This window comes from Cnephaeus nilssonii (assembly GCF_951640355.1).
Source record: "Cnephaeus nilssonii genome assembly, chromosome: 18".
Taxonomy (NCBI): domain Eukaryota; kingdom Metazoa; phylum Chordata; class Mammalia; order Chiroptera; family Vespertilionidae; genus Cnephaeus; species Cnephaeus nilssonii.
The window spans coordinates 49502539-49646717 of record NC_137089.1 but is presented as its reverse complement, the minus strand read 5'-3'; positions in this window follow the sequence as shown (position 1 = coordinate 49646717).

Below are 144179 nucleotides of genomic sequence, written 5' to 3'. Positions count from 1 at the left end.
AGGCATTGGAGAATGTTCATGTGTTACAAGTAACATATCAGACCTGATAAATTATGATAATTTCTAATATGAAAGAAGTAACAGGCTGTATTTTTTCATATAAATACAATCTTACACTGTTGAGAATGAGTTAATTTTAGAAAAAGTTATTCAAATCATTCTGACCAGTGAGGCTGACAGTTGAGTCTGTGGCTAAGATGGTTGGAGGCACCAAATCTATTTTTCCATAGCCAAGGCCCTTCTTAAACAAAGTTGGCATACAGTGTGTATGGCATCAGTCATCATATGAATGGGGTCTTCACCAGCAGGGTCCTGCTCTGTGTTAGGTCGCCAGTGCCCACCATTTTCAAGGCTTAGTTTCTGGTGTTTAATCCCATAATTACTAGGTAAATTGATCACAAAAGTGATTGTTTTCTGGTATATTTCGACTTTTGCTTAAGAGATAGCTCCTCTGCTAATTGTGAATATTGATGTTATCTTTAACCAATAAAAATCATAAGCACATTCATTCATTCATTCATTCATATGTATTGAATGAGGAACTGCATATTCAATCCACTAGACTGTAACATGTTGTAAAACCATCTCTACCCAAAAGGAGTATGCTATGTTTTGAGCCTGACCATCACACTTTTTCTCATCTAGGTAAATACTTGACAGTTACGTATTCAATGAAGTTTTCAGATGCATACCCTATAACATATTAACTACCTAGGGGAAAAAAGGTGAACATATGAATTATATGTATTATAAGTTTAAATTAGTTGCACTTGTGTGAGTGAACTTGGAATCATTGCAATTTGTAAATCAGAGCCAGAGGATATTTGCAGTCATCTACCTTGAGCTGCCCAAATTGTCAGAGTTCAAGTCATGAGCTGCTGAATGACAGCTCATGATTGAAGAATGTACTCTTAGAAAATTTTCATGTAGTGTGAGCATCATAGAACTCTTACATAAAGCTAGATGGTATAGCCAACTACACATCTAGGCTTGAAAAATGTACGCTACTGCTCTAGGCTTCAAGTCTACATAACACATCACTGTGAAAAACAGCACAAGATTAATCACGCTTTCAAGAAACAAGCTAACAGGAGTTATGTGTGGCTGCTGCTGGCCTAAGAGGGCACACTGTCTTACAGAAAACTATTTTTTCTAAGTGGAAAGATTAAACTCTAAAATAACAGTAAGAGGCCGGCCAGTGTGGATCAGTGGATTGAGCATCATCCCATGGACCAAGAGGTCTCTGGTTCCATTCCCAGTCAGGGCACATGCCCATGTTGTGGGCTCCATCCCCAGTGGGAATGGGAGGTGCAGGAGGCAGTTGATCAATGATTCTCTCTCATCATTGATGTGTTTGTCTCTCTTCCTCTCCTATCTAAAAATCAATAAAATGTATTTAAAATAAAATAACAATAAAAATATAGTATAATAGACACATAAACCAGGAATATACTTGTTTGTAATTGTCAAGTATCATCAACGTGTATGTGCTCTGCTTTTATGTGACTGGCAGCACAGTGGGTTTGTTTACACTTTTATCACCACAAACACATGGGTAATGCTTTGTGCTAGGACATTGCAACAATGGCTATACCTCTGGAGAGGCTGAGCCACTGGGCCCTACAGGACACCTATTACACAGGCCACACTATCAATTCCAGGAGACACAGCATCTCTACCTAATACATAGAAACAAACACAGGAACCAGCCAAAATGCAGAAACAAAGAAACATGTCACAAATGAAAGAACAGAAGAAATCTCCAGAAAAAGAACTAAGTGAAATAGAAACAAGCAGACTATTAGATACAGACTACAAAACAATGTTTATAAGGAACTGAATGAGAGCTTATATTATCTTAGTGAGAATATCAAGGAACTTAGTGAGAACATCAAAGACATGTAAAAGGACCAGTCAGAAGTGAAGGATACATTAACTGAAATGAAGAATAATTTACAGGGAATCAACAGTAGAGTAGAGGATGCCAAGAATCAAATCAGTGATTTAGAACATAAGGAAGCAAAAAACACCAAGTCAGAAGAGAAAAAAGAAAAAAAGAATCCAAGACAACTACAAGAGTACCAACATTTGCATCATAGGGGTGACAGAAGGAAAAGAGAGGGAATAAGAAATTGAAAACTATTTGAAAAAATAATAATAGAAAACTTACCCTACTTAGTGAAAGAAATAGAGATATAAGTCCAGGAAGCACAGAGAGAGTCCCAAACAAGATGAACCCAAAGGGGCCCACATGAAGACACATCATAATTAAAATGCCAAAGGTTAAAGAAAAAGAAAGAATATTAAAATCAGCAAGAAAGAAGTTAGTTATCTACAAGCACCCATATGACTGATTTCTCAACAGAAACTTTGCAGGCCAGAAGGAGTGCCAAGAAATATTCAAAGTGATGGAAAACAAGGACCTACAATCAAGGTTACTCTACCCAGAAGGTCAGATAAAGAACTTACCTGACAAGAAAAAGCTAAAGGAGTTCACTACCACTAAACCAGTATTGTATGAAATGTTAAAGGTCTTCTTTAAGAAGAAGGAAAAAAAAGATTAAAAAAATGTGAATAATAAAATGGAAATGAATACATATCTGTCAAAAATTGAATCTAAAAACAAATAAACAAGAAATCTAATGAACAAAATAAACTAATGAATAAAATAGAACCAGAAGCATGGAAACATGGAATAGCCTGACAAATCTCAGAGGGAAGGGGTGAGGAGGATGGAAAGAGATTAACCAAAGAACTTATGTGCATGTATGGATTGCCTATGGACACAGATAATAGGGTGGTGAAAGCCTGGGACGGGGTGGGATCTGGATGCAGGAGGGTAATGGGGAGAGGAGGGAAAAGAGGCATCTCTAATACTCTCAACAACCTATATATATAAAAGCCGAAGTGACCGGTCGACCGGTAGATCCATTGACCAGTTGACCAATAGCTATGATACGCACTGACCAGCAGGTGGCAGACTCTCAATGCAGGAGTTGCCCATGGTGGTCAGTGTGCTCCCACAGGGGGAGCGCCACTCAGCTGACCAATGGGTGCCAGATGCCAGGCTCATAGTGGCGAGTGCAGCTGTGGCAGTGTGAGCCTCTCCCGCAGATACTCCCCGACGTGCCCCTCCCCAATCCAGACTGGGACCGGGATTGGGACTGGCATCGGGACTGACTGGGTGCGAGCCCACAGCTGCTTCTCAGTCATGGGTGTGCCAGTATCATCCTAGGACAGATGCACGGAGACAGCACGGAGCAGCAGTGAGACTACCAAGCGGTGACGGCAGCAGGCACAGTGGGGCCAGGATGAGTGGGAGCAGTGAGGCCCCCGGCCCAGGCTCGGGCTCCTCCCCGGCTGCCTGCCACTTTAGCACTACTACATCCCTTGGGGATGTAGGACTGCCAGTTTCGGCTGATTCTCGCAGGCCAGGCCAAGGGACCCCACAGGTGCACGAATCCATGCACCGGGCCTCTAGGAAAGATATAAAGAAAACATTTTATTTAATGCTGACATTATTGTAGGAGTTCCCCTTCCCTCTTTTGCCCACATCCTCCCTCCCCTGCCTCCCCCTTCCTTGACCTTTACCAAATTTATTGTCCAGTATGCATACCTCTGAGATGTTTTTTAAATGTGGACACCTTTTGAAGAGCATCTACTAATTGGTTTTATTAATTAGATCTGGATTATATGAACAGGGGTATTAGAGATTGGAAAATGCAAAATATCCATGGGCCTGGTTGCAATGAATATGACCAACATATTCATCTTTGCATTTTATGGGAGAAAATAAATATCAGCATTAATTGAGTAACTCAATATCATTTTTATTCCTCAGGACCTTATAGTGATGATGCTTCTGATATGCTCATTTTCTTTAATTTAGAACTTTTATCTTTTAACCTCTCTCAGCTCTATTATTGTCATCACAAAAGCAAGGAATCGATAGGTGACATCTAATGAGGGATTATACTTTTTGGCTTCATATATAGATCATTAAATAGCTATGAGTTTGATAGCTTTTCTGAGGGGTCAGTTTTAAGGTCATTTGTGTTTTTCTAACATGAAGATCAAATGGAATATTCCTTTATTTAAGTGAGCAACCTGCTCAGATAAGTACATTTATTATAGATTTAATTTGTGTTTCTTTTATAGTTATGGTTCCTTTTATGTTTTTGCAGTCTATTTCAATTCCATGGAGGTTTTCTTTTATTTTCAAATTCCTTAACATATCTTATTCTTGCATTATATAGGATGACTCACATCCCTTAATTTATTATTTTATTTGGCAAATCAAATTAATTTTACACTTTAGTCCTATTCCTTTGAATATTTTGATAACCCCATTCTGATTAATTTTTTTACCTAATTTTGATAAGCACATAAAAAGCTTTCTTCAGCTTATTTACATATCAAGCCAGGGCAAATTTCCTGTCTAGCTTAAATGTGTCTGATAGGGATAAAGGCAAAGTGCTAGAAAAAGAATATCAATTGCAAACACAAACTGTTTTTAATAAATTAACCATGAGTTTTAATTAAGGTGATGTAATTCAAGCTCACTACTAGCCTTTCTTTGCCACGTTATTAATTACCAAGGAAAAACAGAGGCTACAAGATGAAAGTCTCTTTCCTATAAAATATTAATTGTGCTCCGCTGCCAAATTTATTTTAAGAAAAACATCTCAAAGAATAATGAAAATAAAGTAATATTCTTTGTGAAGATTGCTATTTACAAAACCAGATACTGAAAATTTAAGGAAGATGAACAAGGTGTCCTGTGTTCGCATTCATTCAGACTGTCTGATTTTACCTCATTACTGCATAGGTGTTCTTCTATACAATCCTCCACATATTTTATATTGTTTTGTAAGCTCTGGGGAAAACGGTGCCTGCTTCAGGAAGCTGGTGAACGCTAACCTATCATGGGAATAGAGAAGCAGAGTGAGGGGTGGGAGAGAGATCACTTTTCATAAGGCCAGTGAATTAGTCATAGCGGGTTATAAATTGCATGACAAAATTGTTTTCTGAGATGTTTAAATTAGAATTGGAAACAGAGGACATGTCACTAAAATGAAAATCTCTAAATTGTTATGAATATATATTTTATGCTGTTCAAGAGATTTCTCAAAGGTGTAAGTGTATTTGTTTTATAAACATTCTGTCTATTTGATTACTTTATTCATCCTTTGAGGCACTCCGGTAGTAATAACTGTTTCAAAGGACTTCTCTAAAACAGTCTTCATTGGTACTTACTCAAGTAGGCATTCTCATTGTGTTACTTTTTACTTAGCTGATTATTTCATTAGGTATAAAACAATAAAATGATCACAGAGTATTTATATAAGTAAGCTTTTGAGTATCCTAAAATTATTTGTATGCACAATATAAAATTGATTAGTATAAAATCATCCAGTGTATGGATTTAGTATTGGTACAACTCAACCTGAGCAACATGCATCCATGTGCCATTCTGTGCTCAGAATGCCTTTCCCTACTCACACATCGGCTTTAAGCCATGTCTCTCACTTTTGCTAAATTACTGTCATAAAAACTAAATTGACTACACTACTTAAAATAATTCTTAAAAGTTAACTGCAGTGTTCCTACTTTTTGTAATACTTGATTTCATGGTTATATCCTATTATTATCTTACATGACTTATGGCATAATCATATCTCTCTGGATTGTTACACAGATTTCTCTTTCTGCATCTCATGTTCATTCTCATCCATTTTATATAAATTAGGCAAATTGGTTTTCCTCAAACATAAGTATGATAGATTTTCTGTATTCCTGTTGCTCAAAACTCTGCTCGCTCTCATAATAATGCCTATGATGATAATATGGCCTCTGAGAGTCATGGTATTTGTCACTATTTTTCCTTCTCAGTTTTCAAACTAGCTATACTTATCTTTATGTAATAACTAGTGGCCCAGTGCACGGATTCGTGCACATTGAAAGGAAATTAATTAGAAGAAAGATTTGTGTGGTAAACGTTTATTTTTAAATTGCCAGTGTGCATCATATGTACCAGCAGGTCAGTCAGTCAGATGGTCGGACAGATCGACGGTCAGTCACTTAGCCTTTTATATGTATAGATTTCTTTTCCTAAGATGTCTCATTGCTGCTTTACTTTTTTGTTTCCTATAAGAATGTTATTATTATATTCTACGTAAGTTGCCTGGATACCTGCTTTTCATTGATCATATCCCGAATTTGATAACTCTTTTTTCCGGAAGTCTAAGATATCATTCTTCTTGGTATCTTTGTTACACCTGTCCTTTTTTAAAACACTATTACAGATGTTCCCATTTCCTTTCCCACTCCTTTCTTTGTTTGTTTTGTTAATCCTCACCTGAGGATATTTTTCCATTGATTTTTAGGGAGAGTGGAAGAGAGAGGGAAAGACAGAGAGAAACATTGATGTGAGAGAAACACATCCATTGGTTGCCTCCTGCACAAGCCCCAAGCAGGGCCCGGGCTGGAGAGGAAGGAGACTGCAACCAAGGTATGTGTCCTTGACTGGAATTGAATCAGGGACCTTTTGGTTCACAGGCTGACGCTCTATCCACTGAGCGAACAGGCTAGGGCTCCTTTCCCACTCTGTATCCAACTCCACCCAGCTCCCTCCCTCCTTTCCCTCTGTGTCTGTATCCTTATGCTATGTATATATCTTCTTTGGCTTCATCTTTTTTCACATACCTGTCCCTTATTAGATCATTCAATTACAACTTCCTTCTTCTCTTCCTTTCTATTCATTTCTTACATTACAACATTCCTAATGTAGCAGTTATATGCACGTTGGTGGAAAGTTGGGAAGTCAGAGAGTCAAGTAAATGACGCCTCTGGACAAGTTTTCTTTCTTTCTGACTTGATTGCTGCTCTAAGTCCTTCTTGTACGAGAAAGCTGTGTTCACTTCTATCCTAGATCCTGGGACCATAACTTCATTACTTGCTAAACCAAAGTTGGAAAATGCTGAGTAAATATCAGAATAAATTGTAATGGACTTAATAACAGTAAACCTTATTTGGATATTTACAATGGAAATTTAATACAGATAACAAGGAACTATAACTTGGTATTCTCTAACAAGGTTATAGAGTGCTTTTGAAAATTTACATTGATAGTTTCGGGAACCATCATAATTATTCTAAGCAGCAAATGCTATTGAAATAATTTGTTCTATGCATTGTGTATCAGGTTTTGGTATTCTCTTATTAAAACTCTCAAAGCCATACAATTACTCTATGGAAATTTTAATAGATAAAAACTAAATTCTAAAATTCAGGTGTGAAAACTGAAGAAATATCTGCTAAATAAAGAAGAAGATAACTTTTCTCTAAATAATATTTTCTATTGATGTAAATGTCCCTCAGAATAGGCAAGCTTAAATAATGATGTGGACAAGGCTGTGATAAAGGTGAAAATGCTGTAAGATCATGACATTTGAAAAGTATTTGATGATGTAATGAGCTAAAACATAAAATGTGAGGCTGCTGTTTCATTTTTTATTTGCAGTTTTAGTTTTTTCCTTTCAATCTTGGCACAAAACTTCAAAAAATAATGATCAATAAAGTGACTGAAATGAATCACCACTCTGTATTAATGTTTTATATGTGAAATGTGAAAAACAGTCAAAACTTACTCAGCAGATGGAAAATGTCTTTTTTCTCCTTCAAGCTAGTTCCTTAAAGTCTACGTTTAAAGCATTGTCTTTATAATCACTTACTGAGAAATCCAGAACATGTCATTATTCTTTTCAATATAATAGTTATTTTACACCCAAAGGAATTTTTTTTTTGGTTAGAGGAAAGAGTGAGAAGTAGAGTTCATACAATAACAGCCTCCTAAATCTGAATCTTGTCAGACATGTTGCGATAAAACCACATAGAACAACCAAGAGGACATATGATATCACCCACACTTTTGGCATAACTATGAGACAGGGACTATTATAAATTTCAAATTACCTGTGAGCAGAAAAATAAACCTAAATTCAGCAGCGCTAATGCCAGTGACCTGGGCTCAGGCTGGGACTGTCTTAGTAATGACATTCTAGAGGGAGTGCTGGCAGAGTGTCACTCTTTGGGAAAGTGGGACAATTTGAAGGAGGAACAAGGCCATTGGAAACTGTGTGGGAAAGAGAAAGAAGGAAAAATGAAAAGAAAATTAGGAGGTCCAGTACACATATCACAGCCGAGCAAGAATAAAGTTGACTATACCAACAAAAAGAGAAGCCTTTGACCAAGAACTAGAATTTAGGCAACCTCAAACTCTCACAGCTGCTTGAGTACAACTATTAATGGAGATTTTCGAAAATGTAATATTTAAAAACTAGAGGCCCGGTGCACGAAATTTGTGCACGGAGGGGGGTTGTCCCTCAACCCAGCCTGTACCCTCGCCAATATGGGACCCTTTAAGGGATGTCCGACTGCCCGTCGGACATCCCTCTCACAATCCAGGACTGCTGGCTCCCAACTGCTTGCCTGCCTGCCTTCCTGATTGCCCCTAACCGCTTCTGCCTGCCAGCCTGATCACCCCTAACCACTCTGCTGCCAGCCTGTTTTCCCCCAACTTCCCTCCTCTGCCGGCCTGGTCACCCCTAACTGCTCTCTCCTGCAGGGTTGATCACCTCCAACTGCCCTCCCTTGCAGGCCGGGTGCCTCCCAACTGCCCTCTCCTGCTGGCCATCTTGTGGTGGCCATCTTGTGTCCACATGGGGGCAGGATCTTTGACCACATGGGGGCAGCGATATTGTGTGTTGCAGTGATGATCAATCTGCAGATTACTCTTTTATTAGATCTGGTACAGGGGTGGGGGCCATCTGGTTTGCCCTGAAGGGTGTCTGGGATCAGGTGGGGGTTCCCTTGGGGTATGGGGTGGCCTGAGCGAGGGGCCTGTGGTGGTTTGCAGGCAGGCCACGCCCCCTGGCAACCCAAGCAGAGGCCCTGGTATCTGGAATTTATTTTCCTTCTACAATTGAAACTTAGTAGCCTGGAGCAGAGCCAAGCCTGGGGCTCCCTCCGAGGCCGAGGCCGGCAGCCATTTGTGTTGGGGTTATAATTGAAACTTTGTTGCCTTAAGCGGGTGGGCCCGGCCAGGGTGTGCAGAAAGCTTTGCTTCCCCTGTTGCTGGCGGCAACCCTGGCCTGCTCTCTCAAGTTCCATTCTGCCGCCATTTGTTTACCTTCTATAATTGAAACTTTGTAGCTTGAGTGGAGGCTTAGGCCTGGCCAGGGCAGGCGGAAAGCTTGGCTTCCTCTGTTACCTAGGAAACCTTGCTCTCTGTGGCTGTAGCCATCTTGGTTTGGGTTAATTTGCATGCTTGCTCTGATTGGATGGTGGGCGTGGCTTTTGGATGTGTCGGAGGTATGGTCAATTTGCATATTTGTCTATTATTAGATAGGATAATATAAAATAGTAACTATGCAAAGATTATAGATGGATAAAATAGAAACATTTGAAACACTTCTAGTGGTAAAAATTCTTCCCATAACCAAACGTGAAGTAGATAAAATCATTATAATTGCCCAAACTTGATTAAATATTGTTTAAAAAGCATTTACATGTGATAAAAAAAATGATCTTAAATAATAAATGCAAAAACTCAAAACAAAGGCAGACATAATGTGACACAAAATAAAGGGCGAACTGTGTGTTGGAGAAACTGGCAGACGCCGCCTTACGCAGATGGTAAAGGCTGACAGGACCAGTAATGAGGTATGTAAACAGTCTGCACCCCTTGGTGGAATGTGACGAACAGCGCACTTCTGCTATGGGATGTTGCTATGAAAAATCTGTAACGCCAATCTAATCATAAGAACACGCCAAACTAAGAGACATTTTACAAAATACCTGACAAATATGCTTCAATGAGTTAAAGGTCGATGGGAATGTGAAATGGTGTAGTCTCTATGGAAAACAGTGTGAAGTTTCCTAAATAATGTAAAAAATTATATATATTGTCATATGATCTAGTAATCCTACCTCTGGGTATGTATCCAAAATAATTGAAATCAGGATCTCACAGAGATAACCGTCCCCCTATGTTCAATAAATACATTAATTTTCATGATTATAGTGACAGGTCCACTACAAATTGACACATTTACACTCCACACGCATGCATATGATTGCATGCCACTTATAACTCAAGAAAGCTTATAAAAGTACACTCAGAGGTGACAGATATCTGGAGTCACCCAGAAAAACAAATATAGGCTCCCCTGATTTATTTGTCTACTTAATAACATAAAGATATTTGGGGAATTTGAGATGATTATAATTTATTCATAAGCATATGTAGCATGCACGGGTTTAAATAAAATTTATCTTTCTTGAAATGCCATTGTTTATAATACATTTTTCACATAACATTTTATAAAAGACAAATTATGACTCAGAATATCATAGTGCTATTTCTAAATGCAAATAACTATGGGCAGAACCCAAAGGGCAATCTCTAACCTATTTTACTTTTTGTCTTTCTATGATTATCTAATTCTTCTAACAAAAAGTACAGGATAAAGTTACAGAATATGCATATTAAACTTGAAGTAAATCCCATATTATTCTTATAACACCCAACAAGAAAGAAATTAATTAAGCATATATTTAATATCTAATTAATTTTTCATTTTTGTGACATGACCAAAGTATTGTTTTTTTTATTCAATATACCCATTAGCTTATTGATCAAACCTTGTAGATATCTAATTTAGTAATGTGAAATCATTCTCATGCAAATGAATTAATTTAATTTCACATTGCAAATAACAATTACTAAATACATTAAAATCAAAATCATATCTAAGTAATTGATTAATTAACCATAAAATTGTTCTTTTTATTTAAAAAAAGAAAGTTTATGTTTTGTTGGATAAATGTTAGTAGGCCATTTCATAGGTCTTGCAATAATAATGCAAATCTATTAACAAAGTATGGTTTGACTTTAGTCTTCTTACTTTTGACTGTGTTGACCCTTGTTTTCAGCCTTTCTGGTTCCTGTAGTAACATCTAGCAGCTAAGAACAGTCAATCATGAAAAGTTTCATTTTTGAGAGATAATGCTGCTGCAAATGAATCTCTGACCTTTATCGCAAGCATAATGGATCCAGTTAAATATTAATAGGCACAGTACTTTATATTCTCCTGATTAATTGAGCTGGAGGTTATTAAATTCTGGATATTCATTTAAATATTAATTAATACAATTTAAGTATTTATATGTCTTCTTCTTTGACTATATTAGTATGTTAGCTTTCTTGAAATTGTTGCATGGATTCTAAATTAATTTTTCAATGATTTAAAAATTATATCTAAAATGCAACCATGACCATTAGAATTTTGTATTCCTAATATATAAATGAATTTGTATTTGCATTATTATATTTTGTGGTAGCATAAGTTTGGAGAATGCATGTACAAAATATAGTTCAGGCATTATAAAAATATATCCTACAATACTTCTAAAAAATTCCTTGGTGATAGTATTAACATCTCTTATTGACACATTCTGGTTTAAATTTTTCTAACTGATACATACATTTTATATAAATATATATATCAATAAAATTGTTCTTTTTATTGAAAAAAAAGACAGTAAATGTTTTGTTGAGAAAAAAGTTAATAAGCCATTTCATATGTCTTGCAATAAGAATTGCAAACTATATCATATATATATATATAGCACTTAGAAAGTATTAAACCAGAATATATATTATACACTTAGGAAAGTAAGTATTTATGGTTCCTTCCATAAAGAAATTAAACATGAGATAGAAATTGTTGTGATTTTGTGTCCTATTTAGACTACATTTTTAATTCAACCTACCCACATTACAAATATATGTTAACATTTTTTAAAAATATATACTTAACATGGCTTACTGGTGCATGTGGTATTTAATCTGGCTTTCATTGTTTAATCAGAGAGCAAACTTCAAACCTCAAGAACTGTGTTCTATCCTATCTAATAAAAGAGTAATATGCAAATTGACCATCATTCCAACACACAAGACGGCCACCCCCATGTGGTCAAAGATGGCCACCCCCATGTGGACACAAGATGGCTGCCACAAGATGGCCTGCAGGGGAGGGTAGTTGTGGGCGTTCAGGACAGCAGGGGAGGGCAGTTGGGGAGACCAGGCCTGCAGGGGAGGACAGTTGGGAGGGGGGAACCAGCCCTGCAGGGAAGGGCAGAAGGGGGCAACCAGGCCAGCAGGAGAGGGCAGTTAGGGATGACCAGGCCTGCAGGGGAGGGCAATTGGGAGGGACCAAGCCTGCAGGGGAGGGCAGTTAGGGGGACCAGGCCTGCCGGGGAGGGCAGTTGTGGGGGACCAGCCCTGCAGGAAAGGGCGGTTGGGGGTGACCAGGCCAGCAGGGGAGGGCAGTTGGGAGGGAAAAGGCCTGAAGGGGAGGGCAGTTGGGGGGTACCAGGCCTGCAGGGGAGGGCAGTTAGGGGGTACCAGGACTGCAGGGGAGGGCAATTAGGGGTGACCTGGCTGGCAAGGGAGTGCAGTTAGGGGCAACCAGGATGGCAAGGGAGGGCAGTTAGGGGTGATCAGGCCAGCAGGGGAGGGTAATTAGGGGCAATCAGGCTGGCAGGGTAGTGGTTAGGGGGTGATCAGGCTGGCAGGGGAGCAGTTGGGGCAATCAGGCAGGCAGGCAGGCGAGCAGTTGGGAGCCAGCAGGCCTGGATTGTGAGAGGGATGTCCCAGATCGGAGAGGGTGCAGGCTGGGCTGAGGGACACACACCAGTGCCGCTGCTGAGCCTGAGGGCCCCAGGGCCAGTTGCGCAGCCGCCGCCAAGGCACCAGTAGAGAAGAACGGGAGGTGGCCAGCATGAGCCTGCAGCATGAGATGAGGCTCTGTGGGATGAATTCAATCAGCTGGGCACCGAGATGGTCGTCACCACGGCTGGCAGGTCAGGGTGCCCCTCTCCCCTTTGCAACCCTCCCCACATGGCGCTGGTCTTGGGCAGCGGGCTTTGGCCCAATCCACGTGAGCAAGACTGAGAAGCAGGGTGGGGGCCACAGCCTGGCCACCTGTGGGTCCCTCTCCACATGGGCCAGCTCCTTCGCTCTCCGAGTCCCGGCTCTAGCGACAGCCGCCTGGCGCATCGGGCCAGAAGGTACTGCTCAGGAGGCCAGGAAGGCGGTGGAGAGAAACCCTGTGGACCTGCCGCTTGACCAGCAGCCCAGGACCCGGCACCACCAGAAATGGACCGGCTGAGAGCACGCCGAGCTTGGGGGGAAGGCAGCCGCCTGTGAGGGGCCTTGCCACCAGCCGGCTCCCGGTGGATCCAACCTCAAAGGAAACTCGGTCTTTGGTTCCTTAGTTCAGTCTATCCCGGCTAAAGAGGAGCAGCTGGGCACATTTTAGGGGAGAATTAAGACTCTAAAGCAGTGTGCTCTGTTCCGTGGAGATTGCTCCCCGGCTGTCTTAGGCCTAAATTCCCGGTGATTGTGGGGCCTGGCTCTGCCCCTGGGGCCTGCGTCTTCCAATTGGCCTGTGTTTGTTGAAAGGGCCCAAAGTAAAGAAAGGGAACAAGTTTTTCGATGCAGTGGATTTGACCAACAGACAAAGGCGAGTGCCGGGCTGAGTCTAATGTACACACAGAGACCCCAGTTCTGAGTCCGCCTGGCCAAAGGGAGCTCAGGGCTTGTTCGCAGAGCCTTCTGGGGTTTCTGTTTCCTTGCTGAGGCCGTCCTCCCTGGGAAGCCAGCGGCCCACGTTCAGCTCCAGCTCAGTGGGTCTTCTCCAGGCCCCTCCCCCTGGCTGGCCCCACCCCCACCCTGATCGGGGGCGGGGCCGGCCGGCCAACCTCCCGCGGCCCCTCCCCCCTGGCTGGCCTGGCCCGATCAGGGTGGGCTGGCGGACCCCACCGGTGCACGAATTCGTGCACTGGGCCTCTAGTTTTATATAAGTACTAGAGGCCCGGTGCATGAAATTCATGCACTAGGGGTGTGCCCTCAGCCCAGCCTGCCCCCTCTCACAGACTGGGAGCCCTCAGGGGATGTCCTACTGATGGCTTAGGGAGCGGGCCTAAGCCACAGTCTGGCCTCCCTCTGTGGGAGGTGACTGGGATGATCAGGGGAAGGTAACACCCCCATCATCCCACTGCTGCTGCCACTGTCAGCTGCCACAGCTGCCAAGGTGTTTTCATCAACACGGACTCCAGTCCCTTCACCAAGAAAAATGACAACTTTATTTAGGCATTTTCAAGATGTGTCTTTCATAGGATATGACATTTCTTTCTTTTTTTCTTTTTATCCTCACCTGAGGATATGTTTCCATTGATTTTTAGAGAGCGTGGAAGAGAGAGAGAAAGACAGAGAGAAACATCAATGTGAGAGGGACACTTTGATTGGTTGCCTCCTGCATGAGCCTGACCTGGGCCCCAACTAGGGAGGAGCCTGTAAGCTAGGTACATGCCCTTGATCAGATCGAACCTGTACCCTGCGGTCTGCAGGCCGAGGCTCTATCCACTGAGCCAAACCAGCTAGGGCAGGATATGACATTTCCTAGCCCCTCCAGCAGTGGACCTTCGTTTTTTCCCCCAGGAGTGAGGTGGAAAAACCCTAGATCAGTGGTTGGCAAACTCATTAGTCAACAGAGTGGCAAACCGTGACTCACGAGCCGCATGAGGCTCGCAAGCCGCAGTTTGCCGATCACTGCCCTAGATCACCTTCTTGGATTCTTATTACCCAAGTTTCCAAGAACACTGCGAGTTGCGGCATACAGGGAGCTTAGCCAATGAGCGGTCAGAAAAGGTGTTTCCTCTGCAGCTCACGTGCAGAAGCCCCTTGCCTTGTTTCTGCTGGGGTGGGGGCGTGCTCTGAGCTGCACTGCAGCCGCGGGGAGCAGGAGGCCCTGTGCTGTGGCTCCGCTCCAGCCCTCTGCACCCCTGCCTGCCCATACGCCCTCCCTCCCTCTGCAGCCGCGGGGAGCAGGAGGCCCTGTGCTGTGGCTCCATTCCAGCCCTCTGCACCTCTGCCTGCCCATACGCCCTCCCTCCCTCTGCGTCCGGGGCGCGGGATGCTGCCTCTGCATGTGACGCCAGCGTTCCGCCCTGGGCGTCCGGCCCCGGACATCCCGCCCCAGCCGCTATGGGCACCACCATCTTTGTGATGGAGTGATGGTTGATTTGCATATTACCCTTTTATTAGATTAGATAATGAAGTCCTTCTCTCCCCTCCTTTCTCCTAATATTGAGAGAATTTTGATATTTTTCACTATTACTTAAAACCCCCTGATCTTAAAGCTTCTGAAATATTTGTATTATGTAAATCACAGGATACCAGGCATGATCTTTTCCAAAGTGAAGTATCCAGTCTACCACTACTGACTTAGTAAAGCATTTCCTTCCTCATGCACAATGGTGAAGCCAGTGACATATCCATGGTTTAGAGAATAGAATTACACCACCATTGTTTTCTACACTTATTCTTCCCACCGCTCCTGACATCCCCATTCTATTAGGAAAGAATGGAAGTGGAAAGTGACAACTTGTGCCAGAAGAACAGTTGTGATTAACATCCATTAAGCACCGAAGCTTGGAAGATGCAACTACAACTATTCAGATAGAAAATATGATTCTAATTATTTAAATGATCCCCAATCTGTCCTCTACTTTTTGCACATTATGTCAGCTTAAAACGACTACTTTATGGCCATATTTCTTTAAGAAACTACAATTAAATTAATATGAGATGGTTATATAATTGCATTAGTATGAGGCAACATCTTTATAGCTATAGATAGATAAGATAGATGATAGATAGATAATTAATGTCAAGAACGCTTCTTATCCTAACATTATTTCAGCTAGGAGTATCACTTTCAACGCAGTTATTAACAAGTACAACAACAACAACAACAATAATAATGATAACAATAAATGATAAAAATTAAGATAAATTATAGAGAAAATCTAATCTTGGATGCCTCTTATATGATCTTGATCAATAAATTTAAATTTTTCAAATTTCTATTTTCTCAAATATAATGTGGGTAAATACGATGTCATTTTATAGATTGACATATAATGTGTGTGAAACATTTAAGAACATGGAACATAGACATTTACTATTTAGTAAGTGCTTTTGAATAATGATGATCTTGAAAATGATAATGATTTTAGAGATTAACATGACCTTTAGTTCCCAGAATACAGGTTCCATGGTGTAAGGATAGAGGAAGAAGGAGTCAATATAACATGACTATCTTTGATGTTTTTTAAGTGGATAGGACTTCTAAAAATTAAAATGTACATCAATATGCAACTCAAATAAGGCATTCGTTTATCCCCGTGTTTGTAGCATTGACTTACGCATGTCTAGTGCATAGCAGTACTCACTTTCATAAATTTAAATTTGTCTTAGGGGATGCTTGAACAATAGATGACTCTCTCAGGAGTGAGTAAAATTTATGTGGGTGAGGAAATTTTGTCTGTTTTATTCCACATGTTACTACCAAGCCAAATAACTTGGTATACTAGTAGATTAGTAAATAAATGCTTGTGGATAAAATTTAATAATAAATCATAAACTAAAAATAAATAATAATGTTATAATAAATAAATATAGGCTATATCTCCAGAATGAGGCACAATTTTAAAATTATATTTTACATTCTCTTTGAAAATTGAATTTATAAGATGATAGCATGTTTCTCTAATGAAAAGAGATATGGAGAAGAAAGTGGGAATGAAAAATGACTTCAAAATTAACTGAATTTCTATGTGTTCAATATTACATAACAATCAATACTGTTACATCTTAAAATTGTGTTTATTATATCAGGGTGTACTTAACAATGTGTCAATTAACTAAAGTCATTGTATGTAATAAACAAAATTAAGCTAATAGCATTAATAAATAAGTCAATTAAATCTTAGCTGATTTAAATGTTTATAGGTGTCATTATTTACTAAAATATATCTCACTGGCTATGGTGGAAATAAATTGCACATTCTCGGTGTTATTTTTTAGTGTTCTAATCTCCACTAAATCATTTTCCCCAGGTGTCACTCCCAAGGCAGTGATTAACGGTATACCAGTAAAACTCGCTTTGCCAGTCTGAAACGAAATGTCATTTCTATGAGCAAGAATGATTTTCTGCTAAATAGAGCTTTCTGTCAATAATGAGATGCTCATTGAAGTATTTTAAAAAGAAACCAAAAGCAAAAACAACTTATGTTGGATTTATGTAGATGATAGAGTAATTTGTTTAGTCCAGTTTAGTTTAGTTTTTGCTTTAGTTTTACTTTACTCTTGCTTTAGAAATGTCAGGGAAAATAACTATTATCAATCACCAACTATAATCAGATTTATACGTTGCCAAAGGGAAGTTGAATGATCAGACTGGTGACCTGTTTCTCTCAAGAGATTATTTTCCTCTCAAAGACTTATTTTCTTATTTCTTTTTTACATTTTTTTCTAAAGAAACTTGCTTTTGTATAAACCAAAATAACCTTTTTCTTTTTACTAGACATTTCAGCCTAATGGACTAAAATTGATTTTATTCACATTAGTGACACCTGCTTTAATTAAAATAATTTGTCTTAGCTTTCATTTAATTTTTACAGCATAAAAAACATACTATAGTATATTCAATTTCCAAATAACTTAATCTTCTTAGAATAAACTGAAATGAATTATATTATTTATCACACAGAATGTCTGGATAGGTTATAACAATGGTTAGGAAATGTTATATACCTTAAAAATCAAAACTGAATACTGAGGGTTTATTAATCTTTATCTTATAAGTAATTGTATTGACAAAATATTTTATTTTTGGTCTTTACAATTTTTATACTTGTTCTCTCTATTTTTTCACATTTGTAAAATACTGCTGACCCATCACAGCTTTAATGTCAAATTCAGTAATATTTTGCTGCCATATATGAATCAGTTTTACTGTTTTGTATGCAAACATCCTCTCTAGTATGTAGGATTAATTAGATTAATCTAATTAGTTGACTTAAACTTCCTTGTGTATGATTGGTTTCTTTAAATTCTATGCTTCACCTTAAAATATAACTGATGTGCCGAAACCGGTTTGGCTCAGTGGATAGAGCGTCGGCCTGCGGACTCAAGGGTCCCAGGTTCGATTCCGGTCAAGGGCATGTACCTTGGTTGCGGGCACATCCCCAGTAGGGGGTGTGCAGGAGGCAGCTGATCGATGTTTCTCTCTCATTGATGTTTCTAACTCTCTATCCCTCTCTCTTCCTCTCTGTAAAAAATCAATAAAATATATTTAAAAATATATATATATATATATAACTGATGTAGTTTAAACATACCACTACCAGTCCCTGACAGACACAGTTGTCTTTTCAATAAAATACTTATGAAGATAAAATGTAAACATGAGCACAACAACATGGAAAATTAAGATAGTCATTTAACTTATTTTTAAAATATGAGGGTATTTTCTAATAACTACTGAAACTAAGTGGCATTAGATTGAAAATATAGTTGTTGACTATACTGTTTTAACTTTTTTTTCTTTAATATGTAACATTATTTATGGTTATAGAAACAAATGCTAAGAGGAGAAACAGAACTTCCCCATACACATACAATCTATATATATATATATAAAAGCCAAGTGACCAGGACCCATGGAACAACCAGAACGACCAGAACGACTGGTCGTTATGACACGCACTGTGGTGGACAACTGGCCTGATCAGCGCCCCTATTGGCCTCCCAACCTCCCCCCAGCTGGCCCCTCCCATGATTTGCCCCCAACCCCAGCACCCACACCAGTCCCTGGCCAGCCTGGCCTTGATCAACCCCCATTGGAGCAGGCTGGCTGGACCCCACCCATGCATGGATTTGTGCACCGGGCCTCTAGTCTATCCTCTCTAACAAAAGAGTAATATGCAAATTAACCATTTCTCTGCTACATAAGCCACGCCCACCAGCCAAGAAATGCCCACCAGCCAATCAGGGTGAGTAGGCAAATGAACCCCAACCAAGATGGCTACCAGAAGAGAGGCTTGGGTTTCCCCAGCAACAGAGGAAGCCAAGCTTTCGACACACTCTGGTGGGCCCAGGCCTCCACTCAAGGATACAAAGTTTCAATTATAGAAGGTAAACAAATCCAAAAAGAAATGGTGGCAGCCACGGATCGAGCAGGAAGCTTGGCTCTGCTCCAGGCTACAAAGTTTCAATTGTAGAAGGTAAATAAGTTCCATATACCAGAGCCTCTGCTTGGGTTGCCAGGGGCGTGGCTGGCCTGCAAACTACCACAGGCCCCTCGCTCAGGCCTCTCAATGCCCCAAGAGAACCCCACCCTGATCCAGGACACCCTTCAGGGCAAAGCAGCTGGTCCCCACCCATACACCAGGCCTCTATCCTATCTAATAAAAGAGTAATATACAGATTGACCATCACTCCAACACACAAGATCAAAGATCCTGCCCCCATGTGGACACAAGATGGCCACCACAAGATGGCCAGCAGGGGAGGGCAGTTGTGAGGGACCAGGCCTGCAAGGGAAGGCAGTTGAGAGGGACCAGGCCTGCAAGGGAGGGCAGTTGGAGGCGATCAACCCTGCAGAGGAGGGCAGTTAGGGGTGACCAGGCCAGCAGAGGAGGGAAGTTGGGGGCAAAAGGCTGGCAGGGGAGCAGTTAGACATCAATCAGGCTGGCATGGGAGTGGTTAGGGGGTGATCAGGCTGGCAGGCAGAAGTGGTTAGGGGAAATCAGGAAGGCAGGCAGGTAAGCAGTTGGGAGCCAGCAGTCCTGGATTGTCAGAGGGATGTCCGGTGGAATCGGGCCTAAACGGGCAGTCGGACATCCCTCGAGGGGTCCCAGATTGGAGAGGGTGCAAGCTGGGCTGAGGGACAACCCCCCCGCCCCCGTGCACGAATTTTGTGCACCGGGCCTCTAGTATATATATAAAAGCCTAAGTGACTGTCCAAACATTCAACCATCCGACCATCTGACCAGTAGCTATGATGCGCACTGACCACAAGGGGGCAGATGCTCAATGCAGAAGCTGCCAAACTGTGGTGACTTGGCACCAGGCCTCTAGTTTAATAGATATAAAGAATAGTTAAAACAAATGGAAAACAAAACGTAGAAATTTGAAACTTTGTTATAGCTTTAAAACATTAATGTCTGATACAATTAGAAATCACATTCATTTCTCAATCTTTAAGAAAAGGAGTATGGCTCCTTATTTAAAAAGTTGTGTATCCCATTAGAAATGGAAAGGCAGGCCGCGCAACTGCAATGGGTCCAGCTCCCCAGGGCAGGCTGGCTCCTGGCACCAAAGTGGGCGTCTCCGATCCACCCAGTGTTTCCCGGACCAGATTTTACTTACAGGTGGTGGCATTGCAACATGACCTCCACTTCACACCCAGGCTTAGACCTTAATTTCCACACTGTAGGATACCACTGCTTTGAAAGCACTGATTATTAAACATGTTGTAAAAAATATTTTAGACAGCCACCATAAAAAAAAAATACACACTCTCACACACATACATACACACAGCCCTAACAGCACCCACCCCACAAATTATCTATACAAAATCATCAGTGAGAAAAAAACAACAACAAAATCTCTGTATTGGGTTTGACCCTCCCTCATGTGCCTGAACTGCTGGGCTAGAACTCACTGACCTGAGTGAGAACCTGGGACACTGTGTCCCCATCCCCACCCAGTTCCGATGGAACCTGAGCCCAGTAAATTCAGGACTCTGTGTCAGAAATAAAAAGGGAAGTGCAGGGAGGTGGGGCCCTGAGGGACCCAGCAGAGGACATCTGTGGGTCCATGGATTAGGGTGCTTTAACCAAAGAGTTTTCTCACCGAGCTGTGTCCCCAGGAGAGTGGCTGTCCCCTTCCCAAGCCTGAGATGGAACAGGGTCTGTGACTGAGACAGATTTTCCCTCGTGGCCTAAAGAGTGTGAAATTGAGCCTGCAGCCTCTTAAGCTCTTGGCCTCTGCGTTTTGGGTTAACCGGTCCAGATATATATTTTTTTAATCAGTAAAAATGGGATTTAAAAATTAAACATGTTAAGCTCAGCCCCCCATCTTCCTGTTTTAACTTCTGAAACAGAGCAACCATACATCCCTGGAAGCAGGTAAGAATCATTTTGACTTCCTCACTGTAGATGTTCTCTTGAAAAATATAGGGTCTGAAACAACTAAAATCCAGGTTGTAATCGTTTTACTGGTCAGAAAACATAATTCAAACCACTTCATTTAGAAACAAACACAGAAAAATTAGTTTTTTAGTAGTGGCATAGATTATTAAGGGAGTTGTTTTATTTCAGACATAGTGGATGGCAGAGAAACAATGTAAAAATGATAATAGTACCTAAAATGTCCTAATTCAAGAGAAGTTAAATTTGGAAAGTACTACATATGATAATTAGACTTTTAGAAGCATCAGATAGAACTAAAAATATCATGGATAAATAATTTTTCAAACAACCACAGCAAAAGGTATTAAAGAGTAAAAACATACAACATATACCTCATAAAAACCTATAAATGTGAATACAGTGGAAAAATAACCTCAGATTAGTAATACAAAGCATTTAAGATTAGAATTTCATGCCTGGCTAAAGTATTACTCAAAATAAAGACATTAAAATCCATTACCGCCCTAACCGGTTTGGCTCAGTGGGTAGAGCGTCGGCCTGTGGACTGAAGGGTCCCAGGTTCGATTCCAGTCAAGGGCATGTACCTTGGTTGCAGGCACATCCCCAGTAGGAGGTGTGCAGGAGGCAGCTGATTGATGTTTCTCTCTCATCGATGTTTCTAACTCTCTATCCCTCTCCCTTTCTCTCTGTAAACAATCAATAAAAGATATTTTTTAAAAAATAAAATAAAATACATTACCACAATTAGTCACAAATTTTCTCCTTTTTTTCTTTGGTTGAGAACTCTTAAGATATACTCTCTTAGAAATTTTTAAATATGCAATACAGTATCATTAACTCTAGTCACCAGGCCGCACATAACATCCCTAGGACTTTTTAATTTTCTATCTGAAAGTTGTAACTTTTGGCCAATGTCCCCATTTCCTCCACCCCACAACCAACACTTCTGTCAATCACCAATCTGTTGTCTGTATTTGTGTTCATTTTTGTTTATTTTTTAGATTCCATATATAAGCGAGGACATACGGTATTTTTCTTTTCTCTGCCTGACATATGACTTAGCATAATGCCCTCAAAATCTATCCATGTTGTTGCAAATGGCAGGATTCCTTTCTTTTTTATGGCTGAAAGATATGTCTGACTAGTATCGATGACATCTTCTTTATCCATTCATCCATGGATGAACACTTAGGTGGTTTCCATGTCTTGATTGTAAATAATGCTGCAGTGAATATGGGTCCTCCCAGTCTCTAGACTCTCAGCCTTCCTCTACTCAGGTTGCATTCCTTAATTCCAGAATCTTGGCTGCTCCAATCCTGACTGCCTTGGCAAACAACTCAGTCATAAATTTTCTTATTCCATAATCACAAGAACTCAGTGAAGCACACACCCTCTTAGTGTCTACAAAATGCTTGTCTTCTCCGTTTCTTCACCTGAGCCACTTGAAAGTAAGCAATTCCTAGAGAAGAAAGATGCTGTAGGTTGTCAAGTTCCCTTCCTACATTCCCCGTCTCTCTTAGATCTTAAGTGCTGGCTACCTGGATAGCTCTCTAACACTTTCAAATCAACACTTTTGAATTGTTGTTCAGTACATCAAGTTGGTTTGTCTGCAATAGACAAGATCACCATTATTAAAAAAAGAAATCTCACAGAAAGGACTCATGAGGGGCGGGATATAAAGCTATGGTCCTGTGCAAAGATGGGCATTTGAGACAGGACCTCTTTCTCTCATAGAACTAGGATCTTACAAAGTAACATTTCTGCTTGAGTGTGATCTAGAAAAATAAGTAAATGCTGCCTATAAGAAGGAAATATGACTGATTTGATTCTGGTGCCAGATGTAGGAGAACCTGAGAGTATGGAACTAAATCTCTGCCCTCACTATGGATTAGGGCCAAGAAAATAAAAAGCTGGGAGATTAATTGAAACTTGTCTAAATTGGGTCATTTCTTCTTCATGATGCAATGTTGGCTCCTAAGTAGACCAGATACTACTATGGAAGAGAAATGTGTTTGTTCATCATCCTATATAAGAAAGAGGTGACATGCAAATTAACCATCACACCCTCACACAAGATGGCCGCCCCCATGTGGCCACAAGATGGCCACCACAAGATGGCCAGCAGGGGAGAACAGGCCATCAGGGGAGGGCAGTTAGGGGTGACCAGGACAGCAGGGGAGGGAAGTTGGGGGCAACCAGGCCTGCAGGAGAGGGCAGTTGGGGCAACCAAGCCAGCAGGGGAGGCAGTTAGGGGTGACTGGGCCAGCAGGGGAGGGCAGTTGGGGGCAATCAGGCCAGCAGGGGAGAAGTTAGGTGTCTATCAGGCTGGCAGGGGAGTGGTTAGAGGGTGATCAGGCTGGCAGGCAGAAGCAGTTAGAGGCAGTCAGGCATGCAGGCAGGTGAGCGGTTGGGAGCCAGCAGTACTGGATTGTGAGAGGGCAGTCAGACATCCCTCAAGGGTCCCAGATTGGAGATGGTGCAGGCTGGGCTGAGGGACATCCCCACCCCACACCCAGTGCACGAATTTTGTGCACTGGGCCTCTATTTCAGTAATAAATATTTGCATTATCCTATTAAGCTCCAACTAAAATCACTCAATTTTCATTTGTAAAAGCAGAAAATTTAGCTAATGGTCACAGTTAAAGTTGCTAAATTTAATGCATGTTATTCACTGAATACATTATAATACCATTATTCAGAGCCTGTTTATATTTTAAAATAGTCTCAAAATAGTTAATTATCATGTTTTCCAATCTAAAAATCTAAGAAGATGAACATTAAGTGGGAAGAGGGAAGTCATTCACTTAGAGGTTAGGAAGAGAGGGGTAACAAATCAGACAAGAAATAAAACTCAAGATTTTTGCTTGTTATTTAACATGTAGGTTAATACATCATTAACCCATTTAGTTATTATTCAGGAAAGCACAAGTATCATTAATAATATGGCCTCAGTTCAACAAGAAATAAGTACATAGATTTTTACATGCAAATATGATGAGGAAGATCAACTATAATTTATTAAGAATTTTATTTTTAGCGCTTACAAGGAAACAGAGTATGGCTTTAAAATTGCTCTTAATTCTTTTTATATATTTTTATTGATTTCAGAGAGAAAGGGAGCAGGAGAGAGAGGTTGAAACATCAATAATGAGAGAGAATCATTGATTGGCTGCCTCCTGCATGCTCCTATTAGGGATCAAGCCTGCTGGAATCAAACCTGGAACCCTTCAGTCCGGAGGCTTACTCTCTATCCATTGAGTCAAACTGGCTAGGTCTGTTCTCAATCTTAACAATGTAAACAATGTTTTAAAATATCTGAATCCAGATCTCCATTCTGATACTCTACTGGAAAATGTTACTTGTCATTCTTGTGATATCCTCACCTACACCAGGGGTTAAGCCAAGGTTGTAGGAACTGGCCTGCACCAAGATATCAGTAGGGAGAGGGTGGGTGAAGGCCAAAGGCATTGATCATCAGTCCACATGGAAGTGTACTGAGACTTCTCCTGCAGGTTTTAACATGGCCCCATCAGCTGTTGCTCTCTGTGACTTCTGCATTGTGTCTGGGTTGCACAAATCTGGTGAGACAGACTCCAAGTATATAACACCCAACCATTTTTCTCTAATTAAAGTCAGGTTCCAAGTCCTCTTTGCTCTTTTTACATAATCTACATTGGAAGTCTGATGTTGAGTGTCCTTCATTAATTATCTGAGCTAGATCTCCTGGATGACTTGCTGCAGCTTCCACATCAGCACTTGCTGCTTCACCTTGCACTTTTATGTTATGGAGAAAACTTCTTTCCTTAAACCTCTGCAGCTTCAGACTTTCCTTCTGCAGCCTCCTCACCTCTCAGCCTTCACAGAATTGAAGAGTTAGGGTCTTGCTCTGGAGTAGGCTCTGGCTTGAGGGAATATTGCAGCTGGTTTGATCCTCTATCCAGACCACTAACACTTTCTCCAGGTCAGCAATAAGGCCGCTGGGCTTTCTTATCATTTGTGTTCACTCAAGTAGCACTTTTAATTTCCTTCAAAAACTTTCCTTTGCATTCACAAGTTGGCTAACTGTTTGGTGCAAGAGGCTGGCCTATCTCAGCTTTCAACATCCCTTCCTCACTAAGATGAATACTTTCTAGCTTTTGATTTGAAATGAGAGACATGTGACTCTTCCTTTCACTTGAACACATAGGGACCATTGTAGAGTTGTTAATTGGCCTAAGTTCAATGTGGTTGTGTCTCAGGACATAGGGAGGCCTGAGGAGAGGGAAGGGCTGGTCAGTGGAGCAGTCAGAACACACGCAACAATTATGGATTAAATTTGCTGTCTTATATGGATATGGTTCACAGCACCCAAAACAATCTATATATATAAAAGCCTAAGTGACCAGTCAACCTTTAGACCGTTCTACTGGTCGATGGGTAGCTATGATGCACACTGACCACCAGGGGGCAGACACTCAATGCAGAAGCTGCTCCCTGGTGGTCAGTGCACTCCCACAGTGGGAGCTGACCAACGGGCACCAGATGCCAGGCTCATGGCTGGTCAGCACAGCTGCAGCGGTGTGAGCCTCTACCATGGACACTCCCCTTGCATGCCCCTCCCCATCTTGACCAGGACTAGGCTCGGGCTCGGGCTCCTCCCTGGCTTCCACTTCACTCACTGCTACATCCCTTTAGGGATGTAGGACTGCCAGTTTCAGCCAATCCCTGCAGGCCAAACTGAGGGACCCCACTGGTGAACAAATCTGTGCACCGGGCATCTAGTCACAATAATTACAGCAAAGGTTGCTGATGACAGAAAAAGTTGAAATATTAAGAGAATTACTAAAATGTGACTCAGACACAAGTGAGAAAGCAGAAACTCTATAAGCTAGAAGAAAGTAGAACAAAATATTCAAACTTCTGAAAGAGACAAATTAGTAGCCACAAATAACATAACCAGCAAAAGTTCCTTTTAAATATGAAGGAGAAATAAAGACATTCCCCAGACATACAGAAGCTGAGGAATAATATCACAAGAAAACTTCCATTACAGGAAATACTCAAGGGAGTTATTCTACCTGAAACAAAGAACATAAAGTTACAACACTACAAGTAAGATCCCCACAAATCTTACAGCATAAACAGGGATAATTTGTGACAGATGCACTCAAAATAAAAAAAAGCTATAGGTATAGCCCTAACTGGTTTGGCTCAGTGGACAGAACATCAGCCTGCAGACTGAAGGGTCCCTGGTTCGATTCTGGTCAAGAGCATGTACCTTGGTTGTGGGCACATCCCCAGTAGGAGGTGTGCAGGAGGCAGCTGATCAATGTTTCTTTCTCATCAATGTTTCTAACTCTCTATCCCTCTCCCTTCCTCTCTGTAAAAAACCAATAAAATATATATTTTTTAAAAGCTACAGGTACATCTCAAAAACTAAACAAACAAACAACACAATCAAAAAGTGATCAAAGGACCTGAAAATACACCTCTCTCAAGAAGACATATGAACAGCCAACAGATATATGAAAAGATGTTTGACCTAACCGGCAATTAAGGACATGCAAATAAAAACTACAATATCAACAATATAAGCAATAACAAGTGTTATAGGGGTTGTAGAAAAAAGGGAAACCTCATCCACTGCTGGTGAGAATGTAGACTAGTACAACCACTATGGAAAGTGGTCTGTGCATCTTCAAAAAATTGTGAATAGAAGTACCCTACCACTCAGCAATTCCTCTCCTCGGCATATAGCTGAAACCCTCAAAATCATGTATTTGCAAATATAGATGCACCCCTATGTTCATTGGAGCATTATTGATGGTGACCAAGACATGGAAACAACCAAAGTGTCCTGCGAAAGAGGACTGGATAAGGAAGATGTGGTACATATACACAATGGAATACTACTCAGCCACAAGCAAGGATGAAATAGTGGCATTTGCAACAACATGGATGGACCTTGAGAACATTATGCTAAGTGAAATGTCAATCATATGTGGGATATAAAACTGAAACTTTGTGAACACAAACAGCAGTGTGGTGATTGCCAGAGGGCAGGGAATAGGGGGAGAAGAGGTTCCTAATATATGGTGACAGGAGAATATTTGACTTGGGGTGGTGAGCACCTGGTACAATATACAGATCTTGGAACATAGAAACCCACATCTGAAACTTACATGTTCATGTTGACCAATTTCACCCCAATAAATTTAACTTAAAAAAAAAGAAAAGAAATTATCCATGTGTAAAACATGGACCAACCCGGGAACTAGCAGACCACATAATGGTTTGAGCTTTAGGAAATCCATGTGATATGCAAATATGGGAATACTTAATATGGAAGTAAATATAAAATTTTAAATATATATTTTATCTTATTTTTCTTCACTGCTGAGTTCAGTCTAATATTTTTTTTCTAGACTGGTGGGTAGTGAAAAAGCAGTGTACCTTTAAGAAAAATATTATTTCATGAAAAATAGTTTCCCCATTGTGTTATTTTGCTTATTAATTCAATTGTGACAATAAAATTACTTTCTGCTTTCTTTATTTCTTTATTTTCCTGTTTGCCAAACAGGTTTTATTTATGCTTTTATTTTTAACATTTCTGTATCTAACAGTATGCTATTATCTTCTAAAAAATATCTAATTAGTTGAGTTTGGCTTTTTAACTTTTCTAAAATTTATTTTTAGTAATTATTTTACTACTAACAATTTCTATGAATTAAAATATTTTAAATGTATAGATAAATAATTTTAAAGGAACATAATATGTAGTCCTGTAGACAATATATTGGAATTTTGTTATTGCATCTAGAAAACTATACTAGACATTCAGTACATAAATGAGCCCACAAACGCAAACCTGCCATGAGTTAGACCCCCACACCTGATTTTCTCTCTCTTCCAGTGTTTCCTTCCCTCACTCCCTCCCTCCATCAACCCTCCTAATGCAAAGCAGTGTCAAAACAGAAGTGGGCTGAGCCTGAGCAGGAGCTTCAGGAGTGGAACGCACCTAACACTGGGATAAATTTCATTTTCAGTGCATTATTAAGGGGGAGGCGCAGGCTCAACCTGAACCCTCAGAAGCCCCATAGGAGTTCAAATGCTAAGTCTCCTAATATTTCTGAAGAGTTTATTTCCATTTTACAGATATAAATATTAAGTCTAGAAGAATTTGTGTAGATCAAAGTCATATAAGAGGCTATTGAGAAACTGGGATCTTCAATCTATTTCTTCTGAATCTATATTTTTTTCCATTTTTTCATTCCACGAAGCTATTTCTATTTTTATAACTCTAATTTTATTTTTTACTGTTATTTATTTACTATCAGTGAAAAGGGAGAGTAATGATTAATGTAACCTTTTGAACTGCTTGTTAAAAGGGGAAAAAATGTTCATCCCATAAGAAGTGTCTTGGTATGCAGGCAGTGAAATAAAGGCTAAGCCTCTCCACACCCCCATTCACACCTTTATTTAAAGTCAGTGGGAGTCATTGTCTTGTCCAAACACAAATTGGTTCCTTGAAAAACTACCCTCCCCACCAAGAACAAAAGAAAAATTACCCAGGATTTCTGCAGTAAATATACCGCATAGCACAAATATATCACATTTATTTGTAGTATATATATAGCGTTTTAAAATTTCTTTAAAAAACTGTGCAAGCCCTAGCCAGTTTGACTCAGTGGATAGAGTGTCAGCCTCTGAAACTAGGGTCCTAGGCTCAATACCTGTCAAGGGCATGTACCTAGGTTGCAGTCTCTTCCCCCTGCCCCATCCCTGTCCGGGCTCTTGAAGGAGGCAACCACTTGATGTGTTTCTCTCAAATTGATATTTCTCCCTGTCTTTCCCTCTCTCTTCTACTCTCCCTAAAAACCAATGGAAAAATATCCTTGGGTGAGGATTAAAAATAATAATAATAATAATAAAATGTTCAAGTCATGGATTGTTTATTTATAGATATTTAATAAGGAGTAGAAATATTTGCCTATTAAGTTGTATTTGTAGGAGAATTACATTAAACACATTATTCCTCATGCTAAGCTGTTGTATTTTGAGCAATATCTTTCAGGAAATTGTTTCTAATTAGCTAATTTGTGTAAGCATATCTTTGATTTTGAAAAGTGTGTGATTAAAATTGAGATATCTAACTTCTTATTCCTACGTCTAGATTTTTGCTATTGCATAGAGCTTACACATTGTTCTGTTGCTTATATTTAAATAAAACAGGTGGAAAAATTTTTTCACACACTGACTTTGTTAAAAATGTAATTTTGTGCTTTATTTCAATCATTCTTGCACTGTCAATAATGATACCCTTTATCTGGTTCTGGACATCAGCTATCAGCACCATTTGTCTTACTATCCACACTTTACACATGATTAATACTATTCAGTGTCATGGCTGGAGGTGTTATTATGGTGTAATGCTCAAATGTATTGTTGTTTGTTTTTTTCTGATATACTCAATACAACACAGTCCAGTTGACAATAATACTACTTTAAAAATTTATCTCAACTCATTTCTGATAAGATTGAAAATTTATTCTTGCTTCTGAACATTAGTTTAATATACTTTCCATGTCTATGATTTTTCTTAGAAGAAAATAAAATTGTTCTTTCAACTTTACTTACAAGGTTTGAGGTCATGCATGACTATTCATCCTTGGAAGAACTATAAATATTCTACATAAAATATTTATGAAGAGTTTATTCAGAGCAATCTTATAAAAAAGCTTAGGACATTTTAGAAAATATTCTTTTGAATGATCCACTTTGCCTTCTAATCTCAGCACTCCGATTTTGAATTAGATATTTGCTAAATTATTGCATCCCTCTCCCCCAGAGATAAAATACTTACATTCAATGTTTTCTACATGTATTTATAAAACGTTACATAAACTATATCTAGTAAACCCAAAATCAATTGAATATGATTGTTCAATATAGACATGTCAACCTAAAAATAAAAAGTAAATAACATTAAAAAGAGAGAGAGAGAGAGAGAGAGAGAGAGAGAGAGAGAGAGAGAGAGAGACAACAAGAGTTTGAGGTCACAGAACAGTAATTTGGAGGCAGAGCTTCCAAATTGTGTCCCAATTCCAGGGTGAAGGCCAGAGGTTTGTATCAGGAAAGGAAAGGAAACGATGACATGAATTGAGGAAAGAAACTCCTATTGGTGCTTACAAGTTGAGCTACTCTTTTGGTGGACATGGCTGATTACTGATTCTATCTTTAGAAAGAGTGTCCACATTCTTTATTCCTTGTGGTCAGGACATATGCTTTCCTGTTCCACAAACAATTGTAAGACCATGTCGGTTTGGCCCAGTCTAAAGGTTAACTTGCTCAGTTTGAGCATTCCAAAGTTTTGACAAGACCACTAAGGCAGTTCCTGGGGGATGGCAATTCGACTCTATTTCACAGTGGCTCTTTTTACATTACTTTTCACAACAGTAGCATGTCTTCTTCAAAATTCAACAAATTTTTTATTGATTAATTTTAGAAAGAGGAAGAGGAAGAAGGAGAGAGAGAGAAACATGAATGTGTTGTTCCACTCATTTATTCACTCATTGGTTGCTTCTTGTATGTGCCCGATCAGGGATCAAACCTACAAATAACCAACTGCCCAGGGCTACAAACTTTTTTAAAAAATGTGAATTATGGTGTTTTGTTTGTTTTCCAATCACACATAAACTTTTACATATTTCAGGATCAAAGGCAGGCTCTGTGTGGTTATTTGTGAATTGCTGGGTTCTGATACTTCATAGAGGTGTCAGTTTCCACAGCAGATTAAACTACTCACATGAAATTAACTGGAAATTTTAAATTACCTTTGATGCCAGAAAGTTCACTGCACTCCTGTCTGCATCTACATGTATATGTATTATGTATGTATGTATGCTTACATGCATAAATACACACCCATCTGAGAAATCATATGGGCTTGTGAAAGGAAAGAAAGAATTTGATTGAAAGAGATAAATAATTAATAAAACTTGTGAAAACCTATAAAACACATAATAAACACATTGAACAATCACCCATGAATGAAGAGAGGGATTAACAACTCTCTGTTCCTGAGGTTAAAAACCAACCAATCAACCCTAACCAAAAATAACACAACACAAAAGCAAACACAGAGAGAGGACCACAAGTTCTGAGTTGGCTCCAGCCATGGAAATTAAAATGACTGAATAAATCCAAGGAAGTAGAACTCCTCCCTCCCCCATTGATGGTCCATATTCTAATGTATTCAGTTTAAGCTTGTTAAGATGTGCTAAATGTTCTGTGAGTGTTTTCTTGCTGACATACAATTATTAGCAGTTGAATTAAGCCTTTTTCATAATCTATAATAAAAATTTGGCCTACGATGTCTTCTCTGATCTGTGTAACTTGCTTAACATGTTTTATGAATTAGGCATCATTGTCCCCAGAAGACAATGGGTTGAATTTTCCTGAAAACACCTTGTTAAATCAACTAACATTCTCAGGGAAACTATGTGAATGTTGACCCTGGGGAGGTGAGTAACAGGAAAACACACTTTCTAACAAACAATAAATCTCTTGCTAGTGGCTAGAAGGAGGAGAGAGTTAATTATCCCGATAGTAAAGCTACTTTCATGTTTCACAATAAATGTTTAGGGTGATGTTGAGAAAACTCTACAACCGCAGTCATAAATAATGAGTTTAAATGGAGCATAGACATGATTAATGGGGAAAATCGCTGGATTTATTTTAGAAGTCTTAATGTGCACAAGCTTCCTAAACATTCAACGACGAGGGAAAAGGTCTTACCACTGTGGTCCCATGCTTTCCTCCAGGAAGGTCTGCTCAGCGGTCAGTGGAGAAATCCTTAGGAAATCGTCGCTATACAGTCTCATTAACTATTTAGATGTAAATATCCCATAAACTTCGTAGAAAACCGGGTTGCCACGGGGAAAAACAAAACAAAACAACAGCTTACAGATTTTTTTGTGAAATTAATTGCCAAGAGAAGTATGAACAAATATAACATAACTCAGCTGCTACGGTTTTTAGGATGAATTTCTGATAATGTCACATGCCTGAAAAGAATGACAGTGGAGGAAACCGGGTGACTCACACAGCTGTGGATGTGCCACTGAATCACCATTGAGAATACTCCCTCAAAACATGGTGACTTAGAATACATGTATATTTAGCATGGTATTTTATTCTTTAGCAAAACAAAACAAAACAAAACAAAAAAACATAATAAAGCATCAATCATATGCCATTGGCAATATCCAACATATTGGTGTTTTGTTTTTATCATTAGGTGACCAGCTCTATTTGGTTTATGAGTTTGATTATTGAAAACCATGCCTAATGTATATTATCACTTAAGACAGTGATGCCAAAGTTTATTGATTAACTATTCATATACATATACATATACATATACATATACATATACATATACATATACATATACATATATGTGTATGTGTATGTATAGATATGTGTATATATATATGTATATATATATATATATATATATATATATATATATATATATATGGTGTGTGGGATTCAAGTGAATTTTCTTTTTTTTTTTAAATATATTTTATTGATTTTTTACAGAGAGGAAGGGAGAGGGACAGAGAGCTAGAAACATCAATGAGAGAGAAACATCGACCAGCTGCCTCCTGCACACCCCCTACCGGGGATGTGCCCGCAACCAATGTACATGCCCTTGACCGGAATCGAACCTGGGACCTTTCAGTTCGCAGATCGACGCTCTATCCACTGAGCCAAACCAGTTTCGGCAAGTGAATTTTCTTATTAAATTTAAAATATAAGTAATTTTACAAAGTTGCCATATATGTGGTCTAAAACTGTATTAGGGGTATAATTTCTAAGTACAAGCTTGAGTTAGGAATATTTTGTAAAGTACATATAATAAGTCATAGAAGCCTAAAAATGGATTATAATTTAGGTGACTATTTTTTTAATTGATTAAAAATATATTTTCAGATTAAAATGTTAGGTGTTCAAGGTGACTCTAGAAATGTCCCACCCCCATATGCTTGTCAGTCGCCAGTGATTCAAAACTAAGCATCATTGTGGTCAGTCCTGGGAAAGGTACTAGTGATTTGGAACTCTGAATTTCAAGTTCTTTGAATTGCGTATTCCCTGAGCACGCTCTGAAAAGAAAGTTAATTTTGAAAGTGGATGTAATAGCGGAGGGAAGCCTCAGAGGCTCTTTGTTTGCCACAGCAGCTTTCATGTCAGAGGAAAAGTAGGTCTTGCGTTGCAGCAAATGCTGGGGGCCTTGGTTCCTGTCTTCAACCATCATGCATATGCAAAACACAAAGGAAAATGCACTTAACTCTCCTGTGCCATCAATCAACCTGATAGTTTCCCCAAATTCTAGTAATCAAAGTGTCAGCAACAGCCTGGATACATGATGCTCAGTCAGGGTCGGGCATTTCTCTACCTGGTATTTATAAAGATCTCATATGAGAAAATGTCCAAATTAAGTGGTTTACAAAGCGGTTTACAAGCCATTATTGTTGTCTTGCTGTGTGAGGTTGACTTGCTTTTCATTTGTATAAGTAGTTGTATAAAGGTCTTTAGTCTTTCTGTTTTTGTTTTTTTCTAAATGCACTCTTTGGGGGAGAAATTTTGATTTCAGAATTTCCTGTGAAGAACACTAAAGATATGTCACAGGAAAATGCAACTGAAAAATTAAGTACAATATCGTTTTTCAGGCTGACTTGCTCCTTAGAGGAATATGTGCAATATTATTGTTTTAAAAAGGTGACACATGTGAACATGTCATGTTTATATATTGCTAAACTTTTTATGTTCCAAATTTGGCAAATAAGTGACAGATTTTAAAACTCAATTTATATAAACAGTCACTCAGGAGTATTGAGTGTATTGAGTCTTCACTTCTATTCTAATCGATGACCATAGGCCAAGCAGAGGATATAGTAATGAAAGAAAGCAAAACTTTATCTATAACTCCTTTAGAATGCTTTGAACACTATACAACTCTGTGTAAACCATTATGTAGTACTTGTCCTTGCATCATAAAACTGAATGCATAAGTGCCATATCCTCTTTCGAATTTTTCTTTTGCATGTAGAATTTTTGAAAAGATAAATTGCAAGGAATGGCAACTATGCATACATGTGAATTGTCCTAGCTGCATTTTTACCAAACCCATCTCAGTTTGTAACTCAGCAAGCCAAAATAATGTTTCGTTCATTTTTACCCACAAAGTTTGCAAGTCATTTCTGGACAACTACCTGAGACGTATTTTCTTCTGAAATGAATAGCATTCAAACAGAAAACACGGTACATGGCCAACATAAAATGAACTGTAGAACATGATTGAAAGGAACCTTTCTGTTATACCCTCATTTTCTAAACCTTCGGTAAGGATTCTTTTCCCATCAGAAACTCCACTGTATATTTCAGTTACACAGAGTGTCTTTCTCCCCTTCTGGCCACCCTAAAAAAGCAAGAGGAAAGGGAAGAAGGATGAAAGGGAAAATGAAAGTCCACCCTGTAGATCGTCTCCACACCACGTTGGGAAAACTCGGTCATGTTTTCTGTGTGTACTATTGATACAAACTCAACTTCTTGCTCGATGTTCTAAAGAGCAAGGGAAGAGGTGACTGCAGTCTCTCCTAAACCATCCACGGGAGTCTGTGGAAAGCCAGGAAACTGGCACCAGCCAGGCATGGCTTTATGTAATATACGGAGCTTTTTACTTTTGGAAACACCAGCAGACATTGGCCGGGTACATGTTATGGCACTTTATCAGGTGGGAAATAGCTGTACCTCACTTTCCATCTTACATTCTGATATTAGTAGGAAAGTTGCTAATGTAATTATATTACAGCTAGAGGTCTGGTGCACAAAATTTATGCAACTGTGGGACCCCATCTCCCAGCCCCCTGATATTCATGTATTTTTATATATGTGTGTATGTATGCATATTGTGGTTTTTGTTTTTTTGTTTGTGTTTTTTGTTGTTGTTGTTAATCCTCACCTAAGGACATTTTTTCATTGGTTTTTTAGAGTAGAAGGGAAGACAGGAGACAGAGAGAGAACATGGATGTGAGAAAGACACATCAATTGGTTGCCTCCTGCACATACCCTGACCGGATCGGGCTGAACCAGTGCCACCAACAGGGCCGACTGCCACTGCTGGCAGGCCGCTGGGGCTGAGGCGTTGACCGTATGGCCATTTCCTGTTTCTGCTTCTACTTCTGGTAGAGGTACCGCTTATAGAGGCTGCCGACGTAGTGACCACTTTCTGTCTTGATCTTCTTCTTGTCCTCCTGTCCTGACTGTCCCACAAACCGCTTCTTCTTCTCGTTCCCCTTGAGCTGCTGCCGGCCCCTGGTCAGGTTCTGGGTGTCGTCCCCCATCAGATCCAGGCAGTTCCAGCCACCTACTGCTCAAAGGCGCCCCTGTCCCCACCAACGCTCAGTCCCAGTTCACTGTCGAAGTCCTTGGGCCAATAGGGACATAGAAATCCTGGTCCAGAGGCCGGGCCTCCTTCTTCTACCTCTTGACTCCCCACTCAGGTCCTGGCTGCTGCTGTTTCTGACTCATGACCTCTGTGAAGATGTCATCCATGCTCTCTCCCTCCTCCTCCTCTTCCTCCTCCTCCTCTTCCTCCTCCTCCTCCTCCCCAGGCTGTTCTGCCTGCCATGTGGGGCAGCTTGGAGCTGGGCCAGCCAGGCCCTCCTGCTGCTCCTGCCGGACCTGCTGAAAGTTGGCGATGGCCTTGAAGTCCTTCTGCTGCTTGGACCACATCACCTGAATGCTCAGGTCCCAGCTGGAGGCATTGATTTCAAAGAGAGTGATACTGCTTGATGCTGTCCACCAGCCTCAGCAGCTGCAGCTCCTCCTCCTTAAAGCTCAAGCTGAAGAGGGGGTGCAGGCCCAGCCCCTCAAGGTCCAGCTCCTTGGCCCGTTTGATGGACTCTGGCGAGGGCACCAGCCTCGAGTGCACATACTGATGCTGGGTGTTGTCGGCCATGCAGCCCAGGCCCTGCAGCTCCAGCTACGCGTCCAGGGTGTTCTGCAGGTCGCAGTCCTCATCATCCACCATGCTCTGTGGCACTTTGCCCAACATGCCGTCCACACTGACCGCACCTGAAGGCTCCTTATAGGGGTGGGTGAGGGTGAGGACATGGCTCAGGAACAGGTGCAGGTCCAGCAAGTAGGGGACCTCATCTGGGGCCACCAAGGAGTAGGCTGTGCCACTTCAGCCAACCTGGGACACATGACCCACATAGTGCAGGAAGAGCTTGCCCTTGGCCGGGAAGCTGAAGTTGATGACATCCAGCAGAGGGATGTCCAGGCCCCGGGTTCCAGGTCGGTCACAATGAGGGTGGAGCACTTGCCCTGGGTGAACTTGGCCAGGTTGAACTTGGCCAGGTTGGTTGTAGATGTGGGTGCAGCTCACCCGCTGGAGTGGCCTCACCCCATGGAGGACAAGCAGCCAGGGGGAGGGATACGGCTCAATGCCTGAGCACAGGGTGGGGGGAGGGGCCATCAGGAGTGGGCCGGATCTTTGGTTGGCCACCACAGTGTGCGTCATAGCGACTGGTCCTTCTGCTGTTCAGTCAATTTGCATATTAGTCTTTTATTATATAGGACTAGAGGCCTGGTGCATGAAATTAGTGCATGGGGGGGTACCTCAGTCTGGCCTGCACCCTCTCCAATCTGGGACCCCTCAGGGAATGTGTGACTGCCAATCCCTGCTGGATTGGGCCTAAACCGGCAGTCAGACATCCCTCTCACAATCCAGGACTGCTGGCTCCTAACCACTCACCTGTCTGCTGGCCTGATCCCTCTAAATGCTCTCCCTTGCTGGCCTGATCCCCCTAACTGCTCTCCCCTGCCAACTTGATCCCCCTAACTGCTCTCTCCTCCCTGCCTGATGGCCCTTAACCTTTTGCACTCGGATGTCGAGTGTGACTCGACACGGTTAGCATTGGTGGCAGCTCGAGAAAAAAGCAAGTGAGTGCAAAGGGTTAACCACCTCTGCCTCGACCCCACCACCATGGCTTTGTCCGGAAGGACATCTAGAAGGTCATCTGGAAGATGTTTGGTCTAATTAGCATATTACCCTTTTATTGGTATGATTAATTATGAAGTATCACATAAGTAAGATTGGGAACCATAAAATATAAAAACAATGATTACAATTATATTTATTTGAGAAGTCCCATATTAGTAATGTTATAAACTATCATTATCTTTTCTAGAAACACTTTTTTCTTAGCCACCTGAAGTGTTTAGCTAAGAACAAAGGTAGCTTAGCAACCATACAATGGATGTGGGATTGATGACATTTAATGCCCTAGCAATGTTAGTATATTATAATACTTGCAAGTCTTCATAGAAAGTAGCAATGGATTTCCTTTATTTGTGCAAAATATTAGATTAGTGTCAGTTTTCTTAAGTTAGAATTTTTTTTTTAAGGCTACCTTCACTTTTCTGATGGAGAGCTAAGCAGAACCCAACAGCTTTCCCCAAGGCTTCACGCTGAGCTGATGATGTTGGACAGAACCTAATCACAGGAGAGAAAACAAATGGCAGGACAGGCAAGCCTGATGAATACAGGTGCGAGCATTTAGCAATTAGGCTTTGGTTTAGAATCAGTTTTGAAGAGTGCATAAAATTTGTAATAATCTTCTCTCAATTATTTGAGACAAAAATCAATAGGAACTAAGTTGAGGAAAAAGGCTAATGAGAAAAAGCTGCATAATTTTAATTACCCCATAATGATAAATGGCTTTCATTGTAAATTACCATCTGTGTTTTTTTCCCCTTTCACTCTATAAATTGTATGTGAAGTTGCTAAAAATAACTAGTTTCTAAGTGAAAAGCTTAGGCAAAAAGATTATTTGACATTACAGCTACCAAAACAAAAAGAATGAGTCTGTGGTTAAGCACAATTGTATTTCACGTTATTTTTGGCCTTTCTGAATTCACAGAAAATCAATCCGAGTCCAGAGGTACACATCAGACTGTGACTGTGTGTCTAAGTCCACAAGAGACTCTACGAAAAGGCACAACTATATGACATGCTACTTGCCCTCTTGAAAACTCACAATGTATTTAGGTCAAAATTATCAAATATATAAACAATAAACTGTTAACTGCCAAGTAACATCATGTTCACTTTAATTTTCATAAGAAGATGCCAGCAAGTAATGTCACAAATAGGGTGGGAAGGTAGCCAGTGTCATTTGAACAAAAAGTAGACTGGGATCAGAAAGAGGTGGGCTTAAAAAAAGTAAAACAACAACAACTACTTATGGATACAGACAACAGTATGGCGATTACAAGAGAGAAAGAGGGGTGAGGGAAAGGAGAAAAGCGTAAAGTGTGGATAAACGGTGATGGAAGGAGACTTAACTTGGGGTGGTGAACATACAATACAATATACAGATGATGTGTTATAGAATTGTACACCTGAAACCTATATAATTTTATTAACCAATGTCACCCAATAAATTCAATTACAAAAATAAATAGGTGGGTTCAATTTGTGGCTTTTCCACCAACTGTGTGTCTGTTAAGCAGTTACTTCAATCTTCTGACCTATATTTCCCAACTGTAAAATGTTGGTGCTAACTCCAATTTTAGTAGTTGTGAGAGTGACTGTAAAAAATAATACCACACAGGTGTGTTCAAAATGTTATTACTTTGTGCCAACAAAAAGTAATTTATTTTACTAGGCAGGGAGCATCACGTTCAAGGATCAGCTACAAATGAAATAAGTTTGCCTTTTCCAATGAGCATTCAACCTGCTCCAATGTGGCAACACCACGTGAGGCACGGAGGGGGAAGAGAAGTACCTTTAGAAACCTTAGGGACACTCTGCCCTTGGTGATGCTGGAGATAGGAAGAGCTCTTGACCTTCCCATTTTCCTTGACATGATTATCATCTCTTCCCTTTCCAAACATTACTTCTTTAGACATTATTGCCCATTACTGAGAAAGCTTCAGTCACCCAAATTCCTTCCTGGTGGTGGCTTCCCAGTGTCTTGAATAGGAAAGGAAAATTCCTCAGACTCACCTGCTCCCATGTATGCCTTGGGGAGGGCTGTTTCTGGGTGCAGTGCTTGTGCTTCCTTAATTTCTTATCCCCAAAATACATGATTCCCCCAAAATCTACCCGTATCTTTCTCTTCTTCCCTATAAAGTATCAACAAATAAATTCTCCCCAAATCTTATAATCGGCAGTTCCAATTAATAAAACAAACTACCATTTATTTCAGCAGGTTTCACAGTAAAAAGTTAATTTATTATGAACTGTAAAAAAATAATACGTCTTTAAGGTCTCTATTTTCTATCATTGTTCAGCAAAAGTTTTAAACAAGTAGGACTTTCTAAAGGCATCTCCCTTCCCCCAAAACGAAGGAGCTAAAATGTCACAAATGCTTTGACCTGCAATCGAATGCTGGTGTGAGCCAGTGTTTCCCTTTGTCTTTTTCTTTTCCCTCCTCCTCCCCCTCTCTCTCCTCTTTATCTTCTTTGTTTCTTTTGAGTTGCCTATTTGATTTGCTTTTGATAGTTTGACCTAATAAAATATTTGTCAACTAGAGGCCCAGTGCAAGAAATTCATGCATGGGTGGGGTCCGTAGGCCTGGCTGGTGATCAGGGCCGATCAAGGCCAGGCTGATTGATGCCAGGCCGATCAGAGCACAAAGGCCCCTCAGAGTAGGGAGAGGAGGCAATGGTTGCCGGGCTGGGTACAGAAGGAATGGACACCGGCTGCTGATGCCGCCATCATTAGCACCCCACCACTGCATGGTTCCCTGCCTCTCCCCCTCCTCATTCCCTTGCCACCACCACGGTGGAGCAATCAGGCTGATTGGGGCCTGCCAGCCAGGGGGAGACATGGGACATGGAGGTTGGCCGCCAGCCCCAAAGGGGAGCTGGCCCTTGGCCCCTGGGAAGGGGGTTGTGTCCACTGCCTCCCACCCTCGGTTCCCGATCCCAGCCTAGGGCCCAGCCTCTATCAGGTGATCGGGGCCTGCCAGCCAGAGGGAGGGACCATGGGAGGTTGGCCAGCAGGGCGGGGGAGGGGAAGGAACCACAGGAGGTTGGCCAGCGAGGGGGAGTTGGCTGTGGGAGCCCACTGACCACCAAGATGAAGCACTTGCATTGAGTGTCTGCCCCCTAGTGGTCACTGCACATCATAGCAACTGGTTGTTATGGTCATTAAGGTCACTTTGGCTTTTATATATATATAGACTAGAGGCCTGGTGCATGAAATTTGTGCACAGGGGGAGGCGCTCAGCCCAGCTGTACCCTCTCCAATCTGGGACCCCTCGAGGAATATCTGACTACCCCTACCGGGATCGGGCCTAAACGGGCAGTTGGACATCCCTCTCACAATCTAGGACTGCTGGCTCCCAATTGCTCACCTGCCTGCCTTCCTGATTGCCCCTAACCACTTCTGCCTGCCAGCCTGATCAACCCTTAAACACTCCCCTGCCAGCCTGATTGATGCCTAACTGTTCCCCTGCCAGCCCGATTGCCCCTAACTGCCCTCCCCTGCTGGCCTGGTCACCCATAACTGCCCTCCCCGGCCAGCCTGGTCACCCCTAACTACCCTCCCCTGCAGACCTGGTCCCCCCCAGCTGCCCTTCCCTGCAGGCCCGATCACCTCCAACTTCCCTCCTCTACCGACCTGGTCACTCCTAATTGCCCTCCCCTGCAGGCTTGATCTCCCTCAACTGCCCTCCCTTGCAGGCCTGGCGCCTCCCAACTGCCCTCCCCTTTTGGCCTGATTGCCCACAACTGCCCTCCCTTGTAGGCCTGGTCCCTCCCAACTGCCCTCCCCTCCCCTGCTGGCCATCTTGTGGCAGCCATCCTGTGTCCACATGGGGGCAGCTATCTTTGACCACATGGGGACAGCCATCTTGTGTGTTGGAGTGTCGGTCAATTTGCATATTACTCTTTTATTAGATAGGATAGAGGCCTGGTGCACAGGTGGGGACTGGCTGGTTTGCGGGGACTGGCTGATTTGCCCTAAAGCGTGTCCCGGATCAGGGTGGGGGTTCCCTTAGGCATGGCATGGGGTGGCCTGGGTGAGGAGCCTGTGTTGGTTTGCAGGCCAGCCATGCCCCCGGCAACCCAAGAGGAGGCCAGGGCTGGCTGAAAGTATCTCGGATTTATTTATCTTCTATAATTGAAACTTTGTAGCCTTGAGTGGAAGCCAGGGCTGGCCAGGGCGGGGAAGCTTGGCTTCCTCCATCACATGGGGCCACCCAAGCCTCCTGCTTGCTCCAGCTCTGTGGCTGCAGCCATTTTGGTTGGGTTAATTTGCATACTCACTCCTGATTGGCTGGTGGGCATGGCTTGTGGGTGTAGCAGAGGTACGGTCAATTTCATGTTTCTCTTTTATTAGTGTAGATTATATCACACAATCCCCTAATGTCTTCTCATTATTCTTTAAATCCAAAACCCTACAACAATTATCTTATATTATTGGCTCAATATGAGGAAAAAAATAATTAATTATTTTGAGATTAGAAGTGTCATGTAGTTTACCTTGTTGCTACAGGAATCTATATGCAACACAGAGCTTTGATTTAACATAAAGATGTAACAAGTGACTTTTTGTTATTTACTATTATGAGAATATTTTGGCAATTATAGCTTGTTTACCTAAAATACATTGCTTGTGTTAAAAAAGAAGAAAAAAAATATATAAAATATATCTAATGGAGAAAGTGATTGAACATGAACTCTTTTAAAAAGTGTTGATTTTTGTCCATATTCCCTTTGTGAGAAAAAATAAATCAAAGAGAAAAAAGAACATCTAATAAAGAGTGTGATTTCAATTTCTATCTTTGAACAAAACTGACCTACCATTAAATCTTGATTTTTATTAGAAAATTTTGAATATAATGAAGACTAATTTCTTCACCATCAACCTCAGCTCACTAAATTGCTTAAGTAGTTAGGTATACTCTGTCATTTGAATTTTTCTAATAAACTTTGATTTAACTAATTAAATAAATGAAACAGTTGTGTGGACACTTTGAAGGAAGAGCTATTTGTTTCATTTTCAGAGCTTCACATGCAAAAATAAATGCCAGTTAATTAACTGTTCTTTCTTACAACATGTGAGAGCATGTTATTTTCACCACATACAATTCTCCATTAATATATATGCACATGTATATTAAACTTCAATTCCAAGTCAAATATAAATTATACAAGAAAGTAAAGCTATACAATTCCAAGAAAAATATAATGATTTCAGCATACAAGAATTGGTAAATTGTTCAGGTTTTGATTGAATTAACAAACAAACAAGCTCATTTCATAAATGTGTACTGGAATTAGAATGAGCTGAGTTTGTAATATGGAATTGTGATGTCTCTGATATAACAAATGATGAATTGAGAGCATATCCAGATATCTCTACCATGTCATTCTTCACACTCTATAAACATATATATATATATATATATATATATATATATATATATATATAATAAAAGCGTAATATGCTAATTAGATCTGAGAGCCAGACTACCTTCCAGATGAAGCCAGGGCAGCAAGAGCCAAGGGCAGCCGCCGCTGCTGTGAGACCTGAGCCCCTTGCATGAATTTCGTGCATTGGGCCTCTAGTATATATATATATATATATATATATATATATATATATATATATATTATATATATATATAAAGAGCCAGGGTCCATAACATCCAAAACAACCGAATGGACGACTAAACACTGGAAGTCAGTCCTAGAGTCAGTGCTGGGTCACCGATGCACTGACTGCCACCGTTACAGGCATGGCAACCCAGCACTGACTGCCAACAGGGTTGCAGATCAAGCCCAGAGAGAGAAACAGGGTCTGATCCGCAGCCTTCGTGACAGCTTTTGATCAGCCCTTGCCTCTCTTTGTCTTCTGGCCTCGCCAGCAGCCATGGGGGCTGCTGATCAGCCCTGCATCTCTGATCAGGCCCAGAGATAGGCCCGGAGACACTGACAGGCATAGAAACCAAACAATCAGAACCAAATTTGGATGAAGTGTGAGGAGCCAATGGCTGCCTAGGAGGCGGAGCTTTTGACACTGACTTGCATAGAAACCGACCAATCAGAAACAAATTCGGATGAACTATGAAGGAAGAACCTAAGGTGGGGGCTGAGGAGGGGTTTTAAGGGCAACAGCTGTTTGGTATAAGGTATAAGAAAGTGGTTCAATTTTTTTTTTAAATATATTTTATTGATTTTTTACAGAGAGGACGAGAGAGGGATAGAGAGTTAGAAACATCGATGAGAGAGAAACATCGATCAGCTGCCTCCTGCACACCCCACACTGGGGATGTGCCCGCAACCAAGGTACATGCCCTTGACTGGAATCGAACCTGGGACCCTTCAGTCTGCAGGCCGACGCTCTATCCACTGAGCCAAACTGGTTTCGGCATGGTTCAATTTTTTAATGACTAGTTTGGCAGTATAGTGCACATGGCTGGCTATCAGTCCATATATAGGGATCATGTATTTTTGTCTGCCAAGAGCATCTCTTCCTGCTGAAAAAGGGTTTCTTCCCCTCATTTAAGCAATCCTATCCTATATAATTTATCTATACTAATAAAAGGGTAATATGCTAATTAAACCAGGTCAACTGGCCATCTTCTGGATGTCCAACTTCCTTCCGAACAAAGCCATGGTGGTAGGGACTGAGGCAGAGACAGTTAGGGGATATCAGGCCAGCAGGAGAGGTTAGTTGGGGGCAAGATCAGGCCGGCAGGCGCGGGCAGTTAGGGGCGATCAGGCCAGCAGGGGAGAGCAGTAAGGGGTGAGATTAGGCTGGCAGGGCAGGGCAGTTAGGGGCAATCAGGCAGGCAGGCAGAAGGGTTAGGGGCAATCAGGCAGGCAGGCAGAGGCAGTTAGGGGTGATCAGGCAGGCAGGCATGTGAGTGGTTAGGAGCCAGCTGTCCCAAATTGTGAGAGGGATGTCTAACTGTTGTTTTAGGCCTAAACCAGCAGTTGGATATTCCTGTAGGTGTCCCCAATTGGAGAGGGTGCAGGCTGGGTTGAGGGGGACCCCCCCCCGCCCCGCACAAATTTCATGCACTGGGCCACTAGTCTTATTATAAAAACAACACTAACTTTGTACTTGTCCCTTCCCTATAGTGCTTCATGTACAAATAGGCCATGATCAAGGCAAGAAAAAATGTAGGATGAGTGACACCAAAATTACAGCTAAATCATTGCATTCATCAGGTTCTTATCAGGAGCTGCTATGACCAATTCACTATCATTAGTACATAAAGATATAAAAGGGGGTGTGCATCCCTTTGCAAGGCAAAATATCATCCATGTTAAAATTATAAAAGAAGATAATTTTGTATATATTAAAGTGTACCCTATAAACACAGTTAAATGATGAAAAATTTACAAATTTCATGTTGAAGGTTTATTCAAAATCTATAAATTCTGCCATTCAAAAGCCATGTTAAATATATATGCCAGAGACTCTGTTAGGAGGTGAGTGGACAGATCATTAAATAATACGTGAAACCACGAGAAGCTCACGGTCGAGTATAAGAAAATAAAGAAAACAACAAAGTGCATGACCTCAGTCTAACATTTACATCAAAGCTTCACACAAGCATGATCAAGGTAAGGAAAATTTACTGTGGGAGACCACAGGACAGACAGTTAATCCATTTTGTAGTAACCAAGTACAACTTCTTATAGAAAGGGTGCTTCTAGACCTTAAAATAATTATAGTAATTAGGTGAAGAAATCACAAAAAGGGGCTATGTACATGTAAAGAATAGCTTGTGCTATAGACAACACAAAATTGTTTGTGATCTAACAGTCAACCTTCTCCTTCTTTATTGTTCAAAAAAATTCCATTTTGTTCAGATATCATAGAAATAATTCATTCAGTTTTTGCCCACCACTGGTAAACATACAAGTCTTTACTGAACAAGTTGTTAAAACAATTTATTGGATAATGACCAGCATATTGTAAAATTAGCAGACTAAAATATATAAATTAGATATTTTATAGAATTAGACTATATAAATTATATATATAGTAACTTTATGAAATCATTATGTCATAGGTAATATAATATGGCATATGCAATATAATATTAATATAGATTATAATCAATTATTTTGTACTAGTAAAACATGTTATATACATATTATGTTAATATATATTCTACATATATATGCCTACTATCACTATTATAATATATTCTATATATTCTTTCTCTATATATACCTACATGAACATTATAATATACTAGAGGCCCAGCGCATGATTAAATCGTGCGGGTAGGGTCCCTAGGCCTAGCCTCCTGCTATCAGGGCCATCTTCTGCCTGTTCGCCAGTCCCCAGGCCCAATGCTGCCTCCGCCGCCGCCACTGAGCTGCCAGGCTGTTGGGATCACCAGCTCATCCCCAGCCGCTGCCGCTGCTGCTGGGGCTTGAGGCACTGACGAAGGGGAGCACGGCAGGGGATTCGGGTGCACGCGTGTGCACCAGGCCAAAAGCCTCCGGCAGAGGCTTTTGGCCTGGAGCCGGTGCGGACAACCGGCTCCCTGCCTCCAATGGCAGGGGAGCCGGGTGTCCGGGGTGTCCGAGGCAGCCCCCTTCAGCGGCCGCCAATCCGGCTGTTGAGAGGTGCGGGGGGGCGGGAGTCCCGCCCTCTGTGCTTCTCAATGGCCGGATATGCCACCCCAAGTCCCGCCCCCCAGCCTCCCGCCGCCCAATAATGGGTGTAGCAGAGTGATGGTTATTTGCATATTACCTTTTTATTAGGTAGGATAGTGTATGTAATAGAATCTCTTAGATATATCAATAATATGACAGCAAAGCATTTCTTCATGAAGCTCATGATGGAAAATACATTTTCTTCTAATGTTTGTGATACAATTTTTTTTAAAAGTCTCTAAGCATATGTTAGGAATTCCTCTGTCCACTGCAAATGACTTACCTGAATGCAGGCGTGTGATGAGACGTGAGGAAGGAGCCACCCGTGTCCACAGGAAAGATTGCTTTTCCTGATGAAATAAGGGAAGGCCCATGGTTTTCCTGCCCCCTTTTCTGCCCACGTGGGGCATTTTTACAGACGTGGTGTCTCTCTTCCTTGTATGGAGACACATGACCAAGAACAAAAGGCCAGCATGCATTTGGTTGTCATTCTGTTTCTTGCAGCCAAAACCATCTTAACTAATATACCACCAGAGAACATACTATTTTCAGGGAAAAATGATTTAGCAAGATACAAAAATCAGGTTGATGTGGGTTTTAAACAGGAGAATTAGAAGAGTCAAATTGCATATTGAAAATTTGGTTCTGTTGCAGAAGAACAACTAGTAAAGGTTTGAATCAGAGATCAAAAGGAGAAGCTAGAACATGTGTCCATTTCCATTAGAGATATGAGAACCAAAATTAAGAAAACAACTATGGGATTGAAGACTGCATGGAGACAATTTGTAAAGGAAACTGAGATAAGTAAGCATGCCCCTTGAAAAGCTACCTGCTTTCTGGATAGATTAGTGCATTTTTATCATATTCCTTGACCATGGGTGATCATTTAAACAAGTCATTTAGGAAAAGCCTGTGAAATTTCTAAATGAACATATCTAGTAGTGGTTAAATATATGGATTTAAGTGTTGGGAGAGAGATTTCAAATAGTAACATGAACATGAGAATAAGAATCACAGAGAAGCAAATTCAAGCCACAGGCATCATTTATTTTACCAATACTTACTGGATGCCTAACGTATGCCAGGAAACATTCTATGTACTTCACATACAGTAGTGAGGAAAAAAACAGTAAAGATCTGTCTCATGTGGAGCTTACATTTTTTGTGTGCAATACATATATAAGGAGTATTTGCTTGGGCTGTGTGTGTGTGTTTGTGTGTGTGAGTGTGTATGTTCATCTCCCTTACCAGTATATTCCTTGATGATATGTTAGTTTCCTTCAGCCCATCCTAAACCCATAGTCAGAAGGTGGGTTTTCCACTCTTATACATTATATCTACAATATCACAACTTCTTATTTAAGCTTTTTGTATGTATTCCCACTGACTTTTCCTTATTTAGTGAGGTGATCATTTAATAGTCATTCTAAGAGTGTGTGTGCATCATTTCCTTGGGTTCTTGCTAGAGCATTTTTAAATTCTGGCAGAAGTGATTACCCTGTGATACCACATAGACTTTTGTGTAATGGGGGAGCTTCTTAACATTGTATACCTGTCCTTCTATCTTTCTTTATATCTTTACCCACATGTTCACCTGTAATTGTATCAGCATCTACATCCATATCTATTCCTACACCTACCCCTACACCTACATCCTTACCTATAACTATACCAATATCCAGTTATCTATCTACCTGGCATTATAATTATGTCTGCTATCTTATCTTCTTAGTAGTATAGTGTAAACAAGGTTCATTAACAATTATAAAATAACTCTTTGTAATTGATGATATAGTTTACATTTTAAAGTGTTTTATTTGTTTTATTTTTTTACCTGACACAGCAATTAGCAAATATTTCAAGGTTTAACATCATTAATTTTTATTTAGATACAGCTTCTAAAATTCCTTGGCCCTGGCCATTTAAACATTTTAGAAGGCACACCTTTCCCTATAGATTAATTAAAAACAATTACTATGAAATAAAATAATAAAGCACTTTAAAGTTAAAGAATAATCCTTCTGTGAGAAAAAATAGTATTTTAAAGGACAGTGATTTATTTTAAATTTTAAAAGTTTAAGTGTAAATTATAAAAAAAAAAAACAAAGCACAACTATAAGCTGGTAAAAAAAATCTGTTAACTAGTAAGAGCCCACAGTTTCACAATGTTTAATTTTGACAGATCCAACTCTATTAAGCTGGGTATCTATTTAAGCTGAGCTCTAAATTAAACAATGGGTATGCATTCAGTCATAAGCAGGTGTAAAATAATGAATTGTTTATTGACCCCTTCTTTTTTTCTAATCTGATTCTAGATAGAAACTAGATAGAATATATCTGAGTTTTTCCCATGTTTTGAGATCACATCACCAATATTATGAAGTGGTGGGTTGGATTGTCTCCACTGACTTTTGTTGGTAGATTAATATTACTATCTTTCCCTGGATGCTGTTTTCTCATTTCATTATTGTTTTTTCTTTCTAAGAGTTTAAAAATAATTGCTTCAAGATATGTTCAAGTGATTCTTTCAAGTGAGAAGACATTTGAATTGCTAACCCACTAGTTGTCGTATAATGAGCTATGATATTGTGCTTCTTCCGGCACTTAGCACCCCCGGAAATGGAGTTGGATTTCAGCAGCCAGAGCAGTCTCCTTTCTCATTTTCCCCATGTGATCCGCTTTAGATATTTTACTACATTAAAAATCATATAAGTATGTAATTTAGGCATGCATAACTGAATGGAAGAAAATAAATACAATTAATGGCACTATCCCAATGTGTTATTAAATCAACTTAGTCTGTTAAAACATTCTACACATCTACATTCTATCAGGCACTGTACTAGATGCTAGGAATCCAAATAATATATGCTCTACTCAGTCTTCCAAAGAGCTTACATTTTAATTTTGGAGACAGAATAAGTACCTGAATATAGTTAGGATATTTAACAGGGGCCCTAAGCTTATAAGAATGCATGGTCATATTCATATAAGCATTTCTACAGTATTCACAACCACCCACACTCATCTGTATATTGTATCATCTGTATATCGTATTGTGTGTTCACCAGCCAAACTCAAGTCCCTGTATAGTTCCTTGCATACACTCTGTACACCTTCATTGGTGTAATGTTTGCTAAGTGAAAGGCGAAATGATGGAGTGTGCAGGAACAAGCTGTGCACCCAGGCTAACAGAGTCACGAGGGAGCGGAACTCTCAGTACCTGGATGAATCAGGGAAGATTTCAGCATAGAGAGGATGGCTACATCCAGTCCTCCAAGACACAGAAGCTGGCCACCCTGACTCACGCCCAGCACGGAATTCCAAGTAGAAAGAAGAGCTTGAGAAAGGTGTGAGGTCACAGAGGGAAGGGCTCATGAAGACCCAGAGTCCTTCCAGGGCCATGGGCCAGGGAAGGGAGCAGAGCTGAGGCAACCACAGGTGAACACCTTAAAGGTCCTCAGACTTCTGCTCCATTCTGTGCGACAGATGTCAGTAGACAGAAGGCACCTATCCTCCTGCTCATCACATTGCTCCCAAGAGCCAGGAGTAGGATTTCCGGGTGGTCATAGGATAAGATACCTAACCGGCAAGTCTATTATGTTAAATAATTAACGAATGAAACGTGGAAAATAATGGCTTCAGCGTTTTGGAAACATTCATTGGGGCAGCCTAAAGGATGAACAGAAGGGAGCTGTGACAGAGTATTTCTCTTTACATATTAAAACTTAGATGTTGTCAGCTCAATGTTGACCTGTTTAGCCAGAGAATGTCCTGAGTACTGAAAAGATTATATCTTCTCCAGAGTACGTTTAAGTAGCAGAAAGAACGTTCTCAGGTGGACTTGGGACTCAGAGCTATTAATTGCTAGAGGGTATATTTTCAATGTCTTTAAATTAGATTTCTTTTTTCTCTTCAAGGCAACATTTGCATTTTCAAACTGGGAGAGTGGAGAGCAAAATCGTCCAGCACCTCCCTCTCGCCTTTCCCTGCCACTGGAATCCCTCCCAGGCAGGCCTCAGCTCAGCGCCTGGTGCCACGGAGGCCGCTGCCTGCGCAGGTCCATGCGGGGTCTGGCAGTGAGCACAGAGACATCTTCAGAGGATCAGAACTACCTGAGGAAGCAGCCCTAAGTCATTTTCAAGGCATAGAAATAAGAACAAAAATAAACAAACAAGACAGAAACAGACTCATAGATACAAAAATCAGACTGACAGTTGTTTTGGGGGCTGGGTGAAATGGATGAAGGGATTAAGCAAAAAAAAAACAACAAACAAACAAACAAAAAAAAAAACCTCGGCAGTGGATGGGGGAGGTAGGAGGGGGTAAAGGGGGATAAATGATGATGGAAGGAGACTTGACTTGGGATGGTGAACTCACAATATAATATACAAATGATGTATATAGAATTGTACACTTAAAACCTATATAATATATATATATATATATGAAAATACATTGATATTTAACATTAAAAATAAAATAAATTAGGTTAAGTCCCAATTTTCTGATTGGTTTTCGATTCTTTATTGTCAAATTTCATTTGTTAAGAGTTGAAATAAGCACAATTCACTTTTCAAGATTACTAAGTTGTGAATATCAAAATTCAAATGAGTTTATGTCAACAGGTGTATAAACCACATGCTTACATGCTTTATGAATGTGTAGGACTTTTTCAATATTGACCAAGTTTGTCCTCCATTTTTTTTAAAATTTTTTACTCTTTACTATATTTTTATTGATTTCAGAGAGGAAGGAGAGGGAGAGAGAGAGTGAGATAGAAACATCAATGATGAGAGTATCATTGATCTGCTGTCTCCTGCACACCCCACACTGCAACCGGGCATGTGTCCTGACCAGGAATCAAACCGTGACCTCCTTGTTCCTAGGTTGACAATCAATCACTGAGTCAATGCCGTCCAGGCAGTCCTCAATTTTTGAAAAACAAACAAATATTAACAACCAATTTCTTTCTTTCTTTCTTTCTTTCTTTCTTTCTTTCTTTCTTTCTTTCTTTCTTTCTTTCTTTCTTTCTTTCTTTCATTCATCTATGTTTCTAAGAAAGAAATTAGATTTCCCAAGTCAACAGTCTGTTTAGAAATGTCTGTTTTTAATGCAAAGACTGAGTTTAAAAGCTTTCAATGTTTGTCAATAGTTTAAAGCCTTAATACAAAGTGCAATAAACAGAATATCTAGCTTATCTAACTGGACAACAGTGTGGTGACTGCTGAGGGGTGGGAAGAGGGTGGAGAGGTGTGGAGTGTTGGGGGAGGTGGAGGAGGGTAAAGGGGGATAAGTAGTGATGGAAGGAGACTTGACTCAGGGTGGTGAACACACACTACAATACACAGATGATGTGTACAGAATTGTACCCCTGAAGCCCACATACTTTTGTTAACCAGTTTCACCCATCAATTCAATAGGAAGGAAAATAAATTAATTAAAGTTATTTTTTAAAATATGAAAACAATGGGTTTATAATTTCAACTCAGCATGTGATTTCACACACTTACTGTACTCCTTGGCATGAAGGTAAGCATGTGCTCCCATCCTGTGTAAATGAGTCTGAGGACTTGGTTCCCTATGGCCACTGCTCAGTTTCCTTGAAAGCTTATTAATCAGAGTCCCAGCGAAGCCTGCGATCATCTTTTTCATGTTCTGCACACAAGCTTAGGAATGTTCCGTGCTTCATGGATGCTGCTGGGGAGTGGGAAGCCCCCCAAGTGCCCTGTGGCTCCTGAGCCTCTGCCGGGCCGGCAGCTCCCCAGGAGGATGGAGCACACTCATCAGCAGAATGCCGCCACCGATGGGAAGGGTTTGCTGCAAAGCGCCTGTGGGGGTGTGCCAGGGCCTACATGTACCAATGTTCAAAGTCAGGCTGTATGCGTTCTATTGATTTTAACATTTTCTTTCATTAACATAATAGAGGACGCTGACAATTTTATTAAACTTGGGATTTCCCCCAAATGTTTAAAACCTTGGGGGTTATCAGCCTAAATATATATATTATGTATTTGATATGATACAGATATTAAGCTTTGCAGGGGAAGAGTAAAAGAGTAAAAGACCAAGAGAAGATTCTGATGTGTAGCCATTACAGTATTTGGTTCATATTCTTTCCACATAAGTATTAGGATTGTATAACTGGGATACTAATGTAGAAATGGTATTCTATGGAGGATTTTATAACATATTAAGTTAATATTTATGAAATGTTGTTCTGTTCAATCCAATGTAACTGTGCCAAACTTTTATTAGGTTAATGTAAAGAAAGATATAGAATATTTAAAAAAATCATAATCCTGAATCAAGATATAGGCAGGTAGATAAAATGTATACACTATAAACTAGCTTTATATAGGCATTAAATGCTAAAATAGATGTTCAAAATGTGTCATTCTGTTTAAAAACATATCTATTATAGTTTCCTTAAACTCTAAAATTTGACAGAGGTTTTCAAAATTTGCCCTAGATTATATTAGGATGCTCAAAGGTTAAAGCCTTAGTTATGCTCAGGTCAGATGGAGGGATAAAATAAGCTGGCCTCCAAGCCCAGGAGAGAGAGAGAGAGAGAGAGAGAGAGAGAGAGAGAGAGAGAGAGAGGTGATGGAGGGAAAGCACCCTTTATCTAGATAGATAGATGATAGATAAATAGATAGATAGATAGATAGATAGATAGATAGATAGATAGATAGATAGATAGATAATAGATAGATGATAGATAACTCTCTTCCCAGTCTTTGCTCAATGAAAGGGTTCAATGGCTAAACATGCTTAAAACACTTGGTTTAGTGTTAAGCCACAATGATATTTAGAGGTCAACCAATGCATCTTTAAAAGATGTAGCTGGCTTTTCCTGATAACACTTTGCTTTCTGATTGATGTATTTTAATGCAAGAAGTTCACTTACCATAAATAAAGCTGCCTACCAAGCAGTCAACAGTGATGGCGGTGTTTTAAAATTATACCTTTTTGCACACTTTCTTCAAGAAAAGTGAGCTCCACGGTGTTAGAGCCTGAATGCCTGCCGGACGCTCTGATGCACGGCGACCTTGTCAAGATGTCGCGGGGAAGGAGGCAGGGAAGTACATTGCGCGGGGGTCGCAGAGCTGGAGCTTGTCAAACACATGATGCACCGCGGCGCCTGCCTCCATTTCTCAGCAGGAGATGCTCTGAAGTTTCAGTACAAGAAAATGCACACAAATGTGTGTGTGAGGGGGGGAGGGGACAAAGAGGAATGGACAAAGAAAAATCTCTAGGCGCTATCTCACCTCTTAGCTACCTCTCACTAAGTGGCTTGCAACCATTTCAATGCAGATATTAGCCAGAATTAATGCTGGATCGCAGCAAGAGGTCTGAGCTTCCCCATCAATCACCAGAAATTTGTTTCTGCTTTTATTTTCTTTGTTTTTCTTAGCATCTAATTACTCAAAATCATTCTTACTACAAGATAAACCGTCAGTAAGTGCCCGCTTTCACATACTTTTCTTTGCTGAGGTCACACGGCTAATTCTGCTGTTAATGAAAGGAATGCGCTCCTTGTGAGTGGAAAGCCTGATTCCGTGGTTAACCTGCGTCCGGTTAGGTAGCCGCCTGCACCAAGAACCGATGAGAATTGCGGGGAAGGGTTTCTGCCACCAGATGCCCAGGTGACCTTTCAGGACCAACATTGTTTTCCTGCTGGGGGGGGGGGGGGGTGCTGCCCCCAGACAGCCCTCAGCTGTCACCCTGGAATGGATTGGGCCAAAGAGATTCCTTGGGTCCATCGTCCCACCCCATTCGCAGGATCACCAGTTGTCACAGGTACATAAAGGCCTGGCTCTTCTCCCTGACTCGGGACCACTCTGAGGCCTCTGTGGGCTTGATTAGCCACGGGCCAGACTAAATCACCCCAGCTGCTCTCTGCCGGCCTGCCCCCCTTCTTCGCACTCCCAGATGCATTTCCTGGACACTTAATGGGGTTGAAATACTCAATTGGATGTTATGTAGTATATTTTAATGTAATTTAAAAACCCATTGATCAATTAAAGATAATGTGGTTTAATTTCAAATGTCTGTTGTGCCACTTTATAAAATGAACCAAAGAAGATTCACTGATGCAGGTTTTGTTGTATTGGATGATTTGAAACAACACATTCAAGATTTCCCAAAACAAAGCACTTAACCAATTTGGATTTATGAATAGGCAGTACTTCTCTTACTAATAATAACTTTTAATCCTTTCTTTAATTTTTAAACATATATTTCATTGTTATTCAAAGTTACATATCCAAAGGAGTTCCAGGACATCTAGAAAAAATAGTGGAAAGCAAGTGGTTTAGAGCCAAAATACTGACTTAGAGAAAGATATATATTTTTATGCTGCCTTTTGTGTCCCCAAAGTACTCGCCCAGCAAATTTCCTTCAGAGTCTCTAAAGCTTCCTTTGATTTCATACTTCTCCCTATTCACCTTTAATCTATAAAGACACCTATTTTGTCCACACACAGGTGTAGGCAACTGACAAAACGCAAAGTTATAAGTGTGCACTCACACGGAGTTGACCTACTATGTTTAAGCCCTGATTTGAATTGGAACCTGTAAGCATGAAGTAGCCACTAAAAGTAGTGGTCACTGAACATTGCCATTTGGAAGGTCAACCAAAATCTATAAAATCTCACAACTGTAGGAAAATCAATATCTCATTAAACTCCCATTGTCAACTATTTCATTCATGTCTAACGTCACTCTCTCACACTTGCTAAGTCTGCAGGTTGAACTCCATATGCTCTCATTAACACCCATGGCCCTTGCACGAAGAAACTAGCAGGCATAGATTCCTTATCTTTGATGCAATTTTATGGTCGTGAAGCCAAAGGAGGTTTTGACTGGAGGGAGAAAGTATTTGGGATAATTGGTGAATGAGAATAATTATAATTTGGTGTTAGGACTTACCTCTTAAATAGCCTTACAATGGAATTTCAATAGGACATTATCTCAATTCATTTACATCTCCCATACAATGTAATTAATTACAACAGTGTAGCTAATTGTGCACTGATTACCTTCAGGACATATTGAAACAAAGACTAAATTCAATCCTTACAAAGGTTATCTTATATTTGAGTTTCCATATATTGTGTTGAAATTTGTTTAAAGTAACATTCAAGATTGTGTTATAAACAAATCCTCTTTTTTTTTTAAGGAAAATGTGGCTGAACTCAAACCACAGAGTTGTGAGCAGCAGTATACTCTCTGAAGGCACATCTGCGTTTTGCCATTCTTCAGGATCTAGACTTACCTCTCAGCTCAGGAAGAAATGAGTTGGGATGACTTCCTTCTTCCATGATTTCCATCTCTTTCCTGCATATGTAATCAGAGAATTTTGACAAACCAGCCTTTATGTCTGGGAATATATATCCCATATGTAAGGACGAGCAGGAGGTTTATTTTTATCCATTGTTCAACATAAAGTAAAAACATATAATTTTGAAGCAATAGTAAGTTCCACTTAACTAGAACCAGCAGCAACCTAAAAGAATCGCAGATCTATAACTGGGCCCTGGTTCAGAGAGTCAGACAGGCAAGACGGCATGGACGCCTTCTCCTAGTCCCACACAGGCAAGAAGCTGGAAACAGGTGTGGTTGGGATGGGGTCATCCTGGCTGAAGGAGAGGAGATGGAGAGGATAACCTGGAGGTGGGAAGGAGAGGGAGGGAGAACGGGAGCGCTGAGGAGTGGACAGAGAAAGGAAAGCGGAGAACAAGGGCAAGGGGGATGTGATGGAAGACAGAATAGCAGAAGGAAGAGAGTGAGAGAGGGAGGATGGTCTTAGAAATATCAACTACAGTAAATCGATCTCAGGTTGAAAAGGGGAAGAATGAGATAAAGGTAATATAAAGGTTTGCCACCAGGATCCCAGCAGGATCCTGTTAGTGCAGGTCCCTGCTCACCCTGGCCCCTGCTGGTCCAGCAGACCCAGGCAGCACCCCTGGCTTCAGGCTCCCAGAGGATGCTGGGAACCGGGATCCTAGCCCACTTGGGCACCTGCCTGTTCCAGCAGCCCCTGGTGGCTCAGTAGCTGCCTCAGCTCCAGGCTCCTAGAGGCCCCCCTGGAACCAGGGATCCTGTCTATCTTGGCACTGCCAGCTTCCACCACTCCAGGGGCCATTATGGCCCAGATTCCCGATGGACTCCCACATACCAGGCTGCAGGAACATCCCAGCACCTCCAATCTGAGCAAAGAAACAACACCAGCACGTGCACAGACACACAACAGAATGGGAGTGCAAAGAAGGAAACTGTGCCATCTGCACCGGCATGGGCCTAGCTGGCATGATGCTCAGTGAAATAAGTCAGAGACAGACACATACTGCATGTTCTCACACGTATGTGGAGTGTAAAAAGGAAACAGAGAGTAGACGGGTAGTTACCAGGGCCAGGTTGGGGGGATGAGGAGACGGTGGTCAAAGTGTCAGACTTCCAGTTGTAAGATGAGTAAGTTCTAGAATCTCCTGTACAGCATAAAGACTACATTAACAACTACTTATTGTATACTTGAATGTTGTTAAGAGAATAAACCTTAAATATTATTGTTACACACACAAAAAAAATGAAAATTATGTGAGGGCATGGAGGAAGGTGTTAAGTAACCATATTGTGGTCTCTTTTTTTTGCCACATATACATGTATCAAATTATCATATTGTACACCTTAAACTTGATATTATTACATATCAATATCTCCATAAAGCTGGAAAAATTTTAAGAGCTATTGCTATACTTAAAAAAACCCCAAAATATATGTATGTAAAAAGGCCCAAATTAATGAGAAAGAAAAAAAAAGACCGGGGGGACATATAAGCGAAGTCTAGAGCCCAAAATCAGCAGATGAAGAGGAGCCTGTGCTAAGATTTCTTGGGAGATTTTATAAGGATAGAAACCAATTTGCAATTTTGTCTCATTCTCATAAGAAAATAATTGCTAGTATGATTTTAACATTGTTGGAGCTGAGCTGAAATTTTCATGCAAAATATAACAGGCTCCTGATGCCCAGAATTGCAGAGCTAAACAGATGTAGGAAAGTTCGCCACGGTTTCTGGAGCCTTCTGCCCTGAGATGATGGGGCAACTCTAGCCACTATGGTGCAGCAACATCACTGGTTTGATCAGCGTTGGCTCCCTCTGGTAGCTCGCCACCTCCATGGATGTACCAGGAGGGGCTGCTGTAAACACCCCGGGGGTGTTCTCTGGGTTCTCAACAATCCGGCTTCATTCATGACCCTGACACCATTGGGCATGTTAACCACACGATGCCGTTCTTTATTTTCTTCTTTATTTTTTATTTTTGTTAATCCTCACCCAAGGATATTTTCCAGTGATTTATTTTATTTTATTCTTTTAGGGAGAGTGGAAGAGAGAGGGACAGAGAGAAACATCATCGTGAGAGAAACATCGATTGGTTGCCTCCTGCACGAGCCCTGACCAGGGCCCGGGCCAGGGAGGAGCCTGCAACCAAGGTACGTGCCCTTGACTGGAATCAAACCCAGGACCCTTTGGTCTGCAGGCCAACGCTCTATCCACTGAGCCAAACCAGCTAGGGCACACGGTGCCACTCTTTAAATGAAAGAGGAAGCAAATAGGGTTGTAAGAGAAATAGACTGGGCTTCCAAAGCAGTGTCCTCACCCTCGAGTGAATGACTTTTTATACCAGAGGGTACCATTTGGTTTTCTGGAAGCAGCCATTTATTTCTCAGATGGTGCCCTGAGCATGCTCATTTGCATGTGATTGATAAGCACTGTGCCCTCTGAAAAACCTACTTGCCTTCCTCAGCATTTGCCAGAGCGGCCTGTCTTTCTGTCAGTGAAATCTTACTTTAATGAAACGTCCTCTTCGGGGGCAGGCTACACAGAGCAGCGTGCCATGTCCCTTCCAAGGTTTTTTAATTCATTTCTATTCATTTGGCTCCTGACAGACACCCACTACTTAGTCTTAATTACAGAGAATGGGTCTGCTGATTCACATGGACAGGTTTCAATGAGTTTTAAAATGCTCTCTTTCTATGATATCCAGATGCCCAACTGTCACAGAGTTTACCGAATAAACCCCAGAAAACGTGCCGTTCCTGCATTCGGGGTTTGAACACCGTCCATTGCTTTCTGGCTTCGGAGCCTCAGGAAGGCCATCTGCTCGGCTGGAGCCGCAGTGGCTGCAGTTTATGCCACTTGGAGGCGATTGAAGCGAGATCTCCCTGGACAGCTGACACGTAGGAAGTCATAATATTGATCTTTTAAAGGTAGATCATAATTTAAAGACAAAATTAAGACCCTTTAAAATATTTTAACGTAATCATCAGCCCAGAACTGTGAAAAGCATAATTGAGCTCTTTTTTCTCTCCCACCAATTTCCATTGAGGCAAATGCCTTCTGGAAGAACTGTTTTAAGTCATGTTTATGGAATGTCTGCTATGAGATACCCTGGTCATCTGTGTTACATACATGAACAGAAAAGCATCCCTGTGATACCTTAATCAAAGGTTTGGTTACCAATATAACCAAATGCAAAAACTGTTGCAAAAGAAAGTAAATTATTACTTTCTTAAACACTCTCTAATTCCATCTCAATAAATGTAAATTCCTAATTGATTTGTTACACATTCTGTGACCTTGGGGTAATTAGTTGACCCGTTTGTTCTTAATCAACCTGTCTTTTAAATTTAACATGTGTGTATGGAATCTACCAAATATGTGCATTAGGTTATTTGCATTTCCATTGCATATATGTTAAACTATATAAATATAGACACAAATGTATATATGTGAAATTGATTGTACAATTTGCTAAGCATTGTCTTTGTCAACTATTAAAGAAAACTTACTTAACTTCAGGAGGCAATTTATAAGGAGGCCCATCTATCAAATTATTTCTACCTCTTTTTACAGTGGTTTGGCCACGCGGAGGTGAATTTCTCACCTGTGAGTTGTTGGAAGGAGCACCTCCTACACAGCACTGCAATCCTTTCTCCACCTGTCCGTGCCCTGGACATGGGGCACTGACTCGGTGAGCAGTGTTCTCATCATGTCTGTATGATCCACACCCAGCCAGAGCCCCCACAAAACATACTTAGGATATGCTTCCAGAATCCATGCGAAAATAAAGAAACAAACAAAGTCCTCTGTTGTCATCCTCTCTCTACTAGTAAATATACAGGGACACAGTTGAATGGGGGACAAAGAATACATTGATTTGGGATAAGTAGAATTTCCGTTTGAATTCTAAATACATAGGAGTTGGACAGAGAGGATGCCCCCAGTGTTAACGTGCTTTAGAATAATCTGGGGACCTTCTGAAAACGCCTTCAAGATGATCCAGTTCCTGTTCAGGGAACCACACTTCCAGGAGCAAGTCACCAGAGCACACCTGGCGCTAAGTGTTAGTTCCTTAGTTAAAACGTCCTGCATCTGAAAGCAACCTGTACCACTGGGCTCTTCGAAGAACTCTTACTTAAAGATTTTCTCAGTATTTAGGTTTCAAATGATTTATTAACACACTTGGAAACACAAAAGCGCCGTGTAGATGTGGCTGGAAGAAGACACAAGCAGATAGGAAGTTTATAGTAAGGGCCAACACGTTACATGAACTGTTTGTGTGTCTGCTGCGTTCATGTCGTCCCAGGACGGAGCCGCCCTTTCCCAGGAGGACACAGGGAGTGAGCCAGCGTTTGCACAGCCGGGTGCTGCACCAGGCTGTGATCTGGGGGTGTTTATGGGCTTCTGTGTCGGTGAGGGTGACTGCTTACCTGTTTATTCCAAACTGAGTAATAGGATAGAAAATGTAAGCGGGCTTGTTTTTGTTGAGATTATGATTTAGCTTGAGCAACACCCTCTTTGAGATGGGAAGGGCCATTCAGAGCAGAATCCACCTGCTTTGGCGTCAGCTGTTCGTCGTAACCACTGCCACACGGCACTGCCAGTGCCGCAGGGATCGGTGCCCGTGGCAGCAGATGCCCATCTTGCGAGCAGACAGGTGACTACACGGATAAACATCGGAAAGCCAGTGGCATTTATTCTGATGAAAGGAAAGTCTGCAATGTGAAGGAAATTGAATTTAGTGAGAGAACCCGGTTGGCTTGCTTCTCTGTAGCGGAGAACAGAGATGGGTAAGAGGCGCCTTCCCGCCATCCTCAGCCTCAGGCACTCCAGGCGCTGTCCTGAGAAACCCAATTCTCGAATTCTCTATATTTCTGGAATTGCTTAATGTTCTATTTTTACATCTAAAAGTGAATGCAAATGACAAGCTCTGTCCAAAATGGATCTAATGAATGCTTAAATGTCAGCACTTTGGACATGCCTAATGATGTCTATATTTGTCTACATCCTGCTGTCATCAATAGAAAGACTTTTAAAGTGACACATATTTTTATTGTCTCCAAGAGCAGAGAAGCCAACCATAACATGCAAGCACTTATACAAACAGCCCGAGCAAGACCGGTAAGCACTGGACATGCACTTGTGGTTTGGTGGCCGGCACACAGCGCCTGGGGCAGCTGACGCCGGGGTCCCATGAGCCCAGGCAGGTGTGAGCAAGGGCCCCTCAGCCGCCACTGCTGGTTTGCATTTTATAAACACCCAGGGCATGGCATGTGGGCCCGTATTTAATGTCTATGGAAGCAAGGCCCAGAGACATTCTCTACAAGGCGCCACGAGCATGCGATTGGATTATGAAAGGGGCTACAATTGGGGCGCTGCTTTCTGTGGACTCCACCCACGACCCGTCCGCTCCCGGTCTCTCCAAAGCGCAGCGCCCTGCGGCCTAGCACGCCCACTGGACAGCCATCTGCCCCGTGACTAAGGACAGTGGCTTAGAACCTTCTGTTTTGAAGGGAACATAATGGACTTGTAAGGCTTCATTCTGCATTTATAAAAATGTATTTGGAAAATTCCATTGATAAATGTACAGTATAGTAAGTTTGTAGTCCAAGGCATCTAAATTATTATGATTCTTTTCATCTTCAAACCACATACAATGCAATTAAAGTGGAAAAAGTTCAAGAATAAAAAACATACACAAGCAAGAGATCTTGAGTTCTGCAGACCACGTCCTTGGTGGCACCGGCAGCGAAACAGTCTGCTCTGTCCGGAACCGGAGGGAGGGGCTTGGATTGAGGATAAAATGTGAATAGTACATTAGCAGATTTAATTAATATATTTGTGCTTCAAAAACCAGGTACATCCTCACGCAATCATGCTCAGAGAAAGCCATTTGCTGTCTCTCTTTGCATTTTAACACTCAATTACATTCTATCTTCAGCAAAACTTGATAAAACAACTTCTGAATTTCCCAGGGGCAAATGAGAACGAGTTCTCGTGTTGAGGACACAAGACTGAGCCCTGGGTTTGCCTCATGCTCCTGAGCACCGTGCTGAGTGCCGGCCCCTAGATAGGCCCCTCCGGGTTAACCTGTGGGTGGATTACAATCCAGCGGAGCGGCTGGGGTGGGCGCAGAGGCAGTGCTGCCGGGGACAGCCTGGCAGAGAGCGCTCAGGACGGAGCTGGCCTCGCTGGACCCCCGCGGGGCCCAGTCTGTGCACAGACGCTGGACAGCGAACCTCAGATGCGCGCACGGCCGGGGCACTGGCAGCGGCGGCTTCTGAGGCGGCAGGTCTGGAAAGGAAGGCTGATGAGGCCTGGAAAGGAATCCCCCTCTGAGCACCCTTCCCAACCCTGCGAAGCAGAAGGGTTAGAAGCCGCTCCAGAATGCCAGGCCATTCCCGGCGCCCTCAGACCGCTGTCCTTCTCGCTCACACCGGCCTCCCTCCAGCCCCGCCCTGCCCACGGCCGGGCCTGGCGCCCAAGGTGGACCATGCCGTGGTCAGCATTTCCCTTAGAGAGAGAACGCAGGAACAGCTAAGCAGAGCGAGGGACACGGCGGTGGGGTGTCTGAGATGGCCATGCCTGTGCCCCGCGCTGTGTGTGCTGCGCCCCACCTGCAGATCAGATGTACTGTCTCAGCAGGACGGACCCCAGGGCTGCGGACACTCCTTTAACTGAGCATTGCTGTTACTCTGTGGATCAATGCAGCTGAAGCTGAATACAGCGTTTAATTTCGTTTGTTTTTTTGCTGATTGAATCATTGAATTGATAGTATTAAACATTTTTATCCACATTGAAAAGCCAGTCATAGGCTCAATATCAATGAAATGAATATTTTAAAATAGGTTAGGTTAATCAGAATTTTAGACTTATTTTTATCTACTGTTAGAAACAAGTAAAAATAATTAGAAAGACAATATATTGCCGTGAGAGAAGCAATGTATTCTCTAATGTACACATTTGATAAATTAAGACTAAAATATGAAGGTGGACACATCCAGACATAACCTGTCATTTTCAAAGGCACTATATATATCAAAGCACCTATTGGAGAACACAATTTAGATGTTCTATTGAGAATTAAAATCTGATCAGCTCTGGAGTTAAATCAAGGATTCCTATCAGACATTCTGGCTCCATCACCACACCCTTTACTCCCCCCGCCCCTGAGGCTCAAACAGCCAAACTCTCAAACTTTCCATCACATACCGGATCTCCCAGTTACTGTCATAAAAATGGTGAACATAACAGAAGAGTGTTGCCTAGTTACAGAAGTCAGGACACCTCTCATTATGTTAAATAAACATTTTTCAAGGCTTACAGAAAACACGAGTTTATATTCAGACAGGTGCAAGAAATAAACACTAACTTTGGATTTTCAAATTTAATCTTATCTAAATTTTTATTTAATATGTTAAAGCATTACATATAGTACATATCAAAAGGTAAGTAAAACTAAACTTGGAACTCTTAAATTTCCTCAATTTGGTCAATATTTTCATGGAGCTACTGGTTATTTGTATTTACACATGAGATATCATCTTTTTTTTTTTTTAAGTAAGCCTACATATTTCTTTCTCAATTGTTTATGTTCACTATCCAACAGCTTCCCCTCCCAATCAATCAATACATGCTCACACACACACACACACACACACACACACACATGCACACACCAACTTAATTTAAACAAACCTGTATTCCTGTACATTTGCTGAAATCTCATCTGTGGTGACTTGCACACAGATGCAAGCATCCTACTACCTCATTATGTCTATTGTGGATTTTTGCCCAAACATTGAAATACTGAATACATATTAGTTCATTGCCAATTGCTTTTGTTGTATTTCTCCCTTGTGTTACAGTTATACTTGTTTGTAAAGTATACTTGTAGCCAGATTATATTATTGTGAATTTAATTTCAAGATAGTGAAGATGGAATTTAAAAACTAGATGTCATAGAAAGTGGTGCTAGCATTACCTGGGAGAAAACGTGCTCTCCAATAAATCAACTCCTGGAACTAGACACAGGAGACAGTCTGAGATGGGAGGAGAATTAATAAGCAAAGCCCTGTCTCAGGCTCTGCTGGGACCAATGGTACTGAAATAAATTATTGCCAAAATTGTTGTTATTGTTTCTCTGAATCTGTCAATGATGATTTAGATTGTCATACTCAAATACTTTTCAAGAGAAAAGAAAATTCTGAGTGGCAGAAGGAAAGGTTTAGACTATCACTCCAAATACATAAACTTTTTTTTTTTTAAGGAGACACCCAATAGTTGCTAAGAGTTTCATTCCTGAGCTGATCAGATTTTGATATAGTGCCTTAGAAAATGACAGGTTTATGTCTGGATGTGTCCGCCTTTATATTTTAGTCTTAATTTAAGAAGTGTGTACATTAGAGAATACATTGGTTCTCTCATGGGAATATATTGTCTTTCTTTATTTTTATTGTCTTTATTTTTAATTGTGTCTAACAGTAAATAAAAATAGTCTAAAATTCAGTTCATAAGGTATCTGATTAACCTAACCTATTTTAAAATATTTATTAAATTGATTTTGAGTCTATGACTGGCTTTTCAAAGTGGATAAAAATGTTTAATGCTATCAATTCAAAGATTCATTCAGCAAAAAACAAATGAAATTAAACCCTGTATTCAGCTGCATTGATCCACAGAGTAAAAGCAATGCTCAGTTAAAGGGGTGTCCGCAGCCCTGGAGTACGTCCTGCTGAGACAGTACATCTGATCTGCAAGTGGGGCGCAGCGCATGGCACGGGCATGGACTGGATATCAGATGTGAAGATGGCCTTACAAGGTCACAGTCTCCTGTTCAACCTCTGGGAGCGTTTAAACTCCTCCCCCCCATGCTATCCTCTTCTACCCCAAATAACGGACACATGACAGAGTGAAAATTCCACTTAAAGATTAAGTTATCAGCCTGGCTGGCTTGGCTCAGTGGTTGAACATCAACCTATGAACCATGAGGTCATGTTTCAATTCCTGATCAGGGCACATGTCCAGGTTGCTGGCTTGATCCCCCTTGTGGGGCATGTAGGAGGCAACCAATCAATGATTCTTTCTTATCATCGATGTTTCTATCTCTCTCTCCCTCTACTTCCTCTCTGAAATCAATCCTATCTAATAAAAGAGAAGCATGCAAATTGATCGTACCTCCGCTACACTACCAGCCAATAGGAGTGAATATGCAAATTAACCCAACCAAGATGGAGAGGCCCATAGAGGCCACGTGGCGCTGGGGCTGCCGGGGTGGATGGGAGACACAAACCAGCAGGGAGGCCAGCACCCCGCAGCTCCAAGCCCCACCATGGCTGCATTGGGGCTGTGGGGGGCCGGATCAGAGACACAAACCAGCAGGGAGGCCAGCACCCAGAAGCCCCAAGCCCCGCCACTGCGGACCTGGGGCTGTGGGGGGCCGGATCCGAGACACAAACCTGCAGGCCTTTCACCCAGCAGCACCAAGGGCGGTGGCCAAGTTGCTGAGGCTGCTGGAGGGTTGGGGGGGGGGCAGCGGAGACACAAACCCCCAAGAAACCTATGGAAATGGAGATAAACTACCATAACTTTATCTCCCTTTCCACAGGATGAGAAAACTGCCCCAGGTTTATTTAGTGATGTGGCCCACACCTTTCTACAAACACAGGGTATGTTATGACCCCTCCCAGGAAGGTCTGGTCAGAATACCATCTCCAGGGAATAACGCGATTATGGCAAATCATCTAAGAGAGGAAAAAAGCTCTTTTTGGGTTTATTCTGAAGGTCAGAGAACATGCCACCCCAACATATGCTGTGTTGTTATATTGATGACCTTGAGCTGCAGATGCTTGAAAAACAGCAAATGCATGCAGAGGCTTTCACTGAAGTCTCCTGATCTGCCTAAAATCGGACCCCCCCAAAAGGAGCTCAAATGTCATAGGTCCCTTTGATGGGAGAAGTGTCATCAGGCAGAGAAGACTGACTCCTGTCACAGGACAGGAGAGTAGAAGTTGACATCACACCCAAACTGTGTTACAAACTATTTCCCCCCACACCCATTCATCTTTCCTAAAAATCATTTACTCTCCTCTAAGAGGCCTATATCTCCCATCCCCTTTCCTTGCATTCTAGGCCACCTTGGAGAGTTACTCATTTTTCCCTGGGATCTCCCACATATACATGAGATACACATGTTAATGAACTTTTGTTTTTCTCTTGGTGATCTATCTTTCATTACAAGGGCCTCCACTTAATACTCAGAAAGGTAGAGGAAAACTATTTTTCCTCCTCCATAATTCTATCTCAGGAAATCAAGTCCCCAGCTGAACAATGAGGTTGGCTCAAGTACCAAGCAGTCTTGGCTGATGGGAGGGAAGCTTCTAGGGAGAAATCAATGATATTGGCATCAAAGTGGGACGGAGGGCACATGCATGGTTGCTGGTGGGAGTTTAAAGTGGTTCAACATTTTTGGAGGATTATTTGGCAAATTCAATAGAAATGTTCAAGGTACATCCAAGAGTCCTCTTCTAGGAATCACATCTGCTGAGATAAAGCACAAGCACATAAGCCTTGGTCAGAACCCAGGATGCTACTGTGAGCGCCCCTTCCACGATAGGAAAACCTGGAAACAACCTTTAGGACAAGGTGGCCTCTATACTAATAAAAGGGTAATATGCTAATTAGACTGAACATCTTCCAGACGACCTTCTGGATGTCCTTCCTGATGTCCTTTCCGACAAAGCCATGCTGGCGGGGCCAAGGCAGAGGAGGTTAGAGGTGATCAGGCAGGCAGAGGAGAGCAGTTAGGGGGATCAGGCTGGCAGGCAGGTGAGCGGTTAGGAGCCAGAGGTCCTGAGGGGACTTAGATTGGAGAGAGTGCAGGCCAAGTTGAGGGGACCCCCTTCCCGTGCACAAATTTCATGTACCGGGCCTCTAGTCTATATATAAAAGTCTAAGTGGCTGAACGACCAAATGACTTGTGACCAGTCACTATGACACACACAGACCACCAGGGGGCAGACGCTCAATGCAGGAGCTGCCCCCTGGTGGTCAGTGCGCTCCCACAGGCAACCACCTGTGCTCCCCCCACCCCACCATTTGGCCCTGATCAGCCCCAATTGGGGAAGGCTGGCCTGTCAACCTTCAGCGGTCCCTCCCCCCGGACCAGCCCACACCGATCAGCCCCAGGCCCTGATCAGGCTGGGAGACAGCCCTGATCGCCCCAATCACTGGCCACGCCAAGGGACCCCACCCATGCATGAATTCTTGCACTGGGCCTCTATTTAAAATATGTTTAAAAAAATAAGTTATCAGACATATTAAAAAACAGACGGTGCCTAGAAAAGCACTAGGCATGGTAATAGAATAAAAAACGAAAACAGTATAGACCTGAGGCATCTGGTCCCTTTTCCTTTAGATTCTTACCCATACTGTACAGGTGAAGTGTAGAACTCAAAGTAAAACAGAAGCACAGGTATCATTTCTCAGGCTGCTCATGCATACGATTTAGTACAATTTAGCAACCAATCCAATTCACATCCAATATATTTTAAACTGCTTGAATGCCTTTCTTCTGCTTTGATGTCTTTAAGTGTAATCTCGTTTAAACAATACTCTGTAATTTTTAGTGTTTTGTCAATATAACTTGATTTAGATCTTACTGCTATAATTGGTAGGTCTATGCAAACCTAATATTTTATTTGCTTCCTTGCAAAGTATACATTTGTTACTTGTTCTATTTGAAATTCCAGTTCATTACCAACGTCCTCCTTTTTTTTTAAATTATTTAGTCACATTTTTATTAAATTATTCTAGAAGCTTGAAAGAGATTCTGATATGAAAATAGTCTTTTATGCTATTGATTTTCTCTGGATCTTAAGATCAGCAAACATGATAATCTCTGCTTCAGTTGGCATGTAATATGTTTTCTAATTATACATCAAGCCCATAGATTTTGACCTTACAAGCAAGTTATCTTTATTTTTATAGACCATGGTTTTATTACACCACAGTACTCTGAAGCCCCTATATGCCCATCCAAATCTGTATTTTGTGGGAAGGGGTAATTTTAAAAACCAAAATTAATTTAAATTCATAATGCTACATGTCTTTTTAAATCTTAATTATTGGGCCAAAAAAAAATTTTATTTGAGAATTCTAATTTGTTAATCTTTATACAAAAATCACTTTTTCTGATCAAGAGTCATGATGAAAAAAGAAAGGAAAGGGTATCTACACTTGACGAGAGGGGGCAGGGTGGAGAGAGTCATAGAAGACACACCAAAAAATTAAGAAAATCTAGTCTATTTTTCCATAATCTTAGAATATTACCATTTTTATATTGCTTATTTGAAATTTATATATTTATAAAAAATACAATTCATTCTGGTGTTGCAAGAATTAAATTCTATGTCCAGAAATGTACTCCTGTTCTCTCCCTCTATTTGGTATAGTATCATGACTTTCTTCAGTGACCTCTGACTAAGAGGAATGAGTAAATGTGATTCAATAGAAACAAACTATTTTACTTTCTATAGAAGAGAATTATCTGCAAAAAAGAACTACCTATCATAGATGTCATCAATCTAATGCTTTCTCTATTTTAAAATAGAACCTATAGATATTATCATGAGATGAATTTTCAGACCAACAATACACCATAGAACACTTTTCAGAAGTTTCACTGTTAACATTTTTGGTCACGATGTTAAAATGTAAGCTGTATTGTTAAATATCTTATCACTTACATACCAAGAAAATATTAAATTGATTTTCAGGAAATAAATAGATTTTTAATGGAGTTTTATAAAATATTTTGAAGTAATAAATTGATTTTGATAAAACAAATATAATGAGGAAGGTAACTATTTTCAATAACTGTTCCTGTGGAAATAAAAAATAATGCTTCATGATAAAACCAATATTACCAATATTAATGTTATTGTCCACATTTGTGAAATTAACCTGTTAGGGAGTAGTCATATATATTTGTTTAATTTCCAGGTTTTTTCCATAATATTCTATAAATTGTTACTCCTTTCCAACAAAGGATTAAAATATTGCATTCATTCAAAGCATTCTTTTTCCAAGTAACAAGGTGAAAATATCTCAGATTTATTAAAATCCACTATTATAGGTGATACATTTAAATTAGACATGGTTAGGATTAGTAAAAGTATTCTCAAATAAGTAATTATTGGATTTATAATTCATAAATTCATTGGGTGAACTTAAAATATGAAGGTAGATGTCCTAGAATTACCACTTAAAAAGTTAACTTCCCATCTTTTCCCTGAATCTAATGTAAATTCTGAATTTCACTGGATAGCATACCACCTGTGGCATCCCTCAGGCTGACAGAAGGATCACTGACTGCTCTCTCTGTCTCACAATAAAACAGGGGGAGCCCCTGCACATTGCCTATGGGACCCTACATGTTCTGCCCTTGAAAATTTCCTGGAATTATATCACCACAAAAAGAGCTTTCTGTCCCACCATTCATAGATTTCTTTAGAAATTCCACTGTAGGTTGTTTACTCAGCCATTTAGAAGCATCATTTTTCTCTAATATTCTCCAACTCCTGGTCATTTTCTTTCCTTTTTTATTGATTTTTAAAATATTTGTATCTATGTCTTTTAATATTTTCACAAGGTATGTTTTAGTTGTAGTGTTACTGTATTTGCATATCCTTCTATGATATTTTGCTTACACTTTGTGAACTTTACCAGCTTACATTTTACCTACTTTGCCTCAAAACATCTTGTCTTTGCACTAATATTTCTGTTTTATGCTACTACTTTCTATAGGCAATGGCTTTGATGCACACACTGTATTTAGCTTTTGGAGGAATATTGGGTAGCTTGGTTGGTTAGAATGTCCCAATGCACAAGGTCATAGGTTTGATCCATGGTCAGGGCACATAGAAAAATCAATTAATGAATAATGCATATATAAGTGGAACAAACCGACATCTCTCTCTCTCTCTCTCTCTCTCTCTCTCTCTCTCTCTCTCTCTCTCTGTCTCTCTCTCTCTCTCTCTCTCTATCTCTCTCTTTCTCTCTCTCTCTTCCACTCCCTTTTTCATCTCCTCCCTCCCTCCTTTACTTTCTCTCTCTAAAATCAATAAATTTTAAAAATCTTTAAGAAGCAAGAGAAGGATACTGTTTCATGATATATGAACATTATGCAAATCAAATGTCAGTGTCCCTATGTACACTTTTACTGAAACAGTCATGCCATTCATTCACCCGTGGTTTATGGATGCTCTCCCACTATAAGAGCAGATTTGAGTAGTTTTGACAGAAACTCCAGGACCTCCAACTTTAAAATACTTACTATCCGGCCCATCAGAAAAACGTTTCTCAACCCCTGCTCCATGGCAACCTTCTTCAATGCATTCTCACAGTGGCATCTGCTTACTCTGCCTTTAGAATGTCCTGCATTTCTATAATTGAGTCTGATTATCCAATGGAGATAGACAATTGTGTGAATGTTCACACTGCCCTTTCTTTCTTCCCAATGCCACAGACAGGAACTCTATTTCTCTCTGCAAACTTTGCCTGCCACCATTGCCCTCTCTGCACAGCAGCCCAGAGTTCATCCAGGGGCTCCTGGAACCCACGCCTACCCCTGTTCACTGCCATGCAGTCTGTTCCTTCTCCTGACTCCCTAGTCTGTGAAATGTTTGTTATATTGGAGCTTCCTGAGATCAGCAGCCCCTGGCATTTTTCTCCTAATCTTTCCCTGTCTATGTTTTATTCTTCTGGTTGCCTTGTGAGTGCAAGAGGCAAAGGAGAACCACCTTCTTTGCAAAACAATCTCCAAATTGGATATCGGATTGAAGAATCTTATTGGATAATCCATATCAAAATTAAAATGGTTTTACAAACATTTCCATCATTTTTGCTTTCACAATGATTCAGGAAAGAATAGTTCACCAATGGTACCTGATGTTTAAGCAAAAGAACAAAACACTGAGCTTCTAACATGTATCATTCCATTATTACATGGTAGATGCCTAATGAGTGCACATTCAGAAAATAAAAGTTCTAAGTGATTTTTTTTAGCTTCATGTCATCCAAACCCCAAATAACTCTGTAATATAATTCACACAATTGTTAAAGTTTCCAGTTGGTTAGAGTAAAAGTGGATGAACCTGGAGAGTATTATGCTAAGTGAAATAAGTCAGTCAGAAAAAGACAAGTATCACATGATCTCACTCATATGTGGAATCTAACACAATAGATCCAAAGATACAGAAGCATGGATCTCAGAGGGAAGGGGGTGGGGAGTGGTGGCCTCAGAAGAGATTAACCAAAGAACTTGAATACGTATATGCGTAACCATGGACACAGACTATAGTGTGGTGAAGGTCTGAGGACGGGCCGGAGTAGGGTGGAAGAGGTCAAGGGGGCACATCTGTAATACTTTCAACAATAAGTATACATTTTAAAAAATTGCATGGAGTGTTGGGAGAAAACGACTCTGATTCATAAATGTAAAATTAGCTGGTTTATCATTGAGCAAGCAAATAGGGAGACAGTAATTACCAAGCTGGCGTGGAGGTCCAGCTCTACTTCTATAGAATTTAAGAGTTGCTTATACACTATGTTACTTTAATAAATAGTGGTTACATTGAGCTTGCTCAGGCATTCTTTGCTGGTTTTCATCTCACCTCTTGCTTTTAGTTCTTTATCATTCACCACAGATAACTGTCCCTGATGGTTTATCTATATATACAATTAGTCACATCCTTCAATATTCTTCAAGAAAGCTAGATTAAGGTCATTCTCTTCACAAGAGACATATTTATTTAAACTCACTAGTATCATAATTCTCTGTTGAAGTCTGAAAAAGCTGAGATTGCCTACAAATATGTATCTTTAAAATGCATTTTATAAAAACTAGATGTCTAATATCTGGGAGAATTTAAGTATTAAAATAGCATATATTATTGAAAATATAATAAAGCAAAGGTGTTTATTATCTCCCAAACTTTTTCTCTTTTATTGTCATTAGAGTAGTCAAGCGGGTTTCTGGTCATAACATCAAAGGCATAAAACTTAGGAAAATTAACAAACTCCTTGTTTTTGCAATAAAATATAAGATTTTCCATTCTTTCTTGCTCACAATCCTCTAATTATACATCAATTTAAACAAACATCAATAAGGAAGGAAAAATCTCAGATTTTATATAATGAATTAACTATAGAGCCATCAGTTCTTAACCCATTGAACTCAGCAGGGAGGCACTAAAGCAGGAGAGACAATAACCTTCAGAAATTATAGATATCCACCAAGTTTACCTGTCATTACTGTGCAAGATCGCTTCCACGTGAAGCCTAGAGAAATTTGAGCTTGGCATAGTTTGAAGAAATTCGTGAAGTATCATAGATAAGGTCCCCCTTGTTTAAAGCTTTTATGGTAAAATGTCGCCCCAATTTAGAAATCAAATTTCATCATCTAAGTCAATCCTTTTAAGATTGTTTTCTTAAGAAAAGAAAATTAAAACACAACTATTATTCTACCTAGTATATCTATTATGACTAACATGATTTAAGGATTTTCTAGGAATTGTTTTTAGGAATTTTGTTTAACATTATGTCCTTGTTTTATAGTTTGTTTAATGTAATTCAAATAATAATTTATTGAGAAAGGAAAGGATATATATTTTGATGATATTTTATATATATCTAACTTTCTGGAAATCATTACTTGAGATACTACTACATATATAAAAATCAATTGCAAATATTAAAATATAAAGAAAGTATCATTGATGAGGTCCCACTTGCTAAACCAGGGGCAAATTGAACATTAAAATAAATGGTTAAGGGCAATTGATTTTAAACCATTGAATTTTTATTAACTCAGTAGTCCATACTGATATAATCAAATAAATAAATAGAGACATAGCAAAGGAGCAACATTCTTCATATAAATATGAAATCTAAAATATTAAATAAATGATGGAAGTAGAAAATTACCCTTTGGCAATCGCCATAGTAATAAAAATTTCAAGTAAAAAATCATAAATGAATACTAAAACTAGTAAGTGGACATAACTATAAATGACACAATTATATACTAGTAGTCTTACATTATCTCCTACATGGCACTTTTTAATTATAAAGAGAAAAATAATAACTTTCCAGTTGAGAAATGTAACAGACCCTACCTTAACCAAGGGATTGAAATTAATATCACCAGTAAAGAAATCAATAAATATCATCTGTATATACTGCATCATTTCAATGATTTTCTTTCCAAAATGGGAACCATAATCACATCATGAGGAAATACTAGACCAACCAAACTGGGGGGACACTTCCACCAAACAAAGCTCACATCCTTCCGAAACGACAAGGTCACTGGAGACAAAAAGACGGAAACTGCTCCAGACTTCAGTTTGCCAACAAACGTGATGACATCCGTGCAATGAGTGAGCCTCCATCTGACCCCTCCCAGGAAATGTTATTTATTTCACGGTAAACATATTAAAGGAACAGATGCGATTGTGACCGAGGTCTGCAGACTAGGTAATGGTATTTTTCAATTCAAATAAAATTGTTAATGTTTCTTTTGAGGAATGTTATGAAATATATTGAGAAATCAATTACATAGTTATTGGGGCAGACTATTAAAAGCAATGGATAGAGAGGAAGACAGAGGGAGAGAGAGAATGATAAATCACAGGAAAGTTATAAAACATGAACATGTGTAGAATTTGGTGTAATTTTAGAACTAGGTCTGAAAATATAGAAAACAAGTCTTAATCATCTTGTAGTGCCAGAAAATAAGGAAGTACTAAAAAGAAACACACACCAAAAATTAACAAAAATCAGCCCAAAACAACAAAAAAATATTAATAGGCAAGTCAAAAGGACATAGGAGGCAATGGCTAACTCTGTAAAAATTTGAACTGGAGTCAACCTGAATTTTAAAATAAATGCCCATAAGTTGATACTCACAAAAATGACTTAAGAAAATAATTAATTGGGTGAAGAGACAAATTGCCTGTGTAGGGAAATTCCCCAAAATGTGTGTAAATGTTTTCCCCTCAGGACTTAAAGCATAACGCCCCACCTGCTAACTGCAGGCTCCCTTCCAAAGAGTGCATTACAGAATGGGATCTTGAGGAATAAAGAGTACCCTGGAGAAATCTGACCTTCAGGACCTCAGCCAGGTGACACATTTCACATCCACAGTGATGCGTCATGCTGATAGCACATGCCCTTAACAAGATGTAATGAAAGTGGCACAGCACCTCAGTGACTGTCCTCCCAAAATCACATTGCTCCAGGCTAATCATGGGAAAAACATCAGACAAATCCCAATGTCAAAGTCATCAATACCAAAGAAAGTCTAGTCATTTGTCACAGCCAAGAGGGCCTACGGAGACAACTAGGTGTGATGTGATTTTCTGGATGGGGTCCTGGAGCAGAAAGAGTCTATTAGGTAAAATCTAAGGACATTTGACTAGGATGGACTTTGCTTAAAAATAACGTGTCAATGTTGTTTTCTCAATTATATCAGATGCCCCATACTAATGCAAGGTGTTAATATTGGGGGGATTTAATAGCCGGATATATGAGAGGGTCTCTGTGCTATCTTAGCAATATTTTGCAACCTAAAACTGTTCTAAAATGAAATATATTTTAAAAGTAAACTATTTGTGTTATAATTTCAAATGAAAGGTTAAAAATAGGTGATTTATTATTGGAGATATAATGGTTTGTTGGCAAGGTATGAGGGTGGGATGCAAAAACACACACTGTAATTTTACCACTGAAAAGAATTTATTTTACTTTTAGATTTTATCTCTAACTAATTATATCTAAGTACTTTAGTTCACCTGTTTGTGAAATGGAGATATTACCTTCATTACTTACATATCAGCCTGGTATCAAAACTATAAAATACAAGATGAATAAGTGCTGTGGGCCTTGAATTTTTTAAAGCATATTTAAAGGTAACACAGTATTATCAAATGAATCTAAAAATAAAATTTAAACTTTAAGAAGATGCTCTATTTTTATTGTTTTATATAATTTCTATTAAAATATTTAATAGATGTTAATAGGTTTCTTAACATAATGATTGAAACAAAACCCAGGAGAGAACATGCTTTTGATAGTTTCCCCCTTTTATTTCTTGGTGATGCAAGTTTTCTTCTTTCACATACTGAAAATTCAATATATATATATCTTTTGCCTTAATGAAAGTAAATATTTTTTTAGTGTAAATCAAACCTGATAGATGCTATTTCCAGGTTTGGCCAGAGCTTGTGTCTGGGCTCTGAGAACTACGTTAGCTGGATTCTGAAATCTCTTCAAGGCTCTCTGAATCCAGCCTATCTCCATTTCAGGTTATTCTTTGATGAAAACACCACACTATTTTTAAATAATATTTATCAGTGCTAAAGAAGTTAAACTAAGTTTCAGTTGGTTATATGAAGGAGTATTAAGTCAGAACTCTTTGAAGTATTGAATCTTCTCACTCAAATATTTATAATCATGATTTAAGGATACGGATGATAACTTTTGTAGGAATATCTACATGATGAAAACAGATGGTGGCAAGCGGGTACATCTGATAAACTGAAGAGAAAATGCCACACATTTGACAGTAGGGATATTCGGTTCACTAGAAAAAGTCTATATTTTTATGGTACTTTAAAAAACCCTGAAATTACAAACCAAACCAAAATCTGTATTTTTCCTTTTTTTTAAACATGAAGGAATAATCAAACAAAATACTAGGGTTTAGTTTATAGAAAGATATATGAGTTCCAACATTGCCAGTTTAACAAAGAAAAATTAAAGCATATTGAAGACTATATAGAAACAGGTACACAGAAAATTTTAATGTAAAATAATGTTAATTTCATGGTTGGTCAAAATGTTCATCTGTAGGAGAATATTAATTTTTAATAATCCTACCAATTGTTATTCATTGGAATATTAGAAGGCTTTTAAAATAATTGGGCAGGTGTATAAACATATCAGATTTTAGAAGATATTTATATTAAATATATGTACAATACACTGTATATAGCATATTACCATTTATAAAAATATTTATATAAGGATATATTTTTAAAATGCAAAATGTGGCTAGGTTAGTAGGCTGGTAGAAAAATTAAAAAATGTTTTCATTTTTAAAATCATGAGATAATGATATGTGTGTAAATGTTTATTAACTATTGGAAAAAGGTGTGGTCAGCCTCATGGAACAGAACGGTCTTTAGGAAAATATAGAAATAAAACATGAAGTCCCTTAGCATATGCCACTAGATGGTGAAATAAATTATTCTTATTGTAATAGGGTAGGCCCTAGACTGGTGGGATCACCTCTCCTATCCCTTTATCTCATTTTAATAAGGTGCCAAGTTCAGTAAGTTCTGGATTCCCAGTACCTCTGATGTGGTGGCTTGTGTGCTTGCATTTATCCACATGCATGTGTGAATTTGTGTATTTCAAGGCACATTTTAGTCTCAGAATTTTCATCTCCAATCTCTTGCTCAATTACTAGACCTTTGGTTGCCTTTCATTTTCACATGTCCAATATTTTCACTTACCTACATGATGACACGATTACCATTTTATTGCATCTATTGTAAAAGGCCATTTAAAATGTAGGGCAAAAAACAAGTAGCAAAACATAAAATACTAATTTTTGTAGATGATGTGAATGATGTAACCTTAAAAAAGTAAGTGGAGTCTAGATTTTAATTTTGGCATTAATCTGCCTGATTCATGTTTTCTCCTAGAGGCCTAGACCTATCTTTATCTTAAATATATATATATATATATATATATATATATATATATATATATATATATATATATATCTTCAATACACACATCTTGGTAAACAGTAAGACTTTGTGGAAAAAAGGCAGGGAAAAGGGAATAAATGAATGAACTCATGCCACTTTATCTGTCATTAATGTGTTGTTTTTTTTAATGGGATAAGCTCAACTACTGAATGGTTAATTTTATATGTAAATTCATTTAACATAGTGATACGCTTAAAAATTAATGCTTGCAGATATGACCCGTAAAGGAAAGGATGATACATATGAGACCAAAAATCAAATGGGGACACCATACTATTGACCTGAATAATCCCAGTAGGAAAGGTGGAAAGCTTTAGGTGAAAGCCCCGAGAAGGGGGAGATTCAAGGACCGAGAAACTTTCCTGAAACTCCTGATGGTGACAAGTGCACTCATGTGGCAGCAGGTCATTGCAATCAGCATGCCTCCAGCCAATGCATGGAAAGTTTTAAACACCAGAAGCTATTAAAGAAAACCATTTCCAGTATAATATGGACTTGAGTTCATTTTAATAGGCTATTTAGACATTTAGAATCCCATCAGTATTTTCTGCAGTTTTGTGCTTGCATAAATAAAGGTAAAATATATATAGCATAGTGTTTTCAAATGTCTTTTACAGATATTATGATGTGGTAAAGCTTATTTTCCTAATTTAGAAGAAGATCACACAATTACATCTGCACTCTCGTAATAATCATGGCATGGCTGGTCCAGCAGCTTCGTCACTTACACAGGGCAGACAGAGGGCCATTATTTTTAAAAATTAGTTGCAATGAATAAGCGATCAAGGTGCAAGACCTTTATTGGAGAGATTTTAACAAGATTTTTGAAACTGCAAAATGAAGATGTGATAATCTGATGTGTTTCCAAAAATGCTATTAAGTCTCATTTAGGGTTTCTGATGTCCTAAATTAGAGACCAATTGCTTTTCGCATTGTTTTTATCTTTTCACTTCTTGATGTTATCTGTTCTTTAACACCTCATAAGTGAAAAATATTAAAAAAAACATTCTCATTCTAGCAAACATTGTGATTTCCATTGGGATATAGAAAGCTCAATTGCATGTCATAAACATAAACAAATATAGCCCCTTTCTTATGAAATATAATTAACTGAAAAAGATAGAGGCCAGAGGTCTCCAGAAAAAATAACACCCCACGTAATAAGTGTGATTTTCATTCTGACATACTTTATCATTTTGAGTAGAACTAGAATGAGAGGAAATTATATTGTAAAATCACTCTTTGAAAATGGTAATCACCATTATTTAATTCCAGGATATATTCTTTTTCTGGAGCACATTTAATTAGATTTAAATCATATTTTTCCTTCTTAACCATAGGTCTTTGAATGCAAAAGAAATTATAGCCAGTTAGATACAACTTTTGACTTCTTATAAAGAACTAATGTGTGTTTTTTGCATTATATCTGGCCAATAGATAAACTAATTTTTCAGTTTTATCTAGGATTAATTGTGCTTTCAGTTTAGTTCCATTTTTTAACATTTCTGACAGAGTAGTTGAATAAGAGCACACGTATTTACAGGCATATAAAGTAGAAGCCATTCTGAATGGTTCTTAACATCTGGTGAAACCTCTGACACCTCTTGACACGAAGTGTTCAGAGAGTTTTTAAGAAAATATTATCATACGAGGTATCTTTTTTCATTAATGTAAATGCACCATCCTAACTGAACTCAATCAGCGCAGGATTGCTCTGTGGAGGTTTCCCACGTAAAGCAGAAAGTTAAAGGACAAACAACCAAAGCAAAACATAAAATGTCCTGTCACCTCAACTACCACGTGTCTAGAAATTCAAAAAGGATTACATTAAGAGTCATGTTAGAGAGGCTGCTTGGAGACCCAAACATGGAACTGTTTCCGGGAATTTCTCTACTCTCACCATTTGCCTCTAAATTTAAAATTTAATCAACTGACTTAGGAAAGTTCTCCATGGTCCCCTGACCGGGGGACTTGGCACATGGAGCCTGAAGGATCGCCAGTGGATGTGGGGTGACCAGGGCCACATCCTGAGCTTCACTGAGCTCCACCTCTCCTGGGGCCGCCTGAGAGGTGCCTTCCAGTTGATCCTCGGATCCCCTTGTCCATCTCTCACTTCCACCTTCGAAAAGGAAGGCACGGCCCTCACCAAAGCTGAACCTTGGACCATGCTGTGTCTCTGAGTGTAAAAACCTCTTTGGTAAGAATTCCTTCTTTTTCATAGCAGCGTAGTATTCCATTGTGTAGATGTACTGTTTTTTAATCCACTCATCTGCTGATGGGCACTTGGGCTGTTTCCAAATCTTAGCTATGGTGAATTGTGCTGCTATGAACATAGCGGTGCATATATCCTTTCTGATTGGTGTTTTTAGTTTCTTGGGATATATTCCTAGAAGTGGGATCACTGGGTCAAATGGGAGTTCCATTTTTAGTTTTTTGAGGAAACTCCATACTGTTCTCCACAGTGGCTGCACCAGTCTGCATTCCCACCAGCAGTGCACGAGGGTTCCTTTTTCTCCGCATCCTCGCCAACACTTGTCGTTTGTTGATTTGTTGATGATAGCCATTCTGACAGGTGTGAGATGGAACCGCGTTGTCGTTTTGATTTGCATCTCTCAGATGATTAGTGACTTTGAGCATGTTTTCATATGTCTCTTGGCCTTCCTTCTGTCTTCTTTTGAAAAGTATCTATTTAGATCCGTTGTCCATTTTTTTATTAGGTTGTTTACCTTCCTTTTTTTAAGTTGTATGAGTTCCCTGTAAATGTTGGATATTAAACCCTTATCAGTGATAACATTGGCAAATATGTTCTCCCATGCAGTGGGCTTTCTTGTTGTTTTGTTGATGGTTTATTTTGCTGTGCAGAAGCTTTTTATTTTGATGTAGTCCCATTTGTTTATTTTCTCTTTAGTTTCCATTGCCATAGGAGCTGTATCGGTGAAGAAATATTTTCGGCATATGTCTGAGATTTTGCTGCCTGTGGATTCCTCTAGTATTTTTATGGTTTCCCTTCTTATGTTTAAGTCCATTATCCATTTTGAGTTTAATTTGTGTATGGTGTAAGTTGGTGATCTAGTTTCATATTTTTGCATGTATCTGTCCAATTTTCCCAACACCATTTATTGAAGAGATTGTCTTGATTCCATTGTATGTTCTTGCCTCCTTTGTCAAATATTAATTGAGTACAGTGGTTTGGATCGATTTCTGGGTTCTCTATTCTATTCCATTGATCTATATGTCTGTTCTTGTGCCAGTACCAGGCAATTTTGAGAACAGTGGCTTTGTAATACAGCTTGATATCTGGTAATGAGATCCCTCCTACTTTGTTCTTCTTTCTCAGGATTGCATACTATGCTGTGGTAAAAAAGAAGGCATTCTTACCATTTGCTACAGCATGAATAAAACTGGAGAGCATTATGCTAAGTGAAATAAGCTGGTCAGAGAAAGATAAATATCACATGATCTCACTCATTTGTGGAATATAATGAACAACATAAACTGATGAACAAAAAACAGATCCAGAGACAGCTAAGCATCGAGGAAAGAACCTCAGAGGGAAGGTAGGGAAGGGTGGGGGTAAGGTGGAGAGATCAACCAAAGGACTTGTATGCATGCATATAAGCCTAACCAATGGACACAGACACCAGGGGCGTGATTGCATGAGTGGGGGGGTGGTGGTAGGGCAATGGGGGGATAAGGACACATATTTAATACCTTAATCAATGAAGGAAAAATTTTTTTAAAAAAGTAGAAAAACAACAACAAAAAGAAAACCTCTTTGGGCACCAAGGAGACAATTTCAAATGTTTGTTCGGGGTGGGAGGACACCCCCTTAATGAGTGACCCAAGGCAGCAGAGCAATGTACTGAAGCCTACGGCCTCCGAACCAGAGCCCTGGCTGGTGGACCTAGCCGGGCTCTTTCTTGTGTCTTAATTTAACCATCTGTAAAATGGAGATGTTGATAGCACTTGAGTCATGGAGCTGATAGAAGGATTAAAATGTGAATAATGTAAGAAGTGCTTAAAGCGTCCAATATGAATTAAGTGGTATGTAGATGTCTGTTAACAAATAAAGGCCACAAGCACTCCGGAAGTCTGTGATTTGCTGTCTTGTCTGCATTTCTGGCAGAGGGAACACGCTTTGCAAACAACACAGTGGACGGATTGTTTGCCCAACCGCTGACAATTCTGACAATTCACAAGGGGTGGAGGCCCTGTGGGAAGGTCCCAGGGAAGCAGAGGGCAGGCATTGCTTCAGAAAAAACTGGGGACTTTAAAGATGCTCCCCAGCTCCCCCCCTCTCTTCACTTTCCACGTTACTTTGTGACTTCTCAAACTCATCCCTAAGATATGTCATATCCTGGCAAGGAAATTCTTCTTTAACAGGCAACCATACAGGTAAATGTAGCTGCTGCTTCAAATGAAAACTTGAATATTTTCTAGGACTACCAAACATCTTGAAATTCTCTGAATACAAAAAATGAATAACATTTTCCATTAATTCTTTCAGACTCCATTAAGAAAAAAACATAGATATATATGAGTTGGAAACTATTTCATAAAATCCTTTGAAGAAACAGTTATTCTAAATGATATCCATCCACATCAAATTTTATCCTTTCAAATATTTTGCTGTTTTACCTCCTATTGACAATAAACACATAGCATTATCTTGAATAATAAAAGGGTAATATACTAATTAGACAAGACGTCATTCTGGACATCCTTCCAGATGAAGCCAGGGCCCGAGGGAAGCCCGGGTCCTGGGTGCCAGAGGGAAGCTGATGCCAACAGCTAGGGGAAGGAAGGCCTGCTCTTGCATGAATTTCGTGCATCGGGCCTCTAGTATACTTATATATACTGCATTTATATAGTATATAATTCATCTAGTAAGTACATAGAAGACATTCAGCTGCAATGCCTGGAAAAAAATTAGAATTGCATTTAATTTTTATTAATAATTTTTATTTAAAATTGCCAAATGTCTTATATTAGTTTGATACACTTACATATAATTTAATGAATAAAATTTCTCCCTCTGTCATAATTCTCACTTGATACATAACATAATTTTAGCTATATACTACATCAAATTATTTTAAAAGAAGCCATAAGGATCTCCTATTAACATTTTCATTCTTTTTTTGAATTTGTCATAAAAATGAACAATCATCATATGGTTTAGTTTAAACAGAACAGATTTGTTTCACAGCTAATATAACTTTGTATCTCTTCATATCAATGTTTCATATCTTTTATTAAGTATTTTCTTTCTCTCTTACAATGGTTCTGATTTGGGTGATAAATGATATGATTAGTCTAATTTTTATTATATTTATTTTTGCTTCAGTGTTTTTAATAGTATGTCACAAAAACCTTCTTTAATGTATTTTCAATACATTTTATAATATTCTTAAAAATAAATATTAACATACTTATTTAAATTGAAAATTGGTTTGGGGGTTTTACTAACTGAATAAGACTGGTTTGATAGCAAGGGTTGGCTTTGCAAATTTATTTACATGATGGGAAAACTTTTATAAGCATAATGCTCTAAATGTGTCTTTCAAAATATACAATTAAATGTTTCTAATAAAGTGCATTTATGTAAAAACTTGTATTCTTAGCCAATGTGTGCTGAAATTAGTATTATTTCAAGGATTTTGAATGTATTGGGTTAATCAGGTTGATTCTTTTAAAAAATATATTTATATTGATTTCAGACAGGGAGAGGGAGAGAGTGATATAATACAGAAATAGAAACATCAGTGGTGAGAGAGAACTACAGATCAGCTGCCTCCTGCATGCCCTGCACTGGGGACCGAGCCTGCAACCCGGGCATGTGCCCTGACTGGGAATAGATCCTTGACCTCCTGGTTCATAGGTTGACACTCAACCACTGAGCCATGCCAGCTGGGTCAGGTTAATTCTTAAGTAAAAGAGTAACAGGTAGAAAATGTAGCCACTGGAAAGGTGAAGTGAATTCGTTCCAGGACTAGAAATTGCAAATTAATCCATCCTCTGGCATGTCCCCAGTTTTCCCTGTTAATGTAAAACTGGCTTAATTCAAGCTAGATGTGGGTTTTATAAAAAGCATTCTCTTCTCTCCCATGTCTTTCCTAACCGTTGATCAGTTGTGACTACTCTGACCTCTGGAGTTTAATACAGAAAGGGCCAAGATTAGTGGCGTGGTACTAAGAGAAAAAGTCAATTTCAGGGTTGATTTTCACTCGCAGAGCAAAGGAGCAGATGAGGCTGCTGTGCAGTAGCTCCCAGTCAATGAGGGTGAATTTGACAATATGTACTAGAGTTTATTCTGTCAATTCAGTCATCAGATACAGTGAAAAGGTTAGGTGCGGCGTGAGAAAGCTCAAATTTGAAATGTTGTTGATCCTGCAGTTCTGCCTAGTGATCAGGTGCAGGTGTTGTTTCTAGCTGGGATGAAGACAAATGTCTTTTGAATGAAAGAGGTTGACACCTTTGAAGTCAACTTCACATCGGTCACTAGCATGAATATAAAAATCAGCGATGACAATTAAATGTGGGATGTAAATAAAATGGCCCAAATATGAAGACACATAAAACAAAAGCCAAATACATTTTGGGACTAAAATATAAAACTGAATTAAATGTCAATTTAAAAAGTGAAGAAACTAATTTTAGAATGCCATTAACTATAAAATTTCATTATATAACATTATATTATACAATATATTTTCATGTATAATAAATTTAACCTTAGTAAAATATTCTGGTTTTGGTTGTAATATCTGCCAAATTTCCTTGTTAATAAGAAGTTAATTAAATATTTTACAAATGTTCAGTTTTTATCTGTATGAGAGTCATAATTTTACCCTTAAATGTGAGGTTCTGAATGCTAAATAAACTTATTGTGGTAATCATTTTTCCATATCTACATATATCAAATCATACTGCTCACCTTAAATATATAGAATGTTATATGTCAATTATATCTTAATAAAACTGGAAAAATACATATTTCACCCGTTTTGGAGGTCTTCCACCAAGAAGTTGAAATAATTCACCTGAGAGCAATGGGTAGATACAATGTACTCCTACGAGCAGTTTGAGACAATCCATGCCATTTCTTGGTTCTCAATGGTGAATGCTCAGTGAAAAGAGAACCATTTTCCCCTAATTTTATTTTTCCTTTCCTACAATGTACTTTATTTTAATATTTTTGTTTATTTACCCATTTAAACTTAAATCAATGAAGAATCCTGTGCACACCGGATGGAGAAGAGCTCTTTGATCTCTCGACCAATGACGTCTTGTGTCTCTGGATGTACACTTGACCATGATGAAATGATGGACCAGAAGCTCTAACACCTCTGTGTCTGTACTTCGGGATGGAGTTCACCTTCCATTGTGTGAATGGTCAGGTCTATGTTCCTCCAGAGGGCTGTTAATAACTTAGATGGCTCTTATATTAGAAAGACTTGGTTTGGGTCGACTTACGAAAATAAAAAAATAGTTTATATAAATTAAACTAGAGGCCTGGTGCACAGATTCGTGCACCGGTGGGGTCCCTCAGCCTGGACTGTGGGTCTCCGACATCCCCCAAAGGGTCCCAGATTGCAAGAGGGCACAGGCCAGGCCAAGGGACCCCACCCGGTGTACGGTCAGGGCCGGGGAGAGACTGAGGGAGGGCTCCATGACATGTCTGGCCCTTCTCACCCAGTCCCGATTGGCCAGATGCCGGCAGCAAGCTAACCTACCAGTCAGTGTCTGCCCCCTGGTGGTCAGTGCACATCATAGCAACTGGTCAAAAGGTCGAAAGGTTGGACACTTAGCATATTAGACTTTTATTATATAAGATAACCCTAAAATTCTTAGAAATCTAAGGAAATTTAATCTCAATTCATAGATGTGCTTTAAATATACTTTAATTTTTATAAAAATGAATCCAGAAATACATTATGAATCTAGATTCACATTAATTAGGTTAAACTTTAGCAAATGAGGCTAACTTAATAAAACTTGTTTAAAACAGCTATGTCTACTCCAATTTACCAATGTTAGGTATAATACAAGTTTAGTGGTCAAATAAATTAGCATTCATCCTATTGATTTTATATTATAAATTTACTTTAACTAAATTTCAAAATATTCTGACAGATATTATTAAATGGCAACAGTAATAATACTAATTATTATTTTTATTGTTGACAGTATTACAGATGTCCCCCATTTACCCCTCTTTGGCCCCCTCCACCCAACCCTGAACCCACCCCAGGCCTTCATCACACTATTGTCTGTGTCCATGAGTTATGCATATATGTTCTTTGGTTAATCTCTTCTCATCCCCCCACACTCCTCCTTTCTGAGATCTGTCAGTCTGTTCCATGCATTTATGTCTCTGGACCTATTTTGTTCATTAGTTTATTTTGTTCATGAGATTCCATGTATAAGTGATGTCATGTGATATTTGTCTTCCTCTGACTAGCTTATTTTGCTTAGCATAATAATCCCCAGGTCCATCCATGCTGTTGGAAAGGGTAAGAGATTCTTCCTTTTTATAGCTGCATAGTGCTCCATTGTGTAAAGGTGTAGCATGACCACTTGAAGACAATTTTCAATATAATTAGATGACTTGAAACCATGGACTGACATTGAGTTAACTAATGGGTAATCACTAAATACCATAAGTTTTAAACAAAAATATTACTGAAACATTGATTACCAAGCATAATGCTTAGTTAAATGATTTTGCATCTCATTTTTGCACACCACAAGAGGATGTGTTTTTGTGCCATGTTAATGAATGTGCTCATTTTTCCCATTTTGAGACATTTATAGGTTGAAGAAAATCGTGCTCTAGGCTTTGCAAGCCATTGACATGCTGGTATATCTCAGACAATTGTCAGCTTTTTCTCCTCCCAGTTGCCTGTGGTTGAGAAGTTTCCTTGGGATGTGGGACTTTCACTGGTAAAATCTGGACAAACTTAGTCACCCTGCAAATAGTGAGTTATATTGGTTAAAAGATATAACCAATATACGTGGTTGAGTCTATACTTAGTGGTAGCAGTAATATAAAAATAGAACTGTGGATGTTTGCTTTCTGCTTTTAAAGGAAAAGTTGTGGGTGTTCCCATTTGGTCTCCTGATCTACAAATTTTAATTGCTAAAACTTTAATGACCCTCCCCTAAATTTTTGTCTTTGTGGGAAAAACAATATTTCACAATGTTGAAGTTGAAACAGATTTTTTTTAAAAAAATTTATTCATTTAAACACAACAATAAACATATCATATATTAGTAGTCTTTGGTATTATTATGAAATTAATCTAACCTCACAGACCTCTGAGAGGTATTGTCAAGAAAATTTTCAGTTTGTTATAGAATATAAATAAGCATAAAAAGGATAAAACTTGACAAATGAATTTTATTTACTTTTTTATAATATCTGAATCTAAAACATTAATTAAAATCTTGGCAAAGTTTAACCAATTTTGATGGACTTTATAATATGAAAGTATTTTCTTCTTCTATGCATTCTGCCTAGATTCTGTGTTTTCCCCTCGTAATTTTCTGGTTTTTATGTTCACTCTATCATACCCTCAATTATTTAAGAAAACAAAGATCTCTTCATCATGAAAGAGCTAAGGTTTTTATATTGATGTTACTATGTATGTTTATTATCAGATGTTTTATTATCACATGAATAAGATGGGTAACTGTATTTTTTCTCAAGAACTCATGATTCTATTTTAATCAAGTGTCAAATCTCCTTAATTATTTTTGGGGGGTGGGGGGATGGAGGAAGGCTTTTCCAGATCAGATCCTGACAATAAAATAAAATACTATCCAGGAAATTTTTGTACTAAAATCTAATTTTTAGATATCACCAATGGTCCCTGGAAACATCGCAAAGATTTACTCTTTCACCCTATAAATAGAAGGCTGTTAGAAATGAGTATAGTTACCGGATGGTACTGCTGATGAGCTAGGATAGGAGAGGTATTAATCAGAAGACACTCTTAACTTTACTTAGGTCAAAGCTCAATAGGGAAAAGTTAATAATATCAATAATATAAAAGTGGTGCTTTATGATAAGTCCCTAGAGATTTTCCAATGCCCTCATTTTTTATATCTTTAAACTTGGAGAAAATACAGATAGAGTTAGCCTGGAAATTCTGTCAAATTGTACTATATTTATCAGAGCCAGTGATGGTTTGCCTAATAGTGAAAGGCAAAACCAGCACATTATTACCAGTTATTATTTCAGTTCTTTAACATGATAACTTGTCTATTACCCTACTTCTTGAATTTGAATATAGCATCTCCTATGCTAGTGGTTTTCAATTGAGGAATATACATTAGACCTACCTATGGAATGTAATAAAAACACCTACTTTAGGATTGCAGAATCTCCTTAATTGATGTTCTTATTTTAAAAAAATATACTTTATTGATTTTTTACAGAGAGGAAGGGAGAGGGAGAGAGAGTTAGAAACATTGATGAGAGAGAAACATCAATCAGCTGCCTCCTGCACATCTCCTACTGAGGATGTGCCCGCAACCAAGGTACATGCCCTTGAACCGGAATCGGACCTGGGACCCTTCAGTCCACAGGCCGACTCACTAACCACTGAGCCAAACCGGTTAGGGCTAATTAATGTTCTTATTATGTTCTTGGCATGTAGCTGGAATATCATATTATAGTATAATTTATATACATGTATCTATAATGTCTCAGGTTTATTGTATGTTATACATTAACATTTTCCTCTTCAAAACTTATGTTCTTCCATTTATACAAGTCAGAGCACTCACTGTGTTCTTTGAAATGAGATTTACTAGATTAGAGACCTTGTCCCTAAGCAGTTTTTTGCAATGGCTTTATTATCCTCTCCAGCATAGCCCAGAAACTACCAGATGTCCTTGTCAGTCTCACCTGTCTTGTCATAACTTCTCATCAGGCTTTTCCACTTGCAAATGAGCAGGAATGAATTAATCACAGACTCTTAGGTCTCTGTCACCTGGTTGTGTTTTGCTTCCATGCTTCCATGGGGATTCTGCAATCAGCTGTAGACCAGGATTTGTGTCTGAAACAAAGAAGGGTCTCAGAGCCCTGTGGAAAAGTACTGTTCTCAGTTCTTAAGAGCTCATCAATTCATAGAACAGATTGATGGAATTAGGGTACTTACTGAAGGCATCACTCAGAAAGCCTTCACACGGCCCAGGGCACAAGCTCAGGCTTTTCCAGAACTTCAGGTTCCAGAAGTCAATGACTTCATTTGACCACTCATCCAAGTGGAGTCTAGAAATAAATAACCACATATCACTGACTGAACTACTAAAGGGTGTTTATATTTATTTATTTGGAACATTGTTGATGTTACTATAATGCTGTATTTTCCAAATGTATAAGGAAATCTCTTCACTTCTTAAGCAATCAGGAAATCATACTTACCGAGTAGTCAGTTCTTTATATTGAAATAAAACATATTTAAATGATATCTTATTCTAACTGACAACCCCTTTCCCATTTCCGAAACATATCCTTGAGTCTCTTTGATTTATATAGCAATATGGTTATTAAGGATCTGACCTTGTTTTTTTTATTTTGTTTGTTTGATTTTTGTTTGTTTGTTTTTTATCAGAATGTAATGAAATGACTATGCAACCAATGCCTTTCCTGTAATAATATCATATTTGAACATGATGTTCATTGAATCAGGTAGGGCAAACTACTTTGAGGTTTACTCTTTGGAGCCAGCGCCTATAAATCCCTCTCATAAAGACTCACATGACATGTAGGGTCCCAATTTTATGAGTGATTGAGAAAGGTCACTCTCTACCAGGTGAGGAATCTGAGTATTTCAGAAACCTTGAGATGAAAGGAATTCTCCTGAATTCACATGTATACCAGGTATCAACTTGGTGGAGATTTTTCTTAAATTTGTTCTCTTAGAGTCAAGAGAGCAAATAGTGGAAGCTTTTATAAGTGCACTTTGGGGTTTATCAAGATCTCCAGCAAATTTAAGAAGACCCATCCATAAGTAAACATTCTGCCTCCACCTATGTAAGTCATAGACTTTTGGTCAAGAGTAACCTTTTATTGAAATAGTTTTTGAATTATAAAGGGGTGACTGTAATAAAAATTGAAATAAGCAAATATAAGGACTAGATATATTTCATGGAAAGTTGCATCATTATAGGTGACTCCATTATTTTCACACTGCTGGGATATTTTACAGCTTTTTATGCTGCAGATAGCTTATAGAAATGCAAAATGACTGTCATCCATGGACATGTAAATGAGTTATTTCTGACGGACATTCAAATGTCTCTCCTCCTCATGGAGAAAGTCAGTATCATGTCTATTTGTACATCATTTTTACTTGGTTTCTCCTTTGAGCCAACCCTTAGTCTCACTTGCCTATTTTCCCCATGAAAAGTGAGTTAAAATGAAATCCTTAACACATGAATACAATCCTTAGCACGTGAAGTAATTCTGTTTCCTTGTACAAATTATAAACTAAAATTTGTATATGTCTACATGACTCAGACTTCAAGTGCTTTATTCTCCTTAGCATAGCAGCGATGCCTCAATTTCAATGGGCCTAATTGCCATAAACAAGATGTTTTATTTCTGACGACTTGAAATCAGGTCTAATATCTTACTTACACAGCTTATGCTGTTAAATCATCACTCTGTTCAAAAGAGTGGGTCACCCTGTGCCCACTACTTTTCTAGATCTGTCAACTCTCAGTGGAGCCCATGCCAGGTGGTGGGGTTTGACTTTCTACAGGTAAGGCTATATTGATGATCAGAGACGCAGCCACAGGAATCTGTTCACTTAGGTTGATGAGCCCCATGTGAAGTTCCAGAAAGAATTGAGCTTATCTAGATGAGACCACACGATTAGCAACAGCATGCCTGTGACAGCAAGACATGTTGAAGGAAATTGTGTTAGAGGGTACTAGGCTATATATGGGAGCTAGGCAATAAATTAGCTAAGAGACAAATTATGAAATATATGCAAAGTTCCCCTTGTCTTCCAGAATAAAAATATATCTTTTTATTTTAATGGTTATCTCAATTTCACCTTTCACTATATTTTACAAGGACAGTAACCTCTAGCTAAAGTAACTGAGTATATTTAGCAATAGGAAGCTGATTCTCAAATCACTTAGTGGGCATATAAATTCTGCAAGGTTTTTCTTTTCTTGTTGTACTGACTTTAAAAAAAGGTCTAGTTTTTAAGACCAGCAAACTTTCCTCTATTAGTAATAAAATGCCTTTTTTATTGTTGGCTCTATTACAAATGTCCCCTATTCCTCCCTTTTGCCTCCCCCCCAGCTTGCTCCCTGCCCTTTCACCACATTGTTGTCTGTATCCATGGGTTATGCATATATGCATATGTATTCTTTGCCTTTTTACTTGTCATATACATAAGTGCTAAATAAATCTATTTACTTCCCAGTCCCTGAGAAATTATTATACCTCTAAATAGAGCTACTTTTTAAAGTGTTTTTTCAAACCTAAATTTACTATGAAAGTGATGAGTAAGATTTCACAGGATGTTCCGAAGGACTCTGCACCTCACCTGGACCTGAGGTCCTTCTACTGCTTGGCATTGTTTTTATGCACATTTTAAGTGACTCATGTTTTCAACTTCTGCTCAATAATGTCTAAAAGAGTTCCATCAAATTATGCACAGTTAAAGTTCTTAGTGTTCCAATTACTTTTTCCTCAGCAGTTTACAATTTCATAACATTGATAGAAAAAAAATTAGATTCCATTGATCTACGTGATTTTACACAGCAAAGTTAAATGTACTGTCTTCATGTTGTCTATGTTGTTTGTTTAATTTTATTTTTGGCCAGGGAAGTATTCTAGTGTCATCAGAAAATAACAGCAGTCCCAGGAAGCATTGTCAGTTTGCAAATTGTCAAGGCGTGTGGTCACTGGAGTATGAAGGTGGAAGGAAGGAGGAAGCATGATTGCTGGTTACATATCTGTTCAACCCTAGAGTCATATTGAAAATCACAGCTGAAATACAAGTCAGTTAACTTACTGAACTTAACTCAGCCTTTGGGTTCAGTTGTGGAGACAGATTGGTAAATGCTTACATTGATTCCATGGTTTTAATTAGACTGGGACCACTCTCTAGGTTCCCTGGTCTGAGTCCACAATGAAGTGGTTGGTATGTTTTTCTCATAATTATCCAACATGAGCTAATATCGGAGCCTCTGTTATTTCATTTATTTGAAAATCAAGCAGAATTATGTGATAATAGCGAGTTTCCTTTGTCTCAGAATGCATGATGCTTGCCTTTCACTTAAAAAATAAGAGTATAGCCCTAGCCAGTTTGGCTCAGTGGATAGAGCATTGGCCTGTGGACTAAAGGTCCCAAGTTTGATTTCGGCCAAGGGCACATGCCTGGGTTGTGGGTTCGATCCCCAGTAGGGGGCATGCAGGAGGCAGCCAATAGATGATTCTCTCTCATCTTTGATGTTTCTATCTCTCTCTCCCTCTCCCTGAAATCAATAAAGAAATATATTAAAAAATAAATAAAATAAGTGTATAAACTCAAAGTATATTTTTCTGAGAAACTGTATAAACCATAAGGAAGAAATCAAGAAATACCCATGTGCTAAGAATTATTGGTTGAGTCTAGCTGATAATATATACAGAGGTGGGTGAAAGTAGGTGTAAAGTTGGGAGTGGCAATCTTTTGAGTTAATAAAGCTATTGTAATAATCATAGCCTGCATGTATTTATCCACAGAAGAACTGTAAACCTACTTTTCTCACCCCATGTATTTGGTGACACAAGATCTGAAAAAAGGAAGCAATTGTAGAATGTTTAGTTGATACAACAGAGCCTTTTATATATTTTGTTTTAAAAAAAATACCTGCGGTGACTTCTGACACCAACTACACTGCATCAAGCCGAACTTCATAGTTTAAGGGCACAGTGTCTGCAGGAGAGCTGCCCTCACTTCAGACATCAGCTGTCACCTGGGGGTTCCTAGTGCCAACCTCAGTTCTAACCAGAGGCTCCAAATGCGGGGATTTCCACTACGTGCTCAGGTTTGTTAATCTGCTAGGATAACCGACACAACACAGGAAAGTACTCTGCTTATAATTGCAGTGCTATTATAGCAAAGGATACAAATTAGAGCCAGTCAGAAGAATCATACCTAATAATAGACAAACATGTAAATTGACTGTACCTCTGCTACGCCCACAGCCAATCAGAGTGAGTATGCAAATTAACCCAACAAAGATGGAGGTTAATTTGCATATGTAGGCACCCAGCAGCCTGGGTCCCAGGAACTTTCTCGGCACCTAGGTCACTCAGAGGTAGGCCCCACGTGGGTCCTGAGCAACCTGGGAAGGGCCTGAGCCAGGGACTCCTGGGCAGGGGCGGAGCTGGCCATGGGAGGGAGCTGGGGGGTCCCTGCCCAGGCCCCAAGCTTCATCCAGAGGCTTTGGGCCTGGACAGGGGCAAAGCTGGCAATTGGAGGGAGCTTAGGGGCCCCTGCCCAGGCTCTGAGGCTTTAGGCCTTGGCAGGGGCCGATCCCACGATCGGAGGTGATTGGCAATCGGTATGAGCTACAGAAGAAACACCTTTTCTGACCGCTCATTGGCTAAGCTCCCTGTATGCCACTGGTAATATTCTTAGTAACTTGGGTACAAGAATCCAAGAAGGTGATCTAGGGTTTTTCCCCCACACTCCTGGGGAAAAAAACGAAGGTCTGCTGCTGGAGCACTAAGAAATGGCATATCCTGCCCTAGCTGGTTTGGCTCAGTGGATAATGCCTAGGCCTGCCGACCACAGGGTCTGGGTTCAATTCTGATCAAGGGCATGTACCTAGGTTGCAGACTCCTCCCTGGCCCGGGCCCAGTTCAGGGCTCATGCAGGAAGCAACCAATCAAAGTGTTCCTCTCACTTTGATGTTTCTCTCTGTCTTTCCCTTTCTCTTCCACATTCTCTAAAAATCAATGGAAACATATCCTCAGTTGAGGATAAAAAAAAAAAAAAAGAAAAAGAAAAAGAAATGTCATATCCTATGAAAGACACATCTTGAAAATGCCTAAATAAAGTTGTCATTTTTTCTTGGTGAAGGGACTGGAGTCTGGGTTGATGAAAACACCTTGGTGGCTGCAGTGACGGGCAGTGGCTGCAGCAGCGGGGTGATGGGGCTGGTGCCTTCCTCTGATCAGCCTGGTCGCCTCCCACACAGTGAGGCCAGACTGCAGCTTAGTCAGTAGGACATCCCCTGAGGGCTCTCAGTATGTGAGAAGGGGCAGGCTGGGCTGAGGGACCCCCACCCCAGTGCATGAATTTCATGCACCAGACCCCTAGTAGATGTATAAGATAAGGTCTAGGAGGCTCCAAACATAAAGATTTCTATGGTCCTCTTTCTGTGGACTCATGATGTGCAACCATCAAGGCATATCAGTGGTGACCATATGCAAAGGACTGCCAAGCAGCCAAGTTCACCAAGCTTCAATGCTCAGAGTTGTGATTGGATGGTGATTTGATTATATAGGCATGCTTAATAGCATCATTGATCAAACTTTTGAATTTGTCTCTAGGCCTTCATCTCTCTGCATCCATCAAGCTGATATCACATGGCTCAAAGCCCCACTGCTCTAATCACAGGGCTGGCCTTTCTGCCATGAGCAGCCCCCATCCTGAGTCATCCTGTTGCCATGAGCTATCTAGGGACCTGCAGTGAGCCCCTTTGCTAGCATAAACCACTATGAATAAGAAAGACACCCCTGTACTCAGGAAATTCCAGGAACCTAGAGGTCAAACCCCAGGAACCATGGACAATTATCTTTCCCCATTAATAACATCTGATGGGATTTTTGGAATCAAAACAGAACCCAAATAGCAAATGAAATCTTGAGGAGAAAACGCAAAACTGAATGCTTCACCTTTCTAATTGCAAACTATATTATAAAGCTATAATAATCAAAACTGTATGGTATTGGCATAAACCCAGACACATAGATCAATGTGTGCTTTAAAACTCTCAGAGTTCATACTAAATAAAACCTTACAGATAAATACATTTGAGAAAGTATTTAATTGAAAATCTAACATAAACATCAAGTAATTCACATCAGAAAGCACTAAAGCACTGACACATTTCAGAAATAATTATAAACCAGAGTAGTTAGTATAGGAAAAAAAATCTAAAGTCAAAGTAATTAGATAATTATATGCTCATATGTTTCAATCAACAAAACGGTGGATGTTTGGACAGGCAAAATTATATACAATGTGTACTTTTTGCATTGATGATATTTATGATTTTTGACAAGTACATATTGTTGTTTCAAAAATATTCCAGTCTTTCAACAATGTGATAAAATATTGTCATATATAATAATTTGATCTTATATCATGAAATCATATGTATTTTTAAATGATTTAAAGAAAATGATTTGATGCTGTTCTATACCCAACAAGCTATCCTATCTAATAAAGATGGAATATGAAAATTGACCATCACACCATCACAAAGATGGTGGTGCCCACAGCCAATAAGGAGGGAATATGCTAATTGACTGGCACACCCTCAAATATGGCGGTGTCCACAGCCACAGGATGGCAACTCCCAGTCACCTCAGCCCTGCTGGGGTGGCAGGCGCGTGGCACGGCCGGGCTGGCCCCCAAGCGGGTCCGGCCACTCTGCGAACCTGCCTCTGGAGTCCCACAGTCCCCTCAGCTCCCCAGCTGCCCAGGGCCAGCCCAAGGCGCAGGCAAGCCTCGGATGTTGTCTGCCCAGCCACCCAGGGTGGGCCTGAGGTGCAGGCAAGCCTCAGATATCGGCTGCCCAGCTGCCCAACCACCCAGGGCCGCCTGAGGCTCAGGTAACCAGGGCCAGCCGAGGCTTGTGCTGCCGGCAGTGGCGACAGCAGAAGTGTGATGGGGGCGTCATCTTCTCCTGATCGCCAGGTCGCCTCCCACCCCTCAGGGCTCCTGGACTGTAAGAAGGGGTAGGCTGGGCTGAGGGACCCCCTCTCCAGTGCATGTAATTTCATGCACTGGGCCTGTAGTCTTGAATATTATTATTGCTTTTGGCTTGTTTTACTGAGCAAAGTATAGGGAAGGTGCTAATTTTTATGCCAAGTGATTTCAGAACATGAAAAATTACTGGGTTTTTTTCTAAACCTGAAGCATGTAGAAGTCAAGTACAGAAATTTAACAGCATGAATTGAAATTGGCTGAAAGCCTTGCCAACAATTTTAATAATAGAGCTGTGTGAACCTTGACTATTTCCATTCATAAGATATTTGTAGAAAGTTTCCCCTCTCATGAGGAATAGAAGTCTTGAAATTCTGATTTAATTTCAAGCTTGAGTTAGATTCAAAACAAAATATGAAATTCAAGTAACATCATCTGAAGTTAATATCCTTTATATACCTAACTATTATAGGGAACAAAAATCATGCAATCTATATTCTCTCCATTGTAATATCTGTAGCGATCAGGAGTTCATTAGATTTTTGATGGCTTTGATTATGAGGACTCGGCCCCAGGAATTTTTATCATGATATCCCTTAGTTCTATCTCAACACTAATGGCTTGATGCTATAACCAGTTGTTTGTAAACTTTTCATAATTATCTAAAACATAGTAACCACTCAGTTCCGATCTTTTGAAAGAATAAATAATTGTATGCTGAAATATCATGCTCAACCTAGCTCCTTCCAAATAAGCTACCAGGGAGATATAATTCTAAAGAAAACTGGCTCGAAGGTCCAGAGGCAATGCTGGAATGTCCATTCAGGTGAAATCTTGGGTTTCTCTGGGATTCTGTATGGAGGATGAAGAACTGTACTCCACAGGGAGCATGTGATGTCTTTGTGAGCTCTGTAAGTGATAAAATTGAAATACTACCCAATATATTATGAGTACATGCAATTTTTATAATAAAAGAGGCCAGTGCATAAAATTAGTGCACAGGGGTGGTTGCCTCAGCCGTGCCTGCACCCTCTCCAATCTGGGATCAGGCCTAAACCGGCAGTTAGACTTCCCTTTCGCAACCTGGGACTGCTGCCTTCTAACTGCTCACCTGCCTGCCTGCCTGATCACCCCTAACCACTCTGCCTGCCTCCCTGATCACCCCTAACCACTCTGCCTGCCTGCCTTATTGCCCCTAACCACCTCTGCTTTGGCCCCCACCACTGTGGCTTTGTCCGGAAGGACATCTGGAAGATGCCTGGTCTATCCCATCTAGTTGGCATATTACCTTTTTATTAGTATAGATAAAATGGTGGTTATCAGATTTTGAAACTGATGCATGAAACATATAAAAACACTAAGAACCTGTGGAATATGTCTCAATCACTTCACATTTTATAAGCTCAATTAGAGCTTTTGTTTTTGTTTGAAGGTGAAAATAATAGGTAGACAATAAAATAGAACAGGTTAAAAACAAAATTTGTATTTTAACAAAACAATTATTTCCTTTAAAACCCAATCTTAGTTTTAAAAATGACAGTATTTATAAAAACACAGATTTAGTTGTTTTCTTGGAACATTTTACTATGATGTTATAGAATCTTAATGTTGGCAAATTTTAACACTAAATAAGAAATGATTAGAAGGACATTATAGAGTCAATAAACAAATATCCTAAGAGGAGTTTTCAGTGTAGTCACATTACACTTGCTACTGTCCCCAAAAGTGAGGTAACCATGGTGATAATATTCATCTACCTATGTTGGGGTTCTGTTTATTTCTGAAAATATCCAGTGAGTTTGCTACAAAAATAGGCTTTGAAACATCAGAGATAAAAACAAACTAATAACCTAGACAAATTATTTACATGCTTAGCACTGGTGTCAAATTTTTAAAAAAAAGCTACAATCAACATAGTGATTCTGACAATTTAATTTCACAAATGAACTAAATTAAAAAAAAAACACCTCATAAGATATTGTCCACATGCTTGGTGAGATACTTTTATTCTATACTAGAGGTGGGGCGGGGGGGGGGGGAGAGGGGTTGTCCCTTAGCCTGGCTTGCGCCCTCTCACAGTCCAGGAGCCCTCGGGGGATGTCTGACTGATGAGTCATCCTTAGCATGAGAGAGGCTCCTGACACCACACCAGCCCTTAGCCCGGCTTCTGGTTGGGCAGCACTCCCCATGTGGGAGCGCACTGACTACCAGGGGGCAGCTCCTGTGTTGAGCATATGCCCCCTGTTGGTCAGTGCGCATCATAGCAACCGGTGGTTCCACTATTCATTTGATTTGCATATTAGCCTTTTATTATATAGGACCATATAAATAAAGTAAGTAATCTACATGATTTTCAAGAATGTTTTGAACTCTAAGAATCATATTTAAAATATTACAATTTCCCAAGTTTCTGAATGCTTTATGTCCATATAGATCTGTGTCGTTACACATCCATACATTTATTTGATTTTTACAGAGAATCTATGAGTTAAACACATTCTACCCCATCTATTGGTCAGGAGATCAAGACTAAAAACAAACAAACAAACAAAAAAATGTGATCTTCCTACTATCAAGTGGAGATAATGCTAATCTTAAAATTATGCTTTTGAGTATTTTATTATTATTTATTATTACTTATTTTTAGAGAGGGAAGGAGAAAGAGAGAGAGAGAGAGAGAGAGAGAGAGAGAGAGAGAGAGAGAGATGTGTGAGAGACACATTGATCCTCTCCCATGCCTCCTGACTGAGGATCCAGCCCACAACCCAGGCAAGTGCCCTGACCGTGGATGGAAACTGTGACCTTCTGGTACACGACGACACACTGACCAGGGCTTTTGTGTGTTTAAAGTTGAACTATATAGGAAATTAGCTTAGGTTTTTGAATAAATATATCAATGGCTCACCAAATGTCACAGATTTAACCTCATATCCCTTTATATAAACGTGATTGGGCACGTTTTCTTCCCTTTGCCATTGCGTTGTCCAGGGCATGGTGGCACTGTGGTGACTTTATGGTCATTGGTTGTTTCTGAATGGTGGGCATGTGTTCTCTACAGCCCTCCCAAGGCTGGTTTAGAGAGGGATCAGGTCCGAAGCTTGGGCTGGCCGCTGTCATGCATGTTAGTTATTTCAGATCACTTCTCACCACATTCTGCCCTGAAGGTTCCATTGCATCACCTTTTTGTCAAAACCCTTTATCTTGGTCTTTTCTTCAACTGGTCACATGGCAGCTAAAGCATGGATTTCTCCTCCACATCTCCTCCTTTTACATCCTGTCACTCAGTTAAAGTGAGGGGCTCAGCAAGTACAGGGGTCCCGCATCCCAAATACAACCCACACAGAACAGCAAGAATGTACGAGCTTCTGCCTTCAGGAGGGGTTATCTATGGAGGCCGACCGCTGACTGTTGCCTGTAAGCTGCAGGAGAATGCATCCATCCTCACCCCTGTCCCTTAACTTGCTCTGAACAAAAGCACATTGAAAAGCTAGCTTATTAGTTTAGAGTTTGAGGTTGTGGTTGGTTCCTAGTTTTATTAACTATTCTTTAATTTTTCTCTTCCATTTTATTTAATTTAGGATTTGCTTGGTATTCAGAGCAAATACAAAGTACAGTAGTTATTTATATTCTGGAATTTTAGCCACATTTTTCTCTGTGTGTTGAGTGTATAAATCTTTTTATTTGCATGTGTGTGTGTGCAAAAAAAATAGAAAACAAAATGTTTGCAGCAGTATAACAATTCTCTCTTAAAATTTTCTGGGTTCTTTATAGAGATAGAAATATAGATAGATATAGGATATTATTGAATGTATTTTATCTTTCCTGCCAATAATTATGCAACTATTTATTTAGGAATACAGGTTTAAAATTTGGACATTTAAGGAAAATAAGTAAATGAACTGTATAGTTTCCTAAAATTCTTGCTTGATAATAATCTCTATTGTTCTGCTAAGTGCCATCTGGATTTGTGGGAGACAGTGATGTCCAACAATGTTATTGTCATATCTAAAACCATTAAATGGGTCCCTCACAGAAGTGACAAAGCTAAGAACAACATCCAATTTGAGAAATGCTCTAAATGGCTCTTAATTTACACTGAGTGGCCAGATTATTATGATCTCTGAACGAATAATAATCTGGACACTCAGTGTATATCCTACATAATAAAAAGCTAATATGCAAATTGTCCCCTCAACCAGGAGTTCAACCAGCAGGCAGGCCAGCCAACTGCCCATGTCCCCTCCCCCTGGCCTATGCACGAATTCATGCACTGGGCCTCTAATATCCTATCTAATAATAGACAAATAGGCAAATTGACCATACCTCTGACACACCCACAAGCCACGCCCACAAGCCACGCCCACCATCCAATCAGAGCGAGTATGCAAATTAACCCAAACCAAGATGGCTATAGCCACAGAGAGCAAGGTTTCCTAGGTAACAGAGGAAGCCAAGCTTTCCGCCTGCCCTTGCCAGGCCTAAGCCTCCACTCAAGCTACAAAGTTTCAATTATAGAAGGTAAACAAATTCAAACAAATGGTGGCAGAATGGAGCTTGAGAGAGCAGGCCAGGGTTGCCGCCAGCAACAGGGGAAGCAAAGCTTTCCGCACACCCTGGCCGGGCCCACCCGCTTAAGGCAACAAAGTTTCAATTATAACCCCAACACAAATGGCTGCCGGCCTCGGCCTGGGAGGGAGCCCCAGGCTTGGCTCTGCTCCAGGCTACAAAGTTTCAATTGTAGAAGGAAAATAAATTCCCAATACCAGACCTCCACTTGGGTCGCCAGGGGGCGTGGCCAGCCTGCAAACCACCACAGGCCCCTCGCTCAGGCCGCCCCACATCCCAAGGGAACCCCCACCTGATCCGGAACGCCCTTAAGGGCAAACCAACTGGCCCCCACCCCTGTACCAGGACTCTGTCCTATCTAATAAAAGAGTAATATGCAGATTGATCATCACTGCAACACAAAATATAGCTGCCCCCATGTGGTCAAAGATCCTGCCCCCATGTGGACACAAGATGGCCACCACAAGAAGGCCAGCAGGAGAGGGCAGTTGGGAGGCACCTGGCCTGCAAGGGAGGGCAGTTGAGAGGGACCAAGCCTGCAAGGGAGGGCAGTTGGAGGTGATCAACCCTGCAGGAGAGGGCAGTTAGGGGTGACCAGGCCAGCAGAGGAGGGAAGTTGGGGGCAAACAGGCTGGCAGCAGAGTGGTTAGGGGGTGATCAGGCTGGCAGGCAGAAGTGGTTAGGGGCAATCAGGAAGGCAGGCAGGCAAGCAGTTGGGAGCCAGTAGTCCTGGATTGTGAGAGGGATCCCATATTGGAGAGGGTACATGCTGGGCTGAGGGACAACCCCGCTCCATGCATGAATTTCATGCACCAGGCCTCTAGTATATATATATATATATATATATATATATATATATATATATATATACACACACACACACACACACACACACACAGACACACACACATACACACACTGAGTGGCCAGATTATTATGCATTTAGAGATCATAATAAACTGGCCACTCAGTGTATAGTCAAATAACGGACAGACCCATGGACCAGATAGCTTCAAATGCATCCCAGACTCGCCAGGACTCCTTCCCTTGTCCATCACACTTACATGACCTGGAATCCTGTCTTGAAACATATTTTTTTATTCACATAAAATTATTATTTTTAAAATCCATATCCATTCACTCATTTAATATATATGTATAGAATGTTACAATGTATCAAGTCCTGTTCTGGGCATAGTGAACTGAACAAAATTTCTCAGATCATAGAGTTTGTAATCTGGTATGAAAGGAAAGGCAGTAATAAATAAGCAACCAAAGAAAAACATCATATGTCAGGTGATGCTAAGTGCCATGAACTACAAAAATCATGATTAAGGACATAGAAAGAGCAAGGAGTCTATTTCAAAAGAGTGTACACAGTAGACCTCTCTGATAAGGTACCATTTGAGCAACAATGTGGAAGAATTGAAGGTCTCGGTGGTGAGCTTTATCTAGGGATGCCCTTTTCAGATAAAAGCAACAGAAATGAAAAGTCCTGGAGTGCTTAGAATACTGAGCTCCGTCGAGGAACATGAGAGCATGTGGCGGGAACACACAAAGGTGTGGAAGGAGATGATGTCATGGCATCATGGACCGAGGGCACAGGGAAGTCTTTAGATTTTATTTAGACAGAGATGGAATCACTTTCATTGCCATGAAGATGTATATACCTATGGGGAGTGAGGTATAAAAAATACTGTGTGTGTCATTAAAAGGCTATTATTGCCCTAGCAGGTTTTGCTCAGTGGGTAGAACGTCTGCCTGGAGACTGTAGGGTCCCATGTTCCATTCTGGGACACATGCCCAGGGCACCTGCCCAGGTTGCTTGCTTGATCTCCAGTAGGGGACATGCAGAAGGCAGCCTATCCATGATTCTCTGTCATCATTGATGTTTCTATCTCTCTCTCCCTCTACCTTCCTCTCTCTGAAATCAATAAAAATATATTTAAATATTCTATTGTGTAGATGTACCACAGATGTTTCACTCATCTGCTGATGGGCACTTAGGCTATTTCCAAATCTTAGCTATGGTGAATTGTGCCGCTATGAACATAGGGGTGCATATATCCTTTCTGATTGGTGTTTCTAGTTTCTTGGGAATACTATGCTGTGGTGAAAAAGAACAAATTCTTACCATTTCAACAGCATGGATAGGACTGGAGAGCATTATGCTAAGTGAAATAAGCCAGTCAGAGAAAGATAAATATCACATGATCTCACTCATTTATGGAATACTAGAGGCCTGGTGCACGAAATTCGTGCACGGAGGGGGGGTGTCCCTAAGCCCAGCCTGCACCCTCTCCAATCTGGGACCCCTCGAGGGATGTCTCACTGCCCCTTTAGGCCCGATCCCATTGGGCCTAAAGGGGCAGTGGGACATCCTTCTCGCAATCCAGGACTGCTGGCTCCCAACTGCTCGCCTGCCTGTCTTCCTGATTGCCCCTAAATCGCTTCTGCCTGCCAGCCTGATCACCCCCTAACCACTCCCATGCCAGCCTGATTGATATCTAACTTCTCCCCTGCCAGCCTGTTTGCCCCCAACTTCCCTCCTCTGCCAGCCTGGTCACCCCTAACTGCCATCCCCTGCAGGGTTGATTGCCTCCAACTGCCCTCCCTTGCAGGCCTGGTGCCTCCCAACTGCCCATCTTGTGGTGGTCATCTTGTGTCCATATGGGGACAGGATCTTTGACCACATGGGGGAAGCCATATTGTGTGTTGGATTGATGGTCAATCTGCATATTACTCTTTTATTAGATAGGATAGAGGCCTGGTGCATGGGTGGGGGCCAGCTGGTTTGCCCTGAAGGTTGTCCTGGATCAGGGTGGGGTTCCCTTGGGGTGTGAGGCGGCCTGAGCGAGGGGCCTGTGGTGGTTTGCAGGCCAGCCACGCCCCCTGGTGACCCAGGCAGAGGCCCTGGTATCTGGAATTTATTTTCCTTCTACAATTGAAACTTTGTAGCCTGGAGCGAAGCCAAGCCTTCTGCTGGATGCGGGGCTGCTGCTTGAATTTGTTTACCTTTTATAATTGAAACTTTGTATCCTTGAGTGGAGGCCTGGGCCTGCCAGAGTGTGTGGAAAGCTTGGCTTCTTCTGTTGCCGGGGAAACCCAATGGTAGCCATCTTTGCTGGGGTTAATTTGCATACTTGTCCTGATTGGCTGGCGGGCATGGCTTGTGTAGCAGAGTGATGGTTAATTTGCATATTACCCTTTTATTAGAGAGGATAATGAACAACATAAACTGATGAACAAAAACAGATCCAGAGACAGAGAAGCATCGATCAGGCCATCAAACCTCAGAGGGAAGGTAGGGGAGGGTGGGGGTAAGGGGTAGAGATCAGCCAAAGGACTTGTATGCATGCATATAAGCCTAACCAATGGACAAAGACAACAGGGGGGTGAGGTCATGAGTGGGGGGTGGGGGAGGATGGGGGGAAAAGGACACATATGTAATACCTTAATCAATAAAGAAAAAATATAAAAATATATTTAAATAAAAGAAATATTACAGCATTAAATTTCTTTTTAAAAAGGGGTACTACTATTTTAGCTCAGTCTGGATCAACATTATCTATCAGAGGTACCTTATTTTTAATCAGTAAATATATTAATAATGTTGGCAGAGTTTTCTTAACTCTTGGCTCAGAATATTGACTAGAGGGATTAAAATTTAAGAAGATGGTTAAAACATGAGGGATTATTTCTCTCTCTCTCTCTCTCTCTCTCTCTCTCTCTCCATATATATATGGAGAAAGGCACTTTTTTTTTGAAAAAACATATTCAATTTCTGAGAAATAAGCTATTCTACATTTGTGATTTTTATTAATAAAACTTTCCAATTTTTAGATCCTGTAATGGAAACAAGCATATGTTAAAAAATTCCAATGAATAAAGAGAAAACCATCTAGATTTTTAAAAATACTATAAATTATCATCTAAAGCAGATGTATTTGAATATGTCTTTTCAATTTGGTTGAACTGCACATTCAGAAGATAAATTATTAGCACCATGAGCAAATAAAATAATGAGTACATTTTTCTAAGTGAGATGGATATCAGTTAAATATGAAATTAATGCTATTATTTTTGCTAATAGAATTTGCAAAAATAATAGCATTAATGATGATATTTAACAATAAAATACTTATCACAGCAGCTTCTACATTGATGGAGACATTTAATTCTATGTGAATAATAAAATTAAATCAAAATTTGTTTTAGAGTTTGCATGGAATGTCTGATGTAGCTTTGAGGAACAGGATTTAAGACTATTTTTAAATTTTCTTTTGTTTTATTTTTAGTCTTGTAAAGCTCATCAAGTTTTTAAATAGCTTGGGCCTTTCCTTCATACATCACCTGACTCAGTGGAAGCCAGCCATTTCCAAATGATTATAATTGCTGGGAAAGTTCACAAAAATGTGGGAGGCGAGCGGCTATGGAGAGAGGCAACAGATTTATCTCTTAAGTACACTTGTTTGTGAAACAACAAAAGCTGAAACAAAGATTTAATTCTTTTGAGATTTAACTGCAACATTAGTACAGTAATGCAATGATAGGTGACCCGCTTATTGAAAAGCACTTTGGTTGTTATAAAATATATGACTTTGTATAGAATTCATTATGTCAGCCTCCCCGCATAGCAAGTGATTTGAAAATGAGCTTTACCATGTGCTGTGGAGTCTAGAATGGCTGGACGGGATGGGCAATACAAATATCTGTCTTTGCATCGGCTAATACATCCAAGTCATATTCCAAGTAATAGGAATTTCCAAATACTTCCGTGTTTAAAACCCTTTCGAAAAACGAAAATTTCCTCCAGTTTTGTTTATTGCTATCTATTCAAAAATTTAAAAATTCCACTAATTTTTAAACTGATTCACTTTATAGAGATTTAACAGGGAAGGTAATTACAATGTTCTAGTTTTATTTCATTTTTGTCATTAAAATAATTATGGGGGTGATCCCAGGACAAAGGTATTTTTGGCTATGAGAGGAAATGAAAGACTTTTTGAGTGTCTATATAATCCATGTTACCTCAAAATTAAACTTCTGTGGCAGATGTACAAACATACATGTTTATAGAAATGACCTCCATTCTTAGATAGCAGGCCTCTCTCCATAAATAATGAGTTAAATCACACAGTGTGATTACAGATTAAATAATGAAAATACATTGTATTATCTTGTTCTTAATAAAGCATTAAATCAGATTGTTCTTAATAAAGTATTAAAGTAATAAAGTATATTGTTCTTAATAAACTATTAAATCAGAAATCAGATCAATTTCTTTGTCCAAAATTATTTGTGCTCTCTGATATAAGTATTCTACCACATAAATTCTGTTCTGTAAATAATTTTACTTTCTTCTGTAATTAAGTATTTATTGATATTTATTTGCATCATATTTTTCTGTTAGAATGCTTGAGTTGATGGTTAGTTTGACAATGAGCATTGTTTTATCCAACATATAGTTTTAATGAAGCATAGTATATACAAATGACTTAGAGATAAATGAAATTTATTTTCCTTGAACTGATTAATCTTCCTAAAGATAGTTATAAATGAATCTATAGCTCTAAGTTCCTGTTGAATTATTAAAAGTATAAGATAAAATAAAATTATAAACATAAACCATATTTTACTTAATGTGTATATTGAAATTTAAAATGTTTTCTTTTTCATTTTTTCAACACTTTCCAATTATATAAAGTTAAATAAGTATAATACATTATCATTTAAAATTGCTGGTGAAATATTTTTGTTGTTTTTCAGATAAACAACAATGAAAAACTCTGAATAAGTAATATATTTTATTAAATCAGGATGGTTTTAGATATTTTCTTTCAAAAATAAAAAGGCTTATTTTGTTGTCAATTAATCGTTTAAAAAATAAAAAATTTTGATTAATACTACTCTGTGATTTTTTGGGCATGGATTGTAATGTGATTAAAACTTTGAGTGCCACCACTGTCAGGGAAATTTTCCACTTCCATCTTCTGATGCATATACATAAAAGGTCCAGGTAACAATATCTAATAATAGCAAAAACTGGTTATTCTATCTAATAAAAGAGTAATATGCAAATTGACCATCACTCCAAACACAAGATGGCCGCCCACATGTGGGCAAAGATGACAGCCCCCACATGGACACAAGATGGCTACCACAAGATGGCCAGCAGGGGAGGGCAGTTGGGGGGGACCAGGCCTGCAAGAGAGGACAGTTGTGGGGGACCCAGGCCTTCAGGGGAGGGCAGTTGGGGGGAACCCAGGCCTGCAGGGGAGGGCAGTTGGGGGGGACCAGCCTGGCAGGGGAGGGCAGTTGGGAGGGACAAGGCCTTTAGGGGAGGGCAGTTATGGGAGACAAGGCCTTCAGGGGAGGGCAGTTGGGGGTGTGTGACCAGGCCTGCAGGCAAGGGCAGTTAGGGGTGACCAGGCCTGCAGGGGAGGGCAGTTGGGGGTGACAAGGCCTGCAGGGGAGAGAAGTTGAGGGTGACAAGGCCTCCAGGGGAGGACAGTTGAGGGGGGGGCACCAGGCCTGCAGGGGAGAGCAGTTGGGGGGGACCAGGCTGGCAGGGGAGGGCAGTTGGGAGGTACAAAGCCTTTAGGGGAGGGCAATTAGGGGGGACAAGTCCTGCAGGGGAGGGCAGTTGGGGGTGACAAGGCCTCCAGAGGAGGACAGTTGGGGTTGGGGACCAGGCCTGCAGGGGAGGGCAGTTAGGGGCAATCGGGCTGGCAGGGGAGCAGTTAGGTATCAATCAGGCTGGCAGGGGAGTGGTTAGGGGGTGATCAGGCTGGCAGGCAGAAGTGGTTAGGGACAATCAGACAGGCAGGCAAGTGAGCAGTTGGGAGCCAGCAGTCCTGGATTGTGGGAGGGATGTTTGACTGCCCGTTTAGGCCTGATCCCACAGATCGGGCCAAAAAGGGGATCGGGCCTAAATGGGCAATCGGACATCCCTCGAGGGGTCCCAGATTGGAGAGGGTGCAGGCTGGGCTGAGGGACACACACCCGTGCAAGAATTTCGTGCACCGGGCCTCTAGTATTTAATATTTATTCTAGCAATAGAATGTGATCCAACTAATCATCTCTTTCAGAGATGCATTTATACAACATTTATCTTCAATTCTTATCAATATTTGTTGTATTTTATGATATTTGGTTCAAATATTTACTAGCTAGTAGCTCTGCTCATGAATCCATGCACCAGTAGCTCGCCAGTAGCTCACTGCCACCCTCCTATAGCTCCTCCCGCCCGCGCTCCTCCCTCTTAGCTTGTTGCCCTACCCCTTCCTGTAGCTTTCTGCCACCCACTTGTAGCTCGCTGCCCCACCCTCCTGCTGATCCGTGATCCAGTCATTATGTGGTCGGTCGCTACCCTTCATGGCGTAATGACAATTTGCATATTACATATTTATTATATAGGATAGTAGTATTAATAAAACCCAGACCAGAAGAAATTTCTTAAAAGCTAAAGCTATATAACAAGTGTTAAAAATTTTAAAAATTAATAAATTTCCATGTCTTAACATATTTTGTTACAAAGAAATATGACCTGTAGCCAAATTAATAATTTACCATCATAAAATATATTAAATTAGTGTGACTTTATATGTAGAAGTATAATAAAAATGAAGTTTGAAGAGAAATAAGACTTTTGAATATTAATTAAGATGTAATTTGTATTGTTATAGTGTTATGAACCCATTACTGTGTATGGAGTGCAGTATTATTGAAAAAGTCAATATTAACGGTATATCAGGTACTGTACTAGGTGTTTGCAAAATATAAATTTTGATGAAATATTTTAGCTGTCAGTTTGTAGGCTTCAAAAAATATTGTATGCTCATACAAGTAAAAAATTTTGAAAACAAAAGGGACCAATTTAATCAGCTATCTACTTGTAGCAGTGGGTAAAAAATTAAGTCCAAGTTGATTCTTCAATATTATATAAACTAGGGGCCCGGTGCACAAAATTTGTGCACTGAGGGTCGGGGATCCCTCAGTCCAACCTGCCCCCTCTCACATATCGGGAGCCCTCAAGGGATGTCCTACTGATGGCTTAGGCCCACGCCCCACCGGGAGTGGGCCTAAGCTGCAGTCTGGCTTCCCTTTGGGGGAGGCAACAGGGCTGATCAGGGGAAGGCGCCAGCCCCATCACCCCACTGCTGCAGCCACTGTCAGTCACTGCAGCCACCAAAGTGTTTTCATCAACACGGACTCCAGTCCCTTCACCAAGAAAAAATGACAACTTTATTTAGGCATTTTCAAGATGTGTCTTTCATAGGATATGCATTTCTTTATTTTTTTTTTTTATCCTCTCCTGAGGATATGTTTCCATTGAATTTTAGAGAATGTGGAAGAGAAAGGGAAAGACAGAGAGAAACATCAAAGTGAGAGGAACACTTTTATTGGTTGCCTCCTTCATGAGCTCTGATCTGGGCCCCGGCCAGGGAGGAGCCTGCAACCTAGGTACATGCCCTTGATCAGAATTGAACCCAGACCCTGCTGTCTGCAGGCCTAGGCTCTATCCACTGAGTCAAACCGGCTAGGGCAGGATATGACATTTCTTAGCCCTCCAGCAGCAGACCTTCATTTTTTTCTCCAGAAGTGTGGGGGAAAAACCCTAGATCAGCTTTTTGGATTCTTACTACCCAAGTTACTAAGAATATTACCAGTGGCATACAGGAAGCTTAGCCAATGTGCAGTCAGAAAAGGTGTTTCCTGTATAGTTCACACCAATCGAGGTCTGGTCCCTGCCCAGGCCTAAAGCCTCTGGCTGAAGCTTTAGGCCTGGGCAGGCCCCTCCAGCTCACGCTGATCACCGGCTCAGCCCGTGCCCAGGCCTGCCCAGACCGAAAGCCTCTTGGGCAGGAGCGGACCAAGCTCCCTGTGATCAATATCAGGGGTCCCCTCCTGCCCAGGCCGAAAGCAGACCGCCAGCTCCCTGCCTAGGTGGTTGATCACAGGGGGTCCGCTCTTGCACCAGGCCGAAGAAACCCCCAGCTCCCTGCCATCGATTTCAGGGGTCTGCTTCGGGACCAGGCCAAAAGCTTCCGCCGGAGGCTTTCGGCCTGGTGCCGGAGCAGACACCTAGCTCCCTGCGATGAATTGTCGGGGTCCGCTCCTTCACCAGGCCAAAAGCGGACACCCAGCTCCCTGCGATCGATTGCAGAGGTCTGCTCCGGCACCAGGCCAAAAGCCTCCACCATAGGCTTTCAGCCTGGTGCCGGGCAGATACCCAGCTCCCTGTGATTGATTGCAGGGGGTCCACTCATTCACCAGGCTGAAAGCCTCCAGCGGAAGCTTTCTGTCTGGTGCCGGAGCGGACACCCAGCTCCCTGTGATCGATTGCAGGGGGTCCGCTCGTTCACCAGGCGGAAAGCCTCCAGCAGAAGCTTTCGGCCTGGTGTGGGAGTGGACACCGAGCTCCCTGTGATCAATTGCAGGAGATCCGCTCATGCACGAGGCCAAAGCAATCCCCAGCTCCGTGTGATCGATTGCAGGGGGTCTGCTCTGGCACCAGGCCAAAAGGCTCTGGCGGAGGCTTTTGGCCTAGTGCTAGAGCGGACCGTCGCAGGGGATCTGCTCAGGGCACCTATGCATGCAAATTAACCGCCATATTGGTTGGGTTAATTTGCATACTTGCCCTGATTGGCTGGTGGGCATGGCTTGGGCATAGCGAAGGTGTGGTCAATTTGCATATTACCCTTTATTAGGTAGAATGTAACCTCTCAAGAAATAAAAAGCATTTCACTTGGGAGAAACTGGGTAAAAGGTTACCAGAAAGTGTGGCAGGATTGCTAATCCTCCTGGTGTCAACTGCTGGCTGAGCTTCCCAAGTCTGGCAGGTCTGTGGGGACCATGTGATTAGTTCCAACCAATAGCTATGAGCCACTGCAGAGCTGAGCTGCTTGTCCATTTCACTCTTTCCCTTTACAATGAACTTGGGGGCTCTTGTTTATACATGGCATAGTTTTCACGATGCAGGAGAACCTTCAACCTCGATGAAACTTTATCTGTGCAAGAAATGATGTGATATTAAGTAACTGTGTTTTAGGGTGTTTATTACAGCAGTGTGCATCACTGTAATTTGGACTGAAATGCTAGCATAATGACAACCCAAAGCAAAAGTATGTACTTTGGATTACTGAGGCTAAAGAATTTGATCCATGTGCCATTTAATATGAGGACAGAACTGCGAGGCTGCGGTGGCGTGCCAGACACCACGACTGAGGGTGACTTGTGGCATTGCAGTGAGAGGGAGCTGTAATTTCTATTTACTGAAACCGGAACACTAAGAGAGAAGAGTTTTGGTGTTGGTGAAATCAGGAGTTAAGTTTCCGATATAGTAACCTTAATATGCTAAACACCCAGGGAAATAGGATTCTGGGTTAAGTCCTAGGGTTTTCAAACCTCTAGAGGTTGGAATCCCTAAAGGAGACTAAGAAGGAGCTGTCAGTATTGTGGAGGGAAAATGTGGGAGAGGGAGCAGAGGGAGGGGGGAGGGGAGACAAGGGGAGAGGAGGGAAAAGGAAGGGGAGGCAGAAGGGAAGAGGAGCAGAGAAGGGAGAGGGGAAGGCAAAAGTGAAAGAGGAGAGCTTACATGCTAAGTGAAAATTTTGAGAGGGAGAATGTGAGACCAACTTTAACAAATGCTTCTGGATGGGTCAGGAACCCTGGGAATCAGAGTTACATAGAGTGCATTCATGATGCCACCCAACAGACCTGTGTCCTCATTCCTGTGCACGAAATGATTTCTGAGAGCTTGACACAGTGGAAATCCTATCTAATAAAACAGTAATATGCAAATTGACCGCACCTTCGCCACACCCATAAGCCACGCCCACCAGCCACGCCCACCAGCCAATCAGGAGCAAATATACACGTTAAACCAGCAAAGATGGCGGGGGAAAGGGCAGCACCCATGCCAGTGAGATCCAAGCCATGATGGTGGACTGGGGCAGGCGGTTAGCGCCGGCAGCCGGCTGACCAGGTCCGCCATCACCGATCGTGGAGCAGGGCAGGCTGCGTGGGTTAAGGCCCGCAGCCGCCTGCCCAGGTCCACGATCAGGGATCACGGACCAGGGAAGGCGGCGTGGGTTAAGGCCCGTAGCTGCCTGCCCAGGTCCGCCATCACCGATCATGGACCAGGGCAGGCAGCGTGGGTTAGCGCCCACAGCCTCCTGACCAGGTCCCGGATAAGGGCTTCGAGTCAGCCATTGCCAGTGGCAGCTGACTCAAAGCCCCTATCAGGGATCATGGACCAGGGCAGGCAGCGTGGGTTAAAGCCCACAGCCGGCTGCCCAGGTCCGTGATCACTGATCTCAGAGCAGGGCAGGCGGCGTGGGTTAGCGCCGGCAGCCACCTGACCAGGTCCGGGATAAGGACTTCGAGTCAGCTCCCGCCAGCAGCAGCTGACTCAAAGCCCCTATCAGGGATCATGGACCAGGGCAGGCAGCCTGCAGCAGGCTGCCCAGGGCCACGATCATGGATCACGGACCATGGCAGGCGGCATGGGTTAGCACCCGCAGCCGCCTGCCCAGGTCCCGGATCACGGATACAGGTCGCGTGGGTTAGCACCCACAGCCGCCTGACCAAGTCCCCGATAGGGACTTGGAGTCTAGCATAACGAAAAGAATATTCAGCAAAAGCAGGAGACAAGGTTTCATAAGTTCTCCCCCAGGTCACCACTGTTCTCTTATACATTTTAATTATCCCAGACTTTGCATGATGGGATTTGATTTGAATTATGCCTGATAGAGATTACATGGCATGAATTGTAGGCTCATTCTTTCTTTTTGTGGTTGCCTGACTGAGAAAGGCCTTGGAATGAGAGAAGGCACTTTTATTTTCCTTTTTCATTCTTTAGAGGCTGAGGAATTACAGTTATATGAAGAACTTAGTGAGAGAATGAAAGTCTCATGCTGTATTTTTCTGTAAGTTTTATCATGTGGACTATCAAAAACTTGGTGGGATCCTTTTCAAGAGGTGTTACAAAAATTATGTTGAAATTAACATTCAAGAGTAAAAGGAGAGAAGTGAGTGGTGGGTAAAGGAAAGAACTTTGTCCTAGAAACCAAATGGAAGCTACATAAACCTTCAGATTCTTATTCATTGTGCTTTGGAGGTATTAAAGGATAATTTTTTAAAAAGTTAAAATCATGACTTATAATCTGTATAGATAAAAGGCTAAGTGACCGACATTTGTCCATCCGTCCGACCAACCGGTACATATGACTCACTGGAAATATAAACATAAACTTTGACTCGCACACGTGCCATACATATAAAGCTCTCGCTGGCGCTAATTTGAATGTTGCATTTGGTGGGGAAGTTCTTTTCAGAGGGGATTTTTGTGCCACCATGCTATACGATTGGCCATAGTACAAATAAGTTTTAAAGTACTGTAGTGTTTGGGGATGTTTCAGACAGTTGTCTCTTAAAACAAATATGAGATCAGAGGATTTTGCTTATAGTGAATGGTTAGTAAAACTTGGAGATGGCAAACTTGATAGCAGTTTTCATTTAGGAATGGATATTATTGAAATTCCCCATGAAATGATTTTTAATGGATCTATTATTAAAGCCACCTTTGGAAATAGTATATCTATAGATAATATTAAAAATATATATAAACATGCCATTCTTTGTTCAAAAAATGAGCACGTTCAAAAATTAAATGAAGAAATTTTGGATATACTTGATGGAGATTTTCACGCCTATTTGAGTGATGATTCCATTGACTCAACAGATGATGCTGAAAAGGAAAATTTTCCCATCAAATTTCTTAATAGTATTACTCCTTCTGGAATGCCATGTCATAAATTAAAATTGAAAGTGGGTGCAATCATCATGCTATTGAGAAATCTTAATAGTAAATGGGGTCTTTGTAATGGTACCGGATTTATTATCAAAAGATTGTGACCTAACATTATCAAAGCTGAAATATTAACAGGATCTGCAGAGGGAGAGATTGTTCTGATTCCAAGAATTGATTTGTCCCCATCTGACACTGGCCACCCATTTAAATTAATTCGAAGATATTTTCCTGTTATGCCAGCATTTGTGATGACTATTAATAAATCACAAGGACAAACTCTAAACAGAGTAGGAATATTCCTACCTGAACCCATTTTTGGCATTGGTCAGTTATATGTTGCTTTCTCTCTCTCTTTTTTTTAAAGTATTTTAAAAAAATATTTTATTGATTTTTTTTACAGAGAAGAAGGGAGAGGGATAGATAGTTAGGAACATCGATGAGAGAGAAATATCAATCAGCTGCCTCCTGCACACCTCCTATGGGGGATGTGCCTGCAATCAAGGTACATGCCCTTGACCGGAATCGAATCTGGAATCTTTCAGTCCACAGGGCGAAGCTCTATCCACTGAGCCAAACCAGTTACGGCTGTTGCTTTCTCTTGAGTTCAAAGAGCATGTTACGTTAAAGTTAAAGTTGTAAATAATTTATCTCAAGGGAAATTAGTCAAGCACTCTGAAAGTGTTTTTACTCTTAATGTGGTATACAGGGAGATATTAGAATAAGTTTAATCACTTTATCAATCATTATTTGCATCAATGTTGTTTTTATATTACGAGTTTGTTATTGTTATATCAGTTTGTTATTGTTATATCATTTTGTTATTGTTTACTTATTAATAAATTTATGTATTATTTTCATCTACATTGTACTCATTTCCTTTTATCTCTCACACTTTTATTATAGAGAAAGGGCAAATAGCAATATTAAAATATTTCATCTAGCCGAAACCGGTTTGGCTCAGTGGATAGAGCGTCGGCCTGCGGACTCAAGGGTCCCAGGTTCGATTCCGGTCAAAGGGCATGTACCGTGGTTGCGGGCACATCCCCAGTAGGGGGTGTGCAAGAGGCAGCTGATCGATGTTTCTCTGTCATCGATGTTTCTAACTCTCTATCCCTCTCTCTTCCTCTCTGTAAAAAAAATCAATAAAATATATTTTTAAAAAAATATTTCATCTAATTAATCCCCTTTCAATGTGCACGATTTTCGTGCACCGGGCTACTAGTATTTAATAATCTACATACATTCCCAGTGGCTTTGTCTAGTCCAGTGGTTGGCAAACTCGTTAGTCAACAGAGCCAAACATCAACAGTACAACGATTGAAATTTCTTTTGAGAGCCAAATTTTTTAAACTTAAACTTCTTCTAATGCCATTTCTTCAAAATAGACTCGCCCAGGCCATGGTATTTTGTGGAAGAGCCATACTCAAAGGGCCAAAGTGGCTCGCGAGCCGCAGTTTGCCAACCACTGGTCTAGTCTGTTAATGAGGCTTCACCAAGCCTTAGTGCTTCCCTTAACTCTATATTTGCCATCAAATAGTCCATTTTAAATGGGTCTCTATTGAAATATTTGTATGTTCTGATTATTTTCCAACAGGACCTGAACAGCTACATAGTTTATTCTCTAATTTTAGACTCTTCAAGTCTTTAACCTCCTCCTTTTTCTTTGGTCTTTTCAGCAGTGGGACACAGGAATGAGCTGGAAACAGCATCCGATTATGTAGCTCCACATGCAGACTGTGTCCTGAGGTTGAGGCCTCGGAGGCTGTGGGAGTCACTAGCTTCTAGTGCAGCAAATTGCACGCCCCCACAGCCCAAGCCTATATGTCCTCTCCACTGAACATTTAAGTGAGAGCTTTTATCTAATAATTTTTTATTGAATTTTGGGTTTTTAATATATGGATCATTTGAAGAGCTCCTTTGTGAAATACAGTATAAACCAAATTAATACAAATAGTTAAACAGTAAACTGGTTCATTTTATGTGGATATTGTTATTCCCTAGACCTACACGTTTTACATAATTTTTAAAAGAGTAATAATTTAGACCTTTTTTTCTATTTAGTCTCAAATTATCCTTTACTTCTCAATCAAAAAGGTTTGAGATTGCAGATATTTTGCTGTGTACCTGCCTAGTGTTGACAGGAATGAAGCACAGGAAAAGCACCTGCGTTAGGATTCTGTGAGGACCTCTGTTGGGGTGGAAGGAGAAACAGACAAGCCCCTGGGAGTCGGTTCCTGCAGTCCTCAGTCCAGCTCGGAACTTTCCGGTGACGAGGTGTGTGGAAAGAATTTGAAACAAGCATTTGGTGGTGATATACCTTCTGCCTCTAAAGCAGAAAAGTCACCTCCACCTTAGGGCTACTTCCATCTCAGACATCTATGTTTCACTCCTAACCATTCAGTGAAGAAGCATGAGCATAAAGAAATGGTAATAACAATAAAATAAAGATCCCCTATGTTTCTCCTGACATAGAAAGGATGGAATACAGTATTCCTGGTGATGATGCTAAAAAATTCAGTCATCCCCGCCCCTGACATTAGTTGATACATAGAAAAATATGGACTCTGTACAGTGAAGAAAATAAGAGAAAATGAGCTAGAGGAAAAGCAATTTCCAGGAAGTTGGGGAAAGAGAGGTTAACAAAATAATAATAACAAAGTGATATCAGAGACAGTAGGCAGATGTAAATAAATTCAATGGGAACTGTAAATCACGGTCAATAAACCCTACAACCAAAAGGCTAAAAGACAAATGAGTCTGTTTCACACAGAGATTGGGAGCAAACTCCCAAAGCCCTACTTTCCTAGACAGAGACACTAGGGGTCATCTCCGAAGATGGGGTCAGCAGGAGCGGTCTGCGGCTTTGGGAGGAAACAATTAAACCAGAACAGGAAGAGGAATGGATGGGCGGAATAGATTCATCGGTCCTCCAGAATGAACTAATAATCAGCTCCCTGTCGAGATGGGGGTTACCAACCACATAAATATTTATAAAGTGCTCTTAGCATCCTGGAAATTAGGCTTACGCTTAATCATCCTGGGAAACCTGGTTATGTTTTATCAATATGGTATATGTTACGTAATTTTGAAAATGCCATTTTGAGCGTATTTCCAATGGGGTGGGGGGGGGGGGTGGTAATCATAGTCCCTGACTTTGAAAATAGGGAGGGCCTTATGGTTTGCTCACCGCCGGAGTGTTCAGGCAGCGCCTCTTCATGCCTAACAGATGCTTCTTAAAGAACACCTTCATTACCTTACACACGTGAGAGAGGTAGTCATTAATTACCAATTAACCAGGAGGTGGGGAGAGAGAGTTGGAGTCCTCTGAAAGGGAAAACTGCATCTCAGTAGATATTAAATTAAAGGGGGAAACAGGTTAGATCCATTGGTAATATCATGCAGTTTATTCTTGAATCATACTGTAAAACAATCTATAATAATAAAAGTGTAATATGCTAATTAGACTGGACAGCCAAAGGACCTTCCGGACATCCTTCCAGACGTCCTTCCAGATGTAGCCATGGTGGCGGGAGCCAAGGCAGAGGTGGTTAGGGGCGATCAGGCAGGCAGGCAGGCAAGCAGTTAAGGGTGATCAGGCAGACAAGCAGAGGGGTAAGGGTGATCAGGCAGGCAGGCAGAGGCGGTTAGAAGCCAGCAGTCCAGATTGTGAGAGCGATGTCCAACTGCCAGTTTGCGGGATTGGGACTAAACTGGCAGTTGGACATCCCCAGAGGTGTCCTGGATTGTGAGAGGGTGCAAGCCAGGCTGAGGGACCCCTCCCCCATGCAAAAATTTCATGCACTGGGCCTCTAGTGGTTAATAAAGACCAGGCTTCCCCCAAATCAAACAAGATGTGGATTTAATTAAAAATAAAACCTCACAGAACTCTGAAAATATGTTTCTGAGACTATATAGAGTGTGGGTTCCATATGTCTCAGTTGGGCACAAACTTATCTTTAATGTATTGAACCTTCAGTAACTTAGTTACAAAAATCTCAGGACTGCAATACAGATACATATGAAGCTCCTTAAGTTTTCTATATTAGTCCCTGGGATCCTAAGTTAACGTGACGGCGTGTCTAAGAGAAGGCCCCACCCTCAATCTGTTGGTAAGGGATGGTCTGTGCCTTAGAGAATGGCCCAGGCCCTGGAGGGTGTTTATTTCCACAATGTGGTGCCCACATTGGAGACTTCCCGAAGGCCAGCGGCCCTGGCTCCTGGAGGCACTCACCAGCCATTACTTCAAATCCAACATGACCCAAAATGTCACCAGTTACCCAAAGTCACAAATTAGTCAGGAGGAAACATGGGTGAAGTTATTTTTATTACTGTTTGCGTGCTCAGTGTACTTTTTGTTTTTCATTTTCTTATTCTATTGTTTTCTCGTGTATTCTGTATACCGATTTCCTATTAGAGACAGTCATTTTAAATAGGTGCATTTAGTGAACTGAACTGGGTCAGATTTGCATTTCCTATCACATTGTGGAGGAATTTTATGACACAACAGAGGGTGAAATCCGGTTCCTTTTCTTGGTGGATTTAAAATTCGCTAACACTGCTATTTCTTCCCTGATAGCTACTCCAGAAATCTCATTTATGCCGAGCAGCAATCCAACCTGACAACATCCAGTAACATGAAGGAAACTTTGAAACATAGTTTTATTTCATAGAGAGACATTCTTCGGCTCCATTAAATTATCCTTCAATAAAAAGTCATCTTTTGCCTTCATGGGAAAGCAAGTGGAGAGGTGTTAATTCTGCCACGCATATCTAGCAAAGCTGATCAGAATGCCCTCAAAACCAATGAGGAAACTATTTAGCTGAAATTTGTAAAACAAGTTCAACTATCATTTGTCTATTTCCCCTAAAACTCACGGAAGAACGTTTAGGAATTTAAAATGTAAACCATTACATTTCAATGGATTATATAGGCCGGTAACACAGATTCACACCCAGGAATCAGAATGTTACATGGATCAATTTTCTTTCATCCACACAATGACCCTCTGGGGAGATTTCAATTCAATATGAATCTCAGAATTTCAGCATTTCAGATTTTAAAAAATAGGGATGTACATGTAAATATAAAATTATTCCACAATCCTATATGATCACATTAGCAATCTAAGCTCACTACAATAAACCAGGATCATTTTTCATTTACGGGGGTCATGGAAGCTGCAGCACAAGACAGCTGCAGAGCCCAAAGACATCTCTCCCACAGGAACGCGCCCTGTGGGGCCTTCAGCAACATCAAGATGTGCATGTGTCACCTCATCCCCAGCAGGACCATAAAACACACACATTATTTGAGGGCATTTGATCAGTTCTGGAAAGTTCTGCTTGAGTGCTATTCTGCATTTTTTTTAACAGAATGTATATGTAGGAGGGTCTTTGGGACAACTACCCACAGAAAGAATGTGAGTAAAGAGGAAGAATGGCCGGATAAAGGGCCTGTGTGGACTTTGCATTTGTATATCAGGACACTATTTGGATGTCTTGGCGGGGCAGATGGAAATTTTTTGACATAAGTGGGAAGCGGAAGTCCTACACATTTCCTTGGGGAAGCCAGAGCTTCTATATGGCTTCTTTCATAATCCTTATAATCCAAGAGCCAGGACTGTGTGCTGAACAGCTCAGATGGTGTCCGCTTGGGTATCTGTAACAAATTGTCATAGACAGAGTGGCTGAAAAGCAAACCTTTATTTCTCTCAGTTTGGGAGGTTTGGGAGCCTGGCAGATCTGGTGTGTGAGAGCTCTCTCACTCTCTTCCTGGCTTGCAGAGGGCCATACCCTCATTTGGTGAGGGGTGGGGGGAGTTGAGGGGAGGGCTCCTCTGTCTCTTATGAAAACACTAATTCCATTCATGGGGGCTCCACCCTCATGACCTAAATTCCTCCCAATACCAGCCCATGGGAGATTAGTATTAATACAAGCTATAAGATTTTTCTACAACTATGACAAATTTTGTTCCCTAAACTATTATGGAATTTACTTCAATCTAATCATGTGGGTATGTATGTGTGTTAGAATTCAGAAGTCGATAATTTTGATTGCACTCCATGGTTAGTGCTCAGGGGATACTCCAGTTCTTTTCTTCGTCCTCAGATATCTCAAAGTTAGCTAATATGAGTCCCTTTTAGGCCCTAAACATAGTACGTTTCTTTGAATCATCCAATCAGCTTCAGTGCAGTTTAGTCTTTATTTTCCCTAAGACTGGGAAGAAAGTGAAATTCACAAGAGAAGAAAAACAGGAGCAGTTTACTCATTAAAATCTTTCTTTGTTAAGATGTAATTACATAAATTTAAATAGACATTGCAATGTCTATTGTTTAATGAAATGCGTGTGGCATATGGGGGACATATATGGCAATTGGATTTGGAGTCACAGACTGTGTTTATATCTTTGAGGTAGTATATTTTCTTTGTATGGCTAATATTTCTGGCCCGAAGAATTATGGTATGCAAGATTACAAAATGTTAGTGAATAAACTTGCTGGTCTTTCAGTATTAAAGTGAGTTCTAAAGACAGTAATGGGAGTTAAGGAAGGTAAGAATAAGTGCTATGAAAAAGGAATACTCTAACAATCTACTGTCGGGGTTTTATTGGCAGTGGGAAATTTAAGGAACTTGTAAAGATAGGAAGATAGCACTGCAGCTAAAAGACTAACCGATTTCTTAATAAGACCCAAAGCCTAGATTGTATTCTCAACCCGTCATCAGCATTTGTTAGCTTAGTCACAGCTGGATTGTAGCAGTTTTCTCAGAATCGACGCCTTTGTTTCTGCCCGGTGCCATCTCCACTATTAGCTGTACAACTCTCTCATATCTCCAACTCAAATTTTAGAGAGAATCACATTGGCACAGTTACAGCTCTGATCTGTTTTGCAAAGCTTTCTTGCCAAGCAGCGCTTACAGGCCATGCCAAGCCCATAGATTCTCTACCTTGAGTTGATTAACCATCAGATTCAGTCAGCCATTACCAAGGTGGCTGTTTCATCTGATGAAAAAACATAACTATCGATTCCCAGGGAACCCTCTAGCCATTCATTTAATCAAGGCTTCACATTTGGCAAGTCCTTACATGGGGGTTACCATCTTGGCAGTCACCTAAATTGACCTGTTTCCAACGGGTGTAGTCAAGTGAGCTATCAGGACAGCAGTAAAAGATGGACCTTGGCCTTGCTTGACAGCTCAAATTAGGAATTAATAACCTGTACCACCTTTCACACTGAGCATTTATCTTGACCTTCAAGACATTGTTGGTCATAGTTGCTATGTATTATAATTAAGTAGCTCTCTGATTCTTGAAAGACAAGCTTGGGAAACACTAGCCATTGTGCAAAGTTATACTTTTCTGTCTAACAAAATGTGTTTGATAATGAAGATGATTATTTCACATAAACAATTGTATTTTTTCATGCATAATAGAAGGCTATTTAAAAGTTGGGCTATATTAAAGAAACCATGATCACAGTTTCTTCCAGTCCAGGTACACATTAAATTTTACTTCATTTTATATTCCGGTTTATCTTTGGCTGTTAAAGACCTGGAATTTGCCCAAAACCTTTCTTCCACAGGAGTCGGGCCCTCTCTGAGGCCGCCTCCCTGTGCGGGGCTTTGCCCTGCGTCATTTCCCAGCAGGCTGCAGCTCTCCCAGCTCAGTGCTGAAGGGATGCTTCATTGCATCCTCACAGCCTGGCTGCCTGCCCCTGCCTGAGCCACACTTTTTATTTAACTAAACAGTAACTGCAGATATTAAACACACCTAATTCCTATCCAATTTTGTTATTGTAATAAAACCGCATACCCAGTCAACATACGTTATATGTTAGATATAGTTTTTAAGGTTCTTATTGAAATTTCAAAGACTCCTTTTCAAAGGCATTGTGAAGTTAGGAGTTGAAGGTCAAAGTTGTTTTTATTCTAAGCATCAATCTTTTAAAACCCTGTTATCAGCAAGGCCTCTCCTAAGGAATGTGTTAGATATAAATGTTTCAATCTTGGCTCATTTTTAAAAGTAAAGATGGAAGGTCACACTTGTTTTATCTGATCGCCCTTGGAAATAGAGCTGTGCGTGCGAGTAGGAGGTTGTTTCCTTCTCCGCGCAGCTTGATGCACTTGGAGTCTCCGAAGGCCTGTTCGCACAGATATAAAGGGCCATGCTTCAAGGCCATTCGAGCAACACCGAGTCGTTGGTAATGAAAACAAAAGAAATATACACAAAGACAGAAACATATTTCAAGATAATGATACAATCATATTCAACTACGGTATTGAATAGCAGGCTGTGCTTATTGTTGACAAATCTAATCTCCCTCCTATCACAATGGAAAGCTTGTTCACACGTTCATGAGTCCCTCTACAAAGCACTCTCACAAAATAGGAACGGTAGCGTTTCCCTTTGACCCAGGGCAGCTTTTAGGGAGGAATATCGATGCCTGAGAATGTTACTAACATTTCCTGTCATGATTTTTACTCCAAAATGTAACTTCTGATGAATTCTAAAATGAGAGTCTGGCTGGTGTGGCTCAATGGGTTGAGTGTGTCCTGTGCACTGGGAGATCGCCTGCTCCACTTCTGGTCAGAGCAAGTGCCCAGGTTTTGGGCTGATCCCAGGAGGGGATGTGCAGGAGGCAGCCGATCAATGTTTCTCTCTCATCAATGTTTCCATTTCTCTCTCCCTTCCCTTCCTCTCTCCAAAATCAATAAAAAATATACTAAAAATTGTAATGAAACAAATCCATTAATAAAGGACAAACTTCCAGCTATAAATGAAGTCATGGGGACGGACAGCACAGGAAATAGAGTCAATAATATTGTAATGGCTGTATACAGTGACAGATGGTTACTAGACATATTGTGTTGGTCACTTTGTAAGGTATGTAAAGGATCACTAGGTTGTGCACTTGGAACTGATATAATATTACATGCCAACTATATTTAATATTATTTTTTTTTAAAAGACCATGAATGTTTACCCAAAAGCAGCTCTCCAGTATTTTTTCAAATTGCTTAACATATTTATGGTGTAATAGTTCTTTTTTTCTACATGAAATAGACTGGGTATTTCTAGAAGCAAATTACATCTCCATCAATTATTTTTCATTACTATATATTTGAATTTTTTCATTTGTGAGAACACTTTAAAGCAATGCATACCCAAGGCAATTGCCTTCACCGTGTTAACAATTTTATCCGAGTATTGAGAGAATGCTGTTTATTATGTGTGAGACAGAAAACAAAAGGCCACATCTACAATAGAATTCCAGATCTGAAAGTTCTTCATCATTTGATTTTTCTACTAGAGTCCACTGACTTTTATCTAACTCAAAATAACACAGTAAATATGACTGAAGTAAAACTCCATTTTCTGGTATCTAATAGCTTGCAATGAACTGGTTAAAAAATTGTTTGATCTATTCAATTTTCTTGGTGAAAGGCTTATTTCATATTAGTAGGAGCAGATCCTGAGATATTAAAATGACACACTGTGAATAGGAGAATAAATACTTCCTAAGAAAGTACTGAAATTAAATTGTAAAATAAGTTAGAAAAATTTCTTCTCACTCATTCACACAACAAAATTTACTGGGCATCTTTCATGGACAATTACAGTGTTTTTGTGGGTGGCACAAAGATAGGTAAACAAAGGTTTGAATCAGCAACCTAGGCATGTGTCCTGACCAGGGATTGAACCCATGGCCCTTCCATGCACCAGATGACACTGGGAGCCACTGGGCCAGAGCTCTCCTTCCTCTTTACTCACAGCACCCACCCACCGTCAGAGCTGATGGCTATGTTTTCTAGTTCACTGAGAAAACAGAGAAGTCAAAATAATTTCCACAGACTTTAAGCAATACATCTTCAGGATGTCTATGCCAGTACATATACATTCTACACATTCTCTTTCACTATGTGTGAAACAATTATATTTCATGAAAAGAAAAATTTCTAATTCTACACTAGATACCTCCTTGCACTTCAATGATATCAGTACAATAATTGTGCTTTTTCACTTCCATCATTAGTTGTCCTATTTCTGGACCCTTCCATACAGCAAACAAAGGTGATATGTTTATGTCTATTATAAAGGAACTAGTGGCATGGTGCACAAAATTCATGCACATTAAAAGGGAATTAATTAGAGGAAATATTTTAATACTGCTATTTGCCCTTTCTCTATAATACAAGTGACAGAGATAAAAGAAAATTAGTAAAATGTATATGAAAATATCCCTCCTGTCAGAGTCTGGGGTGTGCTGCAGGACCCAGAGTCAAGTCCCCTCCCACCTTCGTGTGCCTCAAAATCACGCGAGACCCAGACCCGGCTGGCCCCATGCCCATCAAGCCCTGCTGGGTGGGGGGTGTGGCCTCAGGTCCCCTGGTGCAGCCTCAGATCCCCCAGCTCAACACTGGCGCAGGCAGCATGGCCTCAGGTCCCCCAGTCCAGATGCCGGGCACGGGGTGCTGCCACAGGTCCCCCAGCCCCAGCTCCGGGGCAGGGTTGCAGGTCTCCCGGCCCGGCCTCAGGTCCTCCAGCCAGGCCTCAGGTCCCCCGGCCCCGGCATGAGAGCACGAGGGCACGAGGGCGTGATGACCATTTGCATATTAGCTCTTTATTATATAGGATATTCTCTTGACTTTCCTGTGCTGTGTGTTGTTGTCCTGTATATCTTCTTGCCCTATTGCAACAATCCTGAAAGAGGTCTCCGCGCTCACTTCCTCCCCAAGCATGCCACCTGGAGATCCGAGAATGGGGCTGCTCTGCTCTCCATAGAAAGGTCTTCTCAAGCCAGCGCTGATCTCTTTGGTGAATCACATTGCCCATTCCCATTCTTTATCTTCTGGGGTCTTCAGCAGCATATGGTTGATCAAAAATCTCTCCTTGAAATACCGTCTTCATGCAGCTTCCTGGTCAATGGAATCTCCTGTTGTGGGTGGGGGGGGGGGGGGGGGGTAATTGTTTTTTGTTTTGTTTTTACCCAATGATCCTGACTACTTCTCAGTCTCCTTTGGTGGTTCTCAGTCCCAGATCGTTATGTTGAAAAGACACCCATAAATATTTGATTCCATAAATTACAGAGTCTTATGCATAGCTAACTGCCTCCTGACACCTTCATTTGAATTTCTAACTGTAACTTGTAACTCATCCTCGTCCGAGCAATATTCCGATCTGCCCCCAGGCCTGATCCATACCTCCTGCAGTCTGTGATGACAAGGCCATTATTTCAATTACTCAGCCCTACCTATGGCAGTCCCACTGGATTCCTATTACACCATCACCCACTCTGAGAGCAATGCTGTTGGCTCTGCACTGAAAATACAGCCTTATCCGCAGGGAGGGCATTGTGCTGAGTAAAACAAGGAAAACAGAGAGAGACCAGGACTGCATGATCTCATCTATGCGTGGCATCTGAAAACAATGAACTCACAGAAACAGAGGAGAGATTCATGGTTGCCAGGGCAGGGTGTGGGGGAAATGGGTGAAGGTCACCTATGGGCACAAACTTCCAGGTAGAAGATAAGTAAGTCCTGGGGATGGAGTGTACAGCATGGTGACTATGGTTAATAATTGCAATATAGATGTGAAATTCCTAAGAAGGTGTATTTTAAAAGTTCTCACACATATAAAAATGTAATTATGTGAGGTGGGGGATATGTGAATTGAACTTATGATAATTATTTTGCTATGTATATACACCCCAAATTACTGTGTTCTATACATTAATCGTACACAATGTTATGTGTCAATTATATATCAAAAAGCTGAATATATTTTTAAAATTAAAATAAAAAATAAATAAAACTTTAATTCCTTATTTATTTATTTATTTATTTATTTATTTATTTATTTATTTTTATTAATCCTCACCCAAGGATATTTTTTCCATTGATTTTAAGAGAAAGTGGAAGGGAGGGAGTGAGTGAGTGGGAGGTGAGAGAGAAAAACATTGATGTGAGAGAGATACTTGATTGGTTGCCTCCTGCACCTGCCCCAACCAGGGTCAGGGATTGAACCTGTGACCCCTGGGTATGTGTCCTTAACGGGAATTGAATCCAGCACCCTTTGGTCCACAGGCTGACATTCTAATCACTTAGCAACACTAGCCAGGGTAACTTTAATTCCTTTTAAACCTGAAGTGATGTAAGTCACCGTCCTCTGTAACAGAGGATTATTCCAGCGGCCTGTAACTGTCTCTATAATCCCAACCTTTCTTCCTTAAATATGTTCCAACACAGAAGCTACTTGAATCTACTTATAAAATGTGAATGAGCGTGTATCACTCTTCTTATCAAATTCTTCCAAGAATTTGAATGTCAAACCAAAGTCACACAATGGCCGAAAAGCCACTTGCCAATCGACTCCTTATTCTAACTCACTCTCCACTGCTAACTTAAATACCTGTCTTATCCCTCTCCACTTAGTACTGAACGTGCTGCTCTCTCTCCCTGGAATTTCCTCACTCCAGTTCAACACCAAGCATGCTCCTTCATCTTTCTCTGGCCTTGGCTTCCATGTCAGTCTCCCAGTGAGGCGTGCCCTGATTAAAGCAGCTCCAATTACATTTCTCCTTGCTGCAACATCCATCACCCCTTTCTCACTTGTGTTCTCTACAGCAATTGTCATCGTCTAATCTGCTACATATTTTCCTTACTCATTTGATTAGCTATAAAATCCCAGCAGAATTTAAACTGCAAGAGGGTAATGCTTTGTGCCATTAAGTTCACTGATGTCACCCTAGCCTAGAACATGCCCTAGTTTATAGCGGGTCTGTGACAGGTATGTACTGAGTGAGTTGTTTCAATACAGAATTTCAGCCCTTCATAACATTTATTAAGGAAATTATTAATCACTGTGCCAATATCCTTTATGAGGTATTAGAAGGGTTTATAGAATTTCTCATTTAGAAAAGATATCAGAGATTCTGACCAAGTCTACAGTGCAAGCCAGTGTCTGTATAGCAGCCCACACTGAACAAGACATGGGGATAATAACTACCAACTGCCCAAGTCGTCAAAATGTAGAGTTGCCAGATTCTTAAAACTTATAGAAAATGAAAAAGTAAAACTGTATTACAAAAATAAAACCATAGATTTAGGAGAGGCATCTATCATTCTAAATTAATAGATACAAATAAAAATAGAAGCTGATGATTATTTATTTAACATAATCATAAAAACTCTATAAAGCTGTCAGTCAGATAGATTTTGTGCCATTAATTATTGATCCACCTGTTATCTAGGATTGACAATTTGAGGGGATTGACCATTCCTGACAGTAAATCGACTCTAGTACAAGAGTTTGTGGAATTGGACCTGGTGCCTCAGCTACTGTGAGACAATCCATGAAGTGTTACAATAAATACTGATTTTATATTTTAGTTGTTAGGTAAGTTATGCATAAACAATTCGTTCCATTAAGGAAAGGTACTTAGGAGTTCTCCCCTGTGGGATATAGAGCGCTCATCCAAGATAATTAGGATTAAGTATTCATTTTTAAATTTGGACGCCATCCAGAAATTATCCCAGACTCACATTCTGTCTATTTGGGGAGAATAATACAACACTGCAGTGGGTTTAGGACTTCCAGCACCATCAACTCATTCTGCCTCACTCCCCCCTACATCATTAAAAGAACATCACTTTGCATGGAAAAAAAGTAAAAATAATTCCTATACAATTATATAGTGTCATAATTTCTTGGCCAACGTTTAATACAGTTCATTTGTATTAGAATTGCTATAGGACATTTAAGGGTGGAATAAGTGTCAGAGAGCTGAAAATGCACTATTTTATTCCTTAGTGTTAAATAGTATCTGATTTTCAATGATTAAAAAGGTGGCTGACATTTTCAGGATAAATAGCATCAATGACAACAAAAAATGTGTGTGTGTATGTGTGTGTGTGTGTGTGTGTGTGTGTGTTCTTCAGTTATAAAGAAGGTACACAATTGCACAGATGTGGTGAAGACAAGTTTAATTATATTTCCTGTTGAATTCTGGAACAGAGAGAAATAAATCACGTAACATCTGCCAGTTTGGTTGCAGCTATACTTTATAGACTGGTGTGGTCACTTTAATTAATGGCTGTGCCTGCATTTACTAGAAGAACCTGGAATTTATATACAACGCATTCATCATGCTTTCAAGGGAAATGAAAATCACACGATAGCACAGAGAACACAATACATTCTGAGGATCCAGGTAATTTTCCGACAAGGGGTGAGGAGTAGGTTGTGCACCCGGAGCCCCAGTGTCTGCAACAGTGCAGATGAATGCTGCAAGTGACACTGTCCAATTACTGCGAGCGGCTGCTCAGTGCCATCCATCTCCGTCCTCTAACTGTCTGCAGTGCACACCGTGGGTTTTAACAGAAACAATTACACAAGTGTACTAGGGACCAAACACGCTGATTGCATGATTTGGAGAATGGAACCAAGCATTAAAACACAGCTCCCTGACATTTCCAATTAATGATAGGAACTGCCGAAGCAGTTTGTTTTAATGATTTCATGAATACAATTTTGAAAAACTAAACTATAAACAATTTACAACTTTTTTTATGGAACTGACTTCTAGAGCACATTTTTATTAGCCTCTCAAATTCCTCATTAATCATTTTTAGCCCTAATTCCACTCTTGTTAGATACTAGGAGGTGTGTGCAGGCTCTGGGGTAAAGAAGAACATTAATCAAATTTAGTGAAAAATATTTTTTCACTTAATCAGTGGACACAAAAAAAGTTCAGAAAATTATTTATGAATCAAAAATGGAATTTGGAAGTTCTATATCTGGCCTTGTTACACATAGAGGAATCAATAATGTTTCCACTAAATATTATCATGAATAATTAGCAACATTACTTTAATAGGGAATATCCAACAAGTTTCTGAATGAGATATCAGAGGGGAACTTGGAGGAAAGGATATTAAGTTTGAGATTCCACTTGGTCAAGTGGACATATCTCATTGATAATTATATATGAAAATCTATAGTTAATGTGAGAATACAAAATTAATGATATAACTATTTAGAAATGTTCTTCATGTAGATGGTCTTTAGAGGCATGACATTTTATTTGGTCATCAAGAAACTAATGTCGACAAAAAAGCAACAACAACAAAAAACCCTAAGGTATTTTGTACTAACAATTCTTAGACATAAGGATAAGGGAAAATGAGAAGAAATTGACAATTAATTTTCAGGAAAAACAAATAAAAGAAAAACAGATTATAATGCCCTGAAAGCCAAATAAAGAAAAATCTCATGAAAGAAGAGTTCAACCAGATCAAATGTTCACACGGGTCAAGTGGAATGTGGAATACAAACTGGCCATGGAGCTCAGAAACGTACAGGTCGTTATTATCTTAGAGAGTGTGGGGCAATAGTTGTGTTGGATTGTGTTTGTAAAACCATGGAACAAGGGAACTGAGACTTGTATACATGGATAATTCTTTTGAGATGTTTGTTATAAAATGAAAGATAGAAATAAGGCCATAGTTGGAGGGGAAAATACAGTCAAGAGCGTTTTGCTGTTATCATTTTATTTATTTATTTATTTTTAATATGGGATAAAGAGTGCCATTTTTTGTATGCTGATGGAAAAGATTCACCAGAGGAGAAAAATTGATAATATAAACAGCTGGATTCAGTGTATGCTAGTCAATTATATTTTAACAACTACCTCATATAAGTAAAAAGCAGTAATTTTAAAAAAGTGAATTAGGTTAGTATTTCCCGGATAGTTCATACGGTTTCATATAGTTCTCACTACATATCCACCCCACCATTTCTCTGTGTGTCAAGAATTACGCTGTTTGGGTGGTAAACCAGTGAATAAAATCCTATTCCCTCTACCATAGTGATGGAACCAGGCAAACCAAACCTGAAATAATTAGAACATGGTATCTCTCTGGCTGAAGGGATTAAGTCCAGTCATGGTTTATGCAATGCAAGCTCACTCTGCACAAGAGGCTCTGTTCATTGGAGACCTGTGATTGCTGGAGCCAGTTGCTAAAGTGGAGGAAGCCTATTTGAAGAGGAAGTTGATATGGGGGATCACAAGCTTAGAGAATTTTAAACAAACCATGCCAGAGCCTTAAGTAAACTGTATCTAGGAAATTTAATTATATGAGTCAATACATTCCCTCTGTTGTTTAAATAAGTTTGAATTGAGTTTTCTATTTCTTGGAATTAAAATTGTCTTAAGTCTGCAACGGACAGAAAAGCAAACCTTGATTTACATTGTGGGCATTTACTAATTATGCAATGATGGTGGTTCACATAAATTGTGTTGTTTTGTTTTGTGTGGTTGTTTTTTTTGTGTGTATTTTTTTCTGAAGATAGAAACACATGAACATAAAGAAGTGAATTTTCTAGTAAAGAAAACTTTGATTACCCTGGGAGGCCCAAGATACAGCTCATAAGCCTCATTTTCCCATCCTATGTGTTTTATAAAGCTTCCTTTCAACTGAAAAGTTCGGTTAGAAGACCTTTGCTTCCATTCAAATTTAACATCCTTTGACCCTCAATACAGTGTGGTTGTACATCACCATTGATTTCATTAACAAGGCGATGCTTTTATCAAATTAATAGAGGCCCACCTCGCGACATGAGACCCAGACCCTGGGCACCTTGGGACCCAGCGTCAAGTCATCACCCACCCACCCACATGCGCCTTGCCATGCACGCAGCCTTGCTCACCTTAAAGACAGTTGTGGGCGGAGATAAGAATAGTTTTCTGCCCTAACCTTTCCTTCCAGGAGCACTTAAGTTGACCTACGTTGGAAGATGAGAATTGAACAGAGAAACACTTACTTGTTCCATGAAAAAATCATATGACTTTCACCAGGTGCCTTTTCACGTTTGGTCGTTACAGCGTGATGGCGTCACAGCCAACAGGGTTATTATAATAGAGATTCTACCCGTTAGTATAACAGTGGGGAATTGTAACCCTCCCCACCATTCTTTTGGCATTCTTTCTATAAATGCTAACTCTGACTAATATATCGCTTGTAGATAAGCAACATCCTATATAATAAAAGCGTAATATGCAAATTGTCCCCTCGACCAGAGTCCTTCTGGAGTTTGACCAGGGGGCGGGCTGGCCATGGGAAGGGAGGGAGGCCCTGGCCAACAGCAGCGGAAGGTGGCTGGGGGAAGGGAGGGAGTACCCGGCCAGCAGCTGGCAGCTGCTAGGGACCCTACCAGTGCACAAATTTCATGCACTGGGCCACTAGTGTATGTATAAGAATCCTAGGAACTAACTTCAGAAGATACGGACTCTGACCTTCAGTCATCCTAGTTCCAGGAAATTTGCTGACCTCCAACTGTAAAACCAGGATGATACAGAACTACGATGACAAAGACCAGGACGATGCACAGCAGACCATCACTTGACCAGTTTTGAGATCCTTATTGGAATGGACCGTGCTGGCCTGCACATAGAGAACTTTTTAGCACCCTCCTCTTGAATTATTTGTTCTACTTCCCCTCTCCCTCCTTATAAAAAGCTCTGCCTGGACTGCGGTGGAGAGATTGGAATTGCAAGAGTCTCCCATCTTCTCAGGTGGCTGACACTTTAATAAACCTCTTCCTTTCTCACCAGCATCTGTCTCATGAGTTTTAACTTTTGTGGCATCAGGAAGCCAAACCTTGGTTTTGGATGCATTAGCATAATACACAATTTTTTATATGACCTAAGAATTGAAAAAAACAACTTGCAAGTGTAATAATAGGTTTCAGAGGATTGGCACTAAGCAACTTAATTCAAGGGATGTTATTAACATGTGCTCAATTATACATAGTAGACAGAATTAAAAACCAAAGAGTAAAAATCCTAACTTGATAAAGTTTACAGGTTGGTGGAATATAGACATGCAAACATGTAAAATGCAATATTCCAAATGTGTGTTCTAGATGCATTTAAAAGTATTATTTTGGTAATAACCAAAAGAACAGTCACTTCTACCTGAAGAGGTCAAGTTAAACTACAAAGAGATGGACCCTTTTAAAGTAAGACTTAACATATAAGTAAATTTACCAGGCATGACATCAGGAAGAATAGGGTGTTCATTGCCTGGAAACTGCACTGCTCCTGGGGGAGGAGGGGACTTCACCTCCCTTTGACACCTGAGGTCTGGCCTTGCAAAGTCACAAAGCAGACACCTGCTAATGGCTGTCTTTAAAGTGCAGAGAGGGTTATTGAAAATGCTAGAAAGGATGGAGGGAAGCAGGGAACACACAGGAAACAGCTTTGGGGGAGAAACTTTGGTTCTCTGTGAGCTGCTGGCAGTGGAAATGGAGAGCTGATGCACTAGAAAGAGTTTCATTAATGAGAATTTATGACAATGCACGGTTAAGATGTGTGAAAATGTGAAGGTCATAGCGGGGAGAGTCCTATGCATAAACTAATTAATGTTGACTTTATCATTTGAGTAATGAGTAGCCATTGGAGAATTTTGAGAAAAGATGACATGATTGAGGTGGTCGTTGCAATGACCACATGAAGGGCATTTGGAGAGTGGGCAGGAGTGGCAGGAAGGTTAGAAGAAAGCAGGGCATTTAGGAAGTCACTGCAGAGGCCAGGGAAGGGTTTTACTGGCCCCGCTACAGCAAAGGCAGCAGATCTGTACAGAAGGGAAGAACTCTGAAGTGACTGCCAGCATAATAAGTAGTAAAACAGATCTCGGACAGTGATTTATTAGTTACAGTGGACAAAAGCACCGGGATTTGCAGCTTGTACAATTGAGTCGAAAGCAGAGTATTTTTTGTACAAGAAGAGACGTACATGAGTGAGAATTGATACTCCGTTTGGAGTTTAGGACATAAATCAACAGTCCATCTGAAAGATCTTGGGATGTATTTCCCAAGTACAGATGCTTTTATAGGTCCTGGAATATTTCAACAGTGAATTGTTTTTGGAAAGGTAAGAATGAAAAAGTCACCGGGAAGTCCTCGTGTTCATTCTAGACTATTCAGTGGCCCTGGAAATCCGCAGGGGACAGGGAGCGCAGTAGTTTTAACTTGGCCAACTTCATGTTTATTCGATATGTACCCATTCACGAACAATCTGCCTGAGAAAAAGCGCCTCATCAGATAACACAAGGGGCTTCATACCATACTCCAATTTCTTCAGTTTTTACCAAAACAAGCTAACTTCTCATCTTCTCATCTGCCCCTAATCTTACCACCGTGCCATCACTGTAGGGGCTCGCATATTAACAAAACAGAAAAAAGCTTCTCTTGGATCTTGCAGTTTAGTCACTAAAAGTATAATACAAAATATCAGTGTTGGAATTTAGAGAGTGAATGATAATAACTGAATAATAAATTGTTTCAAAGTCTATGTGGTTCCCAGTTATTTGCATTCAAAAGAATTCAAGGAAAGATATATGAAATTTTTGGCATATAGTAGAAAGAGTTCAAATATTTGAGTGACATTGTTATAACAAAACATTTGGATTATTTCTACTTATTGTTTTCAACTATATTTCATAGGATTACACTACAAAAATCTAAACAACTGATGATGCTGAATCCTGTCTTATTCTTGCAAGAATGACATCTATGTGCAAAACACTTTACAAAAGAGACCTGCTTATCTGAATTATGTGCAGTTTCATAATTTTACTTAGATATTTAGTAATTATTTATCAACAATGTAATGTCTGTTGTATATTAATTCCAGAAGATGCTTTTAAAATGATTAGACTGTTCTGCTCAAATATAAATTTAAAGTATTTTCCATGTAAAGTTATAAATATAGAGAGATGATGTACATGTAGGGATAGATAGATATTGTTAAAGATTATAATAAAACTAGGGACCAGTGCACGGATCTGTGCACCTTGAAAGGAACTGTGGGCTGCGAGGCTGCGAGGCTGCAGTAGGCACAGGGGTGGGTCTCGGGCCATCCTCTGCACCCCTGCCCAGCGCTTCCCGCTGGGACCCCTGGTCCCCTGTCTGCCAGCAGCCCCGCTCCCGCCACTGCTGCTCCCACATGCTGATGGTGCCAGCCCCGCTTGCACCTGCTGAAGGCACAGCAGCTCCTCCCCGATCGCCCCTCAGGAGCAGGGGCAGGTGGAGAAGCCCTCAGGGGCAATGAGGGCCGGCAGGCACCGCACACACCCACTTTGGTGCTGAGTGATTGAGGTTGGCACTAGGCACCTGCAGTGAGTGCAAGCAGCAGCTCTGGTGCTGGCAGCGGGTGCGAGTGGGGCTGGCACCAGCAGCAGGTGCAAGTGCTGGGCGGGACCACGGCGTGCAGGAACAAGAATTTTCAGTAACCACAAGAAGCTCGCCCTGATGACAGCGACCATTGCCCTGCCTTGGCCTGGCATCCCGCTTCACCTGCTCTACCATCCCGTCACTGCCAATGCCTACTATGTTTCGCACATGCCCCCTGATGGTCAGTACACATCGTAGCGACCAGTTGTTCGATTGTTCCATTGTCCTGTTGTTCCTGGTTGTTCCGCCGTTGGGTCTATTTGCATATTAGCCTTTTATTATATAGGATAGTACACAAACTTTAAATCATAAGAGCACATGTTAGAATACATCTATTTGTAGAAAGTGTAATGAGATTAAAATTTAAGTTAAAAACAAAATTATGTAAAATATTCAATTTTAAAAATAACTTCTTTAAGTGATATTAGTGCTATCAATTTGGCATTTAGAATTGTTTGTTCTTTCTAAAATTAGAAATGACAATATTGTGAATTACCTTCTCTCAAGCTCTATAAGCCTCTTGTGAGCAATGTCCCTGCCTCATTCATTGTATCCCTTCTCACAATACTCACTAAGCATATTATTTAGTACTGATTAACAAAGAATCCCCAAATTGAGTGTCTTCAGTTAACAACAGTTATTATTCAGAGATGCTGCTCATCAGGGATATGAGTACAACTTAGCTGAATTATTGACTATGGGTCTCTTACCAATGAAAGTCAACTCAGAAATTTCTGGGAAGGGTCTGCCTTTTTCTGACTTTTGTGTTTGTTGGTGGGATTTAGTTACTTGTGGGTTGTTAGACTGATGCCCCAGATGCTCACAGAAGTTATCTATCTCCCTCTTCTTAGCCACATGGACCTGTCCATAGGGCATCTCAAACATGCTAGTGTGATTTATCTGATCAACCAAGCAAGAAGGCACAGGATGGTTCCAGCAAGAGAGAGAGAGAGAGGGCAGACTAGCAAGAAAGCCACAGTCTTCTGTGGTCTAGTCATGGAAGGGATATTGTATGATTTTAGTTGTATTCTACTGGTTACAAGCAAGTTAATAGGTCCAGCCCACACTGCTTGCACTCACTGAATGTTGGTAGGGGGAAGTCACTGGGGCCATGCCAGAAGCTGCCTAACACAGGAAGTCAATATGCCTTCACTCGATAGATGTTTAAATGAATTTAACTCAATAAACACTGATTTGCTATCCACCATGTACCATGATGGAAAGAAGCAGACATTATATATAGTGTTATTGCTAAACCAAATGCAAAATTTATATTAATTTAATGTAAAAAGTGTTATAACTAATCATTTTGACCCCAGACATGTAAATATTAAACTAATAGAAAAAATAGGCAATGTAATTAGTTTAGAGACATCATATTATATGACAAAAATTAAGTTAAATGGTGCCAGTCCCTTGGAGAAATTTTGAATCCATAAGAGACAACCATAGATGTATCAAGCATTAGGCTTTAAGGGAATCCATATCCACAAACTGTTAGGTACTTAAAAATTATATTTCAATGTCTTACTCAATGGTTTAAGGATTGTAAGACTGTGTCCCCGGCACCCCAAAAAACGTTTTTAAGGTGTCTGCCTGCTTAAAATGATTTCCATAGTAACATAAGACATGGTTTGCCTTTTTACTCTCATTCTTTCAAGAGCTGACAGTTGAGTTTCCCTGGGCTTATACTACATTCGATCTTACAACAGCATGAAAAGCAGACATGAAAATTAAGTTGATGTATAAGTCAAACTTCTTTAAAAGAATAGTCAACATTTTTGGAAAATATAGTTACCTTTCACACAAAAAACCCATAATTTATGTTAACATATTACATGCTTACATTATTTTTCAATGAAATAATAAATACATTATTCAATTTATAAGTTTTAATTTTTAATATACCTATTGATAAATATAGTTAACATAAACTAAAGCTCTTCAAAATCCTTAATAATTTTTCAGAGAGTAAAGGGATCCTAAGACCAAAAGTTTGAAAAAACTGAGTTAGACAGTTCTGAAAGCACCGGTGAGTTTTATGGGGGTCAGAGTGTCCCCAGAATGTGCCACCGTGGCACATAGATTATTCCCAGCTGAAAAAAATTAAAGCCCAAACCTCAGGAAGAGTTTGTTTTTTATCTCCCCCTTTTCTTCTTTAAAGAGATTCTAGCAAGACCCTCATCAGGAAAGGAACTTTAGCACAATCACCGTTGCCCATTCACTTCAGCACCTAGGAACTAAGAACGGGAGACGAGAAGCATCCATGCAAAACCGTTCACTCCACTGCCGTGATCCCTTTGCTTCTGAGCTGACGAGCAACAATTGGCTACTTTCTTGGTTACATGGTTTGTGAATTGCCTATTTCCCCTTTGAAGCCCCAAACATGGTTCCCTCCTCCTCCTTTGATCAAAATAACATATATATTTCATTTTGCCTCACTGTGTTTGGAGTTTTCATGCTTATGAATTTCCTATGTGCCATATCAAAATTTGATTTCTTCTGTTAATTTGCTGAATGTTGTTTGAACTATTCAATCAGCCACAAGAACCAAAGAGATGGAAAGTTTCTGCAGCTCCAATAGAAAATAAATTTATATTATTAGACTTACTTTCTTATAATACAGCTGCTTAGTTAAGTTCAAAGTGTACAAGTTACCACTTCAGTAAGCCAAAGCCTTCTTGGAAATGATAATCATCTTTTAAATAAGGAAATCATTTTGAGTGTGAATGTGAAATCAATGGCTCCATAAATCACAGCAAGAATATTTATTGCATTAATGTAACTGGAAATATTAAAACAATATTTTTTCTATGTAATAGAGTAAGATTATAAAGTCAAGATCATAATTATATCAGCAAAACCAGTGTGAGGGCAAAGTATAATGACTTTTAAAGCATTTTAGGTGTATTTCAATAAGGCTTACATTTTATCTTGTAAAAAATATATAAGGACTGTAAGTACGGTGGGATACATTTTGCTAGTCTGCTGATATAAAAATACACCACTTCTTCGCAATAGTATAAGAAAACTTCTCGTATCTCTAATAACGTATATTAGGGAGGTTCTTCTCCTTTAATAATTCATTTTAATGATACTTTTTTTTTATTGCTGAGAGAAATGCCCTGTGGTGTACCTGGTGGTACCTTGAGAGACCATGGCAGGGGAGGCAGGTCGGAGGGGCTCAGGAAACCCTTCCTGCGTGCACAGCACTGGTCACCGCGCCTGGGCGAGCACGGGAACATTTCCATAAATCACACACATGCTGTGGCCCTTTCCAGTGCACGGCGGCATCGGAAAGGATTGGCAGGAGAAAAAGACAGCTGCGAGGGGTCCCAGAACAACACAGGGACGTTGCCAGGCTCACTCACAGACACAGCCCACGGCCACAGACGCAGCACAAAGACCAGCATCATGAGCGAACTCCCCAGGCCTGTACAGAGTCCTCAACGATGGAAAGCAGCGCCCAATAAGGCAGGGGGGAGGCATGGGCTGGAAAGGCGTCAGGAAGAACAGAAGGCAAACACTGAGCTTCTCCAGAGGCGACTGCACTGTCCTCAGGTTCCAATCCTTGTCTAGAAAAAAGGAGAAAAAAAAAGGAAGAAACATTTTATGACATCTTAGAACATTTGAAACCAGTGGTTATCTAAATCAAAATAAAAAAGCAAACACACACAGAACAAACTCATCTCTAAGTTAAATGGATTTTATTCCACTCGTAGACCTGATAGTGCAAGAGCCCAGAGTGTAGCTATGCTCTCTGTCAGTCTCTACGCCCTGTTTGCTAACACAGGACACGTGGAGAAGCAGAATGAAGAGGCCCACGGCAAGAGATAAAACAGCAGTGGAAGCCAGCAGAAATTAGAATTAGCAGAAAAAGGGATTTTTTTTTTATAGAAAGTACCATTTTTTAAACAGGGTATAAGTATGTTAACTAATCTAGTGGATAATTAGTGAATCATGTGTAAGCAGATGGGAGACATTCAAAAGGAAATCAAACTACAAAAAGGAATCAAAACCTCATGGAAGACTTCACTGGATGCGCTGAACAGGAGTCTGGGCACGAGAGGAGGACAAGGGGCAGTGGACCTGAAGGCACATCCTAGAGATTAGCAAGAGTGAGCACACAGAAAATAAAGAGTGGGCCTGAGGTCAACGGGACAGTATCATGTGATTAACATGTGTGTAACATGTTGTAGAGAGTGAGAAGAGATTAAATAGTTATGGACTTGACAAAATATTTGAAGAGAAAAATGGTGAAAGATTTTCAAAAATTAAACATTCAAATATTGATAAAAGGAATATATATTGAGAATGTTTACTCAGAATAATATATACACTTACAGATATACACACACATATGTAATCTCAGCAAATATATATAACAATATATCCATTTATAAGACTATAAGTCATATTCATATATAAAAATATGTACATATATAGGAACATGTTTTACATACCTATATGAGAAGATATGTGTAAATATACATATGTGAATACTTTTATCAGGCTTCCACAATCTGGTAAAACAATATACAGATAAAGCTATCATCATATTATTTCGAATATATTGAATACTTTCTCCTGATTTGGGACAAAATATATGTCTACTTGCATCATATCCATTAAATACTTCACAGGTCACTTATCCAGTGCAACAAAAGACAAATAAATGAAAGGCATAAGGATGAGAAAGGAGTAGGAAAAGTTTTTAAAATAAAATTAAATCTTATATTAAATCGTCTATATGTATGTATGGATATATGTGTTTGTCTGTGTTCAAAAGCCCAGATATTTACCAAAAAAAAACACAAAAAAACAAAAAACCAACAACCCTCAAGTAAAATAAATTCAGTAAAGTCTTAGGATGCAAGTTTAATATAAAAATATTACTTGTATTACTACATACTAAAAGCAAAAAAACACTTGCACAATTAAATGCTGAAAATATTATTTATAAGAACATCAGAACTTATACAAAATTTAAGAAGAAATTTAACAAAACAGAGGTAAAACTTTCAACTGAAGTGAAACAAGTCAGAAATCAGAAAACTTTTTGAAAACTTTATTAATAGAGAGACATACTATGTTCATGGGTTGCAAGTATATATTTTATTAAGCTATTTGTCCTCTTCAAAATGATTTGTAGGTTTAACAAAACTCTATAAAAATTATGTAGGCTTTTTGTTTGTCAAAGTTATCAAGCCAATTTTAAATTTTATACAGAAATGTAGAGAATCTATAATAGCTTAAGAAGAATGAAACAATTTGGCAGACACATTTATTTTACATATTACTGTAAAGAAACAGTGATAGAGATAGCATTTTATTACCATAAATGTAGACAAATTGATCAATGGAACAGAATTTAAACAGCGTGAACTAGACCCACTCATATATCATCAATTGATTTTCAACATATGCACTAAGGCAATTTGACGGGGAAAGGAAAATCAATTCTAGAAATGGTGTTGGAATAGCTGGATACACTCACGCAGAAATAAACCTTGAACCCTATCTTATTACTAAAAATTTAAAATAACTCAAGAAGAATCATGAACCTGAACCAAACTGGAGCCGCAAACTTTCTAAAGAAAACAGCAGCATAACTGTGATCTTGGAATAAGCAAAGATGCTTTTTGTACATGTAACAAAACCATTGAACATTCAAGAAAAATGATAAAACTTGCTTATGCAAGATAACTTCCAATTATCATGAGATATTAAAATAAAACAGGTAAATCCAAGCATGTGAAAATATACTGAGTACCCATGTTTTACAAAGTATTCATATCTATAACGTGGAAAGATTCCTGCAAGTCAAAGGTACAAAAACACCCAAAATTATAAATTAGCAAAAAGGTCTAAAAAGGCATTCCCCAAATTAAGATATACTAATGGTTAATACACACATGAAAATGTGCTCACTAATAATTATATGATGAAAATTTACACTGCAATGTATTGTGATACCAATTCCTAGGCTAGGAAAAAGGACAACATTAACAATTTTAAATATCACTGTGAAGTGGTGACACATTTCTGATGGGAGTACAGGGTAGTGGAATCATGTGGCAAAGTGGCCTGGCACTTTCTCATGAAGCTAAAATATCATGTGATTCAGCATCCCACTCCTGTAAATTCACATACCAGCTTTAAATACATGTTCACATAAAGTCTTGCATAAGAAGGTTTCTAGAGGCCAAAAACTGAAAAAAAAGGTCAAAGTGATTTATTCATATGTTAATGCAATATAATACTATCTACACTAATAAAAGAAAGATGCAAATCGACCATACCTCCACAACGCCCACCAGCCAATCCCCGGGGAGCGGGCCTAAGCCGTCAGTAAAACATCCCCTGAGGGTTCCCAGTCTGTGAGAGGGGGCAGGCTGGGCTGAGGGACCCCCCTAGTGCACAAATTTCATGCACTGGGCCCCTAGTCCTATCCAATAAAAGAGTAATATGCAAATTGACTGTACCTCCACTACACCCACAGGCCAGGCCCACCAGCTAATCCCAACTAAGATGGCTGTGGCCACGGAGTGAGCAGGAGGCTTGGGTTTCCCCGGCAATGGAGAAGCCAAACTTCCTGCACACCCTGGCTGGCCCTGGACTCCACTCAAGGCTACAAAGTTTCAATTACAGAAGATAAATAAATCCCAACAAAAATGGTGGCAGCCATGGAGCTGGAGAGAACAGGAGGCTTGAGTTGCCCTGGCAATGGAGGAAGCCAAGCTTCCTGGCCTGCCTTGGCCTCCACTCAAGGCTACAAAGTTCAATCATAGAAGATAAATAAATCCCAGATACCAGGGCCTCTTTGCTTGGGTCGCCAGGGGCATGGCCAGCCTGCAAACCACCATAGGCCCCTCGCCCAAGCCATCCCATGCCCCAAGGGAACCCCCACCCTGATCCGGGACACCCTTTAGGGCAAACCAGCCGGCCCAACCTGTGCACCAGGCCTCTATCCTATCTAATAAAAGAGTAATATGCAAAATGACCGTCACTCCAACGCACAAGATGGCTGCCCCCATGTGGACACAAGATGGCCTCCACAAGATGGCCAGCAGGGGAGGACAGTTGGGAGGGACCAGGTCTGCAAGGGAGGGCAGTTGTGGGCGATCAGGCCAGCAGGGGAGGGCAGTTAGGGGTGACCAGGCAGTCAGAGAAGGGAAGATGGGGGTGACCGGGACTGCAGGGAAGGGCAGTTGGGGGGGACCCAGGCCTGCAGGGGAGATCAGTTGAGGGGGACCAGGCCTGCAGGGGAGGGAAGTTGGGGCAATCAGGCTGGCAGGGGAGCAGTTAGGCATCAATCAGGCTGGCAGGGGAGTGGTTAGGGGGTGATCAGGCTGGCAGGCAGAAGCGGTTAGGGGAAATCAGTAAGGCAGGCAGGCAAGCAGTTGGAAGCCAGCAGTCCTGGATTGTGAGAGGGATGTCCGACTGCCTGTTTATGCCCGATCCCGGTAGGGGTCCCAGTTTGGAGAGGATGCAGGCTGGGCTGAGGGACACACACCCCCGTGCACGAACTTTGTGCACCAGGCCTCTAGTCTTATATAATAAAAGGCTAATATACAAATTGTCCCCTCGGGAGTTTGACCACTCACTATGACGTGTGCTGACTACCAGGGCTGGCACAGAACGAATGAAGGCCCCTGCTGGCAGCTGGCAGCCAGGGGAAGTAAGGCCCGATTGGCCCTATGGATACTACCCATGCACGGATTTTGTGCACCAGGCCTCTAGTACAGCAATAAATTGAACAAACACATATCCCTACAACAGCATGGTCGTGGAATTAAAAAAAAAAACACAAAAAAACACCTTCTACTGAGGGAAGAAGCTAGGCAAGACACAATGTGAGATGCTGCAAAATGAATTCAAGAATTCAAATAGGAGACCTGAGAGAACATTCTAGCACACAGGCAAGGTCATGTCTCGATTTGGATGTTGGCTATATGAATGTGTAAACCACTGTCAAAATTCATTTATCTGTTTACTTAATATATGTGCATTTTTTTAACTTTAGATATAATTTATTTTTTTATCGTTTAAAATATTACATATAGTAGTACATATATCTCCTTTTTTTTACCCATTGACCTTCCCTCAGCCTCCCCTACCCCTGTCACATGCCCTCATCCCACCCCACCCCACCCCACCCCAGTGTCTTGTGTCCATTGGTTTGTGCTTCTATGCATGCATTCAAGTCCTTTGGTTGATCTCTTTCCCTCCTCCCCAACTATATGTGCATTTTTTTATTCACACCACAATAAAAATCATATAATCCTGTGACATTTTTACACAGATGTTAAATTATTAAAGAATTTATATGAAAGGGATTAACTCTTAAAAGTAACTCCAGATTTTCGAATTCCATTTGGGCAGGATTTAAAGAACAGCCTTCTTATCACGTGTTTGACAGACTGGATGTGTTTTTCAGGATTTCCTTAACAATTGCATTTCTTTAATGAGGGTCCCTCAGTGCCCACTGTATGACTGAGACTGTACTGTGTGTCAGGGAGACAGCAGTGATTATAAAGTGATTTCTATTGCTTTGGGATTATAGTAAAAGGGGACCCAGACTAGTAATATCCAAGGGCTATAGATATATAGTCTTTAAATAAAGCAGTTATTGACAAAATTGAGGCAATGCATACCCATGTTTTAAAACGTATTCCACATTACCCTAAGTTTACACGTCCCTGTGATGTTATATTATTCAGCTCCAAATCTGCTTTCCAAGGCATTTAAAGTTTATGTGTAGCTTTAAGAATCTCTTCAAAAATTATTAATTAAGTGACCTTCACATGACATTTTCAAAATCAATCCAAGAGGAAAAACCTTAGCAAATAATGGAAAATTTGAGAGAAAGAACATCATAAGCAGGTAGATAAGAACAATAATTATATCATAGATCAATTCAGATAAGCAAAACATTAATGTTCATTAACAACATTAATAAAGTATAAAGCCTCATACAATTATAATTTTTTATGAATAGTGTATTAAGTTGTGGACTGGGGCTGGATTCTGTCTTAATCCATATTAGCTCATATCCTCTGACCTCTCCCTACAAAAGAGTTTTGACAAGATTGCTGACACATTTAATTTGAACAAAAGTGCTGGTCCAAAATGGTAATTTTAGCATAGCAAAATTAGTTTCACACACACTTATCTCATTATAAACCCACAAAACCAAACCAGGAAAAACAAATACATCACATTTATCGAAATCATTCAAATTTCATCAGGTTTTTGTTATACAATTTTTAGGTCCAGTTTCTTAAAACATGTGATTGTGGAACTATAGAATGTTGACAGGTTTAGTTCCTTGTAGCAACAGCCAGATTCCATGTTTCTCTTTTTTATATATTTTTAATTGATTTTAGAGAGAGAGGAAGAGAGAGGGAGATAGAAACATGGATGAGAGAAAAACATCTATTGGCTGCCTCATGCATACCCTCTACTGGGGTTGAGCCCAAACCTCAGGCATGTGACCAGGAATCCAACCTGCGACCTCTAAGTGCATGGGCTGACTCCCAACCAACTGAGCAATACCAGCTGAGCTCCATTATTCATTTTAATTCAGTGGCAGAGTGGAGAGAAGCCAGGACAAAACTGTTTAAAGCATAGCTAATGTTTTAATTTCGATATGAAGTAGTCATAGATGCATTTGTACAAGCCTGTGTTAGCTCCCTGTGGCTGCTGTACCTAGCCACCCCAAACCTCATGGCCTCAGATAGAACGTTACTCCCTCCTGGTTCTAAGGCCAACAGTCTAAAATCAGAATCCCTGAGCTGAAGTCAAGGTGATCTACTCAATTCAAGCAGCATGATCCACAGTAAAATTAGAAAAAAAAGAAGTATTAATTTGATATTTGGTCTTTTGATATACCATTATTCCTTACCATTATCTGCTAAATCCTATAATAAAGGTAAGTATAAAAATGAATATGACAAGAATCATCTTAATACCAGGATATAGAAATGGAATGAAGCTTCAATTTTGAATGTGTGAAACTACATCTCTCTCTCTCTCTCTCTCTCTCCATATATATATATATATATATATATATATATCTACACTAATAAAAGAGAAAAATGCAAATTGACCGTACCTCCATGATGCCCACCAGCCAATCAGGAGTGAGTATGCAAATTAACCCAACAAAGATGGTGGGTTAATTTGCATACCCACGCCTGCAGGCTCCCAGGACCATCACTGGGTCCGGGAGGCGAGGGCGGTGCCGCCAGGCCATGCCCACAGGCTTCCAGGACCATCGCTGGGCCTGGTAGGTGAGGGCAGGCTCCCGGGACCATCACCAGCCTGGGAGGCAAGGGCTGTGGAGCCAGGCCACTCCCACAGGCTCCGGGGACCATCACTGCCCAGGGAGGTGAGGGCAGCAGCACCGGCCACGCCCGGAACCATCGACGGGCCACCAGACAGAGAGCAGAGAGGGAGAGCTGGCGGTTTGGAAGACTTGGCAGAGCGGGAGGCTGTGGGGAGCAGGAAGGAAAAACCCAGAGGGCAGGGAGCACCAGGAATTCTGGTAGTAGTAGTTCTGGTGGCAGCCCCAAGACCAGAAGCAGAAGCTCAGAGTGTGGGGAGCACCAGGAATGCTGGGAATCATAGTTCTGGTGGCAGACGGATCTCCTAGACCAGTGGTCGGCAAACGGCAGCTCGTGAGCCACATGCGGCTCTTTGGCCCCTTGAGTGTGGCTCTTCCACAAAATACCACGGCCTGGGTGAGTCTATTTTGAAGAAGTGGCATTAGGAGAAGTTTAAGTTTAAAAAATTTGGCTCTCAAAAGAAATTTCAACCGTTGCACTGTTGATATTTGGCTCTGTTGACTAATGAGTTTGCTGATCACTGTCCTAGACACTAGAGCAAAGTGAGCCTGGAGCAAGTTACTGTTGCGGTGGGGGATGGAGAGGAAGCAAAGGTGAGAGACATAAGTAAAATCAGAGTGTCTAGGAAAAATTAAAGGGAAGATAACCTAAAACTTCCAGGAAATCTCCACCAATGAAGCAAAGAAAAAAAAAGCCTCTATTATTCTGTGAGCAACAAACCAAACTGGGTTGGGGTCTCAGACAATTCATTCATATGATTGCAAAGACAGACAGAAACTCCCTGATTGGCTAGGGCTCCCCTGAGGGCTCCCAGATTGGAGAGGGTGCGGGTCGGGCTGAGGGACCCACCCCCTGTGCATGAATCTTCATGCACCGGGCCCCTAGTATATATATAAAGAGCCAGGGTCCGTAATATCCAAAACGACCAAAGGCTCGACCTAACACCCAGGCTGCGTACACAGCAGGCTCTGGGTGGGTGGGGACTTGTGGCAGTGGGGGCCGGAGACGGGGAAGGTGGGGCCGGCCCTCACACTTACTCACAACCACACACATGCACACACACACACACAGCGCCCACCAGCTCACAGCCTTTTCTTCTTTTTTTTTTCCTCCCTCCCAGCTCACTGTCAGAGCCTCTCTCAGAATGAGGCCCCAGGGCAGGCAGAGGGTGGAGCTTCCCCCACTGGCCCTGCCCCCTCCAAGCCAGGAAAGAGGAAGAGGGAGAGAGGAAGGCAGGGAGGCCTGGAGGAAGGCTGAGTAAAAGAAGGAGAGACAGAGACAGGGTCTTTGTAATGGTACTAGATTTATTATCAAAAGATTGAGACCTAACATTATTGAAGCTGAAGTATTAACAGGATCTGCAGAAGGAGAGGTTGTTCTGATTCCAAGAATTGATTTGTCCCCATCAGACACTAGCCTCCCATTTAAATTAATTCAAAGACAGTTTCCCGTGATGCCAGCATTTGCGATGACTATTAATAAATCACCAGGACAAACTCTAGACAGAGTAGGAATATTCCTACCTGAACCCGTTTTCAGACATGGTCAGTTATATGTTGCTTTTTCTCAAGTTTAAAGAGCATGTGACATTAAAGTTAACGTTGTAAATACTTCATCACAAGGAAAATTAGTCAAACACTTTGAAAGTGTTTTCACTCTTAATGTGGGAAACAGGCAGATATTAGAATAAGTTAAGTAAATTTATCAGTCATTGTTTGTATCAGTGTTGTTTTTACATCATGTTTTTGTTGTTATATCATGTTGTGATTGTTTATTAATAAATTTATATATTATTATTATTTTTTTTAATTTCTTTATTGATTAAGGTGTCACATATTTGTCCTCATCCCCCCATTCCCATCCCACACCCCTCCCCATGGATGCCCCAACCCCCTGTTGAACTTAACCATTGGTTAGGCTCTTATGCATGCACACAAGACCTTTGGTTGATCTCTCCCTTCTCCCCCCACCCTCCCCTATCCTCCCTCTGAGGCCCGATAGTCCGATCGGTGCCTCCTTGTTTCTGGTTCTGTTCTTGTTCATCAGTCCATGTTGTTCATCATTTCCCCTAGATGAGCGAAATCATGTGTCACTAGAGATGTACTTATAAGAATTGAATGTGCGACGGGCAATAATAGTTATGCTGACAGGCAAAAAATCAGTCTGTAGTGAGTTTCTTTCTGGACCAACAGTTCTTTTGAGACCCAATATCAATGTCCACCAGTTCCTTATGAGTACATGTCGGCACTGACCCCTCAG